This window comes from Balaenoptera acutorostrata, chromosome 12, assembly GCF_949987535.1.
Source record: "Balaenoptera acutorostrata chromosome 12, mBalAcu1.1, whole genome shotgun sequence".
Classification (NCBI taxonomy): domain Eukaryota; kingdom Metazoa; phylum Chordata; class Mammalia; order Artiodactyla; family Balaenopteridae; genus Balaenoptera; species Balaenoptera acutorostrata.
The window spans coordinates 54,165,367-54,309,545 of record NC_080075.1 but is presented as its reverse complement, the minus strand read 5'-3'; the positions used below and the strand labels follow the sequence as shown (position 1 = coordinate 54,309,545).

Here is a 144,179-nt window from a genome sequence, read left to right as displayed (position 1 = left end):
CTGAGATAGAGGGTCAGAGTCGGCGGCATCCACCACTGTGTGCAGGCTTGTCGACTCCTCGTGATCGTCCTCTGGATGTAATCTTGTTCATAGTTTGGTCACACAGTTTGTTCGGAAGATTACTGAACAAGAAGCTAGGGAAGAGATCTGGTCATCTGTTAATTACTTATTCTTCATTTCTACTTCTGTGATCTACGGAAAGAACCGACAAATTAGGCAAGGTATTGTGTGATTAAAAGATTTGAAAGACATGGTTGGGCCAGAGATGGGTAGAGCATGGGGATGCCTGGGTTAAAAGTTAGTTACAATATAGCTTTGCTCAAGTGACAGGAAAAGGGGCTTCTTGCTGAGGGCAGTTTCCTGTAAAGAGTTGCTTACACTGAGGCCTCACTGAGTTTGGAAGAGGACTCAGAAGGGCACATGTGAGATTGCAGCCCTAGTTGACACCTTGACTTCCGAAGGGTGAGATCCTGCCCAGGGGACACAGCTATCCTGTACCCAGACTCCTCACAAAAACCGTGAGATAATACACTGGTATTATTTTGAACTGCTAAGTGTGCGGTAATGTTACGCAGCAACAGGAAACTAATATACGCAGTATCTACAGGCTTCACCCTAGCCCTGGGTGCCTCCATTCTGGAACATTCCCACTAACCCCTGGCTGCCTTCATAACCAGAAAGCACAGCTAACTGAACCCACAGAAAGGCCCCCATGTGGGATGTGCTGAAAGGGAGGTCCCTTTGAAACTGTACTTCTCCTCGGATGGGACTTGAACCCAGCCACACCGCAGATAGGGACTTGAACCCACGGTATGGGATGTGAACCCATTGTCTTTTTTTTTTTTTTAATCAATTTATTTATTTATTTTATTTTTGGCTGCGTTGGGTCTTCGTTGCTGCATGCGGGCTTTCTCTAGTTGCGGCGAGCGGGGGCTACTCTTCGTTGTGGTGCACAGGCTTCTCATTGCAGTGGCATCTCTTGTTGTGGAGCACAGGCTCTAGGTGCACGGGCTTCAGTAGTTGTGGCTCACAGGCTCTAGAACGCAGGCTCAGTAGTTGTGGCACACGGGCTTAGTTGCTCTGCAGCATGTGGGATCTTCCCGGACCAGGGCTCAAACCCGTGTCCCCTGTATTGGCAGGCGGATTCTTAACCACTGCGCCACCAGGGAAGCCCCCATCGTCTTTTTAATTAAAATCGCTCACCTGGTCTGAAACCATAGAACTCATCTCAGGACTTAGTGAAACTCAGGTTCTTTTGTCTCAGTGCAGAAAGAATTCAGTGAGAGGCAAAGCATCGGGCAAGAAGTGATTTATTAGTATAGGATGCTTGTGAGAGATACAGGCGGGCAGGCAAGGGAGTGCTGCCCTGAAAGCTAGGTAGGCCACATTTTTATAGTCAAAGGAAAAGTGGGGAGGGGAGAAGACCACCTTCTTCCTCATTCTTGAGTAGACATCAAACTCCATCATGGGCTTCCCTGGTGGTGCAGTGGTTAAGAATCCGCCTGCCAGTGCAGGAGACACAGGTTCGAGCCCTGGTCCAGGAAGATCCCACATGCCGCGGAGCAACTAAGCCCGTGCGCCACAACTACTGAGCCTGCGCTCTAGAGCCCATGAGCCACAACTACTGAAGCCGGCGTGCCTAGAGCCCGTGCTCCACAACGAGAGAAGCCACTGCAATGAGAAGCCCGCACACCGCAACGAAGAGTAGCCCCTGCTCGCCGCAACTAAAGAAAGCCAGCATTCAGCAACGAAGACCCAACTCAGCCAAAAGTAAATAAATTTATTAAAAAAATAAAAACTTCCATCATCAGTTCCTCCTCCACATCAGGCGGGAGAGTTTTTTTGTCCCTACATGGTCAAACTGGGACTTTCATAGCGCTATGGAAATGGGCAAAAAGCAGTAACATATACTAACGTATGGTAAATCATCTCGGGTTTCAGGATAACGTCACCTTTCCCTATATTTTTATTTTTAGTGCGCACAGAGGAGCATGTCCTAGGAATCATTAACTTACCGACCTCACTGGGCAGGATGCAGGTCTCATTCCACCACTGTTTTATTGTTTGGGGGCGTGTCTCATGCTTCTGCTGCACAGTTTTGTTGCTAAGCAAGCACACTTGGTTTTGTTGTTAAGCAAGCCTGCTTTCTTGAGTGATCATTAACTTACAGGGGTCTCCCATACCTTTTTTTTTTTTTTTTACTATTTATGATCCCCTAGTAGGATTAACTATTTAATCACCTACTTTGTTCCTTCACTCTGTCCCTATCACCTTAAGTCCAAAGAAATCTGCCATATCTCCTGCCCTGCTCTAGTGTCTAAAATTCACTAATACTCGTCTAGCCAACAAATATTGGAGTGCTATATCAGTTACGTTGTCACAATGATGCTGTATTACACAAAAACATAGTGAGCTAAAATAATCATTGTTGCCCATGAGTCTGTAGGTTGGCTTTTTGGTTTTTCTGGCCTCAGGTGGCTGGGTTAAGGGTCTACAGTCAGCTGTGGGTCAGGTAGGTGGCTCTACTGAGCTTAGCTGGCTCCGTGGCACATCTGAGGGTCAGCTGGCTTTGAATGGCCTCAGCGAGGCTGATGCAGATCTTCTCTACTTCTTCTCGCATCCCTTCAGCAGAATAGCAGGGAATATTCTCTTGGCAATGGCAGGGCCCAAAAAAGAACAAGCCCAGGTGTGCAGGAGGGCAAGTGGAACTGCACGTGTGCTTTTCAAGCCTCTGCTTACGGTCATGTTTGCTAACATCTCATTGGCCAAAGCCACACAGTGAGCCCAGAGACAAAGTGGGAGGGGCCTACAAAAATACAGGAAGAAAGAAGGGCATTAATGCAATCAGCTTGCCACAAGGGCCAAATATAAACACGCATTGTTCTGGGTGTTCACTGTACAGTGGTGAACAAGCTTTTAGAGCTTGGGGTACAGTGGAGAAGAAAAGCAGTAAATAAATAAATAGAAAGTGTGATTGGTGCTTTGGATGAGAATAGTCAGTAGGACCTACTTTATATGATCTGAAGGATAAGAAGGAGCCAGCGATGGAAAGACCAGCCAATGTAGAAGCTCCGAGATGGATGGCTGATGTATAGTGAGCAAGGAAAGTGATGGCATAAAATAAGACTGGAGGGAGTTCCCTGGTGGCACAGTGGTTAAGAATTCTCCTGCCAATGCAGGGGACATGGGTTCAAGCCCTGGTCTGGGAAGATCCCACATGCTGCGGAGCAACTAAGCCCATGCGCCACAACTACTGAGCCTGCACTCTAGAGCCTGCAAGCCACAACTACTGAGCCCGCGTGCCACAACTACTGAAGCCCACCCGCCTAGAGCCCATGCTCCGCAACAAGAGAAGCCATCGCAATAAGAAGCCCGCGCACCCCAAGGAAGAGTAGCCCCTGCTCACGGCAACTAGAAAAAGCCCGCATGTGGCAATGAAGACCCAACACAGCCAAAATAAATAAATAAATAAATTTATTTTAAAAAAAAAGATTGGAGAAGTGGCAGGACCAGGGATATGAAGTTTGGATTGTAATCTAAGGGTGATGGGAACTCACTGGAAAGTTCTAATGGGGGAAGGTGACATGATGTGATTTGTGCTTTTTTTTTTTTCTGGCCACACCACGCAGCACGCGGAATCTTTTTTTTTCAATGTTTATTTATTTGTTTGTTTATTTGGCTGCGGCGGATCTCAGTTGCGGCATGCAGGATTTTTAGTTGCGGCATGCAGGATTTTTAGTTGCAGCATGCAAACTCTTACTTGAGGCATGTGGGATCTAGCTCCTTGACCAGGGATCGAACCTGGGCCCCCTGCATTGGGAGCGTGGAGTCTTTGCCACTGGACCACCAGGGAAGTCCCGGCATGCGGAATCTTAGTTTCCCAACCAGGGATCGAACCCTCACCCCCTGTAGTGGAAGTGCAGAGTCTTAACCACTGGACTGCCAGGGAAGTCCTGACTTGTGTTTTTAAAAGGTCACTCTGGCTATTGCATGGAGAATGAACGAATGTTAGGGAGATAAGAGCAAAAGCAGGGAGACAAGTTAGCAGGAGGTGTAGGGGTTCAGAATGAACCCCATCACCCCCAACATGTGTCAGTTTTGCATGAGGATTATTTTGAGCTAAAGGCAATTGAGACCCTGCGGGTTCAAGAGAAAATACTGCCCCTCCCTTAACTACCTAGAAGCATTTAAATTTGGGATTTTTCCCAGAAAATGAGTTAGTCCCAGAGATAAGTTTTATCTAAGTAGCCCCATCTATATGGCAAGGCAAACATCTAATTACCAAACACTTACTCTGTTTATCGTCCTGTGAATGACCCTTCTGTCCTTGGAAGCCTCAGACCCCTATCCCATTCCTTAGCTCAGGATGGAATACAGACCTCATTTTACGTTTCTTGTATGTGGGGTTCCCGTACATATAAAATTAAGTCTGATTTTCTCCTTTTAATCCATCTCATGTCAATTTAATTCTTAGACGAGCCAGAAGAACCTAGAAGGGTAGGGGAAAGTTTTCTTCGTTCTTGACAGAGGATACTAGGAGTAGTAGAGAGATGGGAGGGGACAGTTTGTGCTCTGTTTGGAGTAGAGCTGGCAGAAGTTGCTGAGGCTTTGGATGTGGAGAGGAGGAGGTATCAGGGTTTCTTTTTTTTAAATTAATTAATTAATTTATTTACTCTTGGCTGCATTGGGTCTTTTTTGCTGCACGCGGGCTTTCTCTAGTTGTGGCGAGCGGGGGCTACTCTTTGTTGAGGTGTGCGGGCTTCTCATTGCATTGGCTTCTCTTGTTGCAGAGCATGGGCTCTAGGAGCGCAGGCTTCAGTAGTTGAGGCACGTGGGCTCAGTAGTTGTGGCTCGCGGGCTCTACAGTGCAGGCTCAGTAGTTGTGGCGCATGGGCTTAGTTGCTCCGTGGCATGTGGGATCTTCCCAGACCAGGGCTTGAACCCATGTCCCCTGCATTGGCAGGCGGATTCTTAACCACTGTGCCACCAGTGAAACCCCTATCAGGGTTTCTGACTTGAGCAACTGAGTGAACAGAGAGGCGCCACTTGCTAAGATGGAGAAGAGGCAGAGAACAGGTTGGAAGGAGGGATCAAGAGTTCAGCTTTCAATATGTTAATTATGAGATGCCCGTGAGACAGCCAGGCATTTGGATATATGGGGCTAGATCTCCAGAAGGAAGTCTTTTGAGGTTGGGTCCTACAAAGGAGGAAACTGGTTGGGTGGGCAGAATTTATGACTTAATGGATTGGTGGGTCCTAGAGGCAGGGGTGCTGAAAGAGTCTTAATGAGCCAGCTGTTAGTCTTGATAAGTCATCTGCTTTGTTTACAATCTTATCTTTCAGGAGCAGCTATTTCCTGGAACAAGCAGCAAAATTATTTTTGCTTGGTCCTAGTATTGTTTAACACAGGGACAGGAAAATATGTTCATTTCAGTTCTAATCAGAAAATTGTCCTCAGGCAAGTGCCTCAAAATAATAATAATAATAACTACTGGGACTTCCCTGGTGGCGCAGTGGTTAAGAATCCTCCTACCGGGCTTCCCTGGTGGCGCAGTGGTTGAGAGTCTGCCTGCCAATGCAGGGGACACGGGTTCGAGCCCTGGTCTGGGAAGATCCCACATGCCGCGGAGCAACTAAGCCCGTGAGCCACAATTACTGAGCCTGCGCGTCTGGAGCCTGTGCTCCGCAACAAGAGAGGCCGCGACAGTGAGAGGCCCGCGCACCGCGATGAAGAGTGGCCCCCGCTTGCCGCAACTGGAGAAAGCCCTCGCACGGAAACGAGGACCCAACACAGCCATAAATGAATAAATAAATAAATAAATAAAATTAAAAAAAAAAAAAAAAAAAAAAGAATCCTCCTACCAATGAAGGGGACACGGGTTTGAGCCCTGGTCCAGGAAGAGCCCACATGCCGCGGAGCAGCTAAGCCCGTGCGCCACAACTGCTGAGCCTGCACTCTAGAGCCCATGAGACACAACTACTGAGCCCGCGTGCCACAACTAAGACCCAGTGCAGACAAAATTAATTAATTAATTAATTAAAAAAGAAAAGATGATAAGGCAGACTTCATTCAAGAGGGATCTTTACAATGGGGTTTTGTAGTAGGGAAGAGAGATTGTGTTCAGCTCAGAGTATAATAAGGAAAAGTGGGAATTTATAGCCAAGGAACAAGACGGCAGATCAGGCGATAGAAAAATACTAAGAGGTAGGGTAATTCTTTGCTAAACTGACCTAACAGCATTTTTGCTGAAGGCAGGCCAGGGTGAAAAGATATTAAAGGTGAGGGATTTTCAATAAACTGACTCAACAGGAATCTTGCTAAAACTGGACAATGCAGAGATGAACAGGAAACCCAAAAGTCAGGGCCTAGTTGAGAAGAGAGTTCAGAGGAACCTGACTTCAGGGTTTGGTCAAGCAGAGAATCTTTGTCAGGAGGAAAAACTTGTCCTCTACCATCTTACATTAAGTAAATGGGGCCTGAAAATTAAACTGCCTAAAGACTGAGTAGCAAGAGAAAAAAGGAGTTTATTTATGCATGCACCACGCATACACATGGGAGTGTTCAGTGAGTAAAAGGGGTGGTTAGGATTTGAGGCTTATATATTGTTGAAAAACAAAATTTAACTGAATAAATTGGAAGATCTTATTGGCTTTATTCAATGATTCATGAATCAGGCAGCACCCCATTGTGGAGACTCAGAGCACGCTGCCCCCAAATATGCCAAAGTGATTATTTTGAATTACAGTTACTTTAAAAATAGCCTGTACAAGAAGGACACTCTGACTTTCCCCTCTGTCTCCATGAAAACAGGAAATAAATCTCCCATGTAAAAGGCACCCTCCCTGTACCAGAAGGTAGAGAGACATCCTTATCACCAGAGATAGGGAATTTAGGGCCAAGAAGCCTGTGTATGTCTGTTAGCATAATTGATGCTATTTTGGGCCCATAAAACAAAGACAGTTGCTTTTAATTCTCCAAATAACTGGTCTGCCACCTAAAAGATATCAAATTTTGATTTGCCCAACTACATTTTCTTTAATTTTCTTTTTTATATCAGTGAGAAGATTTCCAAATAAACTGGAAATCGAGTTGTATGTTCTAGAACTTTAGAGTTCAATTTATCATGCCTTCAAAATTTGTGCAAGGCATTCAACAAAGGTCTTCTTTCTGAGTGCACAAGTCAAACCTAGACCACCCTAGGGGCAGAAAAACCCCTCCATTATTGCTTTTATTAGCCCCTGAGTATTAGCCTCCAGTTTTTATTTCATATTATGTAGAGGCTCAGGTAAACTTATTGGTTTCCTTTAATATTAATTTAATTAATATTGCCTTAGGGGCAGATTTATATGCCCTGTCTTATACCAGGCAGGGGAAGCATTCCCCAGTGAGACATAATGTCTATCTCACAATATAATCAAGCAAAAGAGATGTAACCGTCTTACATAAAGCCCATTCAAATACACTAATTTTTTAAAATAAACTTTTATCTCAATTCTATCAACTATGATACCTTTAAGTTTAGCTTCCATTAGGATCCTATCAACAAATCTTGGTCTTACAAAGAGTCCCAGAAACTTTCCTTTTATCCCCCGGCCATTTTTATCTATTTTTATATAAAAGGCTTTGGGGTCCCCAGTGAGGGGTAGAACCAAGGGACTCAGGTCCTTTTCTCAATCTTTAACTTGATTAATTGACCTAACTGTAGCCCCAAGCAATTGCTTGTCAGGTATCTCACTGTAATTTTCTTTCAGCCTTTAACTTATTTTTCCAAACTGGGGTAAATAGAGCAGACTCATTTGGGACCCTTTAATGCTGGGGGGAGAGTAGAGGTCCCTTTGGCCCTACCAACCTTAGGTAGTTTTGTATCAAAACTTTTTTTAATCCTATCAACATCCATTTTATTTATCCCATTTTTCTTTTGAATTTTATTTTATTTATTTTTTTATACAGCAGGTTCTTATTAGTTATCCACTTTATACATATTAGTGTATACATGTCAATCCCAATCTCCCAGTTCATCCCACCACCACCTCCACCACTTTCTCCCCTTGGTGTCCATACGTTTGTTCTCTACATCTGTGTCTCTATTTCTGCCCTGCAAACTGGTTCTTCTGTACCATCTTTTTGTTTTTTAATTCTAGTTTTATTGTATTGTGAGATGTTTGTTTGTTTTTGGCTGTGTTGGGTCTTTGTTGCTGCGCACGGGCTTTCTCTAGTTGCAGCAAGCGGGAGCTACTCTTCGTTGCGGTGCGTGAGCTTCTCATTGCAGTGGCTTCTCTTGTTGCGGAGCACGGGCTCGGGGCGCGGGCTTCAGTAGTTGTGGCTCGTGGGCTCTAGAGTGCAGGCTCAGTTGTGGCGCATGGGCTTAATTGCTCCGTGGCGTGTAGGATCTTCCCAGACCAGGGCTTGAACCCGTGGCCCCTGTATTGGAGGTGGATTCTTATCCACTGCACCACCAGGGAAGCCCCGCAAGTTGTTTTTTTTTTTTTTTTTTTTTTTTGCCCCGCAAGTTTTAAATTAATGAGTGGGTTTCCCAATGGGACTGCTGCACAGTATGCAGAATCTGTCTCCACCACTCCCATAAATTTCTGAGTTGCTTAAGAAAGCCATAACCAGCTAAGAGGAGCCTTGTCTCTTTTCTTCACAACAAAGCTCTCATGTGGTAGCTTCACTTTTATCCTGACAAATTCTGTTAAGGTAGCTGAATTGAGGAAAGACATCAGGTCAGCCTCCTACCTAATCAGCCAGCCCAAGCCTCCTCAGTATCTTTCAGCTGAGCAAAATCATCCCAGTGTTTTACAGCTGGGGGTAACTGCAGTGTCTTTCAACTAAGCAAATATAGGTAACTCTTCTATTTAAAAAAAATTTTTTTTAACATTTTTAATTGAAGTATAGTTGATTTACAATCTTGTGTTAATTTCAGCTATACAGCAAAGTGATTCAGATAATGTGTATATATATATATTCTTTTTCATTATGGTTTTTCATAGGATACTGAGTATAGTTCTCTGTGTTATACAGTAGGATCTTGTTGTTTATCCATTCCATATATAATATATAATAGCTTACAACTGCTAACCCCAAACTCCCATTCCATCCCTCCCCCAATCCCCCCCACTCTGGCAACCACAAGTCTATTGTCTTTGTTTGTGAGTCTGTTTCTGTTCCGTAGGTGGGTTCATTTGTGTCATATTTTAGATTCCACATGTAAGTGATATCATATGGTATTTGTCTTTCTCTTTCTGACTTACCTCACTTGGTATGATAATCTCTAGTTGCATCCGTGTTGCTGCAAATGGCATTATTTCATCCTTTTTTATGACTGAGTAGTATTCCACTGTATATATGTACCACATCTTCTTTATCCATTCATCTGTTGATGGACATTTAGGTTGTTTCCATGTCTTGGTTATGGTGAATAGTGCTGCTATGAACACAGGGGTACATATATCTTTTTGGATTAGAGTTTTGTCTGGAGTGGGATTGCTGGATCATATGGTAATTCTATTTTTAGTTTTCCGAGGAGCCTCCATACTGTTTTCCATAGTGGCTGTGCCAGCTTACATTCCCACCAACAGTGTAGGAGGGTTCCCTTTTCTCCACATCCTCTCCAGCCTTTGTTTTTGTGGAGTTTTTAATGACGGCCATTCTGACCGGTGTGAGGTGGTACCTCATTGTAGTTTTGATTTGCATTTCTCTAATAATTAGTGATGTTGAGCATCTTTTCATGTGCCTAATGGCCATTTGTATTTCTTCTTTGGAGAAATGTCTATTTAGGTCTTCTGCCCATTTTTCGATTGGGTTGTTTGATTTTTGTTGTTGAGTTGTATGAGCTGTTTGCATATTTTGGAAATGAAGCCTTTGTGGGATGCCTCGTTTGCAAACATTTTCTCCCATTCTGTAGGTTGTCTTTTAGTTTTGTTTATGGTTTCCTTTGCTGTGCAAAAGCTTGTACGTTTGATTAGGTCCCATTTGTTTATTTTTGTTTTCATTTCTATCGCCTTGGGAGACTGACCTAAGAAAACATTGGTGCAATTTATGTATAGGTACCTCTTCTTGAACCTAAGTTCAAGAATGACCTACTCCTCATGGTGAGGAGTTTAACAACCTCTGAATAAACTCAGGATCTTCAACCAGGAGTGGGAGATCAGGTATCAGGGGAGATTCACCCAAATTAATCCGGACTCACTGAGGAGGTGAACAGGCACAAGGGGTCCTGCTGGTATCAAGGCTCCAGAGTTGAGGCAAAGGAGAGAAGTCTGCTCTGGGTCCCTGAATTGTTGCCAAAACTGTCAACTTGAAAAAAGCATACAACGTTAAGGGCTCTGAGTTGAGTTTATTCAGCATCTTACTAAGGGCTATAGCCCAGGAGAAAGCCTCTCAGATAGGTCTGAGAAACTGTTCTGAAGAGGTAAGGGTGGAGCCAGGACATATATAAACCTTTTTTTTTTTTTGGGCTGGGAAAAAGTGTAGTCAAGCATAAAAAGATTACTGCTAATCACAAAGAACAGACATCTCAAGTTAATGATTTTAGTGCTTTCCTGTGTATGGGAAGATACAAGAATCTAGGGTAGCTGACGTTTTTTCCTTAGATATGTATCTTAACTATCTAGGGGCTGGTATATCCAAAGCACAGAATGCTTCTTGTTTTCTCCATCCTGGATTCCCTCAGGCACATGGTTGGTGGGCAAATGCAGTGGCTAATGGCTTAATCCTTGTAGAACTGGAATGGCAGGCAACATTTTTTTCTTTACAGTATTAAGTCTTGGTTTGCTGACGTCAGGGAGGAAGAATTTTTCCTTCTAGGTTCTCTGGCTATCTAAGAACTCAACTGACATGAGACAGATTAACAGGAGAAAATCAAACAACTTTAATAACATGTATGCATGGGACAGACCCAGGAAAACTGAGTAACTTACAACAATGGCTGAAACCACCATCTTCAGCTAATGCCAAAAGAGGATGTTGGGGTAGTGGTTTGGGACTTCAAAGGGGAGGAAGGCAATTCACATGGCGATGCAAAAGCAAATGTTTGGTAAATAAATATTTGCTGGGCCATGCAGAGACAACAGGACACAGAGTGGACTCTAATCTCTAGGCCCTGAGGATTTCCCCCACCAAACCTAGCCCATATTCTTTGCAGATATCTCTGGTGACAGCTGTATTCCAGGGACAGGCCCTCTATCTAAAAAATTTTTAGGCAGTTAGGGGGAAGATCAAATTTTCTTCCTGAGTCTTTTGGACCTTGATTGTTTTCAGCTTGAAATAATCCACATGCCAAAGAGACATTTGGGAGTGGTAAGTTTTGTTCCCTACACTGATGTGGGGCTTAGCACAAGTGACTCCAATTTTTTTTTTTTTTTTTTTTTTTTTAACCATACCTCATGGCTTGTGGGATCCTAGTTCCCCAACCAGGGATTGAACACGGGCCCTCGGCAGTGAAAGCTCTGAGTCGCAACCACTGAAGTGCCAGTGAATTCCCGTGACTCCACTTTGAGCTGGTTGTTTCTTTTTTAACAATATCTAACTTAGTAGGTGAAGGGAAGAAAAATATACCACCCTAAAACGTACCTCTTTGGCATATTGATTATTTTAGGCTGATTATTTATAAGAAACAGCAGACAGAGGAAAAGCTCCAAAAACTGAGTAGAAGTTATCCTTTTGTAAGAAACATTTACATTTATAAGGTAAATCTATATTTGTGATGGTGTCTCCCTCCCTGTACCATGAAGAGGAGGATGACCAAATCTCTAGAAACTGTTAACAATGAAGAAGGCATATACTTAAATCTGCATAACAACCTTACCCTTGTTTACTGTGCTTTGCCTGATAACCTTCCATAATTGATCTCCCTGCCCCCCACCATCTTCTTTTGTCTTTAGCAGAAGATGTATTTAAGGTGATGGCTTTGTCCATTTCAGAGACTTACTCAGTTTTCCTGGGTTTCTCCTATGTATAAAGGAAGTATACATGTTATTAAACTTTTGTTTTTCTCTTCTTAATCTGTTTTATATCAATTTAGTTACTAGACCAGCCAAAGAACATATAAGAGTAGAAGGGAAACCCACCCCTACATAGGGAAAAGGGAGGGATAGGAAAGGCTCCTATGAGAAAACCAGATTTCTTTTGGAAAGACAAATGGGTTTTTACGAGAGCAAAAGAGAGATAAGAAAGTCTGTGATAATGTTTGTTTATGTAGGTACCCCTGGTCTGTCTTCAGGGCCATAAAATTTCCCAGGAGAGGAGATTTATGGTACATTTCCTCTTGGTCTTTCTCCTGGGAGCAGACTCACCCCAAGGAGGGAATTTATGGTAGTCCTCGTTTCTCAGAAGTTCCTGCTTTTAGTAGATGAGAGACACTCTGAGATGGCTTTTGTCTGCATCTATTGAATCTCAAATATCTTCAGCTTAAAATAATCTTTATACCAAGTTTTGGGTTCTGGGTGGGTCCCAACAGGGCTTAGCCAGTTCAATCATTGTTTGGCTCACCATGAAATGGCAAATGACAACCTGAGATGTGTCACAGGACCAAATACATGCCACAGCTGTTGGGGCCGAAACCGTGTATCTCAGATTGGGACTTGAACCCAGGTGGCTGGGACTCGAACCCGGCCAAAACCCCCAGTCTTCCAACTGAGATCACACACCTGGTTTTAGGACTTAATGAAGCTCAGGTTCTTGATGTCTCATTGCAGAAAGAATTCAGTGAGAGACAAAGTGATGGGTAAGAAGTGGGTTTATTTAGAGAGAAACATGCTCCGCAGACAGAATGTGGGCCATCTCAGAAAGTGAGAAAGGCACCAGGGTCTGGGGTTGTCAGTTTTTATAGTGGTGGGTAATTTCATAGGCTAATGAGAGGGAGGAGTATTCCAGCTATTTCGAGAAGGGGCAGTGATCTCCAGGAATTGGGCTACCACCCACTTTTTGATCCTTACAGTCGCCTTAGAATTGTCATGGAGCCTGTGGGTGTGTCATTTAGCTTGCTGATGTGATACAATTAGTGTATACTGAGGCTCAAGTTCTAGTGGAAGTCGACTTGTCCACCATTTTGGACCTATTTGGTTCTAATCCGTTTATGTCATGTCCTCGGGCTATGTCATCCTTTCAAAGGTTGTGCCCTGCCCCCTTCCCTCCTGTTTCAGGGCCACAGCTCTCAAATCACAGCTTTATATCTGGGAACTTAAGAGGCCATTCTTTGAAACTAAAGCTACCTCATTAGGGGATAGTGTGTTCAGAGGAGGGACTTGGCTGGGCAGGTACTTCAACTGAGCTAGCAAAGGCTTTTTGTGTTACCGAACTCAGGTCCAGCTGCTCAGCACCTGAAAAATCAACACTCGAGAGGCAAGTAATTGTAGAAACTGAAAGTGTTGGTTTTAATCAGAAAGCTGACATTCTGGAGAAAAGGTGGACTTGCATCCCATATCCAACTCCAAAGATTCTGCTCAGCCCTGAAAGTTTTTAAAGGGAAAAGGGGAAGTAATCTCAGTTAATCATGGAAATAGGGGCTCAGACTCATTTCCATCTTCCACTGCACGCAGGCTTGTCGACTCCTAGTCTTCAGATAGCCTTTCTTTTTTTTTTTTTAAATTTATTTATTATTTATTTATTATTTATTTTTGGCTGTGTTGGGTCTTCGTTTCTGTGCGAGGGCTTTCTCTAGTTGTGGCAAGCGGGGGCCACTCTTCACCGCGGTGCGCGGGCCTCTCACTATCGTGGCCTCTCTTGTTGCGGAGCACAGGCTCCAGACGCGCAGGCTCAGTAGTTGTGGCTCACGGGCCTAGTTGCTCCGCGGCATGTGGGATCTTCCCAGACCAGGGCTCGAACCCGTGTCCCCTGCACTGGCAGGCAGATTCTCAACCACTGCGCCACCAGGGAAGCCCCAGATAGCCTTTCTTTAGATGCTATCTCGTTTACACAGTTTGTGAGATTACTGAAGGGGAACTTAAGGAAGAGATCTGGTCATTGGTTAATTACTTATTCTTCATTTCTATTTCTTTGATCTATGGAAAGAACCAACAGTTTAGGCAAGGTATTGTGTGATCAAAAGATTTGAAAGGTGCGCTTGGGCCAGAGATGAGTAGAGCATGGGAGTTTGTTAGTTACAATACAGTTTTGCTAAAGTGACAAGACAAAAGAGGCCTCCTGCAGAGAGCTCTTTCTTGCAAGGAGCTCTCTCCTGCCAAGAGCTCTCTCCTGCCAAAAGCTGCTTACAAATCCCTACTTGTCAGAACATCATTCCACTTCCATGGGATTAGGGGTGAAGATCCATCTTCTATAACTTCTTCATGCTGACGTAGGGACTGTATTCTCAGGATGGAAGATGTCAACTTGGGACGGTAGCGTCTCTTTGCTGACAATTTCAGTTGCCCGCTTACATATATGGGCAGAGCAAGCTATAATTATTTTGATGTCCACCACAAAGATATAGATTATTATGAGCAATAGTGTTAATTCCATTCTCTTGAGGCCAGTTCTTGGAATTGTGCGTGCCATAGATTCAGTGCTGCTCGAGACGTAGCCGCTTATGTCATGGCTGTAGTCTGGTCATCATGCAGTTAGCTTTTCCCTCTGGTGGCAGTTACAGTATTTGTAAAACAACCCAGGAATGTGCATCAGACACTGAAAGATTCTGTGACTTTAATGTCCTAATCATTAGCTGCTTGAGCCTGCTCCTTCGTGACTCAGGGAGGCCTGGGACACTTCAGCTTCTCTACAAACAAGAGGCAGGGGACACGGAGGGGCCTTTGTACGTGGCGGGGCAGCGGGGTGCAGGGTTCTGCTCAGTTCCGTTTGTGTTGGGATTAGCGAAGGAAAAGTGAGCAAGAGCATTGCAGGGGGCAGAAACAGCACGTGAAAAGGAAGGGACTTGGGCTTCCCTGGTGGCGCAGTGGTTGGGAATCCACCTGCCAGTGCAGGGGACACGGGTTCGAGCCCTGGTCTGGGAGGATCCCACATGCTGCGGAGCAACTAAGCCCGTGCACCCCAACTACTGAGCCTGCGCTCTAGAACCCACGAGCCACAACTACTGAAGCCCGTGTGCCACAACTACTGAAGCTCGCGCCCCTAGAGCCTGTGCTCTGCAACAAGAGAAGCCACCACAATGAGAAGCCTGCGCCCCGCAACAAAGAGTAGCCCCCGCTCACTGCAACTAGAGAAAGCCCGCGTGCAGCAGCGAAGACCCAATGCAGCCAAAAATTAAATAAATGAATAAGTAAATAAATTTATTTAAAAAAAAAAAAGGAAGGGACTTGTATTTATAGGGCACAGATTAAATTCTTGGTAACTGTCTTCATCTCCTTCCGTTCTCCCAGTAACCCTGTGAGGTAGATATTAGTCCACCCCGTTTATCTGATTGGGAGATCAGGGCTCCAGTGCAAATAATTTACCCAGGCTGCCACCATTTGTATGTGAGGTCTCCAGGATTGAAAGCAGGTCTGTATGGCTTCAGGGGAGAAGATGATGCCAGAACAGAGAAGGCAGAGGGTAGGAATGGCAGTCAGCTGGGAAGGGAGACTGGGGCCAGACTTGAGAGATCAGAAGCTGAAACCACATTCAGCGCAAAAGGGTTGCTCTAGTCATTAGAAAGTATCTGGCAATTCTACCTAGGATGGCTCTGGGAATCAGAGAAATGCCTGGGCTAGTCCTCCCCCTTGGTGGTCTGAGATAACAGGGAAGCTTCCAAGAAAGAGGAATGGTGGGATGGGGGCGGGGGGAAGTGCTCCAGGCTGTGCAAGGCCTCTGGCCTGTCTCCCCTCTCTCCCCAGGTGGTCTAGGCCCCCTCCTCCCCAAGCCAGTCACTCAGCCTCCACCATACCTCAGGGCGGTAGGCAATGCACAGGTGCCTTTGATTTCAGTCCCCTTGCTGCCCGATGCAGCTATTGTCTCCTTCTACCTGGCCACCACAGAGTTCCCCTCCTCATTTCCAAGATTGAGAAAGCAAAAATAAGCAATGAGAAGGAATGAGAAGTTAAAAATGTGCCCTGCCATTCATCCGGCTGGGATAACAAAGATAAAGCCAGTTGCAAAGTTGAACAGGAAACACTATTTCTCTCAAGGACAAGCTGCAGTGGCAAAAGGACTCCTGCTTTCTTACTCACTGAGAAGTCTTGTCCTCTAAAATCAGAGACCATCAGAAACTTTGCTGTTTGAAATTTTGTCAGCAGGAATGAAACACCCCATTCTTGCCTGCACGTTCTAATTCACTCTGACACAGAAAAGCAGCTTCTATTTACAACCCAGGTGCACCGCATTAGATAAGGGATTTCTGGACACACCATGCCACATCTGTCTTAACTTTGTAGTTTCCACCTTTCAGTCTAGGTTTGACTTTACACCCTGCTTTGCTTTGAGCCTATCCAAGCATGGCTTCAGGTAAATTCCTCCTAAACTCCACCCTCCCACAAAGCACATAACTGTAGGTTTTCTTTTGTTTCCTTTGTTTGGTCCCTCCTATTGCTATGGAGTCTACTTCTGTGCAACTGGCCAAAAAAACCTGACTTTGTCAGACTATAGGCTTGTCCCTGGTGATCAAGGGCTGATTGGGCTAGGACAGGACCTCACAAAACACTCCCTTCCTTTTCCAGACTTGACTTTATTTCCCGAGGACTAAGACAAAGGCAAGGGCTGTTCGGTCCGCCTGATCCTGAGATGGGCGGAGCGGGAACACAGAGCACTGCATTCTTCTGGAAAACGTTCAGAGCTTTCTTTATGTAACTGTGTCCCATTAATTGGTGTGCAGGCACTGGACTGAGGGCTTTACAAAGCCATTCCACTCAGTCCTCACCACAACGCTATGAAGTAGGTCCTGTTATCATCATTCCCAATTTACAGGTGAAGAAACTGAGGCAAGGAGAGAGGTTAAGTAAATTGCCCAACAAAGTCATGCAGTCAGTAAGCAGTTCAGCTGGGATTTGAACACAGGAAGTTTGAATGCAGAACCCTTAACCACTAGGCTGGAGGTTCATAAAACTAAACCCTGGTGCTTTTAATATCTCATTACCTTCTGGACCAAGCCTCCTAGGCCAAAAGAAATACTTAACAGTTCCATGTATTCAGTTTTATGCCCATACAACTTTTTTTTTTAAAATAAATTTATTTATTTATTTATTTATTTATTTTTGGCTGCGTTGGGTCTTCGTTGCTGCGCGCGAGCTTTCTCTAGTTGCGGCGAGTGGGGGCTACTCTTCGTTGCGGTGTGCAGGTTCCTCATTGCAGTGTATGCCCACACAACTTTATAAGCATTTATGTCCTAATAATTTAGTAGCTGTTTGGGAAAAAAATACAGATAAATTAAAAGGAAAAATAATATTTTTATTTCATTCTTAAATAACCTATACATAGTATTGAAATGTGTGTGCTGGTTGGGCACTGCACAACTTCTCAAACTTTAAAATCAGATTTGGACACCACCACACTCATTCTACACGGTACTCGCTTTTTACCGCAGAAAACACCAAAAACTCAGTTTCACAAAGATATGTTGTTGTGGGGACCTACTCAGAATACCAGAGTTTGTATAAAGATTATTTTAAGCTGAAGACTTTGAGATTCACCAGATGCAGAAAGAAGACTTCTTGGAGTTTACTTTGACTAAAAGAAGCAACTTCTGAGAAATGAGTCTGGCATTAATCCTCTCTCCAGGGGGAATTCCCTGGCTGTACAGTGGTTAGGACTCTGTGCTTCCACTGCAGGGGGCACAGGTTCGATTCCTGGTCATCCCACATGCTGTGGGGCGGGGCGGGGCGGGGCGGGGCGGGGCGGGGCGGGGCGGGGCGGGGGTGGGACGGGAGAGAAAACCCTCTCTCCAGGGGAGTTTCATGGCCATGAAGAAGATAGAAAGAGAACTGGTACCTGCATAATCTATTATCACAAACTTTCTTGTCTTCTATTTTAAAAACGCATTTGTCTTTCCTAAAGAAACCGATTTGTCCTCGCTATAGAAGTTTTTTCTTTCCCCCAGTAAGTTAGATATATAAGCTCCCAGTTCTAACCACCCCTTTGAGTTACTCATCATGGAGCATGTCTGCATGTATTCGCATTGCATGCAAAAGTAAACTCTTTCTTTTGCTAATCTCTTTTGTCAGCTTAATTTGCAGACACCCAAAACTGAACCTAAGAGGGTAGAGGAAATGCTGTTTTTTTCTTCCCCAACGATATCATTAAAAGCAATGTAGCATGAGTTTGTGTTGAAACTGCGAACTAACTGCAGTTAGTAGTCTTGTACAATGCCTGACAGGTGTTGCTGAATTTCCCCTGAAACTTAAAAATACCCCATGGTGCCCCTGTGAATTTGCTCTCGTTCCCTGGGGTGCCTTGGTGTCCAGTTTGGGAACCACGGTACTAGCCTAAATTCCTATCAAAGTGATCTAACATAATCTATGAGCCCACTGGGACTGGCATATTGTAACTGCTTGTTTTTTCAGCAGTGTCAGGGAGGAAGATATTTTCCTCTACCCTTCTAAATTCTGGCTGGTCTAAGAATTAAGTTGATGTGAGTAAGATTAACAGGAGATAATCCAATAAAAGTTAAGTAACATGTATACATGGAAGAGACCCAGGAAAACCAAGTAACTCACCAAAATGGCAGAAATTCTCACCTTAAATACCATGTTCAGCTAAAGACTAAAGAGGATGTTGGGGGTAGTGTTTTGGGACCTCAAAGGGGAGGAAGGCAATGCAAGTGGAGATGGAAAAGCAAATGTTTGGTAAATAAATGTTTGCTAGGCCATGCAGGGGGTGGGACAGAGTGGACTCTGATCTCTAGGCCCTGCTGAGTTTCCCCCACTACACCTAGCCTATATTCTTTGCAGACATCTCTGGTAATAGCTCTATTCCAGGAATAGGCCCTTTATCTAAATTCTTTTAGGCAGTTAAGGGGGAGGTAACAAGGAAAACTTTCCAAGTCTTCTGTTTCCTAAAAGTAATCAGGCTAAATTAATCCTCATGTCAAAGAGACACATTTTGGGGTGGAAACTTTGCTCCCCTACAGCAATCTCCATACATCTCTGTATGTATCTGTCTGGTTCACAGCTGTATCTATTGTACCAACATCAGTGCCTGGCACAAAGGAAGAATGCAGTTGAAGGAGGTGTCACATAAGTGGGGAGCACAGGTGCAGAGCACACATGGTTAACTCTTGAGGGGTATTTCACCCTCCCCTATTCATGAGTCATCGCAAAGTGAATGTGTCCAGAATTTTGGATATAAATACCACGGATTCCTGCTCTTCTGGCTCTTTTTCCTCCTAGACTTTATGCTTCCTATTTCCACACTCTTTCTTCTGTAGAGAACAATATAGCTCAATTAGGTCGCTGTTTATTAAATACAGTTTATTCTCAATCTAGCAGTCTGTGTCAGATCAGGTCATTCGTCTACTCAAGACCTGCAGTGGCTCCCCAGCTCACTCAGAGTCAAAGCCAAAAGTTCCATAAGGCCTTGGATCATCTGCCCTTGCCTTCCTTCCCTGACCACATGTCCTACCACTCCCCCACCCCATCCCGGTTCATCCTCCTCCAACCATTTGGGCCACCTTGCTATTCCCAAACTCAAGGTGTTTGCTTTTCACTTAGAGGCTGTTGACCTCTGCCTGGAAGGCTCTGCTCTCAGACATGTGGAAATAGTTAAGACCACCCAAATGAGAACAAGCAAAGGCTGTTTACTCAGAGCTTGCTACAGCAAGGGAATCAGCCATCATTATCTGCATTTGGCAGTGAGCTGACAGGCATTGCTACAGGGGTTGTTGTTTGGCTCCCTGGACTGGTTGCTGCAGCTACGGTTGACTTCCTGAGTTCGTTGCTGCAGATTGAAGCCAAATCACTGCCTCTGCAGCAACCAGTCCAGAAGACAAAGACCTCTGCAGCAATTGCCCCAGAACTGTCAGGACTTGGTTGATAGCTGGTCAGCTTCTCTTTTTTAAAAAATTTTTTGGCTGTGTTGGGTCTTCGTTGCTGCACGCGGGCTTTCTCTAGTTGCGGCGAGTGGGGGCTACTCTTTGTTGTGGTGCGTGGGCTTCCCATTGCGGTGGCTTCTCTTGTTGCGGAGCACGGGCTCTAGGTGCGCGGGCTTCAGTAGTTGTGGCGCAAGGGGTGTCTCAGCAGCTGTGGCTCGTGGGCTCTAGACCGCAGGCTCAGTAGTTGTGGCGTATGGGTTTAGTTGCTCCGTGGCATGTGGGATCTTCCCGGACCACGGATCCAACCCATGTCCCCTGCGTTGGCAGGCGGATTCTTCTTTTTAAAATTAATTAATTAATTAATTAAATTTTTGGCTGCGTTGGGTTTCTGTTGCTGTGCACGGGCTTTCTCTAGTTGTGGCGAGCGGGGGCTGCTCTTCGTTGAGGTGCACGGCTTCTCACTGTGGTGGCTTCTCTTGTTGCGGAGCACGGGCTCTAGGCGTGCGGGCTTCAGTAGTTGTGGCATGTGGACTCAGTAGTTGTGGCACCCGGGCTTAGCTGCTCCGTGGCATGTGGGATCTTCCTGGACCAGGGCTCAAACCCTTGTCCCCTACATTGGCAGGCAGATTCTTAACCACTGTGCCACCAGGGAAGTCCCCAGCTTCTCTATTTTTTTAATCCCCACTTCCAACTCAGGACCAATCAGAGGAAGCTAAGTATGCTTCCCCAAACCAATCACAGAGGATGCTCTACTTCTACTTAGCCCACCTCCAGCTATCCCACGGCCAATCACAGCACACCTGATGCCTCTGCTTTTTCACTATGAAGCTTTCCTACTCCTCTGCCTGCCTTTAAGTCTCTGCCAGACACAAGTGGTGGTAGCAAACTCTGAACAAGTAGCTTGTTCTGTTTGTTCTGAGTTGGGTGTTCTTCACACACAGTATGTGCCTTCTGCATGGAGAAGCCGGGTGACTTTACCTACCGAGGGACTGTGTGTTTGATGATTCTCAGATGTGTGACTTCTTACTCGTTTTACTCGTTCGTGGGAAGCGTCTAACGGGCCTCCAAAATTTGGCCCAAAGTTATTATTGTTCTCATTAATGATGAGGAAACAAGTTGAGAGAAGTAAAATTGCTGTTACCTGCCTGGTGAGTTAGGGTCAGAGGCCAGGTCTCGAGTTACCCCAAGCACTGGCTCTTAACCTCTGTCCTATAACTGGCTCATTCCCCCTGAGCCTACATTTCCTCTCTGTAAAACAAGAATAATAACATCATATTAAGTTGAACCAAATGAAACAGAATTTTTGTACTTTGAAAAAGTTTGAATATGGAATTCCCTGGTGGTCCAGTGGTTAGGACTCCATGCTCTTACTGTTGAGGGCCCTGGTTCAATCACTGGTGGCGGAACTAAGGTCCCACAAGCCGTGCGGCGTGGCCAAAAAAAAAAAAAAAAGAGGTTGAATATTGGCAATTTTATACAGTTCAACCTAATATAATGTTGTGAGGATGAAATAAAATAAAACGATGTTAAACTGAAGGCAATATAACATTTCTATTAGTAACACAGGACTCCAGAAACACTTCCCAGGATTTAAATTCCTACTCCACCCTTTTCTGGCTGTTCGGTCTTGGGCCATCTGACCCATCTGTGCCTCAGTTTCTTCAGCCATAAAAAGGAGATATAAGACAGGTCAACAATGCCTTACTTGAAATTCTGAAATCCAAAAAGCTTTGAAAAACAAGTTTTGTGGCAAACTCATTTGGTAGCAAATTTTGACCTGAGCTGACCAGAGGCTATTTATAGTCTATATTTATCCCACTTAGTGTGAAAAAGCATATGTTCTGCTGAAGGAATATTACGTTTGACTTTAGGGTGTTGCCCCAGACTCTCTGAGGTTGTCATGTATTATACTCATGTAGGGAGTTATTATTTCAAATACTGCTTCTGAAACAAAGCTGATTTTATTACATGCCAAGCACAGGAGAACGGTGTGGCAGAACATAGCCTCCTGAACAAAGAAAAGAGCTGATCTTTATATGTTTGCACCAAAGCACAGCTGTTGCTGATTGGGGCTGGTTTCTGGGATTCTGGATTCCATAGTTACTTATTCACAGATTGGGATTAGGGCCAAAGAGCTGTCAGTCTTCCAACTTCTTTCTTTTATTTATTTATTTATTTATTCATTTTTGGCTGTGTTGGGTCTTCATTTCTGTGCGAGGGCTTTCTCTAGTTGTGGCAAATGGGGGCCACTCTTCATCGCGGTGCGCGGGCCTCTCACCACCGCGGCCTCTCTTGTTGCGGAGCACAGGCTCCAGACGCGCAGGCTCAGTAGTTGTGGCTCACGGGCCTAGGTGCTCCGCGGCATGTGGGATCTTCCCAGACCAGGGCTCAAACCCGTGTCCCCTGCATTGGCAGGCAGATTCTCAACCACTGCGCCACCAGGGAAGCCCCCCCAACTTCTTTCTTGAATTTGGAGAATAGGAACTTTTTATTCACACCTTGTGACTTTTCTAAAATATGAAAAATCCTGCATTCTGAGACACACCTGGCCCAAGAGGTTCAGATAAGGAACAGTGGACCTTAAGTATTGATACTTACCTCACAGGTTATTGCGAGGATTTAATGAGTTAATCTATGTGAAATGACTGGATTGCTTCCCGGCAGAGGAAAGCTGTGTGGCTGGCGATTTTTTTTTTTAAAATCATAAACTCATACAGGGCCAAAAACTTAGCTTTCAGTTGTAAAGTATTTATCAAGTGCCTACTATGTGCAACGCTTTGAGAGTACAACGTGAACAGGAGACTTGATCTTCTGCCGATTTAAGTCTGGATCCTTTTTTTTCTTTTCCGGTTCCTTAGGGTAAGCGTTCTAACGGCAGGATTGTTCATGCAGGCTCTGGAAGGCGTTTCTCCACCAGGGCTTCTTTCTGTGGCCGTTCGGTTTACCCCTTGCACCGCGGCCACTCATGCCTACGCGGTGCACGCACTCGGCACACACCTGCCCCTGCGTGATCGCACCCCCCGCGACCGCCAGATTCCCTTCAAAAGAGGAACACCTTTCCGAGGGGGCCAGCCCCGTAGGAGCGCCCAGCTTCGCTCGGGCCGAGGTGTTCCAGTCCTAACCAGCCCGGGGCCATTCCTGCCGCGGCGGGAGAAGCTGGAGGCGCCACGGAAAGCTACCCCGCGCAGCGTGCTGGCCCCTCCCCTCCCCACGTCTCCTGGCGCCCGAGGGGGCGGGGCCGGACGCGCGCCGCCCGGGACTCCGCCCGCAAACGGCCTGCCGATTGGCCGATGGGGCCAGTGTTCCTCCGGCAGAGCGCGCCTCCCCCCCGATTTCCCGCCAGCAGGCCCCGCGCGGTACTTGCTGTGCCTCTAGTGGCTCGGTCCGACAGAGCGGTTGGGCCTCGGCGACCGTGGCCATGTCGCGACAGAGCACGCTGTACAGCTTCTTCCCCAAGTCTCCAGCCCTGAATAATGACAGCAAAGGCCCGGTCGGGGCCTCAAGTGAAAGCGCCGCCGCCGCTGCCACCGGGGCCTCCCCTTCCCCAGGCGAGGATGCGGCCTGGAGCGAGGCCGGGCCTGGGCCGGGGCCCCTGGCGGGCTCCACTTCGCGGGCCGAGGCGAGGAACCTCAACGGAGGGCTGCGGAAGTCGGCAGCCCCTGCGGTCCCCGCCAGGTAGCGGGGTGTCGGGGCGCAGGGAGGTCGCCTTAGGGGCCTGGGGGGTGCGCGGCCAGGCCCTGGGCTCGGAGGAGGTGGTGCAGTGGGGGGAGGCGCAGGGAGCCCAGGGAAGGGAGGCTCGCCTCGGTGTTGGGGGGCTGGGGTGCTCGGCCAGCGCCTGGGCTCGGAGGAGGTGGGGTTGCATATTTGGCTTGAAAGAGCGCAGGGAGCCTTGGGGGTGTAGCTTGTAAACAGGGTAGGAGGAAATCGGCTGTGTACGAAGGGTTGGAGGGGAAGGGAGGACGCGCTTAGTTCGGAGGTAGAGGAGGACACGCGGCCCGTCAGGTGGGGGAGGAGGAGTGGAAGGTGCTCGGGGCAGGGAGGAGAAATGAGAATCGGGAGAACTGAGGGTGCGGCGGGAAGAGAAAAGAGCTTGCCTGCTCGGCGTGGGGTGCGCCCCCAGGGCGAGGGAGGGGGTGGTGCCTGCCCGGGGCGGGGGAGGGGTGGCGGGAAGGAGGAATGCCCGCTGGGGGGGGGTGACCGCCGGCCACCTGCAGGTTGTGGGGCGCGGCGTGCTGCGAGTGGGATTCCCGGGGGACGTTTCTCCTTCACAGCTGGGACGGTGAATTACCGGTCCAGTAGTCGTTGGAGGAATACGCTCGATGTTTGGGTGAGAGCCTCGGACTCGAAGCCTCTGGCGGGGTGGGTGGGCGGGCCCTCGGCCTGGGTATGGGGGTTGGGGGGTGGACGACGAGTTTAGAGCGCGAGGGGTGTGTCCACTCGTAGACGGAGGGGCCTGATTGGTGATAGTAAGGATTGCAGGGGCGGGGGAGCAGCAAGTGCAGGGATCCCGCTGGCTCATCCTGTAGGTAGACAGCATATGCCCCCAAACAGATGAAAGTTTAGGAACAGTGTTAATTTTGACACCTGGAAGTATTGTGCCAGTTGAAAATAATGTTAGTTTAAGGAACAGTGCATCTTTTCCTTTTTTGTTTTTTGGCCGCCCCCTCTCCGCCAGGCTTTTGGGATCTCAGTCCCCGACCAGGGATTGAACCCTGGCCCCAGCAGTGACAGCCAGGAATCCTAACCACTAGACCACCAGGGAACTCCCTGATATAGTGCATCTTTTGTTGGCGATTTCAGGGGAGGTTGGGGCTGTGTAATTTTTCCGGAATTGAGAGTGAGCCTCCAAAGGCCTTGATCTGACTCTGGGCGGGGACGTATGGACGCGATTATGGGGAAGCCTGCCCAGAGGTGTCTTCCTCGCCTTCTCGGCAGTTCAGTGCTGTTCCAGGGCTTGGCTGGCCTTTGTTGCAGCAGCGGGCGACATTTTGAAAAGCTCGCATTTACTGTATCCCAGGTATTGTATTAGGCATTGTGTGTAATGGTAGCCATTTGAAAGGATGAAGAAATAGTGGTACAGAAAAATAAAGAACGCATTCAAGATCAGAAACTTGAGTAGTTGATTTACAATGTCCTGCGTTTTAGGTGCTCTACAGATTTTTCAAAGTCTACGTGGAATTACAGTGTTATTCTCCTTTAAGCAACCCTCTCAAGCAGTTTATGTAGTTGTGTGAAGAGTAGCAGGATATGCCACCCCAGAATGTGCCTCTGGCATAGAGGCTATTTTGAACTGATAATTTTTGAGAAACGGGGGACACAGAAACTGGGGGACACTGGAGAAGCTCTGAGAGCTATAGAAGTTACCCTTCTGTAAGGGAAATTTACATTTAAAAAGGAAATCTCCATTTGTAAGGATGTCTCCCTCTCTGTACTAGGAACAGAAGAGTGACTCTAAATCACCAGAAACTTATTAAATGGAGAAGGCACTGACTGAAATCTGCATAACAACCATACCCTTGTGTTTTGTTCTTTTCCTGGTAACCTCCCTTATCTGTCCCCGCCACCCCATCTTTCTTTTGTCTTTATAAAGCTGCAGATGATGTTTTAAGATGGTGACTCGGGCCATTTCCAGGAGTTACTAAGTTTTTCTTAGTATCTCCCACGTTTATGGGGAGGTATACATGTTAATAAACTTTTGTCTGTCTTTTTCTTGTTAATCCTTTATTACAGGGGCTCTTAGCCAAGAACTCAGAAGGGTAAAGGGGAAAATATTTTTCCTTCCCTACATGTGCATCCTCTGTAACAGACTATTTTTCATGGTGAGAGATGCACAATGTGTTAATAATGTTTACTTAAACATGAATTTGATTCTTCCTGCATCCATTCTAAACGGATGGAAGTATTTATTGTATGGTTGTGCTTTATGTGTTGAATAGCATATGCTCTGTTTTTTTGAGGTCTGAATTTAGGAGACTTGTAAAAGCATAACATTGTTTACACTTGACCACCTACTATGGGGACTACTTCCAAAGTATTCAGGAAAGATGGGCATTTGATACTAGGCTTCTAAAGAAACTCTCCATTCAGTATATAGATTTGGCTTTCTTTTTTTCTTAATTTTTGAATTTTATTTTTTTATACATAGATTTGGCTTTCATTCAACAAATGTTAACGTATCTACTCTGGCAGGCACAGTATTGGGCACTGTAGATCCTGGATATAACAGTGAACGGGACAAGCAAAAAGGCAATTCTAGAGCAGGAGCAGAGTCGGTGAGCTCCGTGTGCTTTGGGGGGAGAATGGGGTATGTGTGGGTCCGGGTAGGCTTTCAGCTCTCTAGGCTGAGACAGGAGGACAAGAAGTTAGCCAGGCTACTGTGGAGGTGAGGGAGTTTTAGAAGCTGGTGCAGGAAGAGGAAGGTCCTGCAAATTGAGAATGAAGAGGAGGCAGGAGCCTTAGGTATGCAGAGATCCAGTCACCAACAGGCTGATGGGCTACAAAGACATTTGGACTTTTTCTGAGGGTCGTTGAACTCTTTAAAAGAAGTTGAGCATCTTTTAATGGTCATTTGTCATTTAGTTTTTCTCTTGTGCTCCAGTGTTAAAGTGTTTTGCCTGTTTTTTTCTCTTTTTTTCCCCTTAGTTACTTTGTCAGTCAGGTGTGATGCAAAAGTATTTTTCCACTTGTGTTGATGAGAGAAAGGAAGGAGTCGAGGTGACATCAGTTTCAATAAATGGCTACAGGATGTATGTTTATGCACTCTAGGCCTGCTTCTCAATACTTTATTTCTTCTGTAGTTTATTAAGACCATAATTGAAAGAGCTGTGAGCAGGGCTTCTGACAACTAAATCTGGGTTTTTTAAGCAAGTCTTAGCTAGTTTATTTTTCACAGTCTCGTTTCAGTGATAATTATCTGTTGATTATGAGAAATGAGGGCAGTAAAAAATTTTAAGTGTATGCCATGTACTCATTTATAGGAGTGGTGTGTCAGACATTGACAAGTTTTTTTTTTCCCTAAGAGCCTTTAGTAAAAGGTAACTATCTGCCCTAGTTGTAGGTGCCTTTCCTGAGAATTTTCATACAATTAAATCTATTTATAGTAATATATTTTCCAAATAATATCACACTTAATATAATATTATTGTAAGAAAAGTATTCAAGCTTTTAAAAAAGTATCATTGTGGACTCAGTTTCACAGGCCTAATTTGATTTAATCGATATAACTAAAACTGGTATTTAAAAAGATGCTGAACTTATAATTTGGTCAATGGGAGCCTCTTTTAAGCTGGCTTTTATGACTTTTTAACATTGCCCTCAGAACTTTATTTTTTATTTTTGGCTGTGTTGGGTCTTCGTTGCTGCACGCGGGCTTTCTCTAGTTGCGGCGAGCAGGGGCTACTCTTCGTTGCGGTGCGCGGGCTTCTTATTGCGGTGGCTTCTCTTGTTGCAGAGCACGGGCTCTAGGCTGGTGGGCTTCAGTAGTTGTGGCGCACGGGCTCAGTAGTTGTGGCTCGCAGGCTCTAGAGCACAGGCTCAGTAGATGTGGCGCATGGGCTTAGTTGCTCCGCGGCATGTGGGATCCTCCCAGACCAGGGCTCGAACCCGTGTCCCCTGCATCGGCAGGCGGACTGTTAACCACTGCGCCACCAGGGAAGTCCCTGCCCTCAGAACTTTTGAAAACATCTTTTCATTCTGATGACGGTGGTCAATGTCCCTGCTTCTTAAGCTGCTCTCCGAAGAACCCTGGTTTCTTTTAGTTTTTTATGTAGACTTCCTTTCTAATAATATTTAGGAAGCAGTTTCAGAGGCCAGTTTGGATGATAATTTATTATTTAGGAAATAGTTTTAGAGGCCAGTTTGGATGATAATTTCTATGGTCACCGTAGACCTAATGCGTAAGTGATGGGTGCCATAGTTATGCAAGCTGAAGGAAAGAAAGCCAGGTATGTGGGCAGAGGTACAGGTAGATGGGCAGGTGTGATGGGAGCCTTTGTTATTAATTGCTCTGATTACTTGTCTTTTCTCCTTAGCTGTTTGAGGGTAGGGGAATTCTGCTCTTATAGTCCACCTTAAGAGGTAGATACAAACACTGATAGTTTGATTTCTAAAGTTGGCTTGAGAGCATGTTTCACATTTGTGAAACTTGTATTTACATACACAAGTTTTTGTTAGACATACCCAGTCTATCTTTTATTGTTTATAGGAGCAAATTCTAGCAGTACATTGGTATCTACTGATTCTTTTTTAAAAAGTAGATAGCCAAAAATTTTGCTTACAAATTTGGGGCACAACTAGTAATCGACACCAAGGTAATGGGCTGAAGAGGGAGCAAAAATAATGTGATTTTTAAAAAAATTACTTATTTATTTATTCATGGCTGTGTTAGGTCTTCGTTTCTGTGCGAGGGCTTTCTCTAGTTGCGGCAAGTGGGGGCCACTCTTCATCACGGTGCGTGGGCCTCTCACTATCGCAGCCTCTCTTGTTGCGGAGCACAGGCTCCAGATGCGCAGGCTCAGTAATTGTGGCTCACGGGCCTAGTTGCTCCGCAGCATGTGGGATCTTCCCAGACCAGGGCTCAAACCCGTGTCCCCTGCATTGGCAGGCAGATTCTCAACCACTGCGCCACCAGGGAAGCCCCAAATAATGTGATTTTTAAAGCAAAAGCTTAAAGATCTGTTCACTGTATATTTAGCTTAAGTCATTTCTTATTTTTAGTTGTATGAAGGCTTTTACACTTGTTTTTCTGAGCTGTCACCTTTTCCTCTTACCTTTTTAAAACTGTCTTTAAAATCCCAAGAATATCAAACATTTGAGATATATTATCATTTTATTTTTTAAATTTATTTTTAATAACTTTATTTATTTTTGGCTGCGTTGGGTCTTTGTTGCTGCACGCGGGCTTTCTCTAGTTCCAGAGAGTGGAGGCTACTTTTCGTTGCAGTGCACGGGCTTTTCGTTGCGGTGGCTTCTCTTGTTGCGGAGCATGGGCTCTAGGTGCGCGGCTCAGTAGTTGTGGTGCACGTGCTTAATTGCTCCGCCGCATGTGGGATCTTCCTGGACCAGGGCTTGAACCCGTGTCCCGTGCATTGGCAGGCGGATTCTTAAACCACTGCGCCACCAGGGAAGTCCCAGCTTGTGGTTTTCTGATACCAGTGTGTGATAGACTTTGTGGTTAAGTGGCTACCTGCCTAAGTTAAGGGAAAGCCTGCTTGACAGTTCCACAGAAAGATAAGGGTCTTTGTCTCCTGTTAATTAATGGATATGTTAGGAAGGATGAAGCACTTAAGAAGTCTGAATGGTGCAGACACAGCTCCCTGTTTGAAGATGAGCCTTGTGTTTGACAGCAATAATTATAAAGTTGTGCAGGTTGCTATACATTTCTAAGTTGAAAGAAGAATGTACCTTAAAGGCCCTTGATATAAGCACCAGCTGAAGCCATGCTCCTGTTCTGGTTTCTTTTCTAACTGTCCAGCATAGGGATTTCCATATTCACATTTTTTGAAGAAAGAAATACTTTAATTTTATGATTGGGCCTGATTTTATAAGGTGGCCTCAATTGATGGTTCAAAAATGTCTAAAATATTGTTTGTAATGTACTTATTTTACATTTGTAGTTATTCAGCGAAAACCTGTAAGCGGGCTTAGAAAATCTTGGTATATAGTACTTGAGCAGGGTTTATCAGTTGTTGTGCCCTCTCCATCACTGAGGGACTCTTGTAGTCTGTTACTGGACACTGCTACCCTTCTCCCTCTCCTTTCCCCTCCTCTCCCTTCCTCAGGAAACCTTTAGGGCTAAATCAGCTTTTGTGAAGATTGAAGCTCCTGTTGATTCTGTAGGCATTATGTACTCAACTATTTTGGGTACATTAGGCACTTATCTCTTGACTTAAGTTTTTCCATAAAGCTAGATTTTTAGGGTGGGGGGGTAGTGTGCTATAGGTAGCTTTTGGAGTATTTGGAATACATTGGAGCAAAGTCAATAATATTGAATATAAGTAGCAAATTTATACAGTCGGTATGTTTGGTATTAATACTTTGGGTCAGATCCTGTTCCTGATGTATACCATATTTGTAGTACAGGTGTTACTGATTATAATTTGGATCACAAGTACAGTGAATTTATGTCTTTTTCCTGCTATCAGTAGTCCAGCAGAATTCTGCCACAGTTTTTAAACCTTGAATAATTCTGAGATAGTCTCTAACCTTAATACCATTATATTTGTGTTTGTCTTAATAAACATTGTGATATTTGCTTATGTTTTTAAAAATAACTTGAAAATATGTTTTTAAAAAATCATTAATTCTAGAAATTGTTCCTGAATATTAATGCCAGAAAATTTCAAAAGAGTCTTAAAGATACCTTCCTTAAAATTGCTTATTTGTAGGTAATTGCCTTTAATGCAGCTTAACAAAATATTAACCAAATTATGTATTTCCTTTTGGCAACAGTTCTTGTGACTTCTCACCAGGTGATTTGGTTTGGGCCAAGATGGAGGGTTACCCTTGGTGGCCTTGCCTGGTTTACAACCACCCTTTTGATGGAACATTCATCCGTGAGAAAGGAAAGTCTGCCCGAGTTCATGTACAGTTTTTTGATGACAGCCCAACAAGGGGCTGGGTTAGCAGAAGGCTATTAAAGCCATATACAGGTAAAAGATTCACTCTGCAGATTGTGTATGTTTGTGAGAGAGAGAGCATGCACGCACACATGAGTCTGAGTGTTAGTGTCTCCCATACAGTGGAATTAAGCATATTTTACTCGAATAAATTGCAGGAGTGGTGTGGTGAAAGCTTCTAGCATGGGAAAAGGATAAGATGCAGCTGGTCTTAAGCCAGTTTGTTGTGCGGAGTGGAATTTTTATTTCCGTCCTGAGTGACTTATAGCAATATCATATCATTAAAGGAAAAATGATTTCATGATTGGATCTCGTGATTTGGACCAAAATGCCAAACTCAGACATGAAAAGAGTAAATTAAAGTGTTCCCATCTTAAAGGTTCCAAAAGAAAATGCAGCCAAGATGCATAGAATATAGATCAGTGACATTCTTTAGGACAGATGGAGATGCATGCTACCTGGCCTTCAAAATCCTCACCTTATGAGCACATCTGCATTGAGTTTCACATCAGAAATCAGACTTCTGGAACCTTAACTTTCTCTTCCCCGGCCCAGCCTTATTTATCACAGACATCAGCAGTTCTGCATTTATAGCTTCACTTGGGCTGGGTGCACCCTATCAGTCTCTTGGATTGTACAGTGCATGTACAGTATGACTGCAGGATGCAGTGCCTGAACACTCCAGCATGTACAGGTTTTTCTCCACTATCTTCAGATTCTCCTGGCTAGGACATTGTTGAACTCAGTGTTTTGGAATCAGAACAATGTTCAGTTTCCCAGAAACCTCTGGGAATCATGCCTTTTGGTCATAGTGCTCCTCATCCTGCAGGGCAGGGACGGCACACTGAAGAGTTAAGTCCACACAGAAATCTGACATGCAGGATGGAAAGAAAATAAGGGAATTTGGTTCAGTCTTCTCCACTAATTTGCTGTGTAATCTTATTTTCTGATTCTGTTTGCATATATATAAAATGAGAGAGAGAGTTGGACCAGATGATAAATGAGGTCTTTTTCCAGGACTAATTTTGAGATTCTATAAACAAAGCTTTGGCAAAAAAGGACTTTAAAAAGAGATCAAAAAAGTTTACATTTATGTTGTAATTATTTTATAAAACCAACCACCTGTGTGCATACTGCTCTCTGCCCTTTAAATATCCAGATTGTTGCAATACATGTATGTGAATAAATCAGCAAAGAGGCATGCATGAAAAAAAGTAGGCCTTTGGGGGGCATGGTCTTAGAGCTGTAGTTTGCATCAGAGGTTTTGGGGAATGACGATGACACCAGATAGGTGGGGGGGTAAGTACAGCTGCAGCAGGTACTCTGGGAAAAGTTCAGAGCTACTCTTAATGATTTTGATTGTTGCAGTTTGTAGTTTTGGTGCAGCTCTTTAGGGAATTGAGAAATTGCAGCTTTGTTTTAGTCAGCTTATGAACATTGCTAATTCCATGGAAATTTAGGATGTCCCATCAGTTTTAGTATATAGAAAGAAGGGTGTAATATAATGTTTGGATCTGTTAGACAAGTTCAGGTTAGTTTTCCAACTATAGGTATATTCAGGTAGAAGAAGAGAAAAGACATTCCTAGTTATGCCTCTTGGAAAAGAACTAAAACAATTCTGTATCATTGGTCTTGTGGATAGAAATTTTGCTCAGTGGATGGAAATGTCATTTAATACTATAGCTCTTTGAAATGAAATGAATAAAGGAAAAGTTTTACTTTAAAGCAGAGCAAGACATTTTGATGCAACTGTTTTGAAAAAATTTAACATTACAAGTCTGAACTGGGTTACTGTCCCAAAATGTAGGATTTTTTTTTTTTTTTTTAACATCTTATCTAACTGCCTTGGGAACAAACTTATTTTTAATATCATTGCTTCATTTAAGTGACAGTGTAGTTTTTGCCTTCCTTAAGTAATGTTTTTTAAAAAAGGGTCTCAAACCCCCTTTACATCTCATGCCTCACCTGAAGAGGTGTGCCTAGGTGTTTAGGGTCACAGTCCCAGGTCATTATAGAAGAGAGACTAAGTGGTCCTGGGTGACCAACAGTTAAGGCAGCTTAAAGGAGGTAAAATAGGTAATTTCAGTTTCACTGGTAGTTTCTCCCTGAAAATTCCTTCCTTGTAGGCTTTATTGATCTATCTGTATCAATCAAAAATAATGGGAGATTAAAAATTATACTTGATTGTTGTCACTCTTGTTCCTTAGGGCAAGTGTTATACATTGAGCCAAATATCCAGCCAACAGTTCCTATTTATAAATATATATATGTTTTTTAGGTTCAAAGTCAAAGGAAGCCCAGAAAGGAGGTCATTTCTACAGTTCAAAGCCTGAAATACTCAGAGCAATGCAACGTGCAGATGAAGCCTTGAATAAAGACAAGATTAAGAGGCTTGAATTGGCAGTGTGTGATGAGCCCTCAGAACCAGAGGAGGAAGAAGAGATGGAGGTGGGACAGTGCTAACAGGCGGTTGTTACTTCTGTTAGGAGAGTGATGAAAAAGGGTCAGGGGCATATTAGAGTGGTATTTTCCATATATCTATTTAGTACTCATACATGCATACTTCTATACATTCCTGGACTATAGGTCATGTTATATTATTTAGAATCTCAGCAGCCTAGCACCCCTTTTTACTTAAGTTCTCAAGCCTGCTAGAAAGACACATGCTGTAAAAGGCAGTACCATTTTGGTAACCAGTAGAGAGAGCTAGGGACAGTAAGGACATGGTGATAAAATTGGTCATGGTGTCTGGTAATAAGCTTCTGTATGAGGATGTGGAAATTATCCAGTTTTATGCTCTAATACTTTTTGTTGTATTTTGGATTGGTAAGAATAGAGGTTGAGTAACCTTGAAATACAACCTTGGTTTCAAATATTAATGGTCACTATTTGAGTGAATTAAATCTTGTTAAGGAAATGAACAAATAATTGGTATATTTAAAACAAACATCATTATTCTCTAATTCAGTAAATTAATGCCATGTGCTTAAAAAGATTAATCTATAACTAAGCTTGATTTTGTTTTATTCTATTCTAGATGAGATAGGCAATAAGTAAGTTAATATAATGAGTATTTTAAGAGAAATGAAAGAAGAGTTTCTAACCTTATTTTTGAGGTTGAGACCAGAGATCATAATGTTACTCAGATGTTTAGACCTGGATGGTAACTACAGAAATCATTTAGCCTCATACTACTTTACGTATGAGGGAGGCCCATGATAATAAGTGAATGTGCCTTGCCCAAGAAGATACAGCTGGTTTGTGGAAAGCAAGGACTAAAACTAGGTTGATTACTGCTTTTTTATACTAAAGAATTTATAAAATGGTAAACTTCATAACATGTCCAAATGTAAGAGGAGAGGTGACCCTGAAAGAAAGATAACAGAAGAAGACTGAAAGTTTTTTCCACAGCTATGACTGTTAATGAGGACATCACCTATGGGTATTTGTGATGTGTGGTCATCCTAAGGACTTCATCAGTATTGAATAGGATAGAACTCTCATGACAGAATCACTTAATCCTGTATTGTGATACTTGTTTTAATGTTAGGTGAAACTGAAATTGATATCCCTTGAGAAAGAAAATAATTTATTTCTGGAGGTAGGTTCTTCTCTTGATAGATGAAGTTGCAGCATATTGAGAGATTCCACAGCAATATTGTCATTTTCCAAATTTTACTTTGTTTTAAAATACTCTTCTTTGCCTTCCAGGCAGGTGCCACTTATGCATCAGATAAGAGTGAAGAAGAAAATGAAATTGAGAGTGAAGAGGAAGTGAGGCCAAAGGTGCAAGGATCTAGGCGAAGTAGCCGCCAGATAAAAAAACGAAGGGTCATATCAGACTCTGAGAGTGACATTGGTGGCTCTGATGTGGAATTTAAGCCAGATGCTAAGGAGGAAGGAAGCAGTGATGAAATAAGCAGTGGAGTAGGGGATAGTGACAGTGAAGGCCTGGACAGCCCTGTCAAAGTTGCTCCAAAGAGGAAGAGAATGGTAACTGGAAATGGCTCCCTCAAAAGGAAAAGTTCAAGGAAGGAAATGCCCTCAGCCACCAAACGAGCAACTGGCATTTCATCAGAAACCAAGAATACTTTGAGTGCTTTCTCTGCCCCTCAAAATTCTGAATCCCAAGCCCACATTAGTGGAGGATGTGATGACAGTAGTCGCCCCACCATCTGGTATCATGAAACTTTAGAGTGGCTTAAGGAGGAGAAGAGAAGAGATACGCACAGGAGGCAACCTGATCACCCTGATTTTGATGCATCCACACTCTATGTGCCTGAGGATTTCCTTAATTCCTGTACTCCTGGGATGAGGAAGTGGTGGCAGATTAAGTCTCAGAACTTTGATCTTGTCATATTTTATAAGGTGGGGAAGTTTTATGAGCTGTACCACATGGATGCTCTTATTGGAGTCAGTGAACTAGGGCTGGTATTCATGAAAGGCAACTGGGCCCATTCTGGTTTCCCTGAAATTGCATTTGGCCGATATTCAGATTCCCTGGTCCAGAAGGGCTATAAAGTAGCACGGGTGGAACAGACCGAGACCCCGGAAATGATGGAGGCACGATGCCGAAAGATGGCACATATATCTAAGTATGATAGAGTGGTGAGGAGGGAGATCTGTAGGGTCATTACCAAGGGTACACAGACCTACAGTGTGCTGGAAGGTGACCCCTCAGAGAACTACAGTAAGTACCTTCTTAGCCTTAAAGAAAAAGAAGATGATTCTTCTGGCCATGCTCGAGTGTATGGAGTATGTTTTGTTGATACCTCGCTAGGGAAGTTCTTCATAGGTCAGTTTTCAGATGATCGCCATTGTTCCAGGTTTAGGACTTTAGTGGCACACTATCCTCCAGTACAAGTCTTGTTTGAGAAAGGAAATCTCTCAGTGGAAACTAAGATGATTCTCAAGAGTTCATTATCCTCTTCTCTTCAGGAAGGTCTGATACCAGGTTCCCAGTTTTGGGATGCAGCCAAAACTTTGAGAACTCTCCTTGAAGAAGGATATTTTACAGACAAGTTAAATGAGGACAGTGGGGTGATGCTACCCCAGGTGCTTAAAGGTATGACCTCAGAGTCTGATTCTGTTGGGTTGACACCGGGAGAGAAGAGTGAATTGGCCCTCTCTGCTCTTGGTGGTTGTGTCTTCTACCTCAAAAAATGCCTTATTGATCAGGAGCTTTTATCAATGGCTAATTTTGAAGAATATATTCCCTTGGATTCTGACACGGTCCGTGCTACAAGACCTGGTGCTGTCTTTGCTAAAGCCAATCAACGAATGGTGCTAGATGCTGTGACATTAAACAACTTGGAGATTTTTCTGAATGGAACAAATGGTTCTACTGAAGGGACCCTGTTAGAGAAGATTGATACTTGCCATACTCCCTTCGGTAAGCGGCTCCTAAAGCAATGGCTTTGTGCCCCACTCTGTAACCCTTATGTTATCAGTGATCGTCTAGATGCCATAGAAGACCTAATGGTTGTGCCTGACAGAATCTCTGAGGTTGTAGACCTTCTAAAGAAGCTTCCAGACCTTGAGAGACTACTGAGTAAAATTCATAATGTTGGCTCTCCCCTGAAGAGCCAGAACCACCCAGATAGCAGGGCTATAATGTATGAAGAAACCACATACAGCAAAAAAAAGATTATTGATTTTCTTTCTGCTCTGGAAGGATTCAAAGTACTATGTAAAATTATAGGGGTTATGGAAGAAGTCATTGATGACTTTAAGTCTAAAATCCTTAAGCAGGTCCTTACTCTGCAGACAAAAAATCCTGAAGGCCGCTTTCCTGATTTGACTTTAGAACTAAACCGATGGGATACAGCCTTTGACCATGAAAAGGCTCGAAAGACTGGACTGATTACTCCCAAAGCAGGATTTGACTCTGATTATGATCAGGCTCTTGCTGACATAAGAGAAAATGAACAGAGCCTCCTGGAATACTTGGAGAAACAGCGTAGTCGAATTGGCTGTAGGACCATAGTCTACTGGGGAATTGGTAGGAATCGTTACCAGTTGGAAATTCCCGAGAATTTCATCACCCGTAATTTGCCAGAAGAATATGAGTTGAAATCTACTAAGAAGGGCTGTAAACGATACTGGACCAAAACAATTGAGAAAAAGTTGGCTAATCTGATAAATGCTGAAGAACGGAGAGATGTATCATTAAAGGACTGCATGCGGCGACTGTTCTATAACTTTGATAAAAATTACAAGGACTGGCAGGCTGCTGTGGAGTGCATCGCAGTGCTGGGTAAGGTTTTCAAGAGCCTTGTTCCTAAAGCTTTGGTTAGTAATGTCCTGTGTTCCAATTGTATATTAAAATTGGAAAGTCCATTGGAAAGTCCTCATTGACTCGTATCCCTAAACTCAAATGACAGGTATATATTTTGATCAAATTTCAATTGAATTTATAGTATTCAATAAATGCTGTTTTTAAGCTATTTTTTGTCACACTAATTTAAAGCTATCCCTTGACCTATCACTCAGTTTTAGTTTTTTGATAAATATATACAGATATATATATACACCCTTGCATTTTTTTTTGTATTTCAGTGAATCTCTTTACATGAACGTTTCAAAAGATTTTAATCTTCCCTTTTTCTTTTAGCCCAAGTTGTCACACTTTCTTTTCTACAGTTGATTTCTAAGAGCCCTGATTTACGTATTTGTAACTTGGTAACCTTTTCAGCTTCATAAGTAATTTCCTTTTTCTTTAAATTTCATGGCCAAGTCATTTGGAGCCTTTGCTTGTTTTAGAGTTTTGGGTTTTTTTCTGTTGTGAAAATGCAGCAACCATAGTTTACCCAAATTTGTAACAAAACTATTTTAGTCTGAACACAACTGTCCAGAATAAAATGGCATCCTGTTCTATTTTTTTTTTTTTTTTTTAATTTTATAGCTACTTTATTTATTTATTTATTTATTTTTGGCTGTGTTGGGTCTTCGGTTCGTGCGAGGGCTTTCTCTGGTTACGGCAAGTGGGGGCCACTCTTCATCGCGGTGCGGGGACCGCTCTTCATCGCGGTGCGCGGGCCTTTCACTATCGCGGCCCCTCCCGTTGCGGGGCACAGGCTCCAGACGCGCAGGCTCAGTAGTTGTGGCTCACGGGCCCAGCTGCTCCGCGGCATGTGGGATCTTCCCAGACCAGGGCTCGAACCCGTGTCCCCTGCATTAGCAGGCAGATTCTCAACCACTGCGCCACCAGGGAAGCCCTATTTTTTTTTTTTTTTTAATTACTTCATAGCCATATTTTGTCTTATCCTACTTCTCTGTTAACTATTGTACACTGAAATCATAAGTAACTGCTTTTTTTTTTAAAAAGAAATTCGCGTTCTTTTATTTATTTATTTATTTATTTATGACTGTGTTGGGTCTTCGTTTCTCTGCGAGGGCTATCTCTAGTTGTGGCAAGTGGGGACCACTCTTCATCGCGGTGCGCGGGCCTCTCACCATCGCGGCCTCTCTTGTTGCGGAGCACAGGCTCCAGACGCGCAGGCTCAGTAATTGTGGCTCACGGGCCCAGTTCTGTTCTATTTTTGAGTGTGTATCTATCGTGGTTTTTGAGTGTGCCACATTTATTCCTTAAGCCAATACAGTTTTAAACAATTTGGTAGGTAATGTAAAATCATCCCTCAGCTCAGGTATTCAAAATTGGTGAGTATATTTTCCTCTTAAGATTGTGCCTATTGTCAGAATGTTCTGCTTCTAAGAAGTGTTAGCTCCATGATTATATCAAGGAGAGACCACTACAGCATCTCTCTGTTGTATCTTTTAGCTTTCCTTTGGCATACCTCTGGTCTAGATATTAGAGGACTTAAAATCTACTTTGAGGGGATATTTTCTTGGGCTTGAAATTGGAAGTTTTCTCATTTCAGTACAAGTGCTGTAAGACATGTAAAACATTTAGGCTGATGACTTATTTTTGTGCAGTTAAAACAATGTCACTAGAGTGCTTACTTTTAGAAAAAAAGCTGCCATGTCTAAAGAGCATGCCACCTCCACTAAAAAAACATTTCTGGAAGACTTCTTGTAGAAGTTGGGCCTTTGTGCTTATCAAGAAACCTCAAAAATGATGAAGCTTCACTTTTGACCTTTCTTTAACAGATGTCTTATTGTGCCTGGCTAACTACAGTCGAGGGGGTGATGGTCCTATGTGTCGTCCAGTAATTCTGTTGCCAGAAGAAGATACTCCTCCCTTTCTAGACCTTAAAGGATCACGCCACCCCTGCATTACAAAGACTTTTTTTGGTGATGACTTTATTCCAAATGACATTCTAATAGGCTGTGAGGAAGAGGAAGAAAATGGCAAAGCTTACTGTGTGCTTGTTACTGGACCGAATATGGGGGGCAAGTCTACGCTCATGAGACAGGTAAACTTGAAGTTTTGTTACACCAAATTATTTGTAACACTTAAAGAGTGAATATAGTACATATTTAAGCCGCCGTTTCCCAAGGAGCATATGATAGAATTCAGTCATTGACTTATTAGGAAGCAAAGGGAAGGAAACTCCTTGAGTCATGAAACTAAGACCTGTATTCTTCTTATTGGTCAAATATTTGCCTGATGTTAAGGGAAGTATATTATTAAGAAGGTGAAGGTGGTTTCAGGCCATGAGTTTTTTTATGAACTCTGACTTTGATTGAATCCATTTCCTGCGAAGGCAGAGGTATTCATAATGAATGAAAATTATACAAACGTTTTATGTTTGTTCTTAAATTAGGTTCATTTCTAGGAACCCTTATACAGGAACCATTGCACTTGTTCATACAGGAAAGTGATTCATGACCTCTAGTTAACTGTTGGGAACTGCTTTTAGGGAAGACAATAAATATATTTTTCTGACCTTCTGCCAGGGGTTAGCTAGCTACTGAGCTAATAAATATGATTTAGATTTTAAAGGGTTGTAGAAAAAAACAGTGTGTAACAGACATTGGGCCCTTGACAGAAAATGTTTGCTGACCCCCTAACTCTACTGCAACTGTATTATTTCTGTACAAATTTGCTAACTAGAGAGGAGCAATAGTGTAAGGTGGTTTTCAACCTCCTTTTCGTTTTTAAATCATCTAGAGAGCACAACAAAAAAGTACCTGGGAGTTGGGGTGTGTTCATCCTCTGAAACTGATTGTTGGGTCTGGAATTGGTTCTAAGCATCAGTAGTTTTAGGTTGAGAATCACTAGTGTACTAGGTTAGCATATAGGTGCTGAGGTTTCAAGTAAAGCCAGTTAGGCCCTAAGCCTCATGCCTTCCTAAGCCTCACTTTTCCTACTTAGGTTTGTGAAGGTTTTTTTTAGAGTGCCTGACTACTCCTAGTTAATAAATATTTATTAGGGCTTATTATCTCTGTCTTCTGGATATACACAGACATCTCTATCTGTTCTCGATAAAACCAGTCATAAAAGACCTTTTTCTCCCTCATTCACAGGCTGGCCTACTAGTTGTAATGGCCCAGATGGGTTGTTATGTACCAGCTGAAGTGTGTAGGCTCACACCAATCGATAGAGTGTTTACTAGACTTGGTGCCTCAGACAGAATAATGTCAGGTGAGTTTTTTTTCCTACCTAAGGCTCTGTTATTTGACAGTTCATTTCTATATTTTAGGTGTTAAACACATCTACGTTTAAATAGGATGTTTTATTTATTTTTTTCCGGTGTTACGCAAGGCAGAATGCTTTCAGACATTTGAAAGCATTATGCAATTTTTAACATACTAGAAGTTATCTCTTAGTACCACGGTAGTTCATAATAGATTCAAAGGATATGAACCTAAAAGATGAATCTACTGTTACAACAGGATTCTTAAAATGATCACCTATTTGTGATTTTTTTTTAGGTGAAAGTACGTTTTTTGTTGAATTGAGTGAAACTGCCAGTATACTTACACATGCAACAGCACATTCTCTGGTGCTTGTGGATGAATTAGGTAAGATATTAAAATTTCCAAAACATTAGTACAAAGAATTATTTTTCTGGAAAATGGTCTGAAGAACACATCTCTTAAAGAAAAAAACTATGAATACACTCACCTTTGTCCATAGACCCCACAGTTGGCCCTAAGGTGGCAATTTTACAGGGATAATGAGAATATTTATTGGACAATGAGGCTATTTAAAGAGAACTAAAAGGAAGTTTCTGAAGCGCAGTGGTACTCGAGTAGTCCTGAACTCCAAGCAGACCTACTTAGCTAGAGAGGGCCTGTTTACAGAATGCTTTTGGATATACTAAAGTGATCTTTAGTACATTTTTTTCCATTCCTTTGTGAGGCATGTCCTTCTTCGTATATAATATGGCAGATTGTGTAATACATAGTTCATGTATATTTTATTTTCATAGGAAGAGGTACTGCAACATTTGATGGGACAGCAATAGCAAATGCAGTTGTTAAAGAACTTGCTGAGAATATAAAGTGTCGTACATTGTTTTCTACTCACTACCATTCATTAGTTGAAGACTATTCTCAAAATGTTGCAGTGCGCCTAGGACACATGGTATGTACAAGTTGTTTATTCAAAAGTTATGTTTTTGAATGGGTACTTCCATTGCCAGCATGTTATTTTTCTTTTTTAGGCATGCATGGTAGAAAATGAATGTGAAGATCCCAGCCAGGAGACTATTACCTTCCTGTACAAATTCATTAAAGGAGCCTGTCCTAAAAGCTATGGCTTTAATGCAGCAAGGCTTGCTAATCTTCCAGAGGAGGTTATTCAAAAGGGACATAGAAAAGCAAGAGAATTTGAGAAGATGACTCAGTCACTGCGATTATTTCGGTAATTATAACTGGATATAATTTTACCATGTAGTTGATTACCAAAACAGTAAAGGGATGGATGATGCACTGTGAAAAATGTAAACTAAAACTTTTTTTTTTTAATTTATTTTAAGGGAAGTTTGTCTGGCTAGTGAAAGGTCGACTGTAGATGCTGAAGCTGTCCATAAGTTGCTGACTTTGATTGAGGAATTATAGACTACATTTGGAAGTTCACTTTTGACAAAGGTGGTAAATTCAGACAACATTATGATCTAATAAACTTTATTTTTTAAAAATGACCATTTTTCCATTTTCTTTCTAGGAAATTAAACCCTTTTAATTCTTACCTACCGTCTACATAATGGTTATTGAATACTCCACAATATATTAAGTCTAGATGTTATGGTACATGCATACACTTTCAGGCTGTTTATACCCACTGTCACCAATACACATAAATGGGGTGGGGGGGGAGCTATGAAACTGTATAGGGCTGTATATATACTTGTCTCAGCTTAATGCGGGAAATTCTTTTATTTCCAGCAATTTGTCTAAACTGTTCAAAAAAAAACTATGAACAGAGTTCAAATACAGGACTGTTTTGAAGAGACTTTCTAAAGTGTACTTTTAAAACATAGTAGTTTTTACCTTTCACAAAACTGAGTTACAAGAATACTTTTGTTTTACAGTGCATCCCTTCCTAGGAAGTCTCATTAAAACACTCACTTTGTCTAGGGGTGATTTTGAATGCTGCACAGGGAAGGGAAGGAAATAATAGTCTTAACTTTTCTTAAAGGATACCAGAAACATTGCTGGATATAATTTAAGATTAGTGTTTTCTCTTTCATAGAAAGAACGTACATACTGGGACATGAGTACAGTTACAGCAAGTCTAGGTGTGCTAACAAAACAGGGCACATTCAAGTACAATAAGATTTTGCTTGAAATTAAAAACAAACTACATGAGATTAAAGCATTAAAATCATATTTCTCAATCTGAATACATGTTAAAAAAAATCAAAAGAAACGCAGAAGTGCTAGCTCACATTTTTACCATATTACAAAAGCAATTGGTACCCACGTCCATAAAGGCAGCAACAAAGCTGCTTGTCTATTGAAGAGTACTACTGCAAATTGGACTGCATTCAATGCTAGTTGTAAAAACACCAGCTTTTTTCAGAAGTTGGTATCTGTACAAAATTGCAGCTTATTTTCTTCACTTCTGTCCCTTCAAAAGTCTTTACACAGTAATGCTAAAACACCCAGCTTTGAGATCCTGAGTCAATATATTGCCACTTTCTTTTTGGTAGCTTGAGCTTCATAGTGTCAACTGACCTTGTGTATCCATTTTTAATACAGTCTCTTCCTGTAGCATGGGCAAATATTTTAAATCTTCCAAAAAAAATGTTTTAAGTTATGATGTTAGAATGGCAGGACTTTTTCTTTAGGGAAGGAATTCAGTTGTGCTGCAATGTATTAGATTCTATAGGTGGAGCAGAGTCATATAGTGTATCTGTATCATGTGTAGGCTCACCAGCTAATGTACAAGGATTAGACAGTGTTCCAGCACCACAGTCACAGAAAAACCTAAAGCAAAATGAAAACCCAAAGATTAGGAAAGTGAGGGGAGGAAAATAATTGGGTAATACAGCAAGCAAGTGTGCTACATACATACCTATCATGTCTAATAAATTCTACATCATGTCCCTGATGGCACTTCTTAATGCAGTTCACACATATGGCATTTCGATCTGTGGTGTTACAAGTGTGACATCTAAAAAGCAAAAGCTTACATTATTTTCCTTGATCATGTTATTTATTCAAAATACTGCAATTTGTTTATATATTACCCTATGGCCTTTGACTTATAAGAAAAGAGGCCCCAAACTTTTGTGGTTCTAATCTAGTCTAATTCTGAAAAGCGACTTCAATGGAATAAGTGAATTTCCTATTTTGTGTCTTCTGAGGAAAACAATTAAGTTCCTATCAAGTCTTCACTGAATCAGTATGGGAGAGGGGGAGTCAAAACCCACTCATGGTGGCTGGGATATAAGGAACACTTAATGACAGCTTTACCTTGAAACTCCTAGGAAAACAGTATGTTTCACATTTTCAGTGGTATCAGTAGTTACTGCAGTATTACATTTTCCCATATTTTACGGTCTCAAACAGGATCCTCAAAGTAGATTAATCACAGAACTCAATGTGGACAATAAAATTTTCAGTTATATTTTTCCATTAGCAAATACCAATTTACTTTCTTAGCTCATACATTTAAGGGAAAGCTAAATATGTGAGTTCTTGTCAGTTTAGAAAAGTAAATCTTACTCTCTCTCCCATTTCAAGACTCACAAATAATTTAGAAATATACCTGTAGAAATCATGCATGGGGTAGCTGGTGTAACTTGATATTTTATATAAACATTGGCCTCTACTAACAGCCTTTTCTATGGCGTCTTGATTGTTCATTATTTTGTTATCTGTAATAAAAAAAAAAAGAAATTCTAGAGTATAAAGACTTAAGATAACAAATTACAAGATTATTTTAATAGAGTTTTTAAGAACTTCAAAAGAGGCTAACCAATGAAGTAAAAAAAATCGGCTAATAGAAATGAGTTTTCCTTGTACAAGATACTCCAACTATTTAGGACAAGTTGAAACAAAACTCTCAAAATAGTTCTCTTGAATTGCTGGTTAACTACTATACAGTGACAGAAGGTATTAAGTTACTGAATAACAATGGCCTCTGACTATCATCTTTTCATGGCATATTTAGTGCATTGTAGGCAGAACACAGACTCCAACATACCTTTCATTGTCACATTAACACCAGATGCTAAAAATAAGCCTCCAAACCGGTTGTTAAAAATCTGATTGCCTTCTAGTGTTGCAGTTGCATGATTTGTAATTTCAATACCTGAAGCAAAATTTACAAACAGCAGATGCATCACTTTATATATAGTTTCTTAAAAGAAACCTGAAATACAGCAAATATAGTGAACTACTTCTTTTACATAAAAAGTATATTAACTGTTAACATCGAAAGAAATAAATGCAAATGTTTATTTGAATTGTTTATAGTAACATTCAATTCACTTGCCACTGTTGATAATCCTCTATCCCTGCTAAAGGAATGATACAGATGGTTTGTAATTTACTTTTATTAATAATGACATATTAAAATTTCTTTGCAAACTAAGAAGAAGATAGGGCCCAGAAATATGTGTAGGTAGGAGCTAGATGGTTATTTGGAATTATTAAGAGAAATCATCTTCACTGGCAAAAAGTTGAAATATATGCATGATACTTGGATTTCACTTACCAAGATTTAAAAAAACATTCTGTTTGTGAGGCCAGAGGGCTTGCATTTATCTGAATTTATTTCTAATGGGAGTACTAGCCTGTATTTACTCTATGCAATTAATGATTCATAACTACTACTGAACTACAAGAGCAATATTATAAAGTTGGCTTAGAGTGGAAGAATCCAAAACGGATTAGGTGCTCTTATAAGCAATTGTTAACAGGCATTCAGCCAACTTCTGCAGCATACGTTTGCACACCTTAGTTATTAAGCAAAAGAGATAATATACCAAGAATCAATTTTATGTACAGAAAACAAGCTACAGGTAACAAAGGAAAATACAAACCTGCAGCAAATCCATCAAATATTCTGTTTTTCCTCAAGACTGGATGACTGTTAGTGCTGATGAGAACACCTGCTTGAGCATTCCTGAAAATATCATTTTCTTCAAGGAGACCTATAATAAAATATTTCCCCAGATTAAGGCTAATGCATATAGCAAATTTTACTAGCCTTTTTGGTGGTATTTAGGTTTTCTTTTAGTTTCTTATTAACTGGATTGTGAAATTCATAGGACTAGTTTTTCAACTGAAAAGAAATTTTATTAGTAATTCATAGATATTTAAAGTAGAATTTAACCAAAAATTGCTAAAATTGGCAGGTAACCATTCTAACCAAGAAACTGAAGTTCCATGGTTGCAAGGACCATTTCTAGCTTATGAATCCCTAATGCCCTGGCACAAAGCTGATTCTTACTGAACACTGCTGAATTAAAATTAATTCCTTCGAAATATTTTTAGAACCTTTGCACTCTCCATGTTTTAGTTCAAGCCCTGATTCTTTCTGGCCGCTATCAGCATTCCTTGATCCATTTCTTTCACTCCAACCTCTCTTCTGCTGTTGTGTTTCCCACCACTCCATCATATCCCTTATCTGTATAAAAAACTACTATCAGAATAAAGTTTAAAATTAACTTGCTATTTACAAAAAACTCGGGGACTTCCCTGGTGGCGCAGTGGTTAAGAATCTGCCTGCCAACGCAGGGGACACAGGTTCCATCCCTGGTCCAGGAAGATCCCACATGCCATAGAGCAACTAAGCCTGTGCGCCACAACTACTGAGCCCGCACGCCTAGAGCCCGCGCTCCACAACGAGAGAAGCCACTGCGATAAGCCCATGCACCACAATGAAGAGTAGCCCCCGCTCGCCGCAACCAGAGAAAGCCCGCGCGCAGCAACGAAGACCCAACACAGCCTGCATGCATGCATGCATGCATGCATAAATAGATTTATAAAAAAGAGAAAAAAAAATTCCCCCAAGCTACTCCTCTGTCTCACTATATTACCTACACTCTGAATATACTATACATTTTTATCCCTAATGCCTTTGGTTTATATTATTTCCTCTTTCTGCAATGTCCTGTACTCTTTCTTCGTAATGACACTTCCTCTGGGAGGTTTTCAGTTTTCCTCCATCAAATTAATTATTAATTCTCTTCTGGCAGGATAACAATGATTAAGAGTGGGCTGAGGAATGAGACTTCGCCTTCAAATACTGACTTCACCACTTCCAAACTCTGAATGGGCAAATTACTTACCTTCTCTTTGTCTCAATTTCCTTATCTGTAAAATGGGCATAATATAGCACCTACCACATAGGGATATTATGAGGGTTAAATTAGTTAACACATGTAAAAGTACACAGTACTAAATAAGTATTAGTTAATATTACTCCTATAAAATCTTCTACTTATGTATAGTGAATCATATTTAGTTGTGTACTAGTGTTTCTCTGCTCCCTGAAGACATGAAATATGTTCTTATTTCTGTACATATTTGATCCATCTGTAGTAGTTCACAGTATTGACCTCTAAATTCCCTTTCCCCTAGAAAACACTATTCCAAGACCCTGCCTCTAATCTTGCATATGTCCACTATAACCTCCTCAAATACTATTGCTAAGATCTAGTCCAAACTGTACCACATATATACAAAGCCTTTTCATTATACTGTATATATAAACAAAGCCTCTTACGATTTGGGCACTGCCCCCTTTTCCGGCCTCGACTTTCAGTATCCCTTGCCTTACTAAACCACTTTGTTTCCTTTAGACTTTTGCTTACAATGTGCCCCTCCATTAGACTATAAACTTTCTGGATGTAGTACTGTTTTATTCACCATTTTATTTTTAGCATCTGTATCACAGTGTTTGGTACAGTGATGTTCAATTAGTAAGTATGTACAGAACAAACGAAAGAATGAAATTACTTTCTACACTTGGAATGGCCTTCAACCCCCTACCCCACAACTTACCAGTAAATACTCATTTTTCAAGATACAGCTCAAGATTTTACTCCAGAACCCTTCCCAACACCTTACAAATAAAACCAACCATTCTGTACTGTGTTTCCTCATTATATCTTACAAAGAATCTTATCAGAGATAATGTCACTTACTGAATTACTAGATTATAAGCTCCTTGAAAGTCTATGTCATTAATGGAATCATCATTGTTTGGTGGTAGTAGTAAATTTTGTTGATTAAATCTTGGTATATTAGAGTAATGACTAGCTAACCTTCTATACAAGATATGTATAATGCTGGGTTACTGATGTTTCAGGAATGGTGATAATTTGCATTTGACAGTCTCTCCCAGTCTCTCTTTATGAACAATTATGCCTTTGCAAGGGGCAGGGACTGTGAACTTTTGCCTCAATGTAAAGTGATTTGACCTTTATGGATACCAAACTGAGCACATCTTGGCTTAATTAATTCCATTCTCCAACGAAGACAGTTGTGAACAGGTACAAAGCAATCCTTATTTACTACAGACATTTATATATATTCACAGACCAATTAATTTTCCACACCTAGTTCCATAACTTGACTTTGAAGTTTATTATAATCATATCACTATTCTGAATAATAAAAGGTCCAGAGAGAGGGTGTAAACAAATTCTGCTACCTTAAAAAAGCCTCGCTAACAAGTGGCACACTCAAGGTGGCTTGAAGGAAAAGGAAAATTCTGTAAACATTTGTCTCCTTTAACTCTAGGCACTAACCTCCTAAACCATCTTGAGACTTGATAAGGAAAAAGACTGTGATTCCCTCATTTATAACATATTAAATGGCAATTTCATTGATCATTAAAGATATGGAAGAATAATGGAAAACTGGGTTTTTTACTAATGCAAAATTAACAACAATACCTCGACCCCCATTAAATATACAGATGCCACCATCTCTTCCATCATGGATTTTATTTCTTCTTAGTGTAGGATTACTATCTGTCTTAATCCAGACTCCAGCCATTGCATTGTCAAATATTTCATTGTCTTCTATACAACCTAGACCTATAAATGCAAAAATTTAGGTTTTGTTATTTAGAAAGTATATTTCTAAAGACTAATAGCACCAAGAAAAATAAAATTAAAAGATTAAACATACCAGAATTATAAACTAGAATTCCACCGTTTTGTCCTCCCCAGATTTTGTTGCGTCTAATTTTGGGGTTGCTTCCAGTCCTATGGATAGAATAGAAAATAATGCCATTTCAATTGCTTCTACTCCCACATCCCATGTTAGGTAACAGTAGGAAAACCCACATTAAACATATTAAGAATTAGCTAAATAATAAAGCATCACCTTCAAGATGCTCTGAGAAGTCTGTCAGTAAAGAAACTGGTTTAATTTTGCTTAATTCTATTTCCCACAGAACACACTTAGCTATAGATTATGTTATTACTATAGAGTCTCCTAATACGTAAACTAAACTGAGGAGGTTAGATTAAGTAACTTTTATTATTATATACTCCCCTCATATATAAAATAAAGGACTGAATTATATGATCAGGAGTACAACAGTTCCAAACCAAAAACTGTTAATATATAAGAAAGAGGGGTGTAAGAACTATTAATTTTGTGGAAATAGCATAAAAACAGAAGCTCCCATTTAATAAGCCAGGTACAGCATGTCAGGTGCCATTGGCTGCTGTCCTCAGCCAGTCTAAGAAAAGTTATATTCTGACAATTTAAGCCATGCTTAATTGCTTAGCTTTAACTCTTACTGTTTTTCCTAGACACCTGACTACTATAATGGGGTATGCCATGCCTACCCCACATACTCACAACTCCCTCCCCAAAGAAAGCCAAATATGAAAAACATTTACCTTATCTGAACCCCTGAATACATATGATTATAGATATCATTGTCCTCTAGTACTCCATGTCCATTGTCATAAAAATAAACACCAACCTAAAATTTAAAAAAGAATTTTTCAAATTAAAAAAAGTGTTTACAAAACAATATATTTCCCGAGAGTCTAACATAATCTTACCTGCTTGCCACTGTGTATCCTGTTTCTTCTCAGTACTGGAGTGCTGCCAGTTGTCACCCAGACCCCAGCCAGAGTATTACTGTAGACTTCATTCTCTTCTATTACGCCTTGTCCTTTCTCATGCTAAATAAAAGTTACATTGATTTACAATATGTATCTTGTATAAGCCAAGCAGTTTATAGTGTATTCCCTCTTTTAAGACGGTTGTGACCAAAAAAATCTCAATTTTTGTTTTTTAATCTGAATAAGGAGATAAATGGATAACATTCTTTCACATAGCCTCTACCTAAGTTTAAGCTCTCAGAGTTTTTATACTGTTCTTTATGTGGTTTTGTACTTTTAAATCTTATAGTAAGAGTAGTAGCATTCAATTTTGTTTAACAAAAAAACTTATTTTATTCTAAGATATATAATAAACTGAAGATCCCTCACTAGGAAGTTAATAGTTATTTCAACTTATCACTGGTGAAATCACTTCAAAACAAGGTTCAAGTTACTAAAATTTTTATTTTTAGAAGATTTAAGACATGAATATTTCTAGAACTGTGAATAAAAATTAGAGTCACACCTGGCATTATACAAGGACCTTTCTGAAATTCCCTTACGTTTTCTTACTTGAGTAACAGTTTCAGATACCATGATGACAGAAGACATAGGACTAATACATAGGTTTTTAAACTTTGCAAGATGCTTAAATTATGTTTCAATATAAATTCAAATGTTTAGCTTTTTCAGAAGATAAAAATATTCAAGTCTAGTATTATTAATACTCAGTGATATTATGATTTTACTTAATACTTCTGGAAAATTTCAGAGACTCTTACAGTAGTCACATTGGCAAAATCCCAGTGTAACAAATATAACTCAGACTGCCAACCAGTTGTTGTTATGAGTTCAGCCCATATTGCCAATTATAATTAGAAGCTTTTAAGTCATTCACACACTGGCAGAGAGAAAAAGTTGAATATGGCCTACCTAAAGGTAGACATAATTCTGCCCTCACCCCCTTTTCTACCCTGATTTTGACGAATGAGATTCTAGAACTGTATTCATTAACTTACCACATAAATTCCACCATGCTGGCCATCATGAATTTTGTTATGTCGAACAATTGGACAACTGTTTGTCCTAATCTGAATTCCTGCTAATGCATTGCCTATTTAAAAATAAAAGTTACAATATCAACATATGGAGCCTAATGGAATATAGTAAGAGCACAATTCTGTGAAATATGTCATATTCAGAAAGATACTTATGATCGATGAGCATTCCAAGACAAAACTAAGGGAACTAGGAGTGTAAGAAGATGCAGAAGGACTGTAGGCAGTATAGATATAGTGGTTAAGATCAAAGACTCTAGAGCCAGGCTGTTAAGTTTTGAATCCTGTGTAACTTTGAATAAGTTGCTTAACCTCTTGGTGCCTTTGTTTCCTGATCAGTAAGTGGGGATATTTAATAGTGTCTACTTCACAGGGCTGATGTAAATATTACATGACTTAATTCAGGTTAAGGTGCTCAAAAAAGTGCCTGGCACTGAGTAAGCTTTATGTAAGTATTATCCAGTAAGTGTTAGCAAAAGAGGAAGCCCAGGAACAGATCAGTGTCTAGCACATAGATACCTAATAATTGTTTGCTGAATTAATACCTCAGAAGTTTTAATGAGGAATAAGGGTTTTCCCTTTCTAATTAGTACCGAAGTGTATTAAACTACCACAGAAATAATTTATTAACTGTTAAACAATGGAGTGAATCTAAGGGAATTGTAGATACTCTGTGAGACTAGGGTCTTAAGTTTTATTTTTATCCCTGGTATGTAGAATACTGCTTAGTACTTAGAAGGTACTCAGTAAATGTTTGTTAAGTGAATAAATGTCACAGAATAATCTTTATTGAGAATTTAAAGAAACTGGATCAGTTCTCCTACTCAGAACGTTTCCAAGTGGTCCTTTTGCTAATGTCAGAAACACAGGCCAAGCTCTAAAATTTTATAGAACAAAACCACATGCTTACCATAAATGTCATTTCCTTCAATAAGGCCTCGTCCATCACCAAAGATGTAAACTCCACCTTGATTTCCATTAAATATAGAATTGCCCCTATAATTATGTGGAAAAAAACCCAAAACACAAAAAAGCATCTATTCAGAAAAGCTTGCTTGTTTTATACAATAATCGTAAGGCCACTCATGTTTATGTGACCTTAGAAAATTATTTAACTTCTATGGGCCTCAGTTTCCTAATCTATGAAATGAGGGACTAGGTGATTTCCCTTCCAGTTCTTTCTAAGACTTAAAGCTTTGGAAAAGCCACCTAGTATTTGAGACGAAATAGCATTCTTAAAAATTCACCTCGGGCTTCCCTGGTGGTGCAGTGGTTGAGAATCTGCCTGCCAATGCAGGGGACACGGGTTCGAGCCCTGGTCTGGGAAGATCCCACATGCCGCGGAGCAACTAGGCCCGTGAGCCACAACTACTGAGCCTGCGCGTCTGGAGCCTGTGCTCCGCAACAAGAGAGGCCGCAATAGTGAGAGGCCCCCGCTCGCCACAACTAGAGAAAGCCCTCGCACAGAAGCGAAGACCCAACATAGCCAAAAATAAAAATTAATTAATTAAAAAAAAAAAAGATTCCACATCTTCCCCCAACGTTGGCAAAAAAAAAAAAAAAAAAAAAAAAAATCACCTCAAAAGAGCTAATCCAGGGAATTCCCTGGTGGTCCAGTGGTTAGGACTCTGCGCTTCCACTGCAGGGGGTCTGGATCCCATCCCTGGTTAGGGAACTAGGATCCCACAAGCTGCTCGGTCAAAAAAACAAAACAAAAACAACAACAAAAAACCCAAATCCTATTAAGATTAAAAAAACAAACAAAAAAGCTAATCTATTTAAAAGAACTTTTCTTAGCTCATCTATAAACATTTGCTGAATAGTAATTAAGATGGCAATCACATAATCAACTTTTATAAAGCTAGTGGAAAAAAATTTGACAAAAATAATTCATGGTCTTTGATTAAATTATAATAGCTCTGTTCTACAGTCTTAGCCAATGCCTTTAAGATTGGATCTGTTTGTTTCCTTACTGTGGCCAGAGGAAGTGGTAGGAACTATTAAAGAAAGGTGACAGCTTGAAGTTCTGACTCTTTGTTATTCTTGGTCTCTCTAAGTATCTTTGAGATAATTAATTTCCTGGGTTATTCTATCTGCTGACTCTCAGGGGAAAAAAAAAAAAAAGGTCATTCAGATTTCAAGGGAAGATCACAGCCCTATTTACTCATCTATAATGCAGTTTGATGAATTTAAAATAAAAATCACAGCATTTGCAATTTTTCATAAAAAGTATCTTACATGGTTTAGATCAAGAATAAAAAACAAACAAAACACCCCAAAATAAATGCAATAACTATGCTCATTCAGATGCACAGACTTTTACTAGGAAAATCTATTTTATAGTAGTCAGGTGTCTAGGAAAAACAGTTAAGAGTTACAGCTAAGTACCTTAACTTTTCTTATAGCACAAAACATAAAGTGAAAACATAATTTCCATCCATAATTATATATAAATACCTTATTGTTGGGTCACTATTTGAGGTAATCCATACACCTGCAAAGTTGTTTGCATAGATTTTATTTTCAATGAACTGTCCTCTTCCTTTTTCATGAACATATATTCCTCCAGTCTGCCCATGATGAATTTCACATCGAACCACTGTGGGGTTAGCATAAGCTTTTACTTCAAAGCCTGCTATCCTGTTTCTGTGTATGTTGCAACTTTCAAAGTAACCCTGGAAAATACAGAAATTAAACCTGTAGGTAAAGCTACTTTCCAAAAAGAAATGACATTAAAAAGCCTTTTTAATGTATACCTCAAAATTTAGTATCAGAAATGTTCAAGAGTTAAGAATGAAACATAGACAGATATATACTAAATTTCAAATGATGCATATTTTAAATGTTTTAGTAAAACAGAGAACTATAAATTCTCTAATTAATGTGAGTATATTCAAACCCAGGAAAGAAAAATAGGGAAAGATTTATTCGATAAATGGAAATAAATACCATTACCAGTAAGAATGTATATCCTTCAACAAAAAGTTTATTTAAGTACTAAAGAAAATAAACTCTCATAGCCTTAAAAATGTCCCAAGAAATCAACTTCTAAAAAGTTGACCCAAGAACATAATCAGAGACTACAGAAAAAGACACACAAAATAATGTTCCTCTTAGCCCAATAATAGGGAACTAGCTCAATAAAATGTTGTGAAGGCTTATGTTCATGTTACACATACTATCATGTTAAATGAAAAGAACAGTATATACTTCAAGATAGACTACATTCAGTACGATCTCAATTGTATCTGAAGAAAAACAACTTGAAGGATGAAACAAGGATATGAGCGTGATTAAATGAGTAGTGGTATTATGGATACTTACTGTATCCTTTATATTTCTCTAAATTTCTTAAATTTTCTATAACAGATAAATTTACTTATTTTCTAGTGAGGATAAACGTTACTGTAATACTGATATCCTAAATTCTAAGACTCAATCAGACTGAATGTTAGAGGAGAAAATGAGATAGTTATAAGATGGCACTTCTAAAAGCCATTTCATCCTCCTTGTCTATCTCCCTTCAAAAAGTGAACATGTTCTCCTCTCTTTAAATTCCCTTTAGCACTAAGTATTTTCTTATGCTACTTCCAGGTACTGCCTTGTACTGTATTTGCCATATCCATTTTTACCTGATCATAAGCTCCTGAAGAGAAAGGACTACACTAACTTCTGGAGCATCTATATAAAACTTTACACATGGTAAGCACTCAAGTAGGACTTTTTGCCAAATTCAGTAGAGGTTAAAACAGGATGTAATTCTGAGTATTCTAATACACTACATATTTAACTCTTTAAGAAAATGGTTCTCTGAGAATAACATTTAGAAGTAGTTTTCAGGTTTCATTTTCCACAAATAAAGTACAAATCACTTATAACTTACCTGTTAACATATAGGTTATAATCTTATTCTTTTAAAAAAAATTGGGGGATTGCATCAAAAATGGCTTCTTAAAATATAAAAAAGTTTTTTCTTCTTTGATTTTATACCAAATAAAAATGGATGGACACCAGGTGTATGTATATAGACTACTATGGCAAAACTGAGCATCAAAGAAAGAAAAACAAATTCTAAAAGAGGCTAGACTGAAAGAGCTTAATGTCAGACTGGAACAATTCAACATTTCTGGTATTTTCATCATTGAGAAGGGAGTGCAACTTGTCTCTCTCTGCCAGGAGTTGCATGACGTATCTGAATGGTAAACTTGGGAAAGAATAAACTGAGTATGCTCAATTCAGCTTCACCCTTTTCCTCATGGAAATGAGCTACCCTTAGGGAGCATGCCTTCTGTTACTACCCCATGAACACTGCCTGTGAAATAAGCCTATTTCATTTTGGGATTCAGTTAAACAGACTTATTTGGTTCTCATTCTATGTTGTATCTTCCGATTTAACCTCTAAGAGTAATGAAGTTGATATTTCAGCCTCTTCATGGTACTTCTTGGCTTTGATTTTTTTTTTTTTTTAAGAAATCCAGTTGGGATTTTTTTTTTAAATTTATTTATTTTATTTATTTATTTTTGGCTGTGTTCGGTCTTCACTGCTACACGCAGGCTTTCTCTAGTTGCAGTGAACAGAGGCTACTCTTCGTTGCAGTGTGCGGGCTTCTCACTGTCGTGGCTTCTCTTGTTGCGGAGCACGGGCTCTAGGCTCGCGGGCTTCAGCAGTTGTGGCACACAGGCTCAGTAGTTGTGGCTCGTGGGCTCTAGAGCACAGGCTCAGTAGTTGTGGCACACGGGCTTAGTTGCTCTGCGGCATGTGGGATCTTCCTGGCCCAGGGCTCGAACCCGTGTCCCCTGCATTGGCAGGCCAATTCTTAACCACTGCGCCACCAGGGAAGTCCCTTTGATTTCTTAATTTGTTCAGAATGTGGCAGGAAAAGGTATGCTATTTACTGGGCTTCCATGAAGATTGCAGTAACAGGCACTGTCATGTCCTGGCTATACTAGTTCAACATATACTACTGCAAATATACTTTGCTACAGTATACCTACTAAAAAATTTTCAAATGCATGGATGCTCTTTCTCTGTTTTCTTTCTTTTTTTTCTTTTTTGGCCACACTGCACGGCTTGCAGGATCTTAGTTCCCTGACCAGGGACTGAACCCTCGCCCTCAGCAGTGAAAGCGCAGAGTCCTTACCACTGGACCACCAGGGAATGCCCTCTCTGTTTTCTTTAGGTTTCAATTTTGCACACCTAGGAGAGTCAAATAGATCCACTAGTTTACTAAGGCAAACAGCAGCCCCCCTCTCTTCATTTTCCCTTGTCCAGAGGCCCCCATTATAAAACCTGCTCTAATCTGAATTGGTTGCTATCGTCATAGGCACATGGTCATTTTACCATACTGTAATTTAGATTAGAGGTTAAAAATGTCCCCTAATTCCATCAGACATGGGAGTTCTAATCTGTAGTTTTTGTTTTAAGGTAACTTTCAAGAAAAGAAAGTAGCAAAACTTTTTTGAAAAGAAAAAAAATTTTTCCTTCATGCTCTTAAAACCAGAAGCCTCTTACATTGCTACAATGGTGCTTTTATTACATTCAGAAAGAGAACAATTGATTGACTTATAGTTTTATAATATCAGAAGAAAACCTATCTATTATGGATTAAAGGATTCAGTTAATGTAATTTTGCTTTAAAGCACATTTAATGAAATGCATCTGTTTTGTTAAGAAATGCCTTTAGTGCAAAATGGTCTAATAATACAGGACTGTAAGTAGAAAACTGAACTCTACTTTGTCTTTTAAGATGCGAACCACAAAAGCTCCAACATAAATATAAAACTCCAAAGGCACAGACATTTTACCGGACTACCCCATATTATAAAATGATTTATTTCCCTATCAGAAGATACCAGATTGCTAAGAGCTTCTTCTATATTTTAAAACAAGAAAGAGGTTGTGAACTTTTCAGCACAAGCATTTCTAAGTCTCTGCCATATACATTACAATAAGTCCTTGAAAATTATCATTCTCTCAAGTTACAAACTTAACACTGATATAAAAATAAAAGGTGAGATTAAGTATTTTTTCATTAAAATTTTTTGAAGTGAAATAATCTTTCTTAAATACGATAGGGTGAAAGGCATTTAAGAGTTTCTCTTAAAACTCTCCAAATAAAAAAAAAATGAATGAAAAGTAAAGAGAAAAAAATATGCTACCTTCATTGAAATAAATGTCTACAACCCCAAACTATAATCAATCAAACACTTGCCAAATACTGTGATATCTGGATAAGGAAGAATAAGGTGCTGAGAGCAAATGTTACCATACACCTTTAGCAAGGTATGTTTCCCCAAGTAACTGTACTTTTTTCTTTTTTAAATAAATTTATTTTATTTATTTATTTTTGGCTGCGTTGGATCTTCATTGCTACACATGGGCTTTCCTCTAGTTGTGGAGAGGGGGGGCTACTCTTTGTTGCGGTGCGCAGGCTCTAGGCGCACGCGCTTCAGTAGTTGTGGCTTGTGGGCTCTAGAGCGCAGGCTCAGTAGTTGTGGCACATGGGCTTAGTTGCTCCGCAGCACGTGGGATCTTCCTGGACCAGGGCTCGAACCCGTGTCCCTTGCATTGGCAGGCAGATTCTTTTTTTTTTTTTTTTAACATCTTTATTGGAGTATAATTGCTTTACAATGGTGTGTTAGTTTCTGCTTCATAACAAAGTGAATCAGTTATACATATACATATGTCCCCATATCTCTTCCCTCTTGCGTCTCCCTCCCTCCCTGGCAGGCAGATTCTTAACCACTGCACCACCAGGGAAGCCCGCAAGTAACTGTTCTAATAAGCAAGCCTAGCCAATGATCTTTTACTAAAGTAGTGAGGGCTAGTGTCCCGAACAGAACACAGGAGAGGAAGGAAATACTCCCATAGTAATATTTTCATAAAAATAATTTAGGCACAAGAAGTAAATCTGAAGAAGAAATACACTAATGTGCAATTTCTATCATCTAAAACTTGTATTTCCTATCGAAGGGGGACTATCCGAAGTAAAGTGAAATGAAAGGAGAGGAAAACCATATTTCTACAGTCTGTCAACTGTCAATCTGAGTTAAGCTCATAAACTTAGAATAAATGTCTCAAAAATTTTATAGCAATTTGGCACTGTTATGATATTTTAATTTTACTTTATGAAAATAACACTCTGCAATAGATTGAACATTAAACAACAAAAAAACAAAGAATTGGGGAACTGTAAACACTGATAGAAAAATTACTTTTAGCAGTGAGACTGGCATTGTTATGTAAAAGAAAAAGAAGGAATCCCATCTTTTAAAGAAAGACATATATGCTGAAATATTTACAGATGAGATGATGATGCCTGGGATTTGCTTCAAAATAATTCAGAGTAAAGAAGAAAATAAGCAATGTATGAGGAGGTACAGATGAAACAAAATTGACCATGAGCTGAAAGTTTTTGAACGTGGAGGATGGATACATGGGAATTCATTATACTATTGTCTCTAATTTTATATATGCTAGAAGGATTCCATAAAACAAAAATACATTAAAGAAATCAGAGATGAAAACCACATTGGAAACAAAACAGAAAAGAGACAAAACTATGTAGACATAGTAAGATTTGAGGAAATCACACAAAATTTAAAGGAAAAGAACAAAACAATACAGAGCAATGTAAGTAATAGAGAAAATAGCCAAGTTTCTAAAGAAAGGAACATATGGACAGAAAAACAGTAAAAATTAAAACAACACAACATTAACAACAACACATGGATACTGAAGTAGAAAAGCAAATCCCACCAGAAAGAAAAAAAAACACCCAGAATGATCTCAGACTTCTCAGTCACACTCAATTCTAGAAATATAAAAATGACTACAATTCTGAGGGAAAGAAAGTATAATAAAAAACTGTATACTCAGCCAAGTTAAAAGGTAAACGGTAGGCATTCTCAAGTGGCAAGAATTCAAGCTACAATAACCATAAGCCTTTCTTTTAAAAATAAAATCAAAACGGCTAGATGACAAAATAGCCATACCAAGAATGAACCAAAATTTAAAAATTCAGGAATGGAAAAACTGTGATAAAAGGACTGAAGGTAAATAAATATAAATACAGACCAATAACTGTAGGAATGTAACTGTTATAAAGCTTTACAAAAGAAAAATAAGAATAAAATGATGGAGTAGAAATGGGTTGAAATATAAAGTATTTTCATCATTTTTCAAAGGGGGAGTTCACACTGTATTCAAAGTTTAAACATGCAGTTAACAATGACAAACTCTAGTCATACCCTTTAAAATTCTAGGGATGTCTTTTACACTGGGCATGTAATATTTTAACAAAAACATTAATTTCTTTAAAATAAAAAAAGTAAAAATTGTTTCATGATTCATTCTTGCCAATACAGGAGTTTAAATTCTAAGTAGGTCATAGACAAGGAAAAGGAAAGACAATTTCAGAGAACAAACAATAAATATGAATATATATAAAGATAGAGAACAGTACAGAAACTAGTTTAAATGTTTATTCTGATGTTCTCTGAAATTCTATAAAAAACAAAGTCAAACTTTAAAAGGTTAACCTTAGTGATGTCATCCTACCAATCATGGGCAGCCGACACAAAGAATACTTGGAATGAAAGAACATTCTACCAAAGGATTTTAAAGGATTGTATCACAATACTAAAACAGATGAGAGAGGCCCAAGATATGCTTTATTTCCATCCTTCCTTTATAAATCTATAATACCTTACAAATCTCTTCATCAATCCTTAATATATATATATATCTACAGGACTGGCTAAGATTTGCTTTTTAAAAAAGTTATAAAATTTATAAACCTAAATCTATAAAAAGTAAACTGTATTGGGGGGGTGTGAACAGTAAATTATTATAATGAATTTTAGTAACTGACCATCAGCATTAGGTCTTTTAAAAATGCGGAAATTTACTCAGGTTAAAGTTATTTTGGTACCTCAAATCATTTGTGAATGAGACCAGAGGCATGCATAAATATGATACTTGAATTGTAGGTAACTCTGGGGTAAAGTCTAAAGGCAACACAGGCAAAGAAATATTAGCATAGTATAGTTCCATTACAAAAATGCAAGCTCCATTTAGAATTCCACTTAAGAATTATTGTCAGAACTTCTCTGGTGGTCCAGTGGTTAAGACTCTGTGCTCCCAATGCAGGGGGCACAGGTTCAATCCCTGGCTGGGGAACTAAGATCCTGCATGCCACACAATGTGGCCAAAAAGTAAATTAATTAAAAATAAAAAAAAATTTTTTTAAAGAATTATTGCCAATGCGGGCGGCCCTCAAAGGGGTGGGGAGGCAGATTCTCAAGACTCTTATGTTTTGATAACCTCCATACCTTTGCCCAGACACCCCAATTCCCAAACTCCCCTCTTCCCCACTCCTTGGAAAAAAGAGCTACAATTTGCAAAAAAATGTCAATTTTTAAATTCTAGCTGGAGAAGGGCAAGTGGTCATCTCCACTGTGCTTTCTTATCTACAGGCCCAAATTACAGCCTGAGTTTTAAGTGAACTGTTTTTCTCAGGTTACGGTTACCCCAGGAATATAATAAGCTGGACGGTCTGAAACTATTTACATCTAATCAGAACTTGATAAAAGGGTACTCTTCATGGTCTAGTTCAGTTTTTAAAAAAAGAGTTCTACATTAGGGTTTCAGACGCAAAAAATGAAAATAAAAAATTTCCTTCGCTAACTGACGATTTGTATATGTCAATTCAACGTTCCAAAGTTGCGTGATTAATATCATATAATAGCAATAAAACTTCACCATACCCTTGTTTGTCACCACGTCAAACCTCCTCTCCTAGCTCTGACTTCTTAACAAAAAACGTTGCCAATGCTGTACTAGGACTTGAAAATTACTTCAACAAAAATTAGACATTAGGGAATTCCCTGGAGGTCCAGTGGTTAGGACACTGTGCTCTCACTGATGAGGGCCCGGGTTCAGTCCTTAGTGGGGTAACTGAGATCCCACAAGCTGTGCAGAGCGGCAAAAAAATAAAAATTAGACATTAAATGAAAAGAATACCTGAATAGGCACCCAAGAACATTACTTTTGGCCTAAGAGAGCTCAAAAAGTCATGTCTCTATAAAATTGTGTAAAATGACATAGTAGTAACTAAAACATAATATCATCCATATAAAGATGCCTAATTAACTGCTGCATAAGAATTTTAGAACTGATATATTATCATCACTGTATTTCTTATTAAAGTTCTACCAGTTAAAAAAATTTTTAAGAGGAATGAAATGGAAGTCAAACTAATGATGAAACTATTGTTTCTCCAAGTGTAGTCTACAAACAACCTGCGTTAAACTCACTTATGGTGCTTATTAAAAAATGCATATCCTGGGCCCCGTCCTTAAAAATTCTGATTTACTGTATCTGGGTGATTTTTATGCACAGTTACATTTGAGAAATACTGGTTTAGACCTTACTCCCCTCAAAGATCACATCAATTCCCTAAGGACTCCATCTTCCATACATGTATATAATGTTAGAGTCAAGAATTTATAGAATTGATACTGCATACTGACTTTAGAATATAATGCTGAAATCTTCTTTTAAACCTACACTTTTCAATTCAGCAGTCTGATGATGATAAAATGCTGACACCTATTTGAAATTTTAACTGATATGACATCAGTTTTTCTATTAAGAATAAATGTTCTTACCATGCCATGATCAAATGTGAACACACCAACGTCACGTCCATGATGAATATGATTCCGTCTAATAATTGGGTTTCCATGATTTTTAACCCAAATCCCAGCTAAAGCATTATTGGAAATTTCATTATCTTCATATATTCCCTACAACAATTAACCAGAAATAAACATTAGTAGAGCTGAAAAAAGAAAAAAGAAAAAAACCCACAAAATTAAAAAATACCTGTGCATGATCTGTTATATAAAGTCCAACATTTTCACAGTCACTGATGTTACAGTGCTTGATAGTGGGACATGCTCCTTGACCACTAACACATACTGCAGAGCCAACTGTAAGAAAAATAATTTATTTAAAAACCTACTGGGCAACACAGTGACTCATTTTATAATAAAACGTAACGGGAACACTAACCTGTACATGTACTTCGGATGATACAGTGATCAATAATAGGGCTACAATTTACTGTAATCTCTAAGCAGTGGTGTGCATTGTGGTGTTGAGCAGATTTGTCATCAGGGTTAAACTGAAAAGTAGAAATTTTGTTTGAAATAAACAACCACTGCCTTAATGATTTCCACATACATACTTAAAAATTAAAAAATGCCTTACCCTTATTGTCATATAGCCAACATAAGCATCCTCGGAACCTTCCATAAAAACGAAGGTTGAATCTCTAGTGTTTTCAATTATAACTTTGTCTGCTACTTTTCCAGGTGCTATGAAGAAAATATTTTAAAGCATATTACCTTTATCAGACAGATAAAATGGACATTTAAAAATTACTTTTTTAATCAGTAAAAATACTCTGCCATAAAACTAATAATTCAGTACTGCCCTTTTTACGGCTTTTAAATTGGGTACTTTTTTTGGAGAGGGAACTTTTAAAGAACATTAGTATTGAGTAGATAGATAACTATGTTTCATTGGCCTTCATACAGGCAGTCATACTTAACATGGACATTATCTGAGTACCATTATACACAAATCCATGTATAGTAATACTTCTAATAAGATTCAACTACAAATAGTATTTAGTATCAAATGCAATGGCATATTAAAAAGTGGGTTTCTTGTGGAAACCAAATCACAACCAGCAGCACCAGAAAACAAGGCTCAGGGAGAAGAAAGAAAGGGATGATGAGCAGGGAGAGAAAGAGAGAAACTTCTTTATTTAGACTTATTTCCAATACTGGCCTTGATTTGGAAAGTAATGGAAATCAGTAGGCAAAATTTTCTATACTCTCTCCTACTTTTCTTTGAGGTGGAAATGGGGGAGGGAAGAAGAAAGAGCAGTAAATGCAAATTTCATTAACTAGTAACAATTAACTAGCTATCTTAAAATGGTCTCGTACTACAGTATCCTTAAAAAAATCAGATATACCATAAATCTTCAAATAACTGATCAGTGCTCAACAAATACTACATTTCTTCTTAGAAACCTGACCGTAAAAACAGCTTTGAAACAGTACAGAAAGTATTTTAAAAGTACATTTGTTTCATTAAAAATACAGCAATAAAAACATTATCCTCTGTATTTTCAAATAAAAGATAAAATTAACCAATATTTTTCTCTCCTTAATGAACAACTAAAGCAGCTGGACAAAGTACTGACATCAAGAAATACACACATCCCCCCAAAAAGAAACAGGTACATTTATAATTTCTGAACTCTAAAGTTTTCATTTCCATCATATAAAATATACATGATATTTTGTATTTTTTCCTACAATTAAGATATTATCAAGGTTCATCTGGATTTTAAGTAACTAGCATTTTAAAAACCCATCATGTAAATAAAATATTAAAATTCTAATGACAATGCATTTACACATACCTGCACCAATCATGGTGATTGGAGATTCAATATATATCCATTCATCAGTATATATTCCAGAATGAACAAAGATAAGTCCATCAAAATGAGCTTCTTGTACCCCACCAAGAGCATCTTCAATTGTATCGTAATACTAAAAAAAAAAAAAAAAAAGTCAGTATAGAACTGTAAGATCATCATTTTAAATATTAGAAAAAGACAAATCAAACATACCAACATATTTTCTCTTCCTTTGTATCTTGCAGGGTTACTGTAGAAATGTTCAGCAAATCCTGGCTTTACATGCGCACCTTTATACTAAAACATCAAAAAAACCAAAAACACAAAAACAAATACTGACTACTAACATAAATACTATAGTCTAAATTAATTTAGTACTATATGAATTTTTCATTAATTATCAAAAACAATTATCAGTCCAACAAATTTTCTGTTGCATGTTGCAATGTAAAATCTAGAACAGTTTATGACTCAGTAATATCCAGTAAATAGGACATGGTTTTTCAAGCTGGAACAGACAGTTCTTTGTTGTGAGGGCTATCCTGTGTAGGATGTTTAGTAGCATCCCTGGACTCTAACCACCAGGTATCAGTAGCAGTCTCTTCTCCAGCTGTGACAACCAAAAATGTCTCCAGACATTGCCAAACATCCCCTGTGGAGTAAAATCACCCCCAGCTGGGAACCATTCGTAAAGGACCATATGAAAATTAAGCTAAATGTGAAACTTTAAATAACTACTCAACAGTAATAATTTAAATATAAGTTCAAACAGATCCAGAGAAAGTATAACTGCTCTCAGGCTACTGATACTTACTGCTACTGTTTAAATGATTAATAAATATGTCAGTAGTGAAAAGAATTGTTGACTTTTTTGTTGGTTGATAAATGTCCACTGGCTTGAGACCTATTCTTTTTTTTTTTTGCGGTGCCACGAGTCTTCTGGGATCTTAGTTCCCTGACCAGGGACTGAACCCGGGCCCTCAGCAGTGAAAGCGTGGAGTCCTAACCACTGGACTGCCAGGGAGCTCCCTTGAAACCTATTCTTGAGTTTAAATTTTTAAAAAGGAACTTTTATTTAAAATATATAATATAAATCAGTGTTTTCCACTTATACTTCATACCAACTGCTGGAAACTCTCTTTCCAAGGATTTGGATGTTCATATTCTTCTGGATTAATCTGGTAGAATTTGCCAGGTTCAGGATGCATCATAGGGCGGGTATATTCAAATACTTCCATGTATAATCGTTTCCTGAAGGGGGAAAGGAATGAAAGATTTCTTCATAAAATGTCCTTTAAACAACTATAAAAATTATTTGAGGCCTCAAAAACTTATAAGAATATGAAAAAGCAGAATTTTAAATGTAAAAATAAAAATTTTGTCTAAAACAATGTAACTGCATATAAAAAACAGTCCACCCAAAAGAATAAGTGTCAATTCTTTAAAATCTGACTGTTTAGTCAGGGGAAAATAAAAGCCACCCCTACTGTAAAAGCCACATACAGTTTCACTTTAAAAGGATTATTTTAAATAATGATGAAAAATAATGATGATGCTTCATTTATGTCCTATCAAGAACCATCAAATCTTAGAAATGGAGTGATAGTAACTATTGTAACTTCTTGTACAAAGCAAAATGTTTCTTCTTCTGCTCTTCGTTCTCTTTTTCCTTTCTAACACAAATATAATTTTTTCTTAAATTTAAGGTGTACCTTATTTTTAGCATCATAGAAGTAATACATATAAGCTGTTGTAAAATACAGAAAAGTATAAAGAGATAACAGAGATAACCTGTATTTTCAATATATTCACTATTAAACAGTTTACTGTATTTCCTTACAGTCCTTTTAGGTACAGATATTTTCACTTGTAACAGTTGTGACTGTAACACATAAAATTTTGTATTCTGCTTTTTACTTTTTATAACATAGCATCTTCCCATGTTATTAAAAGCTGTAAAAATCACTGTTAATGACTATATCACAACCCTCTAAGTAGACATTACATTGTTTACTTTTAGTTCCATCCCTTACTGCTAGACTTTTCCATTATTTCTAATTTCCCCTCACTAACTATGCTATTATGAAAAATTTATAAATAGGGTAAACAAATTTTCAGAAGTGGAATTGCTGGGTCAAAGGGCATGCATTTTTTTTTTTTTTTTTTTTGGCTGCATTGGGTCTTCGTTGCTGTGTGCGAGCTTTCTCTAGTTGCAGTGAGTGGGGGCTACTCTCTGTTGTGGTGCACGGGCTTCTCATCACAGTGGCTTCTCTTGCTGCAGAGCACCGGTTCTAGGCGCGTGGGCTTCAGTAGTTGTGGCTCGCGGGCTCTAGAGCACAGGCTCAGTAGTTGTGGCACACAGGCTTAGGTGCTCCGCAGCATGTGGGATCTTCCTGGACCAGGGATCGAACCTGTGTCCTCTGAATTGGCAGGAGGATTCTTAACCACTGCACCACTAGGGAAGTCCCAGGGTATGCCTATTTTATGGTTCAAAAATACAAATGTCCAAACTATTTTCCAAAAGTGATATACAAAATCTACAGTCTTACCTAACTATCAGATTTAATTAATTAGCTGTTTTAAATTAGACTTCGTACTGTTTCTAAAAAGCAATGGAATGAAAAACATTTCCCATAATCACTGTTGCTTTTAACTGACAAGTAGCAGAAAAAGTACTTCTTTTATTGTTTTAAAAACACTGCCAGGCTTCCCTGGTGGCGCAGTGGTTAAGAATCCACCTGCCAATGCAGGGGACACGGGTTCGAGCCCTGGTCCAGGAAGATCCCACATGCTGCGGAGCAACTAAGCCCGTGTGCCACAACTACTGGGCCTGCGCTCTAGAGCCCGCGAGCCACAACTACTGAAGCCTGCGCACCTAGAGCCCGTGCTCCGCAACAAGAGAAGCCACCGCAGTAAGAAGCCTGCACATCACAACGAAGAGCAGCCCCCGCTCGCCGCAACTAGAGAAAGCCCGCACACAGCAACGAAGACCCAACGCAGCCAAAATAAATAAAAGTAAATAAATTTATTAAAAATATATTTTAAAAAAACAAAACAAAAAACACTGCCTGGACTGACAACCAACATTTGTGATAAACAGGTAACTTGGAATTTATAAGCATTCTAATTTTCTTCTGACTATTTAACTGTAACCATCAACTCACACTCCAACTTTCCTACCATCTTCAGCATTTTGGGCAGCAAGTAATATATCTCAAGATAATAAGAAATAAATTTTCACTTACCACAAAATTGGATCATTAGCAAGTTCACTGAAGCGTTTACACACACAAGCTGCTCTACAAAGATCCTGTTCCAGCAAGTAAGAGAAGATTTTTAGAACCACTTCATCTGGCAGTTTCTCCTGAAGATACTGTTCAGCAGGTGCTGCTATAAAGAGATTAACAAACAGAATATAAACAATCTATCATGCTAGCAAAGACTTTCTCATTATTTAAAGAGCACAATTTCCATTTTGTCTAATGAAAGCTTTTATTTTTTGACGACAATCATTTTATAAGCATTTGCTTTCATAGATGACACACATTTATTTTCTTTTATCTTGACTTGACAGTATTCTTTCTTTTAGCTAGCTAGTATGCACAATTTCAAAAACTGGTTACACTAAATATACAAAAAGGATTTTTATACAACAATTACAGTCAGAGATGGAGAAGGTGACGGTTCTCATGTTTATTCTGTAATAATCACTTTCTCAATCTCAAATGTACAAATAAACTACATTTAATTTGATTTTATTTTTTTGGCATCAAAAAATAAAAATTATTTGACCCTATTTCTTAGCTTTCCCATAGGAAATACCTGATAGATCTTGTGATTTTCCAGAGACTCTGGCACGTTTTGCACGATGACCAAAAAAGTTTTCTGTAGTTGAAGTTGAAGCACCCTTTAAAAACAAAATGAAAACTAGTTAAGCAAATATTTTTACCATAATCATTACTTCTAAAAAATGATGACGGTCCCCTTTCTGTTTGTTTCCTAACAATTCCTTCATTACACACACAAAAAAGCAGTTACATTGAACTTACCTCCATACTGCTCTTTGTAGGACACGCTGTTCTTTTTGGCAAAAGAGTTTTCCTACGAAGTTGGTATGGACTATTTTGTGCACCAGGACCTGATTCTTCTGCAACCATATCTGCAGGTACATCATCATCTGTTATAAACAAAAACAATATGAAAAATGTCACCCATTTTTAAGAAAAAGTTCTATGGATTCAGTAACTTTTAAAAATCTTTATAAATTTTTTTGGGGGGAGATACAGTTTTTATACAAAATTCCAGCCAACTGGATAACCATCTGAGAAGTGCTGGATTTCTACTTCATTTCTTACTTCAAAATAAATTCCACAATAGACCATATGCTTACATACAATATAAATAAACAAAATCACTAGAAGAAAACAAAATTATTTTTTATAATGTTAAAGTGGAGAAGCTCTTTCAAGGTATGACACAAAATTGGAAGGCATTCAAAAAAAAGGTGAGGAGGATGTTCACGTGACGAGTGAGTACACGTGAGTACTGCAAGGTTAGAGTCCAAGTGGGGTGAGAAAGGTGTCAAAAGAGAGGGATAGTTCAGAATAGGGTATCAGATACCAAGTAGGATAAAAAGGGCATCCATGCAGAGGGTGGTCTGGCATACAGTGTTGGAGCTCAAGAGGGGTTAAGAAGGAAGTCCATGTGGGGGAAGGTGGCCTGGAATGGAGAGTCAGAGCCAGAGAAGGGAGAGAAGGGCATTGCACAGGAGAGGGGATGGTGGAACTGGAAGCTTGGTAACAAACAACAGAGGGACTGATCAAATGGAAGCCAGGCTTCTGAAAGAGAAGAGTTAAAATATAAAAAAAGAGAAAGCTAGAGTAAATCTTACGGTGTTATATTGGAATTATCAATGTGAACTCATTGTTTTTAAAAGATAGATAGATATAGAAATATGTATAGATACAGATGTTTGGAAATGTGTGGATTATACACGTGTATATTCCTTAGCTCTGTTCACTGACAAAGCCTGGAAGCAATGCCACTCCAACAGCAATGAGCATGACTAGCATTTGGATCTTTGCTTCTGAATACTTCTCTATAAAAGGAGTAAGGGCTCCTTGGAGAAATGGCTGATTCTAGGTTGAGGGAAATACAGAATGAGCCTGGAGTATCTTGTGGCAGAAACAAGAAAGTGCTCAGTAATGAGGACATGTCAAAAGAACATTGAAGTCAGCCTGAATGGCCACCCACTAGCAAAATCATGCTGAAGTACCAAAACTCATGATAGTAAAGGGATTATAACCCACTGAATGGACAACAACCCATAAATTCATTCTACTACAAATAAATGAATAAATGGAAAGTTTGACAAGGGGATGTTTAAAGTACCTCCCCCACAAAATACTGATTAAGTAGAAAGGGAAAAACCATTACTCTACAGTAGAGATGCCAATCAGATGCTGTCTTAATTAAGGGATCAAAGTGAACATCATCATTCATAGGACAAACTGAAACCGTGTGTCACCTGATAGCATACAAGATCACAGAATCACTTCTATGATATTCCTGACAAAGATGCATAACCTAAATCTAATTATGAGGAAACATTAGAACAAATTCTTGTTCTAATTTGTTTTGAATAATCTTCAAACTGTCAGTTATGAAAGTCAAGGAAAGCCTGAGGAACTGTTCCAGATTGAAGGATACTGAAAAGATATGTCAACTCAATGCAACATGTGGTTCTGAACTGGATCCTTTTGCTAAAAGGTTGTTATTAATACAATAGTGAAATAATTCATTCAATTAGTGAAACTTGAACGGGGGTCTAAAGACAGTAACGTGTGAATGTTAACTTTCTGATTTTAATAGGTGTAGTATGGTTATTTAAGGGAATATCCTTGTTTGTAGGAAATACACACTAAAGTATTAGGAGGTGACAGGACAAAGGCTGGGAACTTATTCTTGAAGGGTTCAGGGAGAAAAAAAAACCCACACTTCTTTGTACTGTACTTCTAAACTCTTTCCTAAGTTTGGATTGTTAAAAATGAACTAATAAATCTGAGTAATATTTTAACATTTAAAAATTCTTCTTGGAAAATGAAAACCATAAACATAGTCAAAAGAAGCAACACAATTAGGAAAAAATATGTGCAACACATGTCACGAAAGGGTAATTTCCTTATTATATCTGAGTGCTACAAATCAATATGGAAAAGGCTAACAATTCAATAGAAAATTGGACCAAGGACACGAACAGACAATTCATAATTTAGGAAATACAAATGAAATACTAATAAAAACTATAATGAGATTTTTTTAATCAAAGCAGATTATCAAAGATCAAAAAGTTTGATCACAGTACTTCCCTGGTGGCGCAGTGGTTAAGAATCCCCTTGGTTCGAGCCCTGGTCCGGGAAGATCCCACACGCCTTGGAGCAACTAAGTCTGTGCGCCACAACTACTGAGCCTGCGTGCCACAACTACTGAAGCCCACGCACCTAGAGCCCATGCTCCCACAACAAGAGAAGCCACTGCAATGCGAAGCTCGCGCACCGTAACGAAGAGCAGCCCCCGCTCGCCGCAACTAGAGAAAGCCCACATGTAGCAACGAAGACCCAATGCAGCCAAAAATAAAGAAATAAATTTATATACATAAAAAAGTTTGATCACATACTAGTATTACATATCAAAGGATAGCATGAGGCAAAAAAACAATTCTTAATTGCTTTAAGGAGAGCAATTTGACAATAGCTATTACTACTCAACAATTCCATTTCTGGGAATTGATTCTGCAGCTATATTCACACACATGGGCAAAGTAGTAAGTACCAGGATATTCACTGCAGTACTGTTTATAATACTGCTGGGTAACAATCAAAATGTTCATCAGTAAGTATTTGTTAAAAAGCTATAGTATAGCTATACTGTCGATGTGGCCATTACAAAATATAAAGCAGTTCTATACAGAACAGATAAGGAACTATTTCCAATATACAGGAAGTATAAAACCCAAAGTATACAAAACAATGTGTTTAGTATATGTGTGTATTTCAAGGCAATACATATACATATGCTTATACATGCATATATTTACTAAAATATAAACTCCATGATGGAAGAGAGCCAACTTGAAGAAGCTCCCACTAGCCAAAGATGGGACAATTTGAGCATCAGTAAGAATAACTGAAAAGAACCAAAAGAAATATATTTAAATCTGTGAGTTTATGACACTTAAAAAAAGGGGGGAAAAAGGTTACTTTGAAAGATGCTAGTGAAAAGCAACTCATCATTTTGAAAACTGTTATACAACAGGAAATAACAAAACATTTACTCTTCCTCTCTTATATAAACTAAACTACCAGGTAACTAAGTATTAGATGAGGGGAAGCTTCTTTACAGAAACATTCCAGCAATAAATGAAGAAGAAATAATAAAATTAGAAAAAATAAAAATCTGCAATCTCTAAAGAGTTAATGGATTTAACCACTGAGTATCAATACTTCTAATATCACAAAAAGAGAAACCACCAGATATTATATATCTCCTGATGAAAGAACACACCACCACCTACAAAATTTTGCCAAAACCATCAAATCTCAAATTGATCAAACCTGTTAAAAATTCTAAAAGATCAAACTATACCAGTTTCTTCGACAAATTATATGGGAAAAAATGGGGGAAAAATAAGCAAAACTAAAGCATACTGTTTAAAAATATACACTACAGTATTAAAATTACAAAGAAAAAAGCCAGAAAATGATTATCATAAAAATGCTTTTTGTGGGGAAGGAATGGGGCACATAAAAGGCTTCTGCAGTGGCTGGTAAAGTTCTACTTCTTGATCTATTGGTATTACAATACCAACCTTAACAATAATTCAATAAACTATATATTTGTTTTATGTGAGCCTCTCTATCTGGCTATATTTTCTGATAATAAAGGTGTTTTTAAAAGATGGGGGGTTGTAACAGTGTATTTAAAAACAGGTTTTATCCCAACCGCAGACCTTGGACAGATAAACTTTTAAAAATCAATCAATAAATCAATTTTTTGGCCACACCCTGCAGCATTCCAGATCTTAGTTCCCCAACCAGGGATAGAACCCACACCCCCTACAGTGGAAGCTCGGAGTCTTAACCACCGGACTGCCAGGGAAGTCCTAGGCAGATAAACATTTTTACACCTAAATATTCTCACTAGTAAAGATGGTAACACTATCTTATAATTCACTGGGATGCTGAAAGTGTTTAAATAGAATAACATGTGCAAAACACTCAGCAGTATGCCTGGCTCACACTGTGTTCAATAAGTGTTTTAGCTATTATTATTCCATTTAAATATTATTCAAATGAAACCTGGAAAACCTAGTAAGTTTTCTATGTACTATGCTGTAGTCAGAAAATATAGCCGGTGTTATATGCTTGGGTATTTGTCAGTCATCCCACTGTAGTTTAATATGTGGTTAATTTCTACGTTTCATGTGTGATTGAAAGGAACATCTACATTCTATTTTTTGAGAGTAAAGTTTAAACACATCTAAAATATCAAGTTTGTTAACTGTATTGATCAAATATTCTATGCCTTCACTTTTGTTGGAGGGTGGTGGTAGCAGTGGTCTGATTTATCTGTCGGCTTCTGAAGGAAATGTGTTAAAATTTCCCACTACCTGTAGGTAGTCCATTTTTAGTATGTAAAATTTTGCTTTATATACTTTGACATAATATTACTTGGACATAAAGGTTCAAGATTATTATTTCTTCCTAGTGAATTATTCCTTTCCATCATTATGCAATGGCTCTCTTTATCCTTAATAATACTTTTGCCTTTAAAATCTGTTTTTGCCTGATATTTTTCTAAGAGCTTTTTGTCTTGTTTTGTATCAGCTTAGCATTTTGCCAATCCTGTATTTTCAACTTTTTACTTTTGGGTCATTATATTTTAGATTTAGTTCTTCTTAACCATTTATTGCTATATTTCTTTCCTTTTCAGCCAAGCAAGAATATCTAATATGCTATTTAATCCATCTAAAGCCAAATTCCAAGATTATATTTTTCATTTCTGAATGTGATTTGATTTTCTTTTTCGAGTCTGTTTCTTTTTCATATTGGCCTGTTACTTCATCATGCTTCATTTCCTTTTTTTATCCTTTTAATCATTTCATACACACTTATTTTATATTCTCATTTAGATTGTTCTATCATTGGTCACTTTAAAAAAATCTATGTACAATTAGGAAAGCTCTTTCAGGTTCTAGGCTGCATGCCTGGGTCTCAGAGCTAGCTCTATTTTGATAAGGCCCAATCTCCATTCTCCACTAAAATTCCACCCCAGACTTCTTAGGACATATATCCAGGACCAAAAGGGGCCTGTACTATTTTATACAGCAGCACCAGTTCCCACTTAAGGTTTTGATTTGATTTCTTTCATACCTGGCACCTGGGAATTTCCTTCTCTTCTTTCCTTCCTCAGAGTTTAGCCATGCATTTAGTTTTGCGTTACACTTCTCTATGTTTGCAGTGTGTATAAACGTGCGGGTGATACTTCTATCATCTTGGTTTATCGTGCAGCTAGTAGTCAGTTTCTACAACACTCAAAAGAACATCCTCAAACTTTTCACCCTATACAGCCCTCCCTCTAATCCCACTCCTGTTTAAAATCTATAGATCTTACTATTAGATACCCACCCAGACACCACCATCTTTCCTTTTCACCATCAACACAGCAAATATTAAGGACTGAAAAGTAAGGAATGCAGAGGTAATAACAGGAAAGAGAAGGTGCTTGTTAATTCAGGTGCAAGCTGAAGTTCACACCAAATAAATACATGAAGTTACATGATTTGAATCATGTAATGCCACAGTAACCTCAACTTCTTATTCAGAACACTGTCCTGTTCTAAAGCACTCAAAGCTCAGTTCTAAAGTAACTGTATTAAACTCTTACTTGTGCTGAGATAAAGAATCTGTGCTAAATTCTATACAGCTCTCATAATAAATTACCACTGACTGTTCTGAAAATTACATACAGCGCCAGAAGGTATTTTTACAAAGGGGTCATACTGGAAAGATCACTTGGCTACTATTTTAAATAAGAAGCAAAAGGAGAAAGCTTAGAAGAAACAAAAACCCAAAACACACACGCAAAGAACAATCTCTAGTCACTAGTGTTCTCTTCATCTTTTGAACTCCTATAGTACTGTATATACACCATATATTCTTTACCTTATCACAGCTGCCTTATCTGTTTTTTTACTTTTTTGGCATACACTGTTATTTTCCTAACAAAATTTAAGCTCTGAGGGCAAGGTCCCTATTTTATATTTTTCCTCCATGTTCAGCTTAGTGCCCAATAACAGCTGAATAGATGTTGATTCTTATCCATCAAGAACTCTTTAATTTTACTCAATTCAAGGAGTTTTCCCCAGAAACCACCACTAGTGGTAGACTAAGATGACCTTACATACTACTTTACAGAAAATAAAAAGCCAGACAGGAACTGCTTCACTTCTTCCTACCTCCAACTCTGCAAACTCATTTACATGCATATCCATTATTTTTTGTTCCCTCCTGAAATTATGATAGATTTGGCACATATGAAGCAAACAAAAAAATGTTAAATAAATTATACAATGACTAAAGTAAAGATCTATGATAGCTGCCAAACTGTGTCCAATCCGGGAACCAAGAAATCATGAAGGACTGGTTATGGTATTGTTCTAACAACAAAGTCTAAAAACAAGACCTCAAAATAATATTTTGTTAAAATTTTTTTAACTTTATAGCTTTTACTTTTATATCTAACATTGGAATACCAGTATTCAAATGTCAAATTGTAATCTAAGACTAATAAAAAATAACTCTCAATACCAAAAATGTTCAATTTCAACCATAACTTACAGAAAATGTAGTTTTCAATTAGAAAAACAATTAGAAAAAAAGTTCTTGACCAGTGATGCCCAATAGAAACAGCATGTGATCCAATTTTCTAGTAGCTATATTAAAAAAATATCAGTGAAATTAATTTTAATATAAATTTAACCCACTTAGGTAAAATTTATTATCTCAACATGTAATCAATATAAAATTATGAGATATTTTACATTCTCTTTTTTCATACTAAAGCTCTGTGTTTTTAATACTTACAGTATGCCTCAAATTCAGATAAGCCATACTTCAAGTGCTCAACAGCCCCATGTGGCTAATGGCTACCCTAATTGGATAGTACACACACATACATACAGTTTTATTAAATTCTTATCAGTTCTCTTAAAGGATAAATAGTATCATGCAGTTTAAAGGGATGCTATACCCACATATAAATAATGTCAAAATTTATTTTATAATTTTTAGATTTTACTATAAATCCTATATAAATATACTAGAGTCTTCACTATCAATAGGAACCACAGGAATAAATAAAGGCTTCTGGAGAAAAAGCATGCTTATTTAACTAAAAAATAATCTTTGAAATCTTTGATATTAAATAGCACTGAAAATTTATATTAAGATGCACTTCAACAAAAGAAGAGACTTAAGTCTATACACCTTAAGCAGAATACCTTAATTTTTACATACCTTTTTAACTATCTCAAAGATGTACAAAAAATTATACTATTGATTGGCTGGGGTTTAAAGTCTATACACTTTAGGTTTAAAGACTAACCTAAAGATAAAGGGTAGTTTATGGAATTTAATTTCCAGAAGTTTTTCCCCCCACAAATACTATATGAGTTCCACATTACTTACCCATAGCCACTGATCAGATTGGAAACTTAGGCAAATCTGTGCTAGTAACTGTGTGTTTAGAAACAGCTCCCAGTCTCACAGTGTAAAGAACCACACTTGACAACTGTTTCTAACACAGTTGGGAACTACCACAGCTTTTTTCCAACTACTAAAAAAATCCATGAATAAAATGAAATCAAGACAAAAATTTATCTTAAATGCATTTTAATTTAAATATTTTACTTAAAACTTAAATATTTTACTTTAAAAACTTAAATATTTTAAGGGAGGGAGCCCAGAAGTAAAGCTATTATAAAAAACTGCTTTTTAAAAGTCTGACTTGCGATAATCAGATATTTATAATTGTATTTTATATAGTTACAAACTCTAAAAAATTTAACTATTCAGGATACTGTTCTATACTTCCATTAACATATTCAGTTATTATTTATACACATACATACACACACACACACACACACACACACACACATAATTCTGCTGAATTTTCACCACAACATGAACTATAGGGATTATCTAAGACTGGTCAGAGAAAATATATTTGACCACTGAATAATAGTCTTTAGAAGCCACATCTTTGATATTATAAAGAACTACTGAAAACTCAAACAAGGCTTCATTTCAACAGAAGAAATTTAGACCACTCTTCATTCTGAGAGAAAGTATGTTCAACAAATATTTGCTGAATGAGTAAAGAATAAATGAATGGGACTTCGCTGGTGGCACAGTGGTTAAGAATCTGGCTGCCAATGCAGGGAACACGGGTTCAATCCCTGATCTGGGAAGATCCACATGCCACAGAGCAACTAAGCAACTGAGCCCACACGCCGCAACTACTGAAGCCTGTGCTCCGCAACAGAGTAGCCCCCGTTCGCCACAAGTAGAGAAAGCCTGCATGCAACGAAGACCCAACGCAGTCAAAAAAAAAAAAAGAATAAATGAATGAATGTGCCATGCACTATGTGAGGTACCGGTAAAACAGAGCAACCAAACAGAATATTGTACTTACCCTCCAAGAGCTTAGACGAGACATAAATAACTAAGCAGGCAATAATAATACAGTATGTCATACGCTGTAAAAAGGATAAGCGGAAGGTACTATGGGAACACACAAGAATATCTAATCCAATCTTAGATGATGTTAGGGTATGATGCTGGGGTATTAGTGAAGGTTTCTTGAAGAAGGTCCAAGGTGAGATGATAACTACTGGGAGTTAGTTAAGCAGAAGGAATAGTGTTTGTGAAGACCTGAAGGTGCTCACCTCCAGAAGTCTCAAAGAACTGCACGTTGGTCCGTACAGCTGTATCACATAGCAGGGTCCAGATTACGAAGGGTGCTACAAACACTTTAAAGAATTTAGATTTTATCTTGAAGGCCAAGGCTAGCCACTAAAGGGTTTTAAATATAGAACAGTGACATGTTCTGATTTGTGTTTTAGGGAGATTACCTGAACAATGTATAGATAGATAATTGGATGGCACTGGTGGCAAGAGGCCAATTAGGAAACTATGGAGTAATACAATGGAGAGATGACCATAGCTTGAACTATGGTAATAAAAATGAAAGAACTGAATAGATTTGAGATATATTCACAAGGTAAATTCGTAAAACTTGGTGACTGAACGGATATGGGCTGGGTGGAGGAGAGGATGGTGCCAAGAATAATATTGATCTGGGCAATCCAATGGATGGTGGTGCCATGTACTAATAAGGAAGGAGCCTTTGTAGGTAAGACAGGGATGTGGAGGGAACAAAAAAGGTTGGGATTTTTCTTTTTAATGAGAAAATGTTTTGTTTTGTTTTGCTGCGTTGGGTCTTCGTTGCTGTGCGCAGGCTTTCTCTAGTTGTGGCGAGCAGGGGCTATTCTTCGTTCCGGTGTGTGGGTTTCTATTTGCAGCAGCTTCTCTTGTTGCAGAGCAGGGGCTCTAGGTGTGTGGGCTTCAGTAGTTGCAGCACGTGGGCTCAGCAGTTGTGGCTCACGGGCTCTAGAGCGCAGCCTCAGTAGTTGCGGCGCATGGGCTTAGTTGTTCTGCAGCATGTGGGATCTTCCCAGGCCAGGGCTTGAACCTGTGTCCCCTGCATTGGCAGGCAGGTTCTTAACCACTGTGCCACCAGGGAAGTCCCCAGGTTTGGACTTTGAGTTTTGAAGAAGCTGTGGGACATTCACGTGGAGACTCTCAACAAAACTAAATACATTGATCTCAGGCTCCAGTGAGTGATTTGGGTTGGAGATAAAAATTTAGAGAATTTTGCCACTCTGAAAATATACTCTGGTAGGAGTGAAGATTCAGAAAGTGTAGATTAGCTGTCATTATTTATATATGGTACAATACTGGTGTTTCATGGCAGATGTGTCATCCAACTCTTGAGAATTAGCCATATGATGTAAGTGGATAGTTAGCAATGTCAAAATTATCATTACCGTATATATAAAAATGTATCTGTGGGTCCTGAATTGACAAGAATTCATACTCTAGCTTGATAAAAAATAAAAGAAAATCAACTGACAACTACTAATTCAAGGATTAATATCCTTTGGGAGTAGCTTAGCTTTATTTTCATTCTTTCCTGTTACATATCACATTTTGTTCTCCTAAGACATTTTCTCCCACTGCTTTCAGGGAAAGGAGTATTGAACAGCACCCCCCCCCAGATGGAACATTTTAAAACTCTTTCTTCTATTCTCGTATCTTACCTCCAGTTTTGCATTTTCAATATTTCCTAACGTGACAAAATTCATAAAATACAATCACTCTTTTCAATTTTATCAAACAAGAAAAACTACTTTAAAGTAACTTTCATAAATTTTAAGTATTTTTAAAGTTCAATTGGAAAACAACATAATTCAAAAGTATCATTACATCCAAAGTAGAAGCTGATACGACAAGAATATCAAGTGCATCATTAATTCAAGATCAGAATGACCATGGTCCCAAATCAATAATTAAGACAAACCTAATTCTAAGGCTAACATAAGACTCATATGAGTCATTAATTAAAAGCTATTAATTTTCATCTATTTGCTAGTCACTATGAATATAAAAATCTGCCATTGAGGGACTTGATCTAGTAGGGAAGCTAGACATGTAAACAAATAACTGAAGCAATATAATAAGTGCCATACTAAAAGCACACGAGGTGTTAGTAAAGTATAAAATAGGACACAAAAATCACCATATGCACACAGCTTAAAAGGAAACAATTTAGCCTGTCCCTAGTTTTATTTTCACATGAAATTTAGACAATTTTAGAAATGCCTTTTATTAGTTTAGTTTTATAGAAAAGGAGTAGTGAAAGCCAGGAGAGTAAAGTATGAAGGTCAAAATGAGAATAAGGCTATTATATTCTTACAAGCATTAAATGCTTAACCTTTGTTGTAAATTCACACAACAAACTACTTAAATGAAAGAAGGAAAATGGACCGAGAGACTAAGCATCATCAGTTCTCTTTCTTTCACAGTTCCATAGTTAGACCACAGTTCTGAGACTGCATGATTTCTAGCAATATTTTACAGATCAAAAGATCAGATGACAGGAAAGATATTATTAGTGGTCATCTGAGGCCCACTAAGGTTCAGTGAAATGCTGAAGGTTAGAAAGCTGGTAAGTGGTAGCAAAATAATTTTTAGCTCAGTGGACTCCAAGTACAATGTTTTTATTTGTTTTCACAAAATGTAACATGGATGTCTCAAAAAAGCTTATTATATAATCAATACAGATGATGATAATGAGAGTAAATGGAATAGTAATAGTACTATTACAAACTAGTGTACCCAACACTGAAAACTTCCACATGCAGGCACTATTATTTCAAGTGTTTTCTATATGAATTAACTCACTGAATCCTTATATCAACTCTTTGAGGAACATATTATTATTCCTATTTTACAGATGAGAAAACTAGGCACACAGAGGTTAAATATCTTGCCCAAGGCCACAAAATATTAAGAAGCAGAGGCAGAATGTGAACTCAGTCTAGCTCCAGAGCCCCATACTCTTTACCACTGTGCTATCTAAATACACATTAGTCATGTGAAATACTATTGGATATACTTATCACTAGGAGTATATTAGCATATAAAAGAATACCATGAAATGAAACATATACTTTTGGAAATGTTAAAGAATTTTTAAAAATGAAATCATAATTTTTCATGTCTTATTTTATTCGAAGTGTTAATGAGTTAACACTTTATATAAAAATACCACAACATATACATCAGACCCTTTATTTTCATAATGAGTATCTCCTTAGATCTTTTTGTATTGTAAATATCAATAACATTTTGATATTTTATTTTACATATTTGACGGCATAGCACAATGTTTATGAATACAGGCTCTGGAAAGATTGTTTAGCTCTTTGTTAGAATACTGGCTTAGTGGTTGTGAAATCTTGGAAAGGTTCCTTAACCTGTTTGATTTTCAGTGCATCTATAAAATGGAGATAATGGTGCGTACCTCATAAAATTTTTGTGAAGATTAATACTTAACACAGTCCCTGGCAGAGATAACATTCCAATGTTAGCTATTATCATAATTGAGATGGGATGCTGAAAGTTAGCAAGATGCACTCAAAATATATTTCAAATTCTAGTTAGAGGCCTTTATTATATTATCCAATTCAATCTTCAAAAAAACCTTTAAAATGTAGAAATAATGATTCTTATCACAAAATATTTCTCACGATGAGTGATTAGAATAGTTCTTGACTAGTAGAAAACACAATGTGAAATCCACAAATGCCAAGGCTGACCACTGATAAAAATGAATACTGATCATTTCATTTTAGGAGGCTATAATATTATTCCAATGATCCTGGCACAAATTTAAAGTATGTGTCACAATTTTTTCCCTAATTATAAAAATGTTCACAATTGCCAAGACATGGAAACAACCTAAGTGTCTGACAGATAAATGTATAAAGAAGATATCGTGTACACACACACACACACACACACACACACACACACACACAATGGAATACTACTGAGCCATAAAAAAGAATGAAATCTTGCCATCTGTAACAACATGGATGGACTTGGAGGGTATTATGCTAAGTGAAATGAGTCAGAGGAAGAAAAATACTGTATGATATCACTTATATGTGGAATCTAAAAAATAAAACAAACTAGTGAATATAATAAAAAAGAAACATACTTAGATACAGAGAAGTAATGGTTACCAGTGGGGAGAGGGAAGGGGGGAGGGGCAAGATAAGGGTGAGGGTTTAAGAGGTATAAACTACCATGTATAAAATAAGCTACAAGGATATACAGTACAACACAGGGAATATAGCCAATATTTTATAATAACTATAAATGGAATATAACCTTTAAAAATTGTGAATCACTATGTTGTACACCTGAAACTTATGTAACATTGTACATCAACTATATTCTAATTTTTAAAAAGTTCACTTAGAAAATGTGAACAATAAAGAAAAACACAAAAGGAAAAAGTTACTAAAATCTCATCACCCAGAGTTTATTACCATTAATATTTTAGAATATTCAAGTTATTTTTTCTCTATACAAATTACATAACTGAAACACTGTATGCACTGTTTGTATTTTGCTTTTTTATTTTCATTATATCATGAGCATTTATCATGAACATATAGTTCATGATACAGGTCACAAAATTTCTTTCTGAAACATGTTTTCCAACGGCTACAGAATAAAAATGTTCCATAATTTATGTAATCAGTCCCTTGTTAAATTTATTTAACCAGTCCCCTCTTATTTAAAGTTTCCTTTTTTTTTCTTGGTCATATTTGTGAACTGTTTTAATCATGACAACAATTTACCCTTTCAGGACGGATGATTTTTGACAAAGCTTTATGTCATTCAGAGTCAAACAAGATGACTTACCAAGCTAGGAAGTAATAATAGTTATTAGTTAAATAATAAATAACTAGACTTTTATTAAAGTACCTATTATGAAGCAGGCACGTCATCAACAAACATTATTTCATCATTACTACTATCCTATAAGGTTGATACTATTATTCCCATTTTAGAAATGTGGAAACTGAGGTTTAGAGAAAGTAACTTTCTAGAAGTCAAAAAGTCAGTAAGTGTTAGGGCTGGGATTTGATTCAGGAACCCAGTCTTAACTTCTGTTCCATACTACCTTCCTAACAACAACAACAATATCAATAATACAACCAACAATACCAGCCCAACAACAACAAAGTGCAGCTAACATTTTATCAATATGCCAGGCACTATGATCACTGTTTTACATACATTATTCTCTATATTCCTATAAAGGAGACCTACTGATTATGAGTCCAACTTGTCTATTTTGTTCTCAGAATATGTTTATATACCCATTTGACCCTGGAACACATGGGGTTAGGGGCACTGATCCTCCTTGCAAGGTTGAAAATCCACCTATAACTTACAGTCGGCCCTCCACATTGGCAGTTCCTGATCTGTGGGTTCAACCAACCACAAATCGTGTAGTACTGTAGTATTTACTATTTTAAAAAAAACCACGTATAAATGGACACATGCAGTTCAAACCTGTTTAAGGGTCAACTGTATGTTTTTATCTTCATGCCTTTATTCATGTGGTCTTCTTGCTTACAATATCCATCTCTTTTGTTTCTACTTACATAAGGTAATAGTTCAGTGTTCTGTCAAGTCCCTCATTCTCTATAAAGCCTTTCCAACTTTCCCGTCTCGGACTGCTTTCTGATTGCAACTCATAAAAAGTCAAGTATAGAGTATTAGAAAGAAAACTCTACCTAGTTGTATGAGTTTGGACAAGCCAATTAACCTCTCTCTCTATACTTCAATTCTTTGCCTGCAAAATGAAAAGGGATGGACTAGACCAGCAGTCCTCAAACTTCAGCATCAGAATCATGTGGTGGTCTTGTTAAAACACCTTGTTGAGCTGTACTCCCAGTGTTTCTGAATCAGACAGAGGGGAGGGGGATTTGAATTTACATTGCTAACAAGTTCCCAGGGATGCTACTGCTGGGAAAGGGATGACACTTTGAGAACTACTGGGACCAAACAAAGAAAAGTCCTTGAATGCCAAGGTAAAGGGTTCGGTCTTTATTCTGTTAAGAAAACATGGAAAATTTTAAATTAGTGTTGTAGCATTTATAAAAACTTTTGTTAAGAGGTGGCTAAAGCAGCAATAGGGCACAATAAAAAGACTCCTTCAATAATGGCAACAAATCAGAAAGCCCCGGATTAGGGTGGTGGTAGTAAGAATAGGAAAAAAAACCCCAAAAAAGCCTCAAAACATATGGCTCAGTCGCTCTTCCCTGCTGACGTTTTTGCCATTATCCACTGGAAAGCTACATGTATACATACTACTATTACCTATAAAACACAACATGAAATCAGAAATCACTTTCTGGCATAGCAAAGTCACTATAATGTAATTGTTAGGGATCTAATGTTCAAGTTACTTTCTAAGTATATTTCAATTCCAAACTTTAAAAAATAAAAACCTAGGGGAAAAGGACAGTATAGGTAGACTCATTTTATCTCCAGGACTCCTTCACATTATTAGTAGGGAAATAAAAAGATATAAAACCCTTACAACAAAGAGAACAGGATAAAGCCATCAATACACGAGATTTCAATGGATTTCTAGAAGACACAAAAATAAAGGAATGTTGACTAGTGAAGCAAAGTAGAGGAAGCTACTGCCTAGTAAAGCATGTTAGAGGCTACAAGAGGAGGGAACTGTCAAGTTCTCTCAAAACCTCAGAGAAGCTTTGAACTCTGAAAATGCAAGTACAAAACAAAGGACAACAGTGATATGTGGATCTGAAAAACAATGGCATTCACTGCAGATCAGTAAAAGTAAGTCAAAGTCTCATCAAACTACCAAATAAGAGTGAAGGTAGAATAAAGAAATTTCCAGACATGCAGAGACTTACAAAGTTTTTCTCCTGTACAGGAACTTACTTGAGGACATATTTCAACTGAAGCAGGGAGTAAACCCAGAAAGGGGAAGACCTGGGATGCAGCAATTAATGAGGTCATCACAGAAAAGCAACAAAGGGAAGATAGTCTAAGGTAAAGGGTGTGAAGGAGGCCCAAAGAAACCAAGTATAGATTGGACCAGGGCTCCAAAGAGCTACAGGAATGAAATTTCCTGGAAAAGGGGGAAATTAATAGGTTAGATAGTAGGGAGCTTAGAAAAAATTGAGGACGTGATAAAGGCAATAGGTGAAATATAAAAAAGAATCCATCAGAACAGTTAGGCATGATTTCTTTTGCGTGGCCTAAGAATATATCAGGTAGTAGAGAAAGAAACAGAATCTAGCATATGCTTGGCTCGACAGAGAAAATATCCCCGTAAGTATAATAAGTTGAACACTTATTATTTTTCAACTTCTAGAATCAACCTACATACAAATCAATAATATTCCATTAACAATATGATAAATGTTATCAACCTTGATAATGAAAATGTAGAGCCATTAATATTCTCATCTTACAAAGGAGAGAGTCTACAGATACTGTCCATAGTTAAGGAAAAATAAAGTTAAACTTTAAGTATGTCGTTTAAAGTTATATTGGGATGAGGTGGGTGGAGGGAATGCTGTAAGTAAACCATCATAGCACAAATCAACAAGCAATGTTTAAATTTGATAGAGACAAAGCAGGATAAGCTTTGAGCAGCCAAAATAAACCTCATGCTATTTATGCACAGAAATTCATCCAATTACTCAAAGTTCACTGCTCAGGATCCATCTATTTTTACTCTGCACACAATTCTCTTAATTAAGGCATCAGATTTCCAAGTCTTCATACCTAATTGTGCAGGCAGAACTGTTATTTAAAGACTACAAAATCAGTATATAAATTGTCCCAGTCAACAAGAACATGCCATTTGTTTGGAGAGAAAAGACATACATGGCAATTAATGAGCAAAACTGTGTGTGTGTGTGTGTGTGTGTGTGTGTGTGTGTGTGTGTGTGTGTGTGTGTGTGTGTGTGTGTCTGTCTCGCTGTACCAGAGCACCACCATGTCACACGGGACAATTAGAGACTATGAATATAAAATAAGATGTTATTTCTGGGGAATTCCCTGGCAGTTCAGTGGTTAGGACTCCGTGCAGGGGTTCAGGGTTCGAGCCCTGGTTGGGGAACTAAGATCCCACAAGCCACACGGTGGGAAAAAAAAATGTTACCTCTGTAGAGCAAATAATTTACATAAAAGAAAAACAATAAAAATAAAAATAAATGTAGTTCAAAATCATAGGGGAAGATTTCACGGAATGAACAGAGGTTAGGCTTGAGGATAAGATATGGGCAGGCAATGAAACATAAAAAACAAGGTGTTCAGAAAGGAAAAGGGATACTAAAAACACAAGCAAAGATAGGAGTCCAGTGAACCTGTGTTACTCAGGAGCTTTCACAGCAAGACAGAGAGCTGAGAGAAGGAACTCTTGAGGAATGCAGAGGCATTGAATAAAAATGCAAGTGGCAGAGGTAAGAGCATGGAAATGTTTTTAAGACAAGCCTATTTCTTACCACCAAAATTACGAGCTGGAAATATAGGAATCATAACGCAGCTCTAGCAGATTAAAAAAAAAACCACTCCATTATTTTTGTACTTTATATGGATAAATATAGAAAAAACATATTCGAATCCACCTACAAGTTTTACTGAAGTAGATGAAATATCACACTAATGAACAGCAGATGGCGCCAAAATATTATTTTTTCCTTGGGTCACATAAACGATTAACTGAAATTAAAAACTCTTCATACCAGAACTGAAGAGTTAAAAAAAAAAAAGACAAATTATCCAGGTTTTCATGTGGTATACTAACAGATTGATTATTAATAACAATGTCCTAGAGTGTGAATACATACAGAAAAACACAAGGTTGCACCAAATGCAAAAAACTTTACCAGTTGTAAACACTTGCTTTTACTAAAAATTTAACTATACTTCTTACATAGGAGTTACTACTCCAGAAAAAGTACTGATATCTACAAAACCAAAGGGATTCAGACCAACATTTTCATAATAAACCTTTAATTAAATGGCACTAATGGAACTGATCAGCAATATGGGTAATTTAAAGCTACCCTTCACAGAAATGTATTTCCTTTCTGATTCTAAGATGTGTAAGGGGGAACATTACCACAATAAAATTTACCCACCGATCTCAAGATCACCCGGAGTTCAGAGTATTAAAATGTAGACAAAAAAATAAATGGGGGGGGGGACTCCCCTGGTGGCATAGTGGTGAAGAATCCACCTGCCAATGCAGGGGACACGGGTTTGATCCCTGGTCCAGGAAGATCCCACATGCCTCGGAGCAACTAAGCCTGTGTGCCACAACTACTGAGCCCAAGTGCCACAACTACTGAAGCCCCCGCATCTAGAGCCCGTGCTCTGCAACAAGAGAAGCCACCGCACTGCAATGAAGAGTAGCCCCCGCTCGCTGCAACTAGAGAAAGCCTGCACGCAGCAACAGAGACCCGATGCAACCAAAAAATAAATATAAATAAATAAATGGGGATTTGGGGAACAACTGTGTCAACATCAGTGGTTCACTTTTATGATGTATGGGTTATGTTAAGATAAAACTAGTTTGTACTGATCGGGGTGGGGTGAGAGGGAGGAAAACTTGGCAAGACTTTAATAGGTGCTGGATGACTTACACAGAGAAAAACAGTACATTTTCACAAATTCATAAATGGATGAGACTTCAAGAAAGATTCCGGTCCAATCCCTTGCATACAAATAGCTAAACCTTTACTGTGTCTTTCTTTTCTGTAGCTACTTTTTCAGGATGTCTGAAGGTTTTACAAACCTTTAAAGCACCTAAAATTTTTTTTAAAATTTTAATCATTTTGATTGAAAATATTTCGAAAGTAAATTACCTTATTTTGCCTTTAAAACAGTATCTTAAAATATAATGTAACACTTTCTTGGTTTTTATAAGATAATCATTCGATCATGAAGTAAGTCTACTGCTTTATAATATGATGAGACCCTGAGGACCCACTTATCAGTACAAAGCAATTTTTTCTTCCAGTTTTATTGAGTTATAATTGATACACAGCACTGTATATGTTTAAGGTGTACAGCATAATGATTTGACTTATATGAATCATGAAATGACCACCCCCAATAAGTTTAGTGAACATCCAACATCTCATAGAGATACAAAGTAAAAGAAAGTATTTTTTCCTTGTGATGAGAACTCAGGATTTACTCTCTTAACAACTTTCATAAATAATGTACAGCAGTGTTAATCAAATTAATCATGTTGTACATTACATCTCTAGTACTTATTTATCCTGTAACTGGAAGTCTGTACCTTTGGACCACCTTCACCTAATCCCCCATCCCTAAAACCCTGCTTCTGATAACCACAAATCTGATCTTTTTCTAAGAGTTTGTTTTTTGATGTATAATTGACCTACCATGTTAGTTCCTGGTGTACAGCACAGTGATTCAGTGTTTCTGTACATTACAAAATGATCTCCACAAAGCTATTTTTAAAATAAGTTGTCCTAAACTGCTGGGTTTCTTGTGTTATTCCTGCAGTTTATCAATTTTTTCTCCTTTTCTTGCTGTCATGTTGTTAGATGTCACTTCTTTTAGCTGTTCCTGAGACTAACTATAGACTCCTCTTTTCTCTGATAAACCAAAGAAATACCTTGCTAAACATATAGTTTTAAAAGTATTATAGGAGCTTAGAAGACTTTTCCAAGAATAAAGTGATGGGCTTTAGAACTATGTCAGACTGCTTAGAAGTCATTACTGCTCCTGTTTCTTAGCATTGTTTAAGATAAATGAGATTGCTGGACAGCTTTATTCACAGTTAAAATACTTCTTTTTATCATTGTGTCCTGACTGGTTAACTCCTTTGCCAGATAGCACACAGCCAAAAGATCTCTAACAACAGCCACCTTTTTAAAAATTGGCTCTATTTCACATGACTGATTAATACATTTAAATGACAAATATGAATATAGCTTTCAACCCTTATCCTTAACAATTATTTTACCCTGGAGCCTTACAAGGCTAACCAAAACTTTAGGCTCTTCAGCAGAAATCAAGAAGATAAGTTAAACCAAACTGTCCTTTTGTTCCATCGGAAAAAGGAAAAGTATCTTTTTTCCTTTCCCTATTATTTTTTTGAACTGGGAAGTACAGCAGTGCTCAAACTTAGTTGTGCACTGAATCATCTGCAGACCTTGTAAAAAACATATATGTTTTTACTTCTTATGAAGTGGACATTGTAATTGACTTTATAATATCCACTCTACCACATATGAACATGGCTATTTATGGTAATTCCATACTCCTCAAGGGTGAGCAGGCCTGAGTTAATATGGCCTAGGGAGACATAAGAAGCAGCTTGCTTTTTTTTTTTTTAATTAATTAATTAATTAATTTATTTTTGGCTGTGCTGGGTCTTGGTTGCTGTGCATGGGCTTTCTCTAGTAGCGGCGAGCAGGGGCTACTCTTTGCTGTGGTGCACGGGTTTCTCACTGTGGTGGCAGCTCTTGTTGTGGAGCACAGGCTCTAGGTGCAGGGGCTTCAGTAGTTGTGGCTCACGGGTTCTACAGTGCAGGGCTCAGTAGTTGTGGCGCACGGGCTTAGTTGCTCCGCGGCATGTGGGATCTTCCCGGACCAGGGATCGAACCCATGTCCCCTGCATCGGCAGGCGGATTCTTAACCACTGCGCCACCAGGGAAGTCCCACAGCTTGCTATTTTGACTTCTGGGTAAGAGAAGTCCTTCTCTCTTTTCTCCTAGTAGATACTAACAAGGATAAATGTTGCATTTTTATTGTAGGCAGCCATCCTACGTCCTTGAGGGGAACTAGCTTGAGACAAAACATCTTGTCATGTAGGATAAGTTTTCTTGTAAGTTTTCATGTAAGCCAGTTTGAGTCAGATTTAAGTTACTCACATCTAAAAGCATCTTGAATTTTGAATAAGCTCCACTGTTCATGATAAACAACCAGGGTTGAAAGCCACTGGACTAGAAAAGTAATAATCTGAAATTCAAAAGGAATTTAACAAACGAGACTGATTTGAAGAACTGGGAAGAAAAGGGAAAAATGAGAATCAAAACCCAATATATGGGGCAACTTCTTCATAGTAAAAATGTATGTGCAAATCTCAAAATATGCACATATGTATAATTTTTTCCTTGGATCGTCCTTTAACAGTGATTATCATAGCACCAAGCATACCAATGCTGTTTAATAACTGTAACAAATATAAAATAATTAGTTCAACATTTACATTAGCTTTACAATGTTATCCCCTTTGCCTTCAAACATGTTTCAATACAGAAAATAAAACCAAAACACCATTGTTAAATTAGCTCAATATGAAACTGTCTCAAGTTTAAAATGTTGTAGATCTGTTGACACCATAGGAAAGCCAATGAGCTAATTATTAAATGATAATTTTATTCACACATTTTTGTCAAGAACAATCACTACATAGTTGATTTTATAGACAGTGTTCTGCTCTAAGGCTAATAGAGAACAGAATTAAAGAAAATATACTTTAATTTCCACAAATGTTCTTAAATAGCTCATTTGCATGGCTCTGAAATAATCCAGTTACAGAAAACTTAAGTGAAGCCTATAATCAAATCATATGGGTATTAGTTTAATAAATTGTTCAAAACTAAGGGTCTATGAACAGCTCCTACTTTATGAAGTACCTAAGTAAAAGTTGTAACTTTATTTCAAAAGTTTCACACAATTTTCTTTATACCTAGTATTTTGGGATTGTGGTACAAAAATGTTCAAAGGTATTGGCTGACTTTGAAGAAATACAGCATCTTCTACAAGAACATAAAGATAAACCTAAAGCTGGATTTATGATTTTGCTTGCTGTTTTGAACAAATGGTAACCAATTTATACACTAGCATATTTGTTGGAATTTTTCACTTATTTAAATTTAAAAGTTGGTAATTTGGTCGTGTTTACAAAGGCATGTGACTGTGCCGATCTTCAGTTTATAAGACCACTACCACAACTAAGATGGCTAAACAGAATCCATCTTAAATAAATGTTCCTATTCATTAAATTAAAAAAGTTTCTTACGTACTAGTACTACCTCATGAGAAACGACATAAAGATAGTGAGACGGAGATAGAAACTACCTTTGAATTCCTCATAATTAAAGACAGTGACAGCATAAATATTAAATAAGTACCTGGATTTTAATAAGTCGTTTATGTAATATATAAGCAATAGGGTCTTCTGTTAAGATGAATAAAAGTTCTTATAAAAGGTTAGGTGAATCACTCATATTCACTAGGGAAATGACATGCATATCAATTAGGTGTTTTGACCCACAAGTAGTGGAAGTGAAAAGTAAAAGAGGCAAAGCCTCAAAATTTAATTCTACTTTTTAGATCCCCAAATGAATCTGCATATGTTATTAATCATACTCTATTTGCTACATGAGACAAGAATGCTCTTTTCTCATTTATTTTGTCAACATTTTAAAGTAAAATATTAAGCTAACACTTTCAGACTTTTCTTCTATATGTACAAACAAAACACTGGGTACTGTTTATTTTAACCTATCCAGAGTAAAATTTTTCTAACCTGTAAATGAACACAAGAATTAATACAGTTTTCCATTGTATAAATTAATAAACCACAGTGTGCGGTACATAATAAATGTTCAGTAAATACCTATGAATAAACAATTTGACACAAAACTGATTACAATTGTGACAGAAATTTCTGTTACTCCAAATCTGTTCACCTCTTCTGTGACAGACCCTAGATTTTTGGCTGAGCAGATGACCATCTAGAATACAGCCCACATTTCTCAGCCACCCTTACTGTTGACCTGACCATCTGACTAGGTTTTGGCCAATGGGATATAAGCATAAGTAGCTTGTATGACTTCTGGGATAGATTCTAAAGGAAAGAAAGAGGGACCTTCTTTTCCCTTTCTGCTTCCTGCTAGGCAGACTGTTGGAACATGAGCAGATATTTTGAACTATAAAGTAATCTGTTTATGGATAATGGAATAATAAAATAGGAACCTAAGGTCATGGTGGAGCCTTCATACGGACCTTAGATGCTTACCTCTAGACTTTTACCACATCCGAGAAGAATAAACTTCTAAATTTTTAAACAACTATTGTTTTGGGCTTCCTGTCATCCTGACAAATCTAATTTTAATTAATAATCACACAAAGTAAAAACATTCCATACATTTGTACAAGAATCTTAAATACATTTAAGACATAGGTGGAAACAACATGGCCTATTAGAGTCAAAAGAACTTGTTCAAATCCCAGCTCTGCAATTTAGCAATACGATCTTGGGCAGATTACTTTGCTTCACTAAGCCTGTCTCCACAACTGTAAAATGACAGAAAAATACCTACTTCTCAGAATTATTGTGAGGATTAAATATAACGAAGAAGGGGGAGAACGAGGAAGCAAGAGGAAAACAAATGTCAGCAAAGAGAGCTAAGAAAAATATAAGCTGGGAAAGGGAACTCAAAAGGGTATTTTAAAACCTAAAAATAATGTACAAAGTGGGTTATTCAAACATGTTCTTTATTTCATCTTTTATAACATACAACATCTATAAAATAAGGGTGTTGTATTACATGATATCTAAGGGTTCTTCCAGCTCTAAAATTGTATCACAAAATTATGTGTTATGTCACAAATATCTATAATTATCTAGCAAGGTTGTTTAAAAACGTTCAGCTCCATGCTACTCTTGAGAAAACACACACACACACACACACCCATTGATGGCAAGCAGGATTCTCTATGATAAACCTTGATAATCATCTTCTGACTATTTTCATGTATATAACACTGTGCTGACTCTGCAAAATGTTCCATGATCTCTGACATACCTCTTGTGTGTACTCTGAGTTGCAATTTCTAAGAATTCAAGCCTTTGATGACACAACTTACAAATAAAAATCACCCTAGAGACTAAAAACAATCTTCTAATAGTTTGCAGCTTACAGATTTTGTTTAACATTGCTGTCTTTAATTAACTGCTTTAACTGATTAATTACATCATGCTTTCTTCACTTTATTGGTACAGTGTTGTATCAGACAGGCTTGCTTAAAAGCTGCAGTAATGAACTCCAAAAATCTCTAGCTTAAAACAACAAAGATTTATTTCTCACTCACTTTACATGTCTATCACTGGTTGGTGAAGAACTCTGCTCTGTATAACTGTTCCCCTCTAGACTTATGGAGCACCCACTCCCTGAAACATTGCTAGTAGCAGGAGCAGCAGCAGAAGGAAAGAGCTCTGGAAGGTCTCATACTGGCAATTAAATGATTGGCCTGGAAGTGACACACTCATTTCCATCCACAACTCTTTGGCTAGAACTGTTCACACGGCCCAATGACAGAGGGGTCAGAAAGTGCCAGATGGCGCAGAGCCAAAAATATTTAGTAAGCAGTATAAATGACTACCCCAAATGCCCAGGCTAATGACACAGAAAGAGGTTAAACGAATGTTTTCTAGTGATACAGATTTGAAAAATTATTAATTTTAATAGTCATATAATCACTTAACAAAACTAAAATCTTAAGGAACCTCACAGAATTCACCAACATTCTTCCTATAGAAACTACCAGACTCCACGGGAATCAACATCAAATGCTTTAAGTCAATAAAGAATGGATGTACATATCTATACATGTGTACCTATATAGGCAGTTATAGATATATACAAACACATATTCTCCTGAAGACAGTACAGTTCAGGGAAAGAGACAGCAATGCTTGCCCAAATTCAAGGCTTTTAAAAAGGCCATTTAATTTATCCCAATTAGTGTTAGTTTCCCATGCCACTTAGAAAAAACAAAATTTTTAAAAAGACTGCCTGTATGAATCAATAAGTTACCAACGGTTATATATTTATTTTTTATACAGCAGGTTCTTATTAGTTATCCGTTTTATACATATTAGTGTATATATGTCAATCCCAATCTCCCAATTCATCACACCACCACCCGCCCCCCCCGCCACTTTCCCCTCTTGGTGTCCATGTTTGTTCTCTACATCTGTGTCTCTATTTCTGCACTGCAAACCGATTCATCTGTACCATTCTTCTAGGTTCCACATATATGCGTTAATATACGATATTTGTTTTTCTCTTTCTGACTTACTTCACTCTGTATGACAGTCTCTAGATCCATCAAGATCTCTACAAATGACCCAATTTTGTTCCTTTTTATGGCTGAGTAATATTCCATTGTATATAGGTACCACAACTTCTTCATCCATTTGTCTGTCGATAGGCATTTAGGTTGCTTCCATAACCTGGCTATTATAAATAGTGCTGCAATGAACATTGGCGTGCATGTGTCTTTTTGAATTATGGTTTTCTCTGGGTACATGCCCAGTAGTGTGATTGCTGGGTCATATGGTAATTCTATTTTTAGTTTTTTAAGGAACCTCCATACTGTTCTCCATAGTGGCTGTATCAATTTACATTCCCACCAACAGTGCAAGAAGGTTCCCTTTTCTCCACACCCTCTCCAGCATTTGTTGTTTGTAGATCTTCTAATGATGCCCATTCTAACTAGTGTGAGGTGATACTTCCTTGTACTTTTGATTTGCATTTCTCTAATAATTAGTGATGCTGAGCAGCTTTCCATGTACCTCTTGGCCATCTGTATGTCTTCTTTGGAGAAACGTCTACTTAGGTCTTCTGCAGTTTGTTTTTTTAATATTGAGCTGCATGAGCTGTTTTGGAGATTAATCCTTTGTCCATTGCTTGGTTTGCAAATATTTTCTCCCATTCTGAGGGATGTCTTTTTGTCTTGTTTATCGTTTCCTTTGCTGTGCAAAAGCTTTTAAGTTTCATTAGGTCCCATTTGTTTATTTGTGTTTTTATTTCCCTTACTCTTAAGAGGTGGATCAAAAGAGATCTTGCTGTGCTTTATGTCAAAGAGTGTTCTTCCTATGTTTTCCTCTAAGAGTTTTATAGTGTCCAGCCTTACATTTAGGTCTCTAATCCATTTTGAGTTTATTTTTGTGTATGGTGTTAGGGAGTGTTCTAATTTCATTCTTTTACATGTAGCTGTCCAGTTTTCCCAGCACCACTTATTGAAGAGAATGCCTTTTCTCCATTGCTTCCTTTACCTCCTTTCTCCTTGCCTCCTTTGTCATAGATTAGTTGACCATAGGTGCGTGGGTTAATCTCTGGGCTTTCTAACCTGTTCCATTGATCTGTATTTCTGTTTTTGTGCCAGTACCATATTGTCTTGATTACTGTAGCTTTGTAGTATAGTCTGAAGTCAGGGAGTCTGATTCCTCCAGCTCCGTTTTTTCCCCTCAAGACTGCTTTGGCTATTCGGGGTCTTTTCTGTCTCCATACAAATTTTAAGATTATTTGTTCTAGTTCTGTAAAAAATGCCATTGGTAATTTGATAGGGATTGCACTGAATCTATAGATTGCTTTGGGTAGTATAGTCATTTTCACAATATTGATTCTTCCAATCCAAGAACATGGTATATCTCTCCATCTGTTTGTATCATCTTTAATTTCTTTCATCAGTGTCTCATAGTTTTCTGCATACAGGTCTTTTGTCTCCTTAGGTAGGTTTATTCCAAGGTATTTTATTCTTTTTGTTGCAATGGTAAATGGGAGTGTTTCCTTAATTTCTCTTTCAGATTTTTCATCATTAGTGTATAGGAATGCAAGAGATTTCTGTGCATTCATTTTGTATCCTGCAACTTTACCAAATTCATTGATTAGCTCTAGTAGTTTTCTGATGGCATCTTTAGGATTCTCGATGTATAATATCATGTCATCTGCAAAGAATGACAGTTTTACTTCTTCTTTTCCAATTTGGATTCCTTTTCTTTTTCTTCTCTGACTGCCGTGGCTAGGACTTCCAAAACTATGTTGAATAACAGTGGCAAGAGAGGACATCCTTGTCTTGTCCCTGATCTTAGAGGAAATTCTTTCAGTTTTTCACCAATGAGAATGATGTTTGCTGTGGGTTTGTCATACATGGCCTTTATTATGTTGAGGTAGGTTCCCTCTATGCCCACTTTCTGGAGAGTGTTTATCATAAATGGGTGTTGAATTTTGTCAAAAGCTTTTTCTGCATCTATTGAGATGATCATATGGTTTTTCTTCTTCAATTTGTTATTATGGTGTACCACATTAACTGATTTGCGTATATTGAAGAATCCTTGCATTCCTGGGATAAATCCCACTTGATCATGGTATACGATCCTTTTAATGTGTTGTTGGATTCTGATTGCTAGTATTTTGTTGAGGATTTTTACATCTATATTCATCAGTGATACTGGTCTGTAATATTCTTTTTTTGTAGTATCTTTGTCTGGTTTTGGTATCAGGGTGATGGTGGTCTCATAGAATGAGATTGGGAGTGTTCCTTCCTCTGCAATTTTTTGCAAGAGTTTGAGAAGGATAGGTGTTAGCTCTTCTCCAAATGTTTGATAGAATTCACCTGTGAAGCCATCTGGTCCTGGACTTTTGTTTGTTGGAAGATTTTTAATCACAGTTTCAATTTCATTACTTGTGACTGGTCTGTGCATATTTTCTATTTCTTCCTGGTTCACTCTTGGAAGGTTATACCTTTCTAAGAATTTGTCCATTTCTTCCAGGTTGTCCCATTTTATTGGCATAGAGTTGCTTGTAGTAATCTCTTAAGATGCTTTGTATTTCTGCGGTGTCTGTTGTAACTTCTCCTTTGTCATTTCTAATTTTATTGATTTGAGTCCTCTCCCTCTTTTTCTTGATGAGTCTGGCTAATGGTTTATCAATTTTGTTTATCTTCTCAAAGAACCAGCTTTTAGTTTTATTGATCTTTGCTATTGTTTTCTTTGTTTCAATTTCATTTATTTCTGATCTGATCTTTATGATTTCTTTCCTTCTACTAATTTTGGGTTTTGTTTGTTCTTCTTTCTCTAGTTCCTTTAGATGTAAGGTTAGATTGTTTACTTGAGATTTTTCTTGTTTCTTTAGGTAGGCTTGTATAGCTATAAACTTCCCTCTTAGAACGGCTTTTGCTGCATCCCATAGGTTTTGGATCATCGTGTTTTCATTGTAATTTGTGTCTAGGTATTTTTTGATGTCCTCTTTGATTTCTTCAGTGATCTCTCGGTTATTCAGTAACGTACTGTTTAGCCTCCATGTGTTTGTGTTCTTTACGTTTTTTTCCCTGTAACTGATTTCTAATCTCATAGCATTGTGGTCTGAAAAGATGCCTGATATGATTTCAGTTTTCTTAAATTTACTGAGGTTTGATTTGTGACCCAAGATGTGAGCTATCCTGGAGAATGTTCCGTGCGCACTTGAGAAGAAAGTGTAATCTGCTGTTTTTGGATGGAATATCCTATAAATATCAATTAAATCTACCTGGTCTACTGTTTCATTTAAAGCTTGTGTGTCCTTATTAATTTTCTGTTTGGATGATCTGTCCATTGGGGTAAGTGAGGTGTTAAAGTCCCCCACTATTACTGTGTTACTGTCGATTTCCTCTTTTATAGCTGTTAGCAGTTGCCTTATGTATTGAGGTGCTCCTATGTTGGGTGCATATATAATTGTTATATCTTCTTCTTGGATTGATCCCTTGATCATTATGTAGTGTCTTTCCTTGTCTCTTGTAACATTCTTTAAAGTCTATTTTATCTGATATGAGTTTTGCTACTCCAGCTTTCTTTTGATTTCCATTTGCATGGAATACCTTTTTCCATCCCCTCACTTTCAGTCTGTATGTGTCCCTAGGTCTGAAGTGGATCTCTTGTAGACAGCGTATATATGGGTCTTGTTTCTGTATCCATTCAGCAAGCCTGTGTCTTTTGGTTGGAGCATTTAATCCATTCACATTTAAGGTAATTATTGATATGTATGTTCCTATTATCATTTTCTTAATTGTTACGGGTTTGTTTTTGTAGGTCCTTTTCTTCTCTTGTGTTTCCCACTTAGAGAAGTTCCTTTAGCATTTGTTGTAGAGCTGGTTTGGTGGTGCTGAATTCTCTTCGCTTTTGCTTGTCTGTAAAGCTTTTGATTTGTCTGTCGAATCTGAATGAGATCCTTGCTGGGTAGTCTTGGGTGTAGGTTCTTCCCTTTCATTACTTTAAATGTATCATGCCACTCCCTTCTGGCTTGTAGAGTCTCTGCTGAGAAATCAGCTGTTAACCTTATGGGAGTTCCGTTGTATGTTATTTGTCGTCTTTCCCTTGTTGCTTTTAGTAATTTTTCTTTGTCTTTAATTTTTGTCAATTTGATTACTATGTGTCTCGGTGTGTTTCTCCTTGGGTTTATCCTGCCTGGACTCTCTGCGCTTCCTGGACTTGGGTGGCTATTTCCTTTCCCATGTTAGGGATGTTTTCTACTATAATCTCTTAAATATTTTCTTGGGTCCTTTTTCTCTCTCTTCTCCTTCTGGGACCCCTATAATGCGAATATAGTTGCGTTTAATGTTGTCCCAGAGGTCTCTTAGGCTGTATTCTTTTCATTCTTTTTTCTTTATGGTGTTCCAAGGCAGTGAATTCCACCATTCTGTCTTCCAGGTCACTTATCTGTTCTTCTGCCTCAGTTATCCTGCTAGTGATTGCTTCTAGTGTATTTCTCATTTCAGTTATTGTATTGTTCATCTCTGTTTGTTTCTTCTTTAATTCCTCTAGGTGTTTGTTCTTTAATTCTTCTAGGTCTTTGTTAAACATTTCTTGCATCTTCTCGATCTTTGCCTCCATTCTGTTTCCAAGGTCCTGGATCATCTTCACTATCATCATTCTGAATTCTTTTTCTGGAAGGTTGGCTATCTCCACTTCATTTAGTTGTTTTTCTGGGGTTTTATCTTGTTCCTTCATCTGGTACATAGCCCTCTGCCTTTTCATCTTGTCTATCTTTCTGTGTATGTGGTTTTTGTTCCACAGACTGCAGGACTGTAGTTCTTATTGCTTCTGCTGTCTGCCCTCTGCAAGGGTTATATATTTAAATGCCTATAAAGGTTGGAAGTAAAGAAGGGAGTGAAGTGAAACACTAAGAAATGGTGGGGGATACAGAGAACTGTGGAGAGTTTATGGCTCATACAATCCTTACCAAGTGCTAAAACCCTGGCCAACTGTTGCCATATTGGAATTCAAGCCAGTGATATCAGGTGATCTGAAATGTTGAAGGAACTAGAGAATCAACATTATGTGGAATCTCACATTTAAAATGTTGGAAACCAACTGAATTTATTTTTTAGGAACATTGTTTAGAACAAATAAGACATTCCATTCCATTGACCAGATAAGTCTGCTGGCTGCAAATCTGAAACCTCTAGGGTAGGGTGAAGTGAAAAATTTTTTGTGCACACACCTTTCTGGAAGCTGCCCCATTCCTGACTGTTGTCTTAGGCATCTTTAAAAAAAATAAACCCTTATTTTTGGGGGGTGAGGAAAGAATCTTCAGGTAAACTAGGAGTCTGACAGAACACGCCTAAAATACGTTTTACAATTCTGCTTTTTAAGTTATTTAAAATATATAAATATAAAAATTACCTTAGGAAGCACTTTTAGCAGAAGTTCCTAGTTAAAGCATTTTAATGAAGCCAAGGCAGGAGAGGTTAGTTCTTTTGTAGGGATTAAACAAAGGGATCCAAAAGGCATATCCAAGAAGATCTCCCAAAATCCAATTAAATAGTTCAGATTTTTCTGAAATAACTGTTGTCCTTCATATACAGTGTTATCCATAAACAAGATGAAAAAACAACCCTCAGAATGGGAGAAAATATTTGTAAATGAAGCAACTGACAAAGGATTAATCTCCAAAATATACAAGCAGCTCATGCAGCTCAGTATCAAAAAAACAACCCAATCCAAAAATGGGCACAAGACCTAAATAGACACTTCTCTGGAGAAGATATACAGATTGCCAACAAACACATGAAAGAATGCTCAACATCACTAATCAATAGAGAAATGCAAATCAAAACTACAATGAGGTATCACCTCACACCAGTCAGAATGGCCATCATCAAAAAATCTACAAACAATAAATGCTGGAGAGGGTGTGGAGAAAGGGAACCCTCTTGCACTGTTGGTGGGAATGTAAATTGATACAGCCACTATGGAGAACAATATGGAGGTTCCTCAAAAAACTAAAAATAGAACTACTATACAACCCAGCAATCCCACTACTGGGCATATACCCTGAGAAAAGCATAATTCAAAAAGAGTCATGTACCACAATGTTCACTGGAGCTCTATTTACAATAGCCAGGACATGGAAGCAACCTAAGTGTCCACTGACAGATGAATGGATAAAGAAGATGTGGTACATATATACAATGGAATATTACTCAGCCATAAAAAGAAACAAAATTGAGTTATTTGTAGTAACAAATATTTGTAGGTGGATGGACCTAGAGACTGTCATACAGAGTGAAGTCAGAAAGAGAAAAACAAATACCGTATGCTAACACATATATATGGAATCTAAAAAAAAACACATAAAATGGTTCTGAAGAATCTAGGGGCAGGACAGGAATAAAGACACAGAGATAGAGAATGGACTTGGGGACACAGGGAGGGGGAAGGGTAAGCTGGGACAAAGTGAGAGAGTGGCATGGACATATATACACTACCAAATGTAAAATAGATAGCTAGTGGGAAGCAGCCGCATAGCACAGGGAGATCAGCTCGGTGCTTTGTGTCCACCTAAAAGGGTGGGATAGGGAGGGTGGGAGGGAGACTCAAGAGGGAGGGGATATGGGGATATATGTATATGTATAGCTGATTCACTTTGTTATAAAGCAGAAACACACACACCATTGTAAAGCAATTGTACTCCAATAAAGATGTTTAAAAAATAAACCAAAAAAACAAAGTGCTATACTATGGAACCCTAATATGCCTTAGGGTTGTTTTGGAAGTATATAAAAATTTTTAATAAAGCTACAGATATTCACCTAATAATGACTTATAGGGATGCATTTGTGAGATTGCTTATCTGGGACTAAAAATAGGTCTTTTTGTGAAATTAATTTATATGGCTTTTGCTTCATTTAGCACTGTGTTCAAATTAAACTTAACTCCCAGATGTATGCTTATCACAACTTTAAAACTATGCTAAAAACACTGTGCTACAGTATTTAATTAATAAACTAGGGACACACCTTTTTTTTCCCTTTAATCCTTCCATGAGAAATAAGTAAAATTGTTCTATGCAAAAAAGAAATTACATATATGAGCAGTCTTTGAATGTCAAGTTTTTAACTAAGAAACACAACTCCCATGTCTTTATATCATTCGCTAGACAGGAATTTCAAACTCTGAAACTTCAACTGATAAAGACAGAGTTATCTGCTTTATCTGCTGGCCAATAAGTCATTTTCAGCAGTTGTCACCATATCTTCTATACAGGAGTATTTACTTAATTATCTGATTCTTTTATTTTTATTATTATTTTTCTTTTTGATTATTTTAGAGTAGAGGTCTTCAAATTGTGCTGAGGGAAATGTAAATACCAAAGAGATTAAAGCAGAACAGAGATGGAAAGAAAGAGGAGATTGAGGGTTTATATTTAACGTGTGAATGAATATTATTAAAAATTATCACTCTCTGCCCCCTTTACCTGATATCTTGTTTCTTCATAGCATTTACCATATCAACTAATATCATTTATCTTACACTAGACTTTAAGTTCCACTAAAACAGGACTCTTGGTTTGTACATTGCTACAAACCATTGACAATGCGCCTAGTTTCTGGCAGATGCTCAATATCTGCTCAATGAATACATTAAATATTTTTTTCTCCTTTAATTTGTTAGAAGTGACAGGTTACACTAAAAGGTTTTCTGTAAATAAACAAACTTTGCATTTCTGGGATTAACCCCACTTGACTGTGATGTATTCTTCTGTTAATATAAATTGAGTTTAACTTGCTAATGTCTTAAGATTTTTGCATCCCTGCTCATAAGATTAAGTTACATCTTTCCTAGTACTGTCGTAAGTTGCTTTAGGTATCAAATAGTTTTATAGTATTTAACTAATGTACATAGTACAGATAGATGCTCATGAAATGATCACCCTAATAAGTTTAGTGAACACCCATCATCTCATGTAGGTACAAAAATAGAAGAAAAAAAAATATGTTTTCCTTGTGATGAAAACTCTCAGGATTTACTCTCTTAACAACGATCATATATAAGGTACAGCAATATTCATCAAATTAATCATGTTGTACATTACATCCCTAATACTTATTTGCCTTATAACTGGAAGTTTGTATCTTTTGACCACATTCATCCAATTCCCCATTCCCCCAATCCCTGCCTCTTTTTTTTTTTTTTTTTTTTATTTTTGCCTTGTTTTGTGTCCTCAATTGGTTTTTCACTTCAGTTACTTTTTTTTTTTTTTAATTAATTAATTTATTTATTTATTTTTATTTTTGGCTGTGCTGGGTCTTCGTTTCTGTGCGAGGGCTTTCTCTAGTTGTGGCAAGTGGGGGCCACTCTTCATCGCGCTGCGCAGGCCTCTCACCATCGCGGCCTCTCCCGCTGCGGAGCACAGGCTCCAGACGCGCAGGCTCAGCAACTGTGGCTCACGGGCCCAGCCGCTCCGCGGCACGTGGGATCTTCCCAGGCCAGGGCCCGAACCTGCGTCTCCTGCATTAGCAGGCAGGTTCTCAACCACTGCGCCACCAGGGAAGCCCCATCCCTGCCTCTTATAACCATAAATCTGATCTCTTTTCCTTGAAGTTTGCTTGTTTTAAGTATCACTGACCTACAACACTATGTTAGTTTCTGGTGCACAGCACAGTGATTTGATATTTCTGTACATAACAAAATGATCACGACGATTAGTCTAGTTACCATCTGTCACCATACAAAGATACTATTATTGACAAAGGATCCTTAAATTTCTTATCCTATCTGTGATCATATTCCTTTCTGTCTTAATATTGCTTATTTGTACCTTTTCCCCTTAATTCTTCGTTAGAAATTTGTTTATTGGTCCATATATTGATCTCATTATTTGTCTTTTCATTAATTTCTACTTTATAGTCAGTCTTTAAAAAATCAGTATTTTTAAGCTAACGAACATCCATTCACATTAGCTGCAACCTACAAGTTCTAACATGTGTTTCTGTGTCAAAGAGTATCAAATATTTTGTAATTTCATATGTGATATTCTCTTATCTCATAAGCTATCTATATTTAGTTTTCAAATGTAATTTTTAAAGGATTTTTAAAAATATTTATTTATTTATTTATTCATGGCTGCGTTGGGTCTTTGTTTCTGTGCGAGGGCTTTCTCTAGTTGCGGCAAGCGGGGGCCACTCTTCATCGCGGTGCGCGTGCCTCTCACTATCGTGGCCTCTCTTGTTGCGGAGCACAGGCTCCAGATGCGCAGGCTCAGTAATTGTGGCTCACGGGCCCAGCTGCTCCGCGGCATGTGGGATCTTCCCAGACCAGGGCTCAAACCCGTGTCCCCTGCATTGGCAGGCAGATTCTCAACCACTGCACCACCAGGGAAGCCCTCAAATGTAATTTTTAAAACTCACTGCTGCTGTTCAAAAGTTGTTTAAATATAACTTTTAAACTCATTATTCTTGTTAATTTCTCAATTAAACTGAGGTCCAAGAATATGCCCTATAACACTGACTTCATGAAATCTGATGAAATTTCCACTGTGACTTACACAAATTTTACTTTTGTAACTTGAAATTTGTGTACTGAAAAATAATTCATATGCTCTACTAGTGTGTCTATGTTTATGTATGTATACAGGGTTCTGTAACTTTTAAATCAAGCTTGTCAATTATATTGTTTAATCTTCTATATCCTAAGTTTGTGAGGTATGGTTATAACTGTAGACTTGTCCATTTTTCTGTACTTTTAGGCTTTATATTTTTCTTCATACATTTCAAGGGTATTACTTTATTCTACTCCATATCTGACTGACAGTGTGCCTAAGTAATGAATTCTAAGGTAGAAATCATTCTTCCTCATAAATGTGAAGACAGGATGCTCAGATGTCTTTCAGGTTTGTTTCTGAGAAGTTCAGTGATATTCTGACTGAAGATCATTGGTATGAAGAGTCTCTCCTCCCCTCTCCAGAAGCTTTTAGGTTTTTCTCTTTATCTTTGGATGTCCTGTAATTTCATCATGATATTCCACAATGTGGGCCTTTTATCACTCACGGTCATGAATGCTTGATGAACCCTTCCAATCTGCAAATTCATGTTCTTTATTTTCGAGAAAATTTCTTGAAATATTTGTTTGAATTACTTCCTCTCAATTTTATATTTCTGAAACTTCTAGTATTTGAGAGTTGAGCCTCCCAGACTGATAATTCTCTTCTTTTCTTACCCATCTTCCATATTATTGATCTTTTGATTCTCGTTTCTGGGAGACTTCGACTTCAACAATTTTATTTGTATATCTTAAGTTCTATTTGTATTTATTTCACCCTCATTTTCCATTTTCATTCCCCTCCTTATACTAACGCAACTATTCTAAAACGTTTAACATGACTATTGCCAAACACAGATTAGTCTGTATACATGGTGTGATAAGGGACCATTTTTTCCTCTTTTTAATTTTTAAAATTATTTTTAAAAAATTTCTTAATTTAAGTATAGTTGACTTACAATGTTGTGTTAATTTCTGGTGTACAGCAAAGTGATTCAGTTATACATACATACATACATGTTCTTTTCCATTATGGTTTATTACAGGATACTGAATATAGTTCCCTGTGCTATACAGTAGGACCTTGTTTATCTACTTTATATATAGTAGTTTGTATCTGTTAATCCCAAACTCCTGATTTATCCTCCCCCATCGCCTTTCCCCTTTGGGAAACCATAAATTTGTTTTTTATGTCTGCGAGTCTGTTTCAGTTTTGTCAATATTAAGTTCATTTGTGTCATAGATTCCACCTATAAGTGATAACATATAGTATTTGTCCTTCTCTGACTTACTTCACTTAGAATGATAATCTCTAGGTCCATCCATGTTGTTGCAAATGACATTATTTCATTCCTTTTTTATGGCTGAGTAGTATTCCACCGTGTATATATGCCACATCTTCTTTACCCATTCATCTGTTGATGGACATGCAGGTTGTTTCCAAGTCTTGGTTACTGTAAACAGTGCTTCCATGAACACTGGGGCACATATATCTTTCAGAATTGGAGTGTTCTCCAAATATAGGCCCAGGATTAGGAGTAGGATTGCTGGATCATATGGCAACTCTATTTTTAGTTTTTTAAGGAACCTCCATACTGTTTTCCATAGTGGCTGCACCAATTCACATTCCCACCAATAGTGTAGGAGGGTTCCCTTTTCTCCACACCTCTCCAGCTTTTGTTATTTGTAGACTTTTTAATGATGGCCATTTTGACTGGTGTAAGATAATACCTCATTGTAGTTTGATTTGCATTTCTCTAATAATTAGCAATGTTGAGCATCTTTTCATGTGCCTGTTGGCCATCTGTACATCTTCTTTGGAGAAATGTCTGTTTAGGTCTTCTGCCCATTTTTTGATTGGGTTGTTTGTTTTTTTGTTATTGAGTTGTATGAGCTGTTTGTATATTTTGGAAATTAAGCCCTTGCTGGCTGCAATGTTTGCAAGCATTTTCTCCCAGTCTGTACGACGTGTTTTCATTTTGTTTATGGTTTCCTGTGCTGTGAAAAAGCTTCTAAGTTTGATTAGGTCCTGTTTGTTTATTTTTGCTTTTATTTCTATTGCCTTGGGAGACTGACCTAAGAAAACATTGGTACAATTTATGTTGGAGAATGTTTTGCCTATGATCTCTTCTAGGAGTTTTATGGTGTCATGCCTTTTTTTAAAATTAATTAATTAATTTATGGCTGCATTGGGTCTTCACTGCCGCGCATGGGCATTTCTCTAGTTGTGGCGAGCGGGGGCTACTCTTTGTCGCGGTGCGCAGGCTTCTCATTGCGGTGGCTTCTCTTGTTGTGAAGCACAGGCTCTAGGCGCGTGGGCTTCAGCAGTTGTGGCTTGTGGTCTCTAGAGTGCAGGCTCAGCAGTTGTGGCGCACGAGCTTAGTTGCTCCACGGCATGCGGGATCCTCCCGGACCAGGGATTGAACCCGTGTCCCCTGCACTGGCAGGCGGACTCTTAACCACTGTGCCACCTGGGAAGTCCCTATGGTATCATGTCTTGTGTTTAAGTCTTTAAGCCATTTTGAATTTATTTTCGTGTATGATGTGAGGGAGTGTTCTAACTTCACTGACTTCCATGCAGCTGTCCAGCTTTCCCAACACCACTTGCTGAAGGTGACAAGGGATCCTGACCACTTTTCTCTTTCACAAGACATCACACTGGCCCATTACACATTGGTGATATTACACTGATTGCACCTGGTGAGTAAGAAGTAGCAACTACTCTAGACTTACTGATAGGACATTTATATACCAGGAAGTGGGAACTAATCCAACAAAAATTCAGGGAACTTTTTCAGTGAAATTTCTATAGGTCCAGTGATGTGGGGCATGTTGAGATACGCCCAAGGTGAAAGATAAGTTGTTGCATCTGGCCCATCCCACAATTAAAAAAAAAGAAAAACAAAAAAGCCCAATGCCTAGTAACACAACACCTTTGGATTCTGGCAGTAACATATTCCTCATTTGGGTGTGTTACTCTGGTCCATTTACTGAGTGACCCCCAAACCTGCTAATTTTGAGTGGGGCTCAGAAAATAGATGGCTCTGCAATAGATCCAAGCTGCCGTGTAAGCTGCTCTGATGCAAACCGTATGAACCAGCAGATGCAATGGTGCTTGAAATGCCAGTGGCAGACAGGGATGCTGTTTGGAACTTTTGGCAGGCCCTTAGGCATTTGGAGTGAAGCCCCACCATCCTCTGCACCTAAGAATTCTCCTTTAAGAAACAGCTCTTGGCCCACTACTGGGTCTCAGTAGAGACTAAATGCTTAACCATGGGCCATCAGGTTACCATGCGACCTGAGCTGCTGCTCATCATGAACTGGGCATTATCTGACCCACAAGGCCATAAAGTTGGGCATGCACGGCAGCACTCCATCATCAAATGGAAGCTGTACATAGGAGATGGTGCCGAGCAGGTCCTGAAGGCATAAGTAAGCATCCAATATATGGTGCAATTTCTTCTATAACCAGGACTCACAGATCTAGGAATCATGGGGTGGAAATGGAAGCAGCATCACTATTACCCCCAGTGACCCACTAGGAAAATTTTTGCTTCCTGTCCCCATGACCTTATTATGCTCCTTACTGACCTAGAGGTCTTAGTTCCAAAGGAAGGAATGCTTCCCCAGGGAGACATAACAATGATTCCACTGATCTGGAAGTTAAAACTGCCACCTAGACATTTTGTACTCCTCACACTTCTGAACCAACAAGCCAAGAAGGGAGTTACTATGCTGCTGAAATGATCAGATCAAGGAGAAACTGGACTGCTACTCCACAGTGGAGGTAAAGAAGAGTATGTCTGGAATACTAGAGATCCCCAGGGGCATCACTTAGTATTACTATGCCCTGGCATTAAAATCAATAGAAAACGACAATAACCCAATTCAGGCAGGACTACAAATAGCCCAGACCCTTCAGGAATGCAAGTTTTGGGTTACCACACCAGGTAAAGAACGATGACCAGCTGAGTTTCTTGCTGAAGGCAAATGTAATACGGAATGGGTAGTTCACAAAAGTAGTGCACTTTTGACCATATGACCAGTTACAGAAATGAGGACTCTAACTGTCCTGAGTATTTCTTCCTTATTTTGTTATGAATATGTTTGTGTGTGTACAAAGTAAACAGCTTTGTTTTTCTTCCTTCTCTTATCCCTTCCTCATTCAACATAAAATATACTGACTTTATATTATAGTATATAAAGTATATATACAAATAACATCACAGTATTTAAATTATGAGAAATCAGTGAGAAGAGTAAACATCATCCAAAGAATTTGTATACTCCTCTGGGGAAAGGATTAGTGTGTTTTTGGTTGCACGCAGGATAGTTGTATCATGTCAGGTGGTAGTATGACCTCGTAATTGTCTTTATTTGGAGACTCAGTACGGTTTAAGGAGATGTCTACAGGTGTCAGTTTGACAAGAGGGGGACTTGCGATGGTTAATTCTAAGTATTAACTTGGAGGGTGTTTTGGACAAGATCAACATTAAATTAGCTAACTTTGTGTAAGCAGAATGCCCTCCATAATGTTGGTGGGACTCTTCCAATCAATTGAAGGTTTGATTAGAACAAAAAGAACAGCCTCACCAAGCAAGAGGGAATTCTCCAGCATACTATCTTTGGACTTCATCTACACCATCTGCTCCCCTGAGTCTGGCTGCTGGCCTTCATACTGAAACCGTACCATGAGCTCTCCATGATCTCCACCCTGCCAGACGACACTGCAGACTTTGACTTCCCAGACTCCATGATCATGTAAGCCCAGCCCCTAAAATCTCTGAATCTCTCTTCGTGCGTGCGTGCGTGCGTGCGTGTGTGTGTGTGTGTGTCTCTCCACTGGTTTTCTCTGCAGAACCCTGATGCATACACATAGAGTTTTCACTTACATAAATGTTTTTGTTACTACCTCCTCGTTCTGTTTCTTACATTTTCCACTACTTTTTTTTTTAATTTATTTTAATTTATTTATTTTTGGCTGTGTTGGGTCTTCGTTGCTGCACATGGGCTTTTTCTAGTTGTGGCAAGTGGGGGATACTCTTCATTATGGTGCACGGGCTTTAGTGGTTGTGGCTCATGGGCTCTAGGGAGCAGGCTCAGTAGTTGTGGCACACTGGCTTAGTTGCTCCGTAGCATGCAGGATCTTCCTGGACCAGGGATCAAACCCAAGTCCCCTGCACTGGCAGGCGGATTCTTAACCACTGCACCACCAGGGAAGTCCCTGTATTTTTTTTTTTAAAGAAAAAACTGTTTTTTTCTCCTTTAAATTTATCTATCTATCTATCTATCTATCTATTTTGCTGCGTTGGGTCTTAGTTGAGGTGCGTGAGATCTTTGTTGCGGCATGGGGGATCTTTAGTTGATCCATGCAGGATCATTAGTTGTGGCATGCAGGATTTTTAGTTGCGGCATACAAACTCTTAGTTGCAGTATGTGGGATCTAGTTCCCTGGCCAGGGATGGAACCAGGGCCCCCTCCACTGGGAGCGCAGTGTTTTAGCCACTGGAGCAGCAGGGAAGTCCCTCCACTATGTATTATGTGCATGTGTACAACTAATCAATTGCTTCTGATTGCTGTATAAAATGTGTGTATGGGTTGAACTGTGTCCCTTAAAGATATGCTAAAGTTCAAACCTCTGGTACCTGTAAATGTGATCTTATTTGGAAATAGAGTCTTTGTAGATGTAATCAAGTCAAGATGAGGTCAACAGGGTGGGCCCAACTCCAACATGACTGATGTCCTTATAAGAAGAGGAAAACACCATGTAAAAACATATAGGGAGATACTCAAAAACAAACTCAAAATGGATCAAAGACCTAAATGTAAGGCCAGACACTACAAAACTCTTAGAGGAAAACATAGGAAGAACACTCTCTGACATAAATCACATCTTTTTGGATCCATCTCCTAGAGTAATGAAAATAAAAACAAAAATAAACAAATGGGACCTATTAAACTTAAAAGCTTCTGCACAGCAAAGGAAACCATAAACAAAAGGAAAAGACAATCCACAGAATGGGAGAAAATATTTGCAAACGAAGCAACTGACAAGGGATTAATCTCCAAAATATACAAACAGCTCATGCAGCTCTATGTCAAAAAAATAAACAACCCCATCAAAAAATGGGCAGAAGATATAAATAGACATGGCCTAAAAGCACATGAAAAGATGCTCAACATCACTAATTATCAGAGAAATGCAAAGCAAAACTACAATTAGGTATCACCTCACACTGCTCAGAATGGCTATCATCAAAAAGTCTACAAACAATAAATACTGGAGATGGTGTGGAGAAAAGGGAACCCTCCTACACTGTTTGTGAGAATGTAAATTGGTATAACCACTATGGAGAACAGTATGGAAGTTCCTTAAAAAACTAAAAATAGAACTACCATATGGTCCAGCAATCCCACTCCTGGGCAAATATCCGGAGAAAACCATAATCTGAAAAGATACATGCACCCCCAATGTTCACTGCAGCACTATTTATGATAGCCAAGACATGGAAGCAATCTAAGTGTCCATCGACAGAGAAATGGATAAAGATGTGGTACATACATACAATGGAATATTACTCAGCCATAAAAAATAATGAAATAATGCCATTTGCAGCAACATGGATAGACCTAGAGATTATCACACTAAGTGAAGTAAGTCAGAGAAAGACAAATATCATATGATATTACTCCCATGTGGAATCTAACTTTAAAAAGATACAAATGAACTTATTTACAAAACAGAAACAGACTCAGAGATATTGAAAACAAACTTAAGGTTACCAAAGGGGAAACATGGAGGTGGAGTAAGGGATAAATCAGAAGCTTGGGACAAACACACACACACAACTATATGTAAGACAAATAACCAACAAGGACCTACTGTATAGCACAAGGAACTCTACTCAATATTCTGTGATAACCTATATTAGAAAAGAATCTAAAAAGAAAGAATATGTGTATAACTGAATCACTTTGCTATACACCTGGAACTAACACAACATTGTAAATTAACTATACTCCAATACACACACACACACAAAAACCGACATACAGGGAGAATGCCATGTGACAATGGAGGCAAAGATTGGAGTGACATACCTGTAAGACAAAGGGTGCCAAGGATAAACAGCCACCACCATAATCTAGCAATGGGTAAGGAGGATTCTACCCAGAGTCATGGAGGGAGCATAATCCTGCTCACATCTTGATCTGGGAATTCTAACCTCCAGAACTGTAAGAAAATAAATTTATTTTAAGCCACCTGGTTTGTAGTACTTGGTACTTGGTTATGGCAGTCCTAGGAAACTAATACAATGTGCATTCACAAATTTCACCTATCTACATTCAAATGGTAAATGGGATACCTAGATTGCCTCCAACTTCCTGCTGCTACAAATAATACTGCAATGAACATCCGTGTACATATCCCATATGAAACTCTTACAAAAGTCTACACTCCTATTAACACACTTGGCATTATCCAGTGTAGTAATTTTAGAAAGTCCACAAATGTCTCCCTTCATAAGTGGAGCCTTATTGCTCTCCCCCTAAGTATTGGCTGGACTTAGTGACTTGCCTCTAATGAATAGAAAAGTGATAGTATGCAATTTGGGAGAAGAGATCATAAAAGGCATAGTGGCTTCCTGTCTGCTCCCTCTTAGATCACTTGCTCTGGGGAAAGCCAGATGCCATGTATCTTAGCTCAGGCTTATATAACAAAATACTATAAACTGAGTGGCTTATCAACAAAAGAAATTTATTTCTTACAGTTCTGTAGGCTGGAAGTCCAAGATCATAATGTCAGCATAGTTGTGTTCCGGTGAGGACCTTCTTCTGGGTTGCAGATGGCTGACTTCTCTTTGTTTTCTTACATGGTGGAAAAAAGAGTGAGCAAACTCTCTGGCCTCTTCTTCTAATCCCAATCATGAGGGCTCCACTCTTGTGAGCTAATCATCTCCCAAAGGCCCCACCGCCAAATACCATCACATTGGGGATTACATTTCAACATATAAGCTTTCAACATATAAACTGGGGGACAGGGGGCGGGAACACAACATTCAGTCCATAACACCATGTCATCAGGAGCAAGCAGTCTTATGGATCCACTCAAGCAGCCCTGTGGATAGGCCCATGCGGTAGAGAACTAAGACCTTCTGCCAACAACCAGCAAGAAACTGAGTCTTTCTGCCAACAGCTGTGTGAATGAACCATCCTGGAAGCAAATATTCCAGCCCCAGTCAAACTTTCAAATGACTGTGCCCTGGGCTGACAGCTTGACTGCAACCTCATGAGAGATGCTGAGCTAGAACCATCCAGCTACAATGCTACCAGATTCCTGATACTTGGCATCTGTGAGATAATGTTTATTGTTTTAAGATGCTAAATTTGGGGGATAAACTGTTATGAGGAAATAGATAACTAATGCATTCAGTTTTCTAGGTTTGTCCAAATTAATAGGTATAAAGTGACAGCTCATTTCTTTTAATTTACACTTTCTGACAAGTAATTTTGAGCATCTCTTTATAGTCTTATTAGCTTTGGGGTTCCTCCTATAAATTGCCTCTTTAGAAACTGTATGTATTTTTATATTAGGGTGGTTGTCTTTTTCCTTTTGATTTTTAGGAGTTCCTTGCATTTTCTAGATGTTAGATCCCTTGTTAGTTTTACATTTTACAAATATCTTCTCCCATCCTGTCATGATGTCCCTTCAATACACAGAACTCTTTAATCCTGATGTAAACAAATTCATTCCACTTTTTGACTTATGCAATGTGCTTTTAAGTTTTGTATACAAAGTCCTTCCCCATTCCTATGTTACAAACAAAACCTGTCATCATTTCCTTCTATTACTTTAGAGTTATATCTTTCACAATTCTTATCTGCTCATATTTTAAATTTAGAGCTCATTTTTGCTCTATGATGCTTCTTATTTATAACCTCTAGTTCTGGCTTCACAAACAGAATAGCTTCTTTTAGCCTTCTGAAGCTGTAACTGTCTTTCAAGTTTTCTTCCTCCCAGTACCATTGCTGCTTCTTCCAAGTCACTTGTTTCCATCTTTCTGCTTTGGCTTCCATCTTTCATGTTACAGGTTTTCCTCAATTGTCTGGTAAATCTCCAGCTGTCCATTCATATATTAGAGTAAGGCATTAAATGCTGTTTAGAAATTCTGTGTGGGGTTATGACTGGTGAGTTTAGTGTAGAGCAGTTGTTCTCAGAGTGTGGTCTAGGAATTCTTGGGAGTCATCAAACAATGACTTTCAAGGAGTCTTAAGGTCAAAACTATCTTCATTATTAATACTGAGACATTATATGCCTTTTCCACTCTTATTTTCTCCCAAGTACACAGTGTTTTGCAGAGGCTACATATATGACATGGAATATCACGTCTGGTCAAATGCAGAAACCAATATTAAAATCCAGCTGATTTTTTATTAAGCTGGACATCAGACTTGCAAAAAAGTGAAACAATGCTACACTATGATTTTTGTTTTGGAAAATAGTTATTTTTCATACACGTATATGATGTTAACATATAATGGGTTTATCATTTTTTAAAGTAATATCTAAAAATTTTGTTTTAATTTATAATATAGTAAATAGCTATAACCCACATTTTAAAAAGTTTTTAGGGAGTCCTCAAACCAAAATATTTGAGAACCACTGCTTCAGAGTAATAAAGTAGGAACATAAGTTTCAGTGTCAGTACTGGTCAAGTCTATAGTTTTAGACAGGATAGTTTTCCAAGAGAGTACCCTTCTAACCTCTTCCCTGAAGGGCATAAATCTACAAATCAAGGAGTCAAAGAGCGTTACAGCACTGAGATTTTCAACTTTGCATATGCAGACTTACCACTTAATCACCATTTTAGGTTTGATGGCCCCACTTTCAATTGTATCTGGTATATTTTCTCCCATTAATAGCTTTTTGCCTTGATAAAGAGGCAAATATCTAGTTGTACAGGATGCAAGAAGGGAGGTGAAGTTTAACTGCACTTTTTAAGGCCTTAAAACCAGCACTGAGTACTCTGGGTTTTAGCCTTGTCCTACACTCAGCCTTCACAGATACCATTGCTGCTAATTCCTGAGTCTTTGGGAAGGGGTGGGTGTTGGCATGATTTGGCTTGTCTCTTATAGCTTCCATTCCTGCAGACTTACTTTCAACTTCAGTGGGTATGCTAGGTTGGTTACACACCCATTCATTTATTTTTCAGTTTCTAAAATGTTAATTTCTTTTGTCTCTTTTCCCCTTTTCTGTTTTTGAAGGTTTATGCCTTTTAAAAATTATTTTGCTGTAACATCACGGTGTTTTGAGAGGAAACAAAGATAATCCATGGGTTCAATTCACCACATTTCCATCCCTTTACCTGTAATCTATGTTCCTTGGCTTTGACTCTCTCTCTTGTATGTAGCAGTTAACTTGATTGGTTTTTAAACACATATAACACTTAAACACATACATTCCATCCATTAACTATAATTAACTATATTTCTACTTTTTCTGGTTATCATATTTATTCTTTTTCTTTACTTCCCACCTTCCCCTTTCCTGCCTTTTCTCACACTTTAACCTTCAGTATACCATTTCAACCTGGGCACAATGGACTCCTTTAAAAAATTTTTTTTAAGGCCATTTCACAAGTAATTTACAGAAGAATTAATGGATAATGAAAAGTAACTTTATTAGAAATTTTAATAAGAATTTAAACATCGCAAGACTCTTTGTTCTAAGTTATTTTTTACACACAAACATAAGAGATGAAAGAACACTATCACAGGGCCTTTTTTTTAGCAAAAGGGAATGGTCCATGTTTGTGCTGCAAAATATTCCTATTGATTGACTAACTGGAAGAGAATACCCTATTTCGTTTTGTCCTTAGACATATACCGTGCATTCATCAGAAATATATTGTGTGTGTCGGGAGTTCCCTGGTGGCCTCGTGTTTAGGATTATGGGCTTTCACTGCCGTGGCCCAGGTTCAATCCCTGGTCAGGGAACTGAGATCCTGCAAGCTGCATGGCGTGGCCAAAAAAAAAGAACTATATTGTGTGTTCATCAATTCTTGAGTTTGAAATAATTTGAAATATATTTTCATATAGGATATGATCATCTCAAGTCTCATAATCTGAGAGTGCATGTACATGATCAATTTCACTAACACATATGATCAATTTCACTATCGTAGTAGAGTTCAGAGAAGTGATATCCAACAGATCTTTCTGCAATGATGAAAATGTTCTGTATCTCTGCAGTCCAATATGGTAGCCATGGTGAAATGAGGCTAACAGTTACATTCTCTCTACATAACCACTTCACGATCAGTGTGACTGAGAAACTGAATTTTAAATTCTATTAATTTTAGTATAAATATGGTAGCCATGTGGCAAGTGGCTACCATATTGGACAACTCAGGTCTAGAGTGCTATTTCTCTTTCTGCACTGATCTTTTTTTTTTTTTTTTGTGGGGGGGGCATGCCTTGCAGCTTGTGGGATCTTAGTTCCCCAACCAGGGATTGAACCTGGGCCCTTAGCACTGAGAGCACAGAGTCCTAACCACTGGACCACCAGGGAATTCCCTGCACTTATCTTTTGATCTGTATGTCTCCCATCTTCTTTTATACCTTTCTGAAGGAGGATGCAATTCTTGAGCAATGTAATAAAAAAAAACTGAAAAGTGACTATTTCACTATTGCATCTTCTATTCAGGACATTCTATCATCCTTGCTTTATTATTGTTTTAGTCTATTTTAGCACAGTAGGAAATAATTAATGGTAATGATGAAATCCTAGAATTAAGCAGCAAAATATTTCAAGATACAGGAACAGTAAGATAACCTGACATCCCATAATGTACCTTAGATTTATACAAAGGGTCTGATGGACCCATATGGTCACTGCAAGACAGAATGATATTTTAAAAAACAAGTAAAACGTCTCTGTTCTTTGGAAGATCTTGAAGAAAGAATAAAAGTCATAAAATACCAACCCTGATAAGTAGTTAGAACTGCTCAAAAAAGAAAATAAAAAACTAAAATTAGGCCACCTAATCCTGATGGTATACTGAAGGTTAAGCTTTCTTCATTCTCTTATTTTAGTTCTGCTGGCCTGGAAGCCATGGATTTTATTTCTTTTCTTTTCATGGGTACTCCTAAGTTAAAAATGAAATAAAAGCAGCAGCAGCAGCAAACATGTATTAAGTGCTTATATGTACTAAGTAGTATTCTAATGGCTTTATATGTATTTCACGTAACCCTCCCTGTAACATTATGAGGGAGTATAACTGTCATTTTCACTTATAGATGAGAAAATTTAGGCACAGGAACATGAAGTAACCTTAATATCATACAGCCAGTGAAGGATAAGCTAGAATTTCATCCGGGTAGTCTGGCTGCAGAGCCACAAAAATAGCTATTCATTTCTGTAAGATGCCCTAAAGTTTGTCAGTATCTCTGTACTCACTTCTTGTGAACAAGATAAGAATAGTAGCATTCTTGACTCAACGTAATCCCCTTTCTTCCAACTTTCTTGTTATTGTCTAGTATTTTGGTCCTACTTGAAAAAATATTATACATATTTACAATCAATACTCAACTTGATTAACATATTTTACCAATTCTTTGCTCACAACGTATTCTTTTATTCAATTCCTCCCTCTAGTTTACTATTCTTCCTGCTCAACTACATCCTTCAGTTCTTGCATCAAGTTTTTATAAGTGATGAACTCTTAGGGATCTCATTCTCGCTGATACTTTAGATGGGTACAGAAGTCAAGATCAACAGTTATATTTCCTGTACATTTTGAGGAAAAAGTATCCCGAAAGTTATCATTTTCTTCTGGAAATTATTGTTCTGATAAATATACCGTTAGTATGACTGATATTTTGGTCCAGGTACTCTGGCTTTTTTCATCATTTTAAACAACTTATTTTTTATGTTCTGCAATTTCACTATTGAGCATTCAGAAGTAAATTTTTTGGAGTATTTATCCTGCTAAGCCATTGTTAATTAATGTACAATTTCAATATGGAAATTTAGGTTTTACTTCAATTCTAAAAACTTAATTGTCTCATTAAATATTGTTTCTCTACTACTTTATCTAGTCTCTCCTAAAATTTCTTTTGGACAGATGTTTAAATCTATCAATCCTCTCAATTTAAAAAAAAATTTTCATTTTGCTACCTTCTGGGTGAATTCTTATGTTCCAAGATTATATGATTATGTTCCAAATCACTAATTATTTTATTAATTGTATTCAGTATAATACATTTTATCTACTGAGTTTAGTTAAATGATTTCTATAGCATTCTCTTTTTATATCTATTTGTTAATTGGTATGTATTTAATTTTGGTTTTCTTTTATGGGTATTACTCATTCCTTTATCTCCTTGAGGATCTTAAATATATTTAGTTATTTTAAGACTGTTCTTCACAGACTAAGGATTTACTTGAAAGAGAATATCAATTATTCCCCTACTCCAGCACAAAAGGAAACATACTATGAACACTGTACTATGATTTCCTTTTTTCCCACTAAGCAAACAAATCTTGAAGATAATTCTCTATCAGTATACAAAGAGTATTTTCTTTTCTTTTTAGTAAAGATGTTGACCTGTTTTGGTTTTATTAGGGTTAGCTTTTCTTGTGTGTTTTTGAATTTTTGTTTGCAGGTGTATCACAAGTCAAAGTTGCATGTGTGTGTGGTAGTGGTGGGGGGGTGTTGGATATGTTTATGTGCTTACCTCACCTTAACAGCTTTTCATTTGCCGCCACATCTCACTCAAACCTCCCACCCCAGAATGAGGTTTGTAACTGCTACAGATGGCTCTTCCTGGAGATGCAGTCACTACATCATGGGCAGGCTAGCTCAGATCTTATCTAGGAGGTTTCATTGTTTCCTTCCACCTGTGGATGTGCAATTTACATAAGCCCTATCCCTAGCAGTGTTCACACAGTCCTTTTCAACTCTTTCTTTACTCAGCCCCCTAAGTTTCTTCAGTAGTGAACAAACAAGTACTGTACCTCCCTTATCCAATCTGTCCACCAATATAGTTTTGGTCTCTATACTGAAAAAAATGAACTTTCAGGGCATCAGCCTGCTTCTAAATCAGATTCAGGTACACCCATGTATTTAGTCCCTACTTAACGCATTGTTTTTTATTCTTTTAAGTCCAAAGATGCTTATTTTTATTTTGTTATTAAGTGCAAATATATTTACATTCTGAGAGGCAGTGCCCAACTGAATTCCACAGTGGGTATCTCAATTGTATCCTCAATAGCCATGTATGAGAAAGCACCATGAGTATGTTATCCAACTTTCAGGTTTTTGCCTAATAGGTAAACTATATCATTTTGCTTTGATTTGGATTTCTCTTACTTTGAGGTTAGCAACTTCTCATATGCTTACAAGCTATTTGCATTTAATTTTCTGTGAATTATCTATTCACATCTTTGCCCACTTTTTATTAGGTTGCAGGAGCTTTTAAAATTGAGTTTTCTGGGCTTCCCTGGTGGTGCAGTGGTTAAGGATCCGCCTGCCAATGCAGGGGACACAGGTTCGAGCCCTGGTCCAGGAAGATCCCACATGCCACGGAGCAACTAAGCCCGTACACCACAACTACTGAGCCTGTGCTCTAGAGCCCGCGAACCACAACTACTGAAGCCCGTGTGCCTAGAGGCTGTTCTCAGCAACAAGGGAAGCCACCACAATGAGAAGCTTGCACACTGCAATGAAGAGTAGCCCCCGCTTGACACAACTAGAGAAAGCCCACGCAGCAACTAAGACCCAACACAGCCCAAAATAAATAAATTAAAAAAAATTGAGTTTGCAGGGTTTATATATAAGGAAGACCACCCTTTGCGATATGAATTGCAGATAAGTTTTGCTAGTTATTAATCTGTATTCTGATTGCCATATTATGATGTTTTTTGGCATTCAGAGTGCTTTTTTAAAATTGTGGTAAAGAAAACACACAACATAAAACTTAACATCTTAATCAGTTTTTAAGTGTACAGTATAATTGTGTTAACTATATGGATCTTGTTGCGCAACGGATCTCTAGAACTTTTTCATCTTGCAATACTGAAACTCTATAACCACTGAACAACTCCCCCTTTCCCGCTCCCCTTAGCCCCCATTCTGGCAACCACCATTCTGAGTTTGACTAGTTTAAGATACCTCATATAAGTAGAATTATGCAGTATTTGTGACTGGTTTATTTCACCTAGCATAATGTCCTCAAGGTTTATCCATGTTGTAGCATATGACACGATTTCCTTTTTTTTTTTTTTAAGGCTGAACAGTATTTCATTGTATGTATATATCACATTTTTCTTTATCCAGAGACTGCTTTTTTAATGCAGTAAAAATTATCCATTATTTTATGAATTCTGGATTCAATTTAAAGTCTTCCCCACACCAAAATTATAAAAAGACTTCTTTAATCTTTTCTTCTATTACTTCCATGGCTTTATTTTTCATTGATCCATTTGGTATATGTGTGAAATACAGATACAAGTTCTTTCATATGACTATCCAGCTGTTCCCAGTTAAATGAACAGTTTATCTTTTCCCACAGATTTAAGATGCCACCTTTATGATATTCTTACCTGGACTTCCTATTCTGTTCCACTTATCTATGTGTGTTTATTGGTTGGTACTGTGCCTGTTTTGTGTATTTTACCTTTATATCTTAATTTCTGGAAAGGTGAGTTCTCCCTCAGTTCTCTTTATTTTTTCAGCTCTCCTGGCTATTCTTGCTTATTTTTCCTTACTAACTTTGGAATCAGCACGTCTAGTTTAAAAAATTAATTTATAAATTACCTCAGTGGGAATTGTTACTATGTTATTCTTCCTATCCAGAAAACATGATATGTCTTTTTATTTGTTCAAGGTTTGTTTTGTGTCTTTCAATTAAATATTTCCTACTACTGACATGTTTCCACTTTTCCTCATATTTCCTATAATTTCTGCTTAACCTAGGTTGCTATTTTAGTTGATATACAGATATTCACAACTATTAAACTTTCACTGCACTGTTTAAGAATTCATATTCTTTACCTATTGCTTTTTAGTATGAACTTCACCTTGTATGTTAAGATCATGATGCCCCTAAATTCCTTTCACTTTGCCATCTTTTATTTATCTTTTTAAATTAATTTTTATCGGAGTATAGTTGCTTTACAATGTTGTTTTAGTTTCTACTGTACAGCAAAATGAATCAGCCATACATATATGTATATCCCCTCCCTTTTGGACTTCCTTCCCATTCAGGTCACGACAGGGCATTAAGTAGAGTTTCCTGTGCTATACAGTATGTTCTCATTAGTTATCCATTTTATACTCAATAGTGTATATGTGTCAATCCCAATCTCCCAATTCCTCCCACACCCCATCCCCCTTGGTATCCATACATTTGTTCTCTACGTCTGTGTCTCTATTTCTGCTTCGCAAATAGGATCATCTATACCATTTTTCTAGATTCCACATACATGCGTTAATATACAATATTTGTTTTTCTCTTTCTGACTTACTTCACTCTGTATGACAGTCTCTAGGTCCATCCACACCCCTACAAATGACCCAATTTCGTTCCTTTTTATGGCTGAGTAATATGCCATTGTATATATGTACCACATCTTCTTTACCCATTCCTCTGTTGACGGACATTTATGTTGCTTCCACATCCTGTCTATTGTAAATAGTGCTGCTATGGGGCTTCCCTGGTGGCGCAGTGGTTGAGAATCTGCCTGCTAATGCAGGGGACACGGGTTCGAGCCCTGGTCTGGGAAGATCCCACATGCCACGGAGCAGCTGGGCCCGTGAGCCACAATTGCTGAGCCTGCGCGTCTGGAGCCTGTGCCCCGCGACGGGAGGGGCCGCGATAGAGAAAGGCCCGCGCACCGCGATGAAGAGCGGTCCCCGCACCGCGATGAAGAGTGGCCCCCGCTTGCCGCAACTGGAGAAAGCCCTCGCACGAACCGAAGACCCAACACAGCCAAAAATAAATAAATAAATAAATAAATAAATAAATAAGAAAATCCTTAAAAAAAAAAAAAAAAAAAAAAAGCCATGTAGAGTAAAAAAAAAAAAAAAAAAAAAAATAGTGCTGCTATGAACACTGGGGTGCATGTAACTTTTTTTATTTAATAAAGGGAATTTAAAAAAATTAACTAATGAATTTTATTTTTGGCTGCACTGGGTCTTTGTTACTGCACAGGCTTTCTCTAGTTGCAGCGAGCGGGGGCTACTCTTTGTTGCACTGCTCGGGCTTCTCATTGTGGTGGCTTCTCTTGTTGCAGAGCACAGGCTCTAGGTGTGCAGGCTTCAGTAGTTGTGGTACATGGGCTCAGTAGTTGAAGCTCGTGGGCTTTACAGCACAGGCTCAGTAGTTGTGGCACACGGGCTTAGTTGTTCTGCGGCATGTGGGATCTGCCTGGACCAGGGCTCGAACCTGTGTCCCCTGCATTGGCAGGCGGATTCTTTACCACTGCGCCACCAGGGAAGTCCCTGCATGTATCTTTTTATTTTTTAATTTTATTTATTTATTTTTGGCTATGTTGGGTCTTCGTTTCTGTGCGAGGGCTTTCTCTAGTTGCGGCAAGTGGGGGCCGCTCTTCATCGCAGTGTGCAGGCTTCTATCGCGGCCTCTCTTGTTGCGGAGCACAGGCTCCAGACACGCAGGCTCAGTAGTTGTGGCTCACGGGCCTAGTTGCTCTGCGGCATGTGGGATCTTCCCAGACCAGGGCTTGAACCCGTGTCCCCTACACTGGCAGGCAGATTCTCAACCACTGCGCCACCAGGGAAGTCCCTGCATGTATCTTTTTGAATTATGGTTTTCTCTGGGTATATGCCCAGTAGTGGGATTGCTGGGTCATACAGTAGTTCTATCTTTAGTTTTTTAAGGAAGCTCCATCTTTTAAAATGTTAACCTTTCACAATCATTTTCTTGTAAGTATATACTTTATATAAGCTACAGAATTCGTTTTGCCTCAAATGCAATCCGAAAATCTTCTTATTTTAAGGTGAGTAAAGCCTATTTATATTTTTTTATATAAAAGATATGTTTGGTCTTAGTACTGCCATGTTTTGTTACATGTGTGGCTGTATATGAATATCCTTTCAACAGATGATGTTTTCTTCTTGATAGGTTTGTAGTTCTTTCAATATTTAGTAAGGTTTTATTTTTGTTCTAAGGATTAACTTTCATATTATGACTTAGAATTCCACTAGATTTTTATATTTTTAAGATAATACCTATTAGTTCCTTAATAAGAACAATGTTAAACATGTTTCCTCTTCCTCCCCTTACCTAATTCAATCAACAGTATTATCTTTAGCATTTCATTTGAAGTGTTAAACATATTTATACTTCTACTTGATTTATGATCTTTAAATACTGTTTTGACTACCAGTAATTACAATGAGGTAATCTATAAACTTCCTTCTCTCAAATTTTATTAGTTTTTATCATTTCCACATCATCAAGGTATATAACATTAACATTATGTTCTGTCATAATCTCCACATTTGTTTTAGTCTTTAGAGTTATATTATATATATATATGTATATATATGTGTATGTGTGTGTGTGTATATATATATATATATATATATATATATATATATATATATATATATATATATATATAGTCAATGGTTACAACCAATCCTTTCCTCAGATGTCTCTCGGCTGGCTGAAGTTTATACTTTAACAGTTTTCTCAAGAAAGGCTCATGTATATACAGTATTCCCTGAGTTCTGTTTATACCTTTCACACTTGATGAATGGCATGACTGGATATGAAATCTTTGGCTCTCACTCTGCTTCCTTATCTTGTAAACGTTGCTCTACCATCTTCTGGTATTGAATGTTGTACAGAAATCTGAGGCCAGCCTAACATCAAACCCTTGTAAAGAACTTTGTAGGGGGGATGAGGAGGGTAGTTGGTTGTCCAAAGGAATCTTTGTTTATCTTTATGACCATTCTGGTCAGTTTTCCCTGGCACAGGTGCCCTTTCAATAGGTACATTTCAGTTCAGCTAGGTTTTAACTGTACCTGTAACAATTTGTTCTATTGCATTGTTTTGGTTTTCTTATATAGGAGTTTTAATTTTAAGTGTGTTGGATCTATTGTCTTCTCTGTCATTTTCTGAAAATTTATCTCACATTTAATTACCTCCTGTTGCCTTCCTTGTCTTTTTTTCCCTGAATTCCTGCATTTCTGATTTGTGTCCTTTTTTTTGTAGAAGAACTTTTAAACGTTTTTCCAACTCTAGAAAAGTATGGTTAAATGGTGGGTCACAATTTTCATGTGCTCTGTAGCAATATTTTTCTAATGAGGGTCCTTTGTTCTTTGGAAGTTCTGCTGCCATGTCAGCCTCTTTTGTATTTGTCATCAAAAAATAAATTGGATTTTTCCTTAACCAGCTATTTACATAGCTTCCAGGAGTAAGGGTGGAGAGAGAGGGTGTGGAGTGAAGGACAGACCTCACAGTCCAAAGACTCTCTCCTCCTTTGATGCTAGAGAGAATAGGGAGAAAAGCTGGTTCCTGTACATACTGCTCTGTGTAAATGTAGCTCTACCTTTTCTTCTTTTCTGAATCAAACCAGGTATTTCTGTCACCAACCCTGTCATCACAAACAAGAGATTTAGCTTTTGAACTTCAAGGTGAACCCTTAACTTCAATAAATATATTTAAGCTCACATCTTCTGCTCCTTCTCAAGATATTTTTGATAGCCTTTAAACATAATTTGGAATCTACATTTTATGTCTTTCAGTTCACTGAAAATGAAAGTTGAAGCATTTTTCTTATTCTTTTTCTCCTTCTTATTCTTTTTTTTTTAATTTTATAAATTTATTTATTTATTTATTTATTTTTGGCTGCGTTGGGTCTTTGTTGCTGCACTCAGGCCTTCTCTAGTTGTGGCGAGCAGGGGCTACTCTTCGCTGCAGTGCGTGGACTTCTCATTGCGGTGGCTTCTCTTGTTGCGGAGCACGGGCTCTAGGCGCACAGGCTTCAGTAGTTGTGGCACGCGGGCTCAGTAGCTGTGGCTTGCGGGCTCTAAAGCGCAGGCTCAGTAGCTGCGGTGCATGGGCTTAGGTGCTCCGCGGCATGTGGGATCTTCCCGGACCAGGGCTCGAACCCGTGTCCCCTGCACTGGCAGGCAGATTCTTAACCACTGTGTCACCAGGGAAGTCCCTCTCCATCTTATTCTTAATTTTTATGACTTCTAGAGGGGAAAGATGTAGAGTTATGCAGCTATAATCATGCCAGAAGTCTGACTATTAACTATGTGTGCACGTTTAATCTATCACTGTTGTCTTTGGAAAGGTGGGGAATCTCAATGCTGGAACTCATAGGGCCGATCCTGATGACTTCTCCTTACAGTGTAACTTATAATAGAAAAAAATTAGAAGTAACCTGCCTGTCTAACAGTAGAGGAATGATCAAATAAATTCAAGTATACATAAAATACAGCATGCAGTCATTAAAGAATATATACATATATGCATACATATTTATAGTGGGAAAATAATGATATGTTGAATAATAAGGGAAAATACAAAATTATATACAGTATTATTCCAATGAAAATATTATATAATGCTACATATATTTCTATGTATTATATTTATAGCAAATGAAAATAAATGTGTAAGTTTTCTCTCTAGTCTGTTCCATCGCTGCTAATTTTCAATTTCTGATTATGCTTTTCTGAATTTTCAAAGTTTTCTTGGGAAATGCATAATTGATTAGTCATTACTCCCTGCTTTCTAAAAGCAGGTAACTGCAGTGCAATTAGTGATCATTTTCATGTAACAAATATTTCCTAGAAATATGTGTTTTTAAAAAGTGATACATGGCAGGGGCTTCCCTGGTGGCACAGTAGTTAAGAATCCGCCTGCCGATGCAGGAGACACGGGTTCGAGCCAGGTCTGGGAAGATCCCACATGCCGCGGAGCAACTAAGCCCGTGTGCTACAACTACTGAGCCTGAGCTCTAGAGCCTGCGAGCCACAACTACTGAAGCCTGCACGCCTAGAGCCCGTGCTCTGCAACAAGAGAAGCCACTGCAGTGAGAAGCCTGCTCTCTGCAACTGGAGAAAGCCTGCTTGCAGCAAGGAAGACCCAACACAGTCAAAAATTAAAATAAATAAATTTATATATTAAAAAAAAGTGATACATGGGAGATAATGATTACTGATAATAGCATAATATAATAAGTCAAACTTTATTCAGGCTGTTTAATCAGAAAGACATGGATTCTACTTGGAATAAAGTGATCAATAAATGATGGTTGTTAATATTATAACTACTAATTATAATGATTATTATAAAAATTCCTTATGTTGTTTTCCCATGGATATCAAGATAGCTAATTGCTACTTAAGTGCTTTCAAAACCATTTTCTTCTTGTTATGCTTAATATATAAATTATACATAATTTCTATTGTGTATTACAAGTTCTTTCACTGATATTAGATATCTATTAATAGAGAAAATACATTCTGGTGAGTTTTCAGAAACTTTGTTGCCAAACAGTATTATAAACAAAACATTCAGGGCATGGAACAAGATAAAATGAGCTTACTACATAAAATATTACCAAATCTTTACCAATCATCCTTCACACATTAAGCATAAATGGCCCTACCAACAATTGTAAATGACAGCAAGCACCTGACATTGGGATATAAGTAACTACCAAGAAGACATGGGGGTAAAAAGGAAGTGATCAAATACGTAAGTCAAACAACCACTGAGTTCAAAATTTTGTAACAGTGTGTGTGTGTGTATGTATATACATAAATTAGCAATGTGTATGGTTCATTCAAGAACAGTATGTAGATGAGTCTGTCAAGAGAAGATCATATAAAAGAAAAATAGGCAGCCAAAGTGTAAAAGACTGAATTCTGGGCTATAGGATTTAGATTAACCCACAGGTGGTAGAGTAAAGCCTTGAAGACAGCAGAGTGACTAACTACACTTTAATTTCCTTATTGGAAAAGAAACACCAACATAAAGTAAACTCAGAGATGAACAGAGTATGAGGACAGAATAAAAAATCTCTGTCCGGGTAACTCTTCCAAGCCCTTTGTCCAGCCCATTTCCTCTCACTAAGAATGTTGTTTTTTCCCTTTCCTCTGTGACATACTCGTTCTTCATGATCTAGTTAAAGTATCCACTTTCTCTGAGAAGTCTTTCCAAACCATTTTAACCCTCAGACTAGTTTCCTTAATGGTGGGATTACTTTTTTTAAACAAATTCGGTACCAGGAACTAACAAAGTGCTGTAGGTCTATTATATTTCAACAAACAAACTAACTCATAGAAAAAGAGATCAGATTTGTGGTTATTAGAGGTGGGGGGGGGTCGGGAAAGGGGAACTGGATGAAGGTGGTCAAAAGATACAAACGTATAGGTACCAGGGATGTAACGTTCAACATGATAAATATAATTAACACTGCTGTATGTTATATATCAAAGTTAACAAAGTAAATCCTAAGGGTTCTCATCACAAGGAAAAACTTTTTTTTCTATTTCTTTAATTTTGTATCTGTATGAGATGACAGGTGTTCACTAAACTTATTGTGGCAATCATTCCATGGTGTATATGTCAAATCATTATGCTATACATCTTAAATGTATATAGTGCTGCATGTCAATTATATCTCAATAAAACTGGAAGAAAAAAGGCAGATATTCTTTTGATTCAGTAACTCACTTTTATGAAACTACTGAAGTTGTGACATAAACATATAAAGACATTAGTACAACACTGAAATCCTATAATAGCAAAAAAAAGTGCCTAAATGTTAATCAATAGAGGTACATTTAATATAAATTGTGGTACATTCACATAATGGACTACTCCACTAAAAAAGAATGAGGTAACTTTTTATATTGTTATTAAAAAAAATAAAAGCTCAGGATATATTTAAGTAAAAAGAAAAAAATTTACAAGTTAACACATACAGTGTGGTTTCTTTTTAATGAAAAAAGTATGTGGGGCTCCCCTGGTGGCGCAGTGGTTGAGAATCTGCCTGCCAATGCAGGGGTTCCGGGTTTGAGCCCTGGTCCGGGAAGATCCCACATACCGTGGAGCAAGTAAGCCCGTGCGCCACAACTACTGAGCCTGTGCTCTAGAGCCCACAAACCACAACTACTGAGCCCACGTGCCACAACTACTGAAGCCCGCACCTAGAGCCCGTGCTCCGCAACAAGAGGAACCACTGCAATGAGAAGCCCGTGTAACGCAACAAAGAGTAGCCCCCGCTTGCCGCAACTAGAGAAAACCTGCACACAGTAACAAAGACCCAATGCAGCCAAAAATAAATAAATAAATAAATAAATTTTTTTTAAAAAAGTATGTGTATTTATATGCACATGCATTAAACAAACTCAAAAGTAAACACAAACACACACACACACAAACACAATTAACAGTTACCTCTGGGGAGTAGGATAGAGGAAAAGAACTGACTTCTCCTTTAAGTTTCATATACTCTGTATTCATTAATTCATTTAGCAACCATTTAAAAATTTCTAGAGTGCCAGGCACTCATGATTTATACCACTCACTTGGCACACATTAAATGTCTTTCGAGAGAATATTTCATATTTCTGTTTATCCACTGAGCCATAAACATCTTGAAGGCAAGCTCTTTCCCCCAGCAACAACCATAACCATGAATGTTTACAGATGCACACATACATGTAAGAATATTTTTAAAAAGCAATGAACAGGTTCTTATCAAATTCATGACAGTGGTTATTTCTGAGAAGGGTGAGAGTGAGGAGGGGAATGGGATGGCAGATAGTTTTTAAAAGAGGATTCAGCTCAATAAGTTATATTTTATCTCTAATTTTTTTTTTCATAAAGACTCATATATTAATTGTTTGTATGTTGGATAGGTGTAAATTTTTTTCTTCCAGTCTTTCATTTGCCTTAACTTTGTTTTTTCACCTTTCTTGCATAGATTTTTCAATTTATTTTGTATAGTCGATTTCCTGATGTTTCTTTAATGACTTTTGGATTTTTTTTGGCCTTGCTTAGGAAAAAAGTACTTTCTTCTCATTCTCCTATGATTTTTAAAAATCACTGAGCTCTTACTAGGAGAACATTATCCTAAGTGAAATAAGCCTGTTACAGAAGGACAAATACTATATGACTCCACTTGTACGAAGTATCTAAAATAGTCAAACTCACAGAAGCAGAGTAGAATCGTGGCTGCCAAGGGCTAGGGGGAAGGGGAAATGAAGAGTTACTATTCAATGCGTATAGAGTTTCAGTTATGAAAGATAAATAAGTTCTCGAGATCTGATGTACAACATTTTGCCTATAGTTAACAATACTGTATTGTACGCTTAAAAATTTGTTAAGAGTAGATCTCACGTCAGATGTTTTTACTACAAAAAAAATTTTTTTAATTAAAAAAATTTGAGCTCTTTAATCATTTGGAATGTATTTCTTATTATTGTACAAAGTAGGAAATTAACTGAATGTTTTTCCAAATGAATAATCAATGGTCTCAATATCATTTAGTGAATAGTAAATCACTTCCTTATTGACTGAAATACCACCAGTATCATAAATGGACGCTTGAATTCATAGTGAAAAAAAAAATGCTTTACCTCTTCAAAAGCATTAACCAGGTTTTACGCATCTGAAATCAGTTACACTGGGAATCACCATATTAATCTATCGTCAAACATGGTTTACCTTACACTGAATAATATCAATATAATTGCCTTTTTTTCCAACCAGTCACAGCCAAAACAAAACAACAACAAAAAAATTAAGTCAACCAATAAAAAACAAACTATAATCTTACTTGCATATTCTTTTTAAGTTACTAAGAGAAGTATTCTAAAAAAAATTAATTTTGTTTAGTTCAACTACGGAATTACAGAGTTTATCAGATCAAGAGGTTTAACAAATCACTAAACTGAAAAATGAACAGAATGATAATGAAACTCCAGAACAAGAACAGATAACACTGGGACTTCCCTGGTGGTGCAGTGGTTAAGAATCCGCCTGCCAATGCAGGGGACACAGGTTCGAGCCCTGGTCTGGGAAGATCCCACATGCCACAGAGCAACTAAGCCCGTGCGCCACAACTACTGAGCCCATGTGCCACAACTACTGAGCCCGCATGCCACAACTGCTGAAGCCCACACCCTAGAGCCTGTGCTCCGCAAGAAGAAAAGCCACTGCAATGAGAAGCCTGCCCACCACAACGAAGAGTAGGCCCGCTCGCCACAACTAGAGAAAGCCCATGCACAGCAAGACCCAACGCAGCCAAAAAGTAAATAAATAATAAATCTATGTTAAAAAAAAAAACAGATAACACCATCATCATTGATTGGGAGTGAGGAAACCTGTGTTGTATAATTCCAACCTGAGCAAGTGAATAAACCTCAAGAATTGGCACTATGGTTCTATTTCCAACATTCTATAATTTCTAATTTACTATCTCTAAGATAATTAAAATATCTAATAATAATAGCTGCCATCAAAGAAAAGTACATAATCTTCTTTAGTGAGATGTTATTTCCACCAGTATAGATCATCAATCTAATTTAAATTCATTTTCTCTAGCCATCTTCTTAAAATATAGAAAAATAACTGAGCAACATTTTTCTTTTAAGACTTACTTTCAACCATGTGAAAGTAATTCTTTTTTTTTTTAATTGAAGTATAGTTGATTTACAATGTTGTGCTCGTTTCTGGTGTACAGCAAAGTGATTCAGTTATACATATATATATTCTTTTTCATATTCTTTTCCATTACGGTTTATAACAGGATATTGAATATAGTTCCCTGTGCTCTACAGTAGGACCTTGTTGTTTGTGTATTTTATATATAGTAGTTTGTATCTGCTAATCCTAAACTCCTAATTTATCCCCTCCCCACCGTCTTTCCCCTTTGGTAACCATAAAATTGTTTTCTACGTCTGTGAGTCTGTTTCTGTTTTGTATATAAGCTCATTTGTGTCATACTTCAGATTCCACATATAAGTGATAACATAGGATATTTATCTTCCTCTCTTACTTCACTTAGTATGATAATCTCTAGGTCCATCCATGTTGCTGCAAATGACATTATTTCATTCTTTTTTGTCTGAATAGTATTCCATTGTGTATACATGCCACATCTTCTTTATCTGTTCATCTGCTGATGGACATTTAGGTTGCTTCCAAGTCTTAGCTATTGAGAATAGTGCTGCTATGAACACTGGGGTGCATGTATCTTTTCGAATTAGAGTTTTCTCTGGATATATGCCCATGAGTGGGATTACTGAATCATATGGCAACTCTATTTTTAGTTTTTTAAGGAACTTCCGTACTGTTTTCCATAGTGGCTGCACCAATTTACATTCCCACCAACAGTGTAGGAGGGTTCCCTTTTCTCCACATCCTCTCCAACTTTTGTTATTTGTAGACTTTTAAATGATGGCCATTCTGACCGGTGTGAGGTGGTACTTCATTGTAGTTCTGATTTGTATTTCTCTAATAATTAGTGATGTTGAGCATCTTTTCATGTGCCTGTTGGCCATCTGGATGTCTTCTTTGGAGAAATGCCTATTTAGGTCTTCTCCCCATTTTCTGACTGGCTTGTTTTTTTTTTGTTACTGAGTTTTATGCGCTGTTTGTGTATTTCGGAAATTAAGCCCTGTGGGTCGTTTGCAAATATTTTCTCCCAGTCTGTAGGCTGTCTTTTCGTTTTATGGTTTCTTTTGCTGTGCAAAAGCTTCTAAGTTTGATTAGGTCCCATTTATTTATTTTTGCTTTTATTTCTATCACCTTGGGAGACTGACCTAAGAAAACATTGGTACAATTTATGTCAGAGAATGTTTGCCTACGTCCTCTTCTAGGAGTTTTACGGTACCATGCCTTATATTTAAGTCTTTAAGCCATTCTGAGTTTATTTTTGTGTATGATATGAGGGAGTGTTCTAACTTCACTGATTTACAGGCAGCTGTCCAGTTTTCCCAACACCACTTTCTGAACAGACTGTCTTTTCTCCACTGTATATTCTTGCCCCCTTTGTTGAAGATTGACTGTAGGTATGTGGGTTTATTTCTGGGCTCTCTATTCTGTTCCACTGATCCATATGTCTGTTTTTGTGCCAATACCACTCTGTTTTGATTACTGTAGCTTTGTAGTATCGTCTGATGCCTGGGAGAGTTATGCCTCCAGCTTTGTTCTTTTTCCTCAGGATTGTTTTGGCAATTCTGGGTCCCTTTACAGTTCCATATAAATTTTAGGATTATTTGTTCTAGTTCTGTGAAAAAGGTCATGGGTAATTTGATAGGGATCACATTAAATCTGTAGACTGCTTTGGGAAGTAGGGCCATTTTAACAAAATTGATTCTTCCAATTGGAGAGCATGAGATATCTTTCCATTTCTTTGAATCATTTTCAATTCCTTTATCAATGTTACATAGTTCTCAGCATAGAAGTTTTCACCTCCTTGATCAGGTTTATTCCTAATTTTTTTTTTGATGTAATTTTAAAAGTGACTGTTTTTTTACTTTCTCTGAAAGTTCTTAATTTGCCCTTTAGCTTATTACTCTTTAGAATAACACTTAAGTTTTTCTAATAGACATTACCTTTTTTTCAACCATTCCAACATTGCTATGATACAACTTCATGTGTTTACATGCACACACACACTTTAGGATGATTCATTCAACTACAGACCAAATCACTTTCTGCTATAGTTACTTCTGGCTCAACATTTCTAAGCTACTGCTCATTTTTTGGTTATTTCTACAAAGATTAAAGCACATTTGTTTGTTCATTTTTTCTTAACAGACTATTCAAAGTAATTTGAGTTCTATTTTTGGTTTTTCAAGTACTCAACCTCATCACATTTAAAAAAATTATTAATGAAGTTAATATGCTCGGTCATTTAAATCAGTGATTATGTGAACAAATTTGAGTCCAGGAAAGGAAGGTGAAGAGAAAAAGAAACAACCATTTAGTAAATATCTATTTGCAAATGTCTAGCACTATCTTTACAAGTTATAGCTTCCATATACTACAACTTAAGGTTCCCCCAACTGTCACAACATCAGTATGACTGCTTCATAAAAGAATAAAATGTTTTATTTAAACCTGGCTCTATTGTTCTTGTTCCCTCTTCAGCTACCAAGTCACTACTTCAGAAAAACACTTTAAATATATCTGTAATCAGCTCTTCATAAAACTATGTTGATCACTATATAGAATCTACATTTAATGACTGATTTGCCCTAAACCATATTAATAGCCCCTACTTAAAAAAAAAAACAAAAAAGCCAAACAGTTCACCTCATTCAATGAAAGTTTTAGTGTATTTTGTAAGAGGAAAATGCTTGTTTTCTCCTGGTTTGGGTTTATAAAGATAATCAGAAGAATAGTCAGGTGAGTGTGAGATAAGTTAATTCCCAATCTAATTACTAAATTTAACTTCAAAGGCCCCTATTTTTTGAAAGACATTGCCAGGTTCTTATTTATTCCCAAACACATTAGATCCCACAGTCCAAAACGTCTTAGAATATAATATCTTAGAAAGGGAGGAATGTGGCTTTTTAAAAAACTAATAATGATGAAACAATTTCCCTTAGCAATCCGTTTGAACTTAATAAACTGATAGCCATTAATTTCTTCAGAGCTAACACCAGTTTTATGAAAAGAAAATAGTCCCCCTGTATAAAATTATCAAATAGACATGAATCCATACCACCAGAGTACAGAGGAAGTAGCCATCTGTTGTGAACAATAATAAATCTTTTTTCCCCTAATTACCCAGTTCGTTTGCACACTAAATTTCCATCTTCCATTATTCAGCCAGGCATGTAATTAAAATATTATCTGTATGTATTTACTACCATAATCTACAGTCAGAAACTTATCCTGGGAAGACAGTATCACTGGCTCAAAGTTCCAAATATCAAATTTTGCTTTTAATTCTGAATTCCTGATCATCAGTTATCCTCATTTCCTATATATGAAATTAGCCAATTACTATCCTAAAGTTATAATGAATACAAAACCCAAAAATGTCCATAAATTAATAAGTACTTAAAACACACTTACAGCATTGAAAAATGTAGAGTTTTAAGCTTTTATTCATATTTAAAATGACCCACGTGGGGACTATGTCATCAAACCAAGCAGAATGAGTTCACATCACAATCAGAACTATTAAATTCTTTAAAATAAATACAAACCTCCCTCCTTCCATATTCCATATACAGTCTTCGAAAAACAAAGAATTATAGAGAATTTAAAAAATCATCTCACCTCCACCATCCTAAGACACTACTGTTAACATTTTACCAAAAAATTTTAGACACTTCACAATATCAAGAGTGCCTATTCCCAGTTTCACTGTGTGTATGTGTGTGTTACCAAAGTATGTCTGTGATTGGTATGTGAACTTTACAGACCCTGGACAAGTTCACTACATCCAGATCTCCCAGCTCAGTTTTTCAGCTTTAAAGACTTCAGCTAAGAGATTCTCAAACCAAGTAACTCAGAAATAGAGAACAGGTTCCCCATGAGATGTGGCAATAGAGATACTAAGACAGAATCAGAAAAATCTATGAAGGCATCCTGAGAGTTATGACTACTAGGTATGTGGGATTACACATGCTATGAAGAACCCGAAAGTGTTGTTTTATTTCTGCAGTTGAGCTTAAATTCTAACAACATTATCTAACTTTAACCTACTCTCAGTTTCTGCATATACCGGCGAAACAATGAATGTAATGAAGAAGGACGAATACTATGAAAACAAGATGAATGACCCCAACTCTGTGGGTAATTTCCTTCACTAGGCACATGTTTCTTTCTCAGTTACGTAGAAACGCTATAACTTGGCTTAATGTTTGAGCTGCAACAACTTTCTAAGTGTGGCACAAAGGTAATTCAACGAATGATTAAAGGGTAAAACATATACCGAAGAGTAGGGAGTCATAACAAAACTTCATCTTAATAGCATTTAACTGAAAACTCTCTAAGAGAGTATGGTCTCGGCAAACAGTCTAAAGATAAGGTTACAAATGAAACTCCAGATACACACACTTACACACACACACACACACACACACACACACATATATTCATTCTTAAAAAATATGTACCAGAGGACAATGAAAATAATACCAACACGCTTATTTCAAGTCATCTTGATCTCAGATGTTATTTATATTCAGTCTCTAGCTCAACTTTAAGTTCCATCAAGGCAAGAAATATATCTGTATAGTAATACCCAAATTCAGACCTCACTTATTTATACTGGTAACTCAAATGATACAGAAAGAGTTTCAGACCATCTCAAAAGTCAGTTTAAAATCTCCTAATTTAGAAATGAGATCAAGAAACAACTGCAGAAAAAAGAATAAGCCACTTTGAAAAAGCTCAGGCTCCTTATCCCTCCCAAACTTAACAAGCAACATTTACTGACTGTGGCTATGGTTAAAAATAATTTTAAAAAAACATAAAGGAAGGTGACAGTCCTCTCCACACTGCTTGTTGTAGACAAGAAAGAACAACTGTTAGTACTAACACTGGACTGTTAAGTGCTGAAAGAGCAGACATGAAATAATGAAATCTTACTCCTTTGGTATCTGAGGCTACTGTATCATCAGTTTCAAGCAAGTAGTTCTTTAAGAACAGAGCCCATCTGTCATTCTCAGGGGATACTTGTATCATAGGGTATACAAGCTTATAAATCACTAGCACTTCAGCACAAGCTTTCACTTGAGAAAGAACTTATCCATGATGCTGGCAGAGGTACTTTTACACCTTCTTCCTATATGAAAGGAACGAAGAGATGTAGACAAAGACTAAAAAAACAACTCTGAGAGCAAAATGTGCCCCAATTTTTCTGTGAAAGTTTTATAATTTATAAATAACCTGAATGTAAGATAACAAAGGATAATTAATATATGCAGAAAAACAAGAAATAAAATGAAACTGACCAAACAATAGCAAAATATTTTCACAGGAGTTAAAAGGATAAGTTTAAAAAAGCAGTAAGAAACAGGGTTCCAAACAAAAAAGGACAAACAAAAATACGGCAGTAGCAAAAAGAAACAACAGTTTTTGGACTTAAGACTCAGAATTACATATTAAGGTCCACAGTAGTTTTAAAAATCCCTGAATATAAAAAAGATTTCCCCTCTCCTCAAAATAACCCTACCTATGATCTCTGGGGAAAATTAAAGCATATTAAGTTGATGGGTAAACTGCCTAACACCGGACTGTTAAAGGATACATAAGTGGAAATATCAAAAAATTTAAGAAAAACACTAATATTTGAAATAAAATAGTTTCAACAACATAATTATAAGAGGCCATATTCATATCTGTCTTAAAGCTGTTTTATCTTCCATTTTTTGCGAAGTAAATGGAAGTTTTGCCCTTGGAAAAGATAAGCAGTGGCATATGTTGAGGTATAAAAGGGAACGTGTATATGTGCTCATGAAGATAAATATAAAACGCTCATAGCAGCACTATTCCTGACAGCCAAATACAGAAATAACTCTATATCCATCAGTTGTAGAATGGATAAATTGTAGTTTATTCATACAATGTAATCTTATTCAGCAACAAGAATGAACTATTGCTACAAGCAACAACATGGATGAAACTGACATACAAATATTAAGCAAAATAAGTCAAACAAACAGGAATACATACTAGATGATTACATTTATTTTTTTTGTATTTTATTTTATTATTTTTTTAAACATCTTCATTGGAGTATAACTGCTTTACCATGGTGTGTTAAGTTTCTGCTTTATAACAAAATGAATCAGCTATACATAGACATATATTAGATGATTATATTTAAAGTTCAAAAACAGGTAAAACTAATTCAACCAGTTAGAAAGATAGGGTTGGGGGTAGTGACTGGGAAGGCACTGGCGGGGGTGGGGGATACTTCTGGGATGCTGGTAGTATTTTATTTCTTGATCTAGGTATTACTGATTACACAGATATCTTCACTTTGTGAAAAGTCATCAAGCTGTACATCAGTGATTTGTGTGCACTTGTATACTTTCACCAAAACCTTAAGTTGGAAAAAACTAATAGGGTCTTCCCTGGTGGTCCAGTGGTAAAGAATCCGCCATACAATGCAGGGGACGTGGGTTCGATCCCTGGTCAGGGAACTAAGAGCCCACGTGCCCTGGGGCAACTAAGCCCACGCACCACAACTACTGAGCTCGCACGCCTCAACTAGAGAGCCTGCATGCCGAAAACTACAGAGCCCGTGCACCGTGAAGCCCAGGCGCAACAACTAGAGAGAGAAAACCCACACGCCACAACTAGAGAAAGAAGCCCGCGTGCTGCAACTAAAGATCCCGCGTGCCTCAAAGAAGATCCCGCGTGCCGCAACTAAGACCCAATGCAGCCAAAAATAAATAAATAAATCTTAAAAAAAACTAATAAAAATTATTTCTACAATTTAAATAACTATATGTAGTTATATATATATAGTACATACACATATAGATATATAAAGTTACATATAAACGGTTTCTAATCAAATGACCATTGTTAATGTAAATGACCCATACATACTGTCACTTGTACCTGCTCAAATTCTTTCTCTTCTCTCCAAACCATCAACTCAAAATTACTCTTTTGGGGGGAAGAAAAAGTGAAACTTTAAGACAAATTTTAGGTTCAGAAGTAGTAGATTAGGAAAAATAAATATGTAAGGTAAGTGATTCTTGCAAAAATCTTCCACTCTCCCCCTCTTCTGATGGGCTCATTTGGCCTCTGAGGGAGCACTCCTACCCAAAAAGTCTTTCTCCAAATTGCTTATTTCTCCTACTTATACTGAGCTTAAAATATGAAAATTTGACCAAATAATCAGTTTCTTAAAATGCAAATACATTTCAAAGGATTACAAAGATACCAGTCATTTGCACACAACTGTGAATTAGTTCTGTGTCTACGTTTTTAAATTGAGGCATAGTTGATGTACAGTATTATATAAGTTTCAGGTGTACAACATAGTGATTCAAAGTTCTGTGTCTACTTTTAACAAATAACTGTAAACAAGAAATTTCTTCTATATAAAGAAGGAAAATGAGCAATTCCACAATTTCTTTTATAATACAATTGGTTTGCCAAAAATACTAGATTTCAAAATAGTGTCTTCACCCATCCCCATTTATTTTAAACAAGTCTTCTTTGATCTTCTCTGCCATGATACAAACCTGAGTGACTCCTACTTACCATTGTTGAATTCTACTCACTTCTAATTTTCCTTAAAGCCTGTTAGTTTTTTCTTTTTTCAAAAAAGTAGATCAATTACTAATGACATATATATACACACACCAACCCTCAAAACTATAACAGGTGACTATGCCTTTCCTTTTCCCCACTCCCTTCCTCCTAAGTGTTAAGAGTCTCATAAAGCCATGTGTTCTTACGCATACATATGTATGTATGTATACACATATATACACACATTATATATGTATTTATATACTATGGATGCAAGATACAAAATCAATACTTGAGTTCAAAAAGAATTCTCATATCTAAACCCAAGTAGAGTCAGTAAACCAGTAAAGGCTAAACTCATGCAAGTCAGTTATCAACACATGGTACTAAAGAAACCAATGCCAAAGGTTGCATCCACATAGTAGCCAGTTAATTCCACACAAACTTGCAGCAGTCAAAGACTCTGACACAACCCAACTCAACCATCTGAGTGCTGAGTGTACACCACGGGAAAACTGTGAAACTAAGATTATCACTGTTACCAGAAAAATAATTTTAAAGCACAGTTTCTTACTCCATTTCTATCACTAGAATTATTTCTAAGCTTTGAGAAAAGAGAAAAGTAGGCTCTCTTCACAAAAAAGATGAATGGCACCTCATCTCTAATGATATGTGAAAGTATACATTAATGTTTTTTGGATTTTTGGGGGTTTTTTTTGGCCACACCACACAGTATGTGGAACTTCCCAGACCAGGGATCGAACTCGTGCCCCCTGCCCTGGAAGTGCAGAGTCTTAACCACTGGACCACCAGGAAAGTCCCATTAATGCTTTTTAAGGTTTAGCCACCAGTTGAGAGAATAATGTTTTCTCCTTTTTTGAACACAGTCATACAATCTTCCATCTGTTAGAAGGGCAGAACATTTGACAACTAGATTTTTAAAAATTGGGAGAATAAACAACTACCTTAAATGATTTGCATTTGCTTTTAACTACGCTATCTTATTTGGGGTGTTTTAAAATAAAAAAATACACAGCACATTCATTTTCAAAGTAAAGTAAATATATTCAATATTTGCCTTCAACTAAATTATGTAAAGGAAGTCACTTAGTTTCATTTTTCTATTTTCTAAGGATTAAGTTTAAGCACATTTTTTGTGTTAACCAAACTTATGTAAAAACCCAAAGCTATGCATGTAAAGACACCAAGCTATGGTAAAAAAAGGGTATTTAGTCTACAAACCTGTCAAAATTCCTACTGAAATCTAATTTAACTCACATTTTTTTCCTTCCTGAAACAGTCCAGTCTATAACTATGAACTAAAAAATGACTTAACACCCTTTATTCATAACTTATGAGTAATTCAAGGGAAATCTACCCTTCTTTGCACAATGAGTGCTTAGTGATCTCATCAACAAACTGGAAAAACATGTGGGCCAATCAGTGCAATCTCATCTGGAGACAAATCTACATGAGGTAAAATTATGATCAGAAAGCTACTCAGAAAACGTGAAACCAAATGATTTAACAATCAGTGGCATTGGACTGCTGTATCTGCCTCCAACAGGAAAGATGGGATAGGACAGGGGACTGATGTGCTGCAAGGGCTAGGTTATTCCTTTCTGTAAAAGTGATGGAGATATTCTGCCAAATGTCTTTCAGTATCTTCCCTTGTTTATGGAAAGATTAGGTGATATAAATCAATTTTGAAATTCTTCTCTGCTACTTACCAAGCATATTCACTGCTATGTTAACAGCCATCGTATAGAATTGCTAAGAGGAATAGTATATAAGGAAAGTGTCTGGCACAGACTCTAGTACGTAAGAAGAAACAGAGTCAATGTTTATTATTATTCCAAATACCCATTTCTTCCATTTTCTTATTCTTTTTTCAAAGAATATTTCAATTCATTGGATATAAGATTAGTGATTTATAATTGCAAATCAGTTTATCTGAGGTTATAACACATCACCCAGACTGAATTTTGGGATATGACGGAAACTCTTTAGCGACTCATACATATTTTATCTCTTAGGTTTAGTTTTATAAATGGCTGCTTCAATTCCTTACTATTATTTTTAATATTTAAAAGAGCTGCCATTTATTGAGCATCTACCATATGCTAGGTACTTTACTATCTCTTATCTTTACCATTCCGTTAAGACAAGTGTTACCGTCCCTATTTTAAAGATAATAAAGTAAGGCTCAGAGAGGTTACATTGTTTGCCCCATGTCAAATAGCACACTAGTGGTATAGCTAGGATTAGAACCCACATCTAGCTAGCTCTAGCTCTGAGCTCTAGCCATCATACTCCCCCCAACTGTCTCATCCCTTATATTTTGCTTCTTTATAATTTTATTTTCAGAGGGTAACAACTGCAATTTGGGGGTACCTTGCTTACAACCTCACATATTAACCAGAGTTCTCTGAAAAACAAGAATGTAATTTAAATGACTGATAAATTTGAGAAATGGAAGGTCTAAAACAGAGTAACCCTTCAGAGACCAATGGGACAAGATAGATACAAAATAAGAGTAACTTGTTAGCAATAAAAGAGGGAACAATAAGAGACCTCAAGTTGAAATAACTCATTACTATAGATTGTTTATTTTCAAAATTAAAACAAATAGAAAAAAAAGACTGAGAAAATACTCACTAGCCTTGAATTCTGCCAAATTTAAGTTCAAGGGTCCTCACTAACTGGGTCTTTCTTGCCTTACCTGGTAGGTCTCCAAGCTGGTTGGCCTTTCCTCGGGTTTGCCAGAATTTCCAGTAATGAAAAAGACAAACAGTATAGGGACAACCCTTAGGCCTTATCAGCAGAACTCTAACAACAGTATTGTCACTATCCCATTTCTATTCCTCAAATAATTTCTAAGTGTTGAGAAACAGGCCACACACACACATGCACAACGCATACAGACACAGTTGAGTGGCATCTCTCTTCTCAGGCCATGTAAATATTTTGAAGGTTTAGCCACAAGATGGGAGAACAGTGACCCACAGTACATAATTCCTAAAAGAGGAAAAATCAGGTTCCTTGTCCAGAACTCTTCTATCAAAAAGGTTGCAGAAGTTCCTTATTCTGTAAGCAGTAGGAAGAACCCGAAGGTAAAATATAATGGGCTAAAACCCCACAGAAAAGTATAATTAGCATGCATGAATAGAACACTAAGGAGTTTCCTGACTGCTGCATATAATAGATATGTAGCTACATCAGAAATATTTTATGTAATACTATATATACTGAACTACTTTAAAAGTTCACTTAAAAAAAAACCAAACAACTATAATTCCAGGATAATAGGTGAGATTTTAATCCCACAAATATGGGATTAAAGAGACTGATTACATTTTTACTCTATATAATTATTTCAGACTAGAAGTTAATAGCAAGATCCACTAATATATTGTATTCATTGAATTCCTTCAACTATAAATGATCACAGTTAAAATTTCAGCACTTCAATCTTATGAATTTCCCAATAACTAGAAAATTACACTTATTTTCCAAAACTTCCATATCAAGATTTTCAGAAGTGAAATTTCATCTTTTATTAAAACATAATAAATGAGAAATTAATAGCAGACATAATAATCAATCAATAGACTGATTCCAGGTAGGAAAATTTGGTAGCTGAAGGCAGGTGTAGGAAAGGGACTTTTGAATTTTAAATCACGTGCATTTAACACCTATTCAAAGTAATCAATTTTAACAACGAGAAACTGAAAATGCTCAGAATACATAGCACTTCTGCAGACTTGTAAGCTTTCCTCATACATACCTCTAAAAAAAGACTACCAAATAGATTTCAAGATAAATTCAGCAGAACAAGTTGCAAAACCTAAATCCTTTTAGGATTTTAAAAGAAAACGAATATATAAAATCCAACCCCACACTACTTTCAGTTTCACTGAATCTGCAATATATTATCAAAGGGTCCCTATGTGGAACACAAATTATTTTCTACCAGCTTAAAGTGGTATGTGAAATCCTAAACTCAGGATTTTAAATTAACAGCCTAAAAATGCTCATGATTTGTATTCCTTCTTTAGACAGTGGACCATTTCGGGTAAAATAAATGAAGAAAGCATTCCATGAAACACGGAGACTGATTATTTCTCAATGTGGGGTGTAAGAAAATCTCCCCCAAGAAAGGCTTTGAAAGTCCTCATAAGATTTCACTCCATAAGGCTGTTTCTTTCTTCTTTAAACATTGGCCATTACAAACATTCAAAAACAAAGGAGGTGTCAAGGAAGTTTTTAGACTAATCAACATGAGGGCAAAGAAGCAACTAAAAACCAGTTCTGACAGAATTTCTGCTTGAAAAAAAACACTATCCTATAACTTTTATTACTATAAAAGCCTTAAGTCCACCCTTTACATGAAATAAGTGATTCTTTTATATAGGTTGAATTAACTTAAGTTGCCTTGAAACACTCTCACTTCAATTCCCTACTTGGAAAGCTGTCTGACCCACTATTATGTAACTCTATCCAAGACTCTAATGCAAGAGTTACATATCCATTAAAAGTTAGTAAAAAGTAAAACATGCACACGCACAACATTAGCTGTAGTTCCTTCATTACCTTGTCAAAATTATGAAACCCAGAATATTTTCAAACAAACAAAAAACCTTTCCTATTTAAACCAGAAATAGTGACACTTTGCATACTCCATAAAACTGTTAAAATGAAAAGCATTCTTCTTGGCTAGCTTCTGATCATTATGCGAACTGTACATTTAAAATATAATCAAAATGCCAATTTTCAAAGAATGACATATCTTTTACATAAAACTAGCAAAATCTTTTTTATTTTAGTCTTTTAATTCATCTTAATGTTTCATTCATTTTGAGGCCATTTATTTGCCCTCCAAAAGACCCATAGCATTTTCCCTGAAGGCTAATCAGCAAGTTCTTTCCCCCTCTGTGCCAACATAGAATCTCCAGAACAGCTCCTACCAGCAGCAGCAAAGTAACAACCCTACAGTGAATATGATTTACCATTTGGTTGGGTACATACTGAAATTCTAATTCATGAACATCTTAGTCAGTTTATGGATATCAATGAAAACAAAAATGACACTCCGGCATGTGACTGCCAACTACCCAGTCACTTTACTTCAAAAGGAAATAGACTTTAGTAGCTAATAATTTCAAACAAATGAAGAAAAGTGACCAAGATATAAGGACCTCAACTAAGTTTGAAAATACACACAAATCGTGAAAAGGAAATTCAGAATTAACATTTAAAAATACACAATGAGACTAAGTTTGGCTGAAAGGATCTGATCCACTGTTAATGTAATTAACAAATCAGTACATCTTGGAAAAGCTTACTTCTAGCAATAGAATCCTTATTATGATTTCAATCCAGTGTCATTGTTTTCTCAAAAAATAATTAGTCAACTCTATTACATATAGTACCAATTCTGGAAGGAGACTTGAATATTATTTGAATGGAACACAGGAGAACCCTGATATGCAAATGTAAAAGGAAATGTTGAAACTACAAATATTTTTAATTTACAAAAAATTTGTAAATGTATCCAAGAATCATTAAAACACATTAACAATAATGTTGCACAAGACCTCTAACTGGCTTGAAACATCACATTCTTTCAAGCAACATATAGAAAACTGCTTTCACAAGGACTATCTGTAGCAGTGACTAGTGAAAACCCTTTAAACTATTTTTCAGATTATCATCTCCCTCTTTCATTTGTTAAGTATTTTGATCAAGTACAACAATAAAACAATTTTTAAGAAAAGAATGTATAATTTTATAAAGGCATTTAATCTTAATTCCCTTAATCAAAGGAGGTGTGACAACCAACGCACGTAAAATTAACCTTAATCCGCCAACGAAAACACGCAAAATGTCTCCTAACAATTCCCCTCCTCCTTAAAACAACCGTATACATAAATATGGTACTGACCTCCACCCCCACTGAGAGCAGCTAATAAAGAGAATAGTTGCATTTGGAGACCAAGGTGCAACACCCCACCTCCTGCACCTCCCCAAATAACCACATCTTCAAAGTAGAACTGAACATTATTTTTGCTAAAGCAAGAATCCAACCCTCCGGAGCCTCAGCCCTTAGACAATGGTGGTTACCAGACAGAGCTGCACAGTTGAGTCCAAATGACACATTTCACTAGGCCTTGGACACAACACACACACACACACACACACACACACACATGCACACACACTCTCTCTCCCAAGGGGCCAGTTCTAAGGAAGGGGCGTTCAAATCCCACTGGGAGATGGAGGGGTAGCACAGTGGCCTGGGGGTACGCCGGGGGGGGGGGGGACAGGCGAGAGGGGTGTAGATAGAGCGGAAGGGTAACTGCACTGCACGCGAGGGAGGGGGCTGGAAATGGCCGATGGATTCTACATTTACTTAAAGGTCTTGATTTAACGGGTCCTTCCCGGGGGTTCTGTAACTAAAGCCAAACTGCGCAGCAAACATCGTGGGGTTGGGAGAAGAGAAGCTGCTCCCCCTACCCCGTGACTTAGGGAGGGGGGCGGGGGAAACAAGTTCCCCGGCCAACACCACCGACCACTCCGAGTCCCCCTCTCCCCTCCTCCACAGGAAGGGGGAGGCTAACAGAGAAAAGGGGGAAAAACAAGTTCCCCAGCCAGCCCCAACCACCCGATCACTCCCAGCCGCTCCCCCCACCTCCTATTAGAAACGGGAGACCAAACCGTGGAAGACTGCCGAGAAGGGGGAAATCCCACCCTTCGCTCTTCCCCCACCCACCAACAGACTCCTGCGGGGTCGCTGAGCGGGCCGAGAAGCCAGAAGGATGGGTGGGGGGAGAGGGTGCCGAGCCCCCGAAACCAAACAAAGCGCGGCCTGAGCCAGAGCCCGGGAGAGTCGGGAAGCCGCGGCTTTTCCTGCCGGCCGGGGCCCAAACCGGGCTGACACTGCGGCACCGGGGGACCCGCCTCCGCTCACCCTCCGTCTCCCACCCCTGGGCGCACAGGCCGCCCCCGCCCCGGCTTCCCTTCCCGCGGGTCCCGGTCGGCCAGGCGCCCGACCCGGCGGGCGGCGGGGAGGGAACGCGGCCTTACCCCGCTCGCCGGCGTTGTTCCGCTCCTGGGGCAGCGGTGGAGGCGGCGGTGGCGGCGGCGGAGGCTGCTGCTGCTGCTGCTGCGGCGGCGGCGGAGGCTGCTGCTGCGGCGGCGGCTGCGGCGGCGGCTGCTGCGGGGGTTGCTGCTGCTGCTGCTGCTGCTGTTGCTGCACCGGGCGCGGCCGCGACACTCGCCTGGGTCTCCGGTTGGCGGCTCGGACGGAGTTCATTTGCCGGGCTGAGGTGGCGGCGTCGGCGGAGGGACACACACACGCACACGCACCGCGAGCTCCGGAGCAGGAGAAGGGGGTGGGGAGAGGGGGGAGGAAGGAAAAGGGGTGAGAGGAAGGGGAGATGGTAAGGGCGGAGGAGCGAGCGAGACCCCGAGTCAAGAGAAAGGCCCGCGGAGACAGACAGAGACCGAGCGAGGCCCTGCGGGCGGGCCTGACGCACGGGGAAGGCCGAAGCCGCCGGGCGGGGCGGCGGCGAGGGACGGAGACAGAAAGACGGGCAAAGCGAGAGAAAGAAAGAAAGGGCGTCCGCCCGCCTGGGGATCCCGAGGCGAACCGCGGCGTCGGCGGCTGAGGAGACAGACCCCGGTCCCGCCGACTCCCGAGCGGCGTCTCCGTCGGCGGGGGGAGTGGGCGGGCGGGTGAGGAAGGGAGAAGGAGGAGAAGAGAGGGAGAGAAGGGAGGGAGGGAGCAGGGGGCGCCCGGCTCTTTTTTTTTTTTTCTCTTCCTCCCCCCCACACCCCCTGAAAGAGATTTCTGAGAGGAATTTTTTCTCTCTTCGGCCTCTTCTCTCCCCTCCCCCCCTTCTCTCCTCGGCGAAGGGGAAATGAGTGTGAAGGGAGGAGATAGGGGAAAAAAGAGGCGTCGTCGTAACTCCTCCTTAAAGGAGCCTTTCCTTCTCTTCCTCAGCCCCGTCGCCGCTGCTTCTGCTGCTGCTCCGTGGCAGGAGGAGCCATTGACACCGCCGGAGCCGCCACTCGCCCAGTCGGTCCCTCCCCGCCGCGGGGCTGGCTAGGGGCGCGGGGGAGGGCCGCGGGGCGTCGGGGGAGGGGCAAATGGGCGGGGAAGTAGAGGGGCGGGGATTCCGGCAAAGCAGCCAATGGAAGGCGCTCATACAACCTTCGGGCCAATGGGGCCTCTGCTCTTATCGCCAAGTCCCTTCCTTCAACGCCCTGTTTCCTCTCTCGGGTTTCCTCCCTCCCCAGCCAAGGAGGGGGGGAAGGAGGAGAGGGGGAGTGTGGTGGGGCGGGTGATAATGGGGAGGTATCAGGGCATATAATAGAGCGGGGGTTGGGTGAAGAGAGCGCTAGTGCGTAGCGACGATTCTGGGAGAGGAGGTGCTCGGAGGAAAGGGCGGGGGCTGCTGATGTAATGGGGAGAAGTGATTAATCCTTCGGTTCGCCGTTTCAACCTCGGCCCCCCCGCCCCCCGCTCGATTTTTTAAAGCGGAAAAAAGAAGTAGAGCGAGGTAGCCAATCTTTGTAACTTGGGTTTTTTGTGGTAGGTAGGTCCAAAGTCTGAGCTGTAGGGAGCGCTAGAGATTCTGTGCCCTTTAGTCAAGCTGAGGGTATTTGCAAACCTTGGAGATCCACTTTACCGAGCTTGGAGCTTGGTAACCGAAGTTTGGAGTCGGTTCCTAATCGTAGTCTAAGAGGAGTCACCCAAATCTTGAAAAGGTTTTGGTCAACAGGCAATAGACCTTTGGTCAATTTACTTTGGAGACGTGGTCTATATAATGTTTGGGGAAATAATATGTGAGAAAAGGAGAGAAGTAAATGTGTTGAGGTTGTGTTTGCTTTTTTTTTTTTTTTTTTTTTAGATCTCACAAACTCAGAAAAAGAAGAAACCCCAAGGGGAATTATCTTTTGTATCTGTATCTGGTCCCCTCAGCATAATCTCTCCCCAAGGAAAACGTGTTTTTATTCCCTAGCTGCTGTTGTGATGACTGAAAAAGTATCCTTTCTTAATTCTCTCCGCTCTCTTTTGTTTATCACTTTATGGAAATGATAAAACCGGCAGTTTACTGATTCTCTGATTTTCGACCTTTGGGTGATTTCTTTCTCTTTTGAGTTTGATCAGTTGCTGTCTTAGGTTTGAGATGGATGGCTAAGTGGTTACAAAGTACGATAAGGGAAGTAAGGGTGAGGGGGAAAGTGTGTATTTTGGGAGTGAGGAGAGGGGCAGGGAAAGCCAGTATTATTGTGTAGGGTGTTTGAGTTCCGGATTTGATATGTGCCTCTACGCAAAATACTTTACCTTTCTAGGTATCAGGGTCCCCTCACCTTTTAATAAGAATTTACTTTGGATTACATAATCCTGTTTTCAATTTTTTTAAATTCTGTAATTTTGAGATGAGCTCTCTTTGGTCCTGAAAATGGAGAAACTTAGATCTAAGTTTACTTCTCAAGAAAAAGTTTGAGGAGGGAGACTTAGAAAACAACTGAAGAACTGCAGATTTTTATGGTTGTTAGCAAGGTGCAAATGGGTAAAATTTTAGATTTGGTTCAAATAACTGTAGGGGAAGAAAGGAAAATTACATGCTATCGTACATATTATAAGTGGATCCATAATTCTGATTTTTTCTAAAAATTTACTTTTTTTTCAGAAAGCATTTAGTAGTTCCTTATGTGTATCCATTGCTATGTAAGGTGCTATGGGAGATAGCAAAAAGTAAAATAAAATAAAATAAAATGCAAAATTTGGGGCATAGTTTGTATTTTGGTATGGCAGAGGTGATTTAGTTAATTCAGATGTACAAAGAAAACATAGCTTATTTTCTGTAATTTTTATCCTTCTTGAGTCCCCACATTATCTCTTTTCTTTTATAGGTAGATGCTGAATCTTACAGATTTTATTTCCCCACCTCCCTCCCATTCCAGGATATATATGGGAGTTGAGGGATGCTGTATAAGGTATACATAGATGGAGTGTCTTTCACATCTTCGGCATCCTAGATTTCTAAGT

At 38.4% G+C, this 144,179-nt stretch overlaps 2 protein-coding genes across 3 annotated transcripts; one reads left to right on the top strand and one right to left on the bottom strand.

Annotated features, from left to right (window-relative positions):
* Positions 1-23,204: 23,204 nt before the first annotated feature.
* Positions 23,205-41,556, top strand: MSH6 (mutS homolog 6). Of its 2 annotated transcripts, XM_007190048.2 has the most exons (10): positions 23,206-23,564; positions 30,339-30,538; positions 32,784-32,953; positions 34,217-36,761; positions 38,615-38,880; positions 39,935-40,052; positions 40,343-40,432; positions 40,843-40,997; positions 41,077-41,276; positions 41,392-41,556. In XM_007190048.2, exons 1-10 carry the CDS (start codon positions 23,308-23,310, stop codon positions 41,471-41,473), a joined length of 4,083 nt encoding a protein of 1,360 aa, XP_007190110.2. In that variant the 5' UTR covers positions 23,206-23,307; the 3' UTR covers positions 41,474-41,556. The 2 variants fall into 2 exon arrangements, with proteins under 2 accessions (XP_057414386.1, XP_007190110.2); XM_057558403.1 differs by lacking the exon at positions 41,392-41,556 and having other exon boundaries at positions 23,205-23,564; positions 41,090-41,254.
* Positions 41,557-41,573: 17 nt separating this feature from the next.
* FBXO11 (F-box protein 11) lies at positions 41,574-142,217 on the bottom strand. Its single transcript, XM_057558404.1, has 23 exons — positions 141,206-142,217; positions 66,547-66,674; positions 66,320-66,404; positions 65,743-65,887; positions 63,619-63,748; positions 62,711-62,794; positions 62,498-62,630; positions 61,273-61,379; positions 61,075-61,186; positions 60,886-60,992; positions 60,669-60,806; positions 52,455-52,672; positions 50,908-50,993; positions 49,959-50,053; positions 48,898-49,020; positions 48,730-48,815; positions 48,008-48,084; positions 47,770-47,913; positions 44,908-45,018; positions 44,067-44,174; positions 43,629-43,737; positions 42,933-43,031; positions 41,574-42,844 (listed from the first exon to the last, which is right to left on the bottom strand). The coding sequence occupies exons 1-23, from the start codon at positions 141,432-141,434 to the stop codon at positions 42,715-42,717; spliced, it is 2,784 nt and encodes a 927-aa protein (XP_057414387.1). The 5' UTR covers positions 141,435-142,217; the 3' UTR covers positions 41,574-42,714.
* Positions 142,218-144,179: the final 1,962 nt, after the last annotated feature.

Bases quoted from the DNA above. Each gene is read 5' to 3' on its own strand.
- FBXO11 (XM_057558404.1), bottom strand. From the start codon at position 141,434: ATGAACTCCGTCCGAGCCGCCAACCGGAGACCCAGGCGAGTGTCGCGG. The intron at 66,405-66,546 runs GTAAGTTCAATG...TTGTTTTTAAAG, and splicing joins CTACAAAGAGCAGTATGGAG to GGTGCTTCAACTTCAACTAC. The intron at 50,054-50,907 runs GTAAGCATGTGG...ATTTTTAAATAG, and splicing joins TGAAGGAAATGACATTTATG to GCAATGCATTAGCAGGAATT.
- MSH6 (XM_007190048.2), top strand. From the start codon at position 23,308: ATGTCGCGACAGAGCACGCTGTACAGCTTCTTCCCCAAGTCTCCAGCC. The intron at 38,881-39,934 runs GTAAACTTGAAG...CCTCATTCACAG, and splicing joins AGTCTACGCTCATGAGACAG to GCTGGCCTACTAGTTGTAAT. The intron at 40,433-40,842 runs GTAAGATATTAA...TTATTTTCATAG, and splicing joins GGTGCTTGTGGATGAATTAG to GAAGAGGTACTGCAACATTT.